Source organism: Urocampus carinirostris, chromosome 3, assembly GCF_059441175.1.
Source record: "Urocampus carinirostris isolate Australia breed hairy pipefish chromosome 3, RoL_Ucar_1.0, whole genome shotgun sequence".
Lineage (NCBI taxonomy): Eukaryota > Metazoa > Chordata > Actinopteri > Syngnathiformes > Syngnathidae > Urocampus > Urocampus carinirostris.
Genome location: NC_142351.1, coordinates 48,749,378 through 48,892,207, shown reverse-complemented (window position 1 = coordinate 48,892,207; position 142,830 = coordinate 48,749,378). Strand labels below are relative to the sequence as shown.

Genomic DNA, 142,830 nt, shown 5'->3' with positions numbered 1-142,830 from the left:
TAGGAAGTATTTAATTTACAAGGTCTTTAGGGTGCTGACGTTGGATAACATGCTGCAGAAGCCCCATCTTAAAAAATAAGCATCAAAAAAACATTACAAAGAAAAAAACTGTTTTCCCAAAAGCTGCAATTTTTGTCATAAGAAAATCACAGCGAGGCAACTTTCAAAGTGATAGATTCAACAAGTTTACATAAAATCCAATTTTTTTTTAGGTCTGGTACGCCTCATTCCACCGGAGGGCGCCAAGTGGATTCGGACCTGAGCACAGGTGTGTCCAATCACCTCACACCTGTCCCTAATTATCCTGACCCTTTATAATGACATTTTGGACAGCACATGTCGTTGGGCCGTTTTTCATTTCCACTGTAATGGCTACCCCTGAGTTTTTTTTTCTGTTTATGGTTTGGACATTTTGTTTTTGTGCCCACTTTTTAGTTTGCCACTTCTTGCATTTTCCATTTTTGGTTCTGGTCTTTGATTCTGGTTTGGGCTTTGTCAGGTTCGATTTTGTTTGGACATGTCATCTATTTTGTTTTTTTTGTTTGTTACTTTGTTCATGGTTTTGTTAACAAATACAGACGCTCCCCTACATACAACCATTCGACTTACGAAAAAAAGTAGCTACTACCATTTTTTTCGGGATGTAGAAAAATATCCGGACATTGCTATAAATTAGATTTTGTATTGTGTGCTCCTTTTCCGAGGACAGACAGTACTGTAGTGCTTCTTTCTGCCTCTACCGTTGTGTGGCGCTGTGAGGTGTCACCCAGCATCCAACCGGAAGAAAAAAAAATCCTTTTCCTTTTCCTAGATCGTGTGTACATGCCGTACTGAATCTCAAGCGCGCTAAGAACTTTGACATTTTTATTGTTTAATATCTCGTGCATCCATTCAATATGGTTGATGCAAAGTGTAAAGAAGAGGTGAGCCGTTTCATTTGAAATGAAAGTGGAATATGGAAGCCTGGCATTTGGTCTTTGAGGGGGGGTTATATTAGGTTGTGGTATGCCCTCTTCTACCATTTTCCATTTCCAGTTTCAGTCTTCTGGTTTGGCTATTCTAGGTTTGATTTTGTTTGTTAGTTGTTGACTGTCCCCTTGTTGGTTTGTTATTTTATACCTGTTTTTTTGTTTTTTTAAATGGCATGCTTCTTTTGAGCCCCCCTACCTCAGTTCATTTTTCCTTCCATACAGGTCCTTACTAAACCCTAACATGCTATTTTTCCTTCAAATAAGTTCAAGCTGAATTGTGAAATGTTGAATATTGGAAGCTTCTTCTGTGGGCTGTCGGCCAATCGCATTGTGCAGTTTCTGCTTGTGATTTTTCTGCCAACCACACTTAGGAAACCCAACACTAAAGCGGAGGAAATATACTAGCAGGTGTAAAAAAAAAAAAAAAAAAAAGTAAACAAGCATGCACTCACACTGACACACAGCCTGTCTTGATGGCAAGTGAACATATTGAGCTTTATCCGGCGCCGTATCATGACAGCTTACAGAAGCCGCCAGCTCTGTAAGCCTTTTCGAGAAATTCCAACTCCTGACGCTGGGATTACCTTCGGCATAAACATTGTCACTAACGAAGATGAGCTTATTAAAATGAGCATTTTTGAGGGTCCTTCTGTCATACTTGCAGTGTATGACATCTTGGTAAAGAAAATTATCTTGATTTAGGGTTTTATTTTTAACTTTTCAGGTGGAATAAACTTAACTGGATCTATTTGAAAATGACAAAATATAAAAAATACGTCCTTTAAGAACATCCATACATAGACAAGGACTTGCTATGTTGCCTTTTGTTTTGTCTATAAATTAATCATTTAATCAAATTGGTCTTGAAAAACTCGGAATGATGTCCCTTTTATAAACACTACATTTCGTAACACTCAATGAAAAACTCTGAATTCAATATGGCTAGCTCAGATGTTTTTTTTTCATTAAATTCGATGAACATCTTGATAAATCAAAAAAAATTCATTACAAAATTATCAAGGTCGAGAAAAACATAGCCAGCTATTTGAAAATTCCACCAAATCAACACATATTCATGAGTTGAACAATTTCCTTTCCATTTTATACATGTATTGTTATATTTTTAACATTTTCGTTTGGCTACTCAGATAAAAAAAGTCTGACAGGCCACATGTGGCCGGTGGACCATAGTTTGCCAAAACCTGCCAGAACATACAGTTCATCCGGAAAGTATTCACAGCGCTTCACTTTTTCCACATTTTGTTATGTTACAGCCTCATTCCAAATTGTATTAATTTAATATCTTATCTCAAAATTCTACACAAAATACTCCATTATGACAAAGTGAAAACGTTTTTTTTTTTTTTTACTTTTTTTGAATTTATTAAAAATAGAAAACTAAGAAATCTGTGTAATATAGTGTAATAATGTGTGAAGCCCTTTGAGACTCTTCGTGATTTAGGGCTATACAAATAAAAATGACTTGACTTGACTTGACATTTACATAAGTATTCACAGCCTTTGCTTAATACTTTGTTGATCCACCTTTGGCAGCAAATACATCCTCAAGTCTTTTTGAATATGATCCCACAAGTTTAGCACACCTATCTTTAGGCAGTTTGGCCCATTCTTCTTTGCAATAAGTCTCAAGCTCAATCAGGTTGGTTGGGAGACGTTTGTGCACAGCCATTTTCAGATCTCTCCAGAGATGTTCGATCGGATTCAAGTCTGGACTCTGGCTGGGCCACTCCAGGACATTCACGGAGTGGTTCTGAAGCCAATCTTTTGAGATCTTGGCTGTGTGCTTTGGGTCGTTGTCCTGCTGAAAAATGAACCTTTGCCCCAGCCTTAGGTCAAGAGTGCTCTGGATCAGGTTTTCATCCAGGATATCTCTATATATTGCTGCATTCATTTTTCCTTCTATCCTGACTAGTCTGCCAGTTCCTGCTGTTTAAAAACATCCCCACAGCATGATGCTGCCACCACCATGCTTCACGGTAGGGATGGTATTGGCCTGGTGATGAGCGGTGCCTGGTTTCCTCCAAACATGGCGCCTGGCATTCACACCAAAGAGTTCAATCTTTGTCTCATCAGACCAGAGAATTGTGTTTCTCATGGTCTGAGAGTCATTCATGTTCCTTTTACTAAGGAGTTGCTTTCGTCTGGCCACTCTACCATACAGGCCTGATTGGTGGATTGCTGCAGAGATGGTTGTTCTTCTGGAAGGCTCTCCTCTCTCCAAAGAGGAACGCTGGAGCTCTGACAGAGTGACCATCTGGTTCTTGGTCACCTCCCTGACTAAGGCCCTTCTTCCCCGATCGCTCAGTTTAGAAGGCCGGCCAGCTCTAGGAAGAGTCCTGGTGGTTCCAAATGTCTTCTATTTACGAATAATGGAGGCCACTGTGCTCATTGGGACCTTCAAAGCAGCAGAATTTTTTCTGTATCCTTCCCCAAAATTTGTGCCTCAAGACAATCCTGTCTTGCAGGTCTATAGACAGTTCTTTTGACTTCATGCTTGGTGTTTGTGCTCTGCCATGCACACTCAACTGTGGGACCTTATATAGACAGGTGTGTGCCTTTCCAAATCATGTCCAATCAACTGAATTTACTGCAGGTGGACTCCAATTAAGCTGTAGAAAGATCTCAAGGATGATCAGTGGAAAAAAGATGCACCTGAGCACAATTTTGAGCTTCATGGCAAAGGCTGTGAATACCTATGTAAATGTGATTTCTTGGTTTTCTATTTTTAATAAATTCAAAAAAAGTAAAAAAAAAAAATAAATAAATTTCACATTGTCATAATGGAGTATTTTGTGTAGAATTTTGGGATAAGAGATTAAATTAATACAATTTGGAATGAGGCTGTAACATAACAAAATGTGGAAAAAGTGAGGCGCTGTGAATACTTTCCGGATGCACTGTAAAGACTAAATTGAAAAAAGCCAGTATTATTCAGGTACCATCAGTAGCTTATAGTTTTTTTTGTAGCAAAAGGGGGCTAAATTTACTTCAATTAAAAAACAATAAAACAAATTTCTTTCATTCACTCATCGAAAATATTTTTCAAAATCTGGATTAAAATCCAATAACAATTCAGTACATAAATCTAACCAAAAACAGTCTTTTTTTTCAGGGAAAAGTAATAGACAGTGAAAAAAAATACAACAGATCCTGGTGTATGACTTTGAGACATGTGCACTAGCGGATATTTGTTTTAATTCTTTCAAAATAGTACAATATACACGTCATTAGTATTTTTTTGAATATATGAAATAAAAACATATCGTGATTTCAACAGGACAGAACAATTCCCCAACTTTGTTTTTGGGAAAACAGTTCTTAGAACAGTACATTGAATAGAAAGAGTATACATTGAATATTTTATGGACACATATTTCAAAATAAAAGACACATTATACATTTTTTGTTAAAGATTTCTCAGAAAGGAAGTCCACAAAGTCAAATAAAAATGATTGTACCTTCTTTGATAGTTTTCCACGGGAGCCTAACTAACAAAAGACACAATAAAATACACAATAAATTGGTTATTCTAGTCATTTGGCTAGATTTTGTTGATCAAAATCCAGAATAGTTCCACTCCTGATTAAAAATAATGTAATTCAATTTTGGAACAGTCATGTGTAAATGACACATTTTCGGGGTTTTACCTTATTTGAAGCTTTTGAATGTTCACTATTGACAGGAAAGAACAACATTGGATTATTTAAAAAAAAAAGAAAAGCGCATGCTCTGTACATTGTAAATCACAGTAGATTCTGACAAGCATGCTTTAGTAAGGAAGAAAAATCAACAAAAAACTTTTAGCTATCATACTTTGCCACTTGCCTTAAAGCGTTACAGCATCTTTTGGTTGTGTAGTAAAAATATTGAGTGTTGCTGTACACGGGTGTACTGTACATTGAGCCTTCACTTGCAAAGCATCAGGATTTCCCCATTGAAGTCTTCCTATTAATTTCATTCGTACTGGGAAAATGACTTTGTACAGCCGTAATGATGTGGGTTAATTTTGATTCTAAAACATTGAAATGTTTTGACTAAGGTAAATGCATTTTATTTGCACCTAACAGTTAAGGATCTATTCAAGCGGCAAATGAGTTGGCAATGTTCTTTTGGGGCGGCAGTAGCTCAGGAGGTAGAGCGATCGTTTGAGGATTAAGGGATCCCAGTTCGAATCCCGGCTTGTCCGTGTTACATGTCGAAGTGTCCTTGGGTAAGACACTGAACCCCCAATACCCCCAATGAGCAGGTTAGCGCCTTACGTGGCTCCACAGATCACGGCCACTATTGGGAAATGTGAACCACAATGTAAAGCGCTTTGGGAAGTCATTGACTTGAAAAGCGCTATATAAATGCGGATCATTTCATTTTGATGATGGTTTATTTTGTCATTAAAATCTGGCTTGGACAAATGGTAAGATTTATGCCATATCAAAAAGAAAAGGGTTTGAACTGTTGGTAAAGTGAAAATACAGAGTGATCCAAAAGTCTTGGGCACATTTGAATTCCTCATACTGTAACTCCTTGAATGTCTGGGACAATTGGGACAAGAGTGGCACCAAATCAACACATCGTCATGCGTTGTAAATTTTTTGTCCACAGAATACGTGTCATCATTATATTTTTAACATTTAAATTCAGCTGGGCGGACGAAAAAGCCTGTAGTTTGAGAAAGAATACAGCAGTATTAAACTGGATATAAATCTGCAGCATTTAAATACAGCCGCATAATGTAGAAGATAACCTTAAATGTTTAACCACTAGTTGGTAATGTATTGTGTAGTACAACTAAAATCAAGTGCTATTTAGTAGGGGAGAATCCAAACTACGGAGACTCAGAATGACCAAATAGTATAATATTTCTTCTCATTTTTTTACCTAGCCTTTATCAGGTATTCGTAGCAGCAAGATTACAACAATTGTTATATTGAATCAATGCAAATTTCTCCATCTAGAATTATTTCAAAAATGTATGTTTGTATGATCGTTTATATATTCAGCCTATTTTTTAAATCCATATATTATTTTTATAAAGTATCTATCTATCTATCTATAATAAAGGATTTTTTTCAACCAGTATGGGCGCCAAATAATACACACTGTCCCATTAAAAGACCCCTGTTGCCCCCAAAATATTGTAGGTTTTACATTATTTATTTTCATACTTAAGTCGCTAAGACCACAGCCAATACTAAAACATGTTATGATTTATTTCCTTTTGGTGATTGAAGAATACTCCTCCTGCATTACTAACACTCTCTTATGCAACAAAAGTATTGTCACTGTCTCTAACTTAATAATAGTTAAAAGTTGCACCTGAGTTTGAGTATTCAGTTAACATGTGACACACGCACACAAAAAAAGCTGCAGTATTTGCTGTAAAATATATTCTATATTTGATAAATGTTGATCATAGCACTAAATTATAAAATTGTAATTTACCTGTCGTATATATTCAGTTAAAAAACAAGTACATTTAAATAGTGACATTAATCCTTGTTTACATGAGGTATTGTCACTACTATCAGTGGTGGGCTGTCAGGGTTTGGAAGGCCTTCTCTAATGGCACAAAAAAAACCTGAATTATGTTACTTTTATTTTGCCCATGAATATTCAAATAATTCCGAATTGTCAGTCCGGTTCTATTCATTGCTTTCCCCCTGGTTGTGCTGCTTTCAGTTGTGTGCTTTCATATTTAAACTAATCACGTTTGAGCCATTACTTGTTGCCAGAATCAGAAATCTACCTGGAGGCCTTCACAATCAGTTTTGCAGGAGCAGTGGCATTAAATAAGTGTTCATAAAGGTGTTGGTTTAGCAATTTAGATTTCAAGTTGGCGGGGGCAAGGCCTTCTAGCTGGCCTAGGGAAATGTCAGCGGTTCCACAACCTATGATTATCTGGGGGCTTGTAACAGGAGAGGTGACAAAAACATCCCTCTGCCCACTGTTCCTGTCAAACAGACATTTTGAATAAAAATCATGCCAGAAATACAAGAGGACAGACTCGAGTTTCAGCATCAGACTTGATGGCGATAGAAAAGAACTTTTTGATCGAACTGAAATGCGTGGATAATCTGTATGACAGGCCTTGGTGTGAAATGTATTGGCCAACACAGCTACAAAGTAATACTTAGTTACATGGAATTAATTTGAATATTAAATATGGATTTCCATTCTAAAAATGCAGAGTCCAAATAAACCCCACTAAAGCATTTCCCTTTCTCTCTAACTGCATTTGTCCTTGTTATTATTGGTGACAGGCACAGTAGTTTAGACAGTAAGCAAAAAAAAATTGCAGTTGCAAATTGCCCTTGGATCCTTTGTCATACTCCAGATGGCACAGAGTCATGGTTGTGCACTTATTCATCAGGATTTGGGCCTTGCTTTGGAATTATAATGTCATGGTTGAAATGCTGTTGCATTGGATGGAAATTGGAACTTGTCGGGGGTACTGAATATTGTGAGTGTGTCCTTGAGCAAGGCTTCAAGCTCACCTTTAGACAATGAAAGAAACAATTACCTGGACTGTCCATTTATCCGTCATGCATGGTAACCAGGGATCAGAATTTTCCGCGGATCCGCGGATTTCCGCTGTTTTTGAACCCCAAAGGTAATTCCCGTAAATCGTCTAAATTCGATGAGAAAATATTTTGGGGGGGTGAGGTATGATACGTGACTGTTTCATCACCCCAAGTTAGCAGTTAGAGATCGCGAGAAAAATCGGCAAAAAGAAGCGCAGCGCATTAGATCAATAACACACAACAAATAGATCGACTCCTACCATTGGTCGATAGGTTCGCTGATAACCAATCAGCGGAGCTTTTGTTCAGAGCATTGGCTTTCTCAAACATGGCGCTCCTTCCGGTCTTTTCAAACGGTGAAATGAGTGTTTGAAAAAGTAAATATGAAAATACTAAGATAAGAAGACGAGGCTTTTGTCTCCGAGATTGATAAAGGAATCAAGAATAAATTTAAGTGGTCATGGCTGGTGAAGACTGTCACAGACTGACATGTATTTTCTTTAAGCATGTTCAGTTTGTGCATTCTATTTTCAAATTAATGATGAATGGTTATTAATGTATATATTTTCATATATATTGTTGATTAGTAGCTAAATACAAGGTCCATTTTCATCATCAAAACACAACAACAATGGTGATGGTTGTAACATTGTAATCCCCCAATTGTTTTAAACATCTTAAAACTGAAAAAAATACATGGTTTCTGTTTTGTTGGATTTAATTCATTCTAGTGCAATTTTCACATAGCAAATAAGATAAATGCCGTTGGCTTCGGGTGGGTTTGCCCCCCTGAGCCCCCCACCGGGCTCCGCCCTGGACCTGGCCGGGGCCTGCGGCCCCTGGACCCTGGCTATTTCAGCTGAAAATGAAAATCTCCATTCTGATCCCTGGGTAACTATTTCTACATCCAAAACTTTTTGATTGCAAAAGCCACTGTGTGCTTGGATTGAAATAGGCTTATGAAAAAACCCCCGAGTATATTACCACCCAGCATTGTTTTCTGTAGACAGAGGAATAAAATCAGGCTGAAGTGATAATTGTCTCTCAATCAATGAGGCAAAAAAACAAAAACAAAAACAAAAAATATTTGAGAAATGGCTTTTGTTAGCAAGGACTGGTATGGCTAATATTGAGTTGGTGAGTGACGTGTGGTCAGAGGAGGCAGGGTAGGCTGTGTGATCAGAGAAGTATTAAATTAAAAATATCTTAAATTCTTATGTTTTTTTGGGTGGCACGGCAGCTGACTGGTTAGCGCATCTGCAGCATAGTTCTGAGGTCATGGGTTCAAAACTTGCTAACAGCCTTCCTGTTTGCATATTCTCCCTGTGGTTGCGTGGGTTTTCTTTGGGCACTCCGGTTTCCTCCTACATTCCAAAAACATGCATTTCATTTTAATTGGCAGGTCCAAATTGTCCCTCGGTGTGAATGAGTGAGTGAGTTGTTTGTCCCTGTGTGCCCTGCAACTGGCTGGCAACCAGTTCAGGGTCTCCCCTGCCCACTGCCCAAATATAGCTGTGATGGTCTCTAGCACCCCCTGCGACCCTAGCAAGGATACCCTGTGCAGATAATTGATGGATGGATGGTTATGTTTCTTCAGTGTCAAAGCACTTTCTCATTTAATGCCACAATTTTTGGACTTTCTTTTTCAAAACTGCTGAAAGTTTACAATATTTAATGAACATTACAAATACAAATAGAGTGTAAAATACTACAGCGCTTTAGAGGTGGGCGGATAGATCCAAAGACTGATACTATTGGTACTAAGCAGTATTTGGATTAGATCGATAGGATACTATTTTCATGAGATAGATAACACGCTTCTCCACCAATTTCTCAAAGTGCTATTTCTCTATGTACATAGCGCAGCCATTCACCGTCTCTCCCAGGACCCTTGGCCACTTTAGGTTTATGCCTGGTGTGGGACTGACAGGCACATCTTTAGCACTACTCCTGTCCTCGTGTCTGCACCCTGCGTGCAAAGCAGAATAGAGAGCCAAATTTATGTCCCCTCCCCTACCAGAAGTTAAATGATGGAGAAAGCGCATTGCGGTATAAACGTTTTTTTCAACTACAGAAAGGGACAATGCCAGGTGTAATTTGTATGGTAAAGTCGTATTCTACTGTGGAATCACCACAGATTTACTTAAACACAGGGAAAGAGCAATGAGCTGCAACCAAAATGTAAACATTTTTACTCAGAGCACAGGACATATTTTGGTGAGTAGAGATCACAGAAAAACAGAAATGGTTGAAAAACTGATGTTAAAACTACCGTATTTTCCGCACTACAAGGCGCACCTAAAAGTCTTAATATTTTTCAAAAGCTGAACATGCGCCTTATAATACAGTGCGCCTTATATATGGCTCCATATTAAATCGCAAGGTCTCGCAACTTGCGCAACAGCCGCCGACTCGATTTTTAGTCCGCGGTGTATGCTGGGATTTATATACCGGCGTTTCATTGGCTAACCAATGTGTCAATCATCATTTGTATCGATCGCTATTGGCTAAAGTTATTGGGAGCCTCGGATTGGCTAGAGGGCCAAAACAAACCTTGCAATTGGCCAAAAAAGATGTGTCAATCATCCGTTAAATCGATCGCTATTGGCTGAAGTTATTCGGAGCCTTGGATACGCTAGACGACCAAAACAAACCCTGCAATTGGCCGAAAAAGATGTGTCAATCATTCGTTAAATCGATCGCTATTGGCTGAAGTTATTCGGAGCCTCGGATACGCTAGAGGGCCAAAACAAACCCTGCAATTGGCTGAAAAAGATGACTGAATAGCAAGCTTGCTAAACTACGCCATAAAGAAACATGTTTCATTAGTCTGTATTTGTAAATATTTTACTCTCCTGGATTTACTACACTCACGGTTGTAAGAAGACCATGATTGCGTATCATTATTGAACGTGAGAACTTAGGTGAGTTATGCGGCTTTATATTTTCCCGGTATCTTGTTTTAGAACGATCTTGATGTTGCTGTGATGAGTTGAGTGAATTAAACTCAATTCCAAGTGTTTATTGTCATATGCACAGTAAAGTTGCGAGCGAAAAAGAAAATAGAAACTAAGGAATGGTTGGCATTTCTTGAATTCCAAGACTTTAACCTTCCGAATGATATTTGAAATGACGCATTTAAGTGACATCGTACGGACACCGCATCCGCACGTGTCTACGACACGTATTTGCTTCTTTGCAAGTTTTGGGAATGTTAAGGGGGTAATCAGTTGGACTGAATCATCTGACTGTTTTGTCGACGTTCCCATTGTAGCGCCTTATAAACCGGTGCGCGTTATCTATGGAAGATATAGGACCAAAAACTATTTTTTGGGGGTGCGCCCTATAACCCGGTGCGCCCTATAGTGCGGAAAATACGGTACATCTCATCAATGTAGTACTTACTAGTTTGGAGTCTTCAGTAATGCTTTTTTAACTATGTTTTAAAACTGTTGACCTTATTGGTTCTATAATTTAATCGACTCAAAAAAACTGATGAACCAAAAATTCATACCAAAGCGAGTCATTGTGGTGATAGAACAGTTATGTTTCTAACACACTTGATCTCATTACTAGTATCTTCCTTTCATGTAGTTTCTATACAAGTTTAAAGACCCATAACGCTTAAGGAAAGCCAAATTTTTCCTCAACTAAATTTACACATTTTGTGCGATAGACAGCTGGAGACATCAAGACTCTAACCCCTTTTGAAATAAGCTGGCAGGTCATCTTTGTAAGCTGCAATCAATTTTTACACCCACAGTGTAGATTTGAGAAGAATCAAGATATTAGAAAATTATAGTAAATAAAACATGTTGCTATTTCATTTGAATCCAAAGGTATAATGGAAAGTTTTGAAATATCTTTGCCTTTCCAATTTCCATTATAAATTTGTTTGTACACTACCGTTCAAAACTTTAGGGTCACCCTGATAGTTTTATGTTTTCCATGAAAGAAACAAGCTTTTATCAAATGATATGTCCAATGTCTATGTGTTTTGCCCATATTGTTCCCTTCCTTTTGTTTTTCTGTCAAAGATATGGCCTTTTCTTTGCCACTCTACCTTGAAGGCCAGCATCTCAGAGTCGCCTCTTCTCTGTAGATGTTGACACTGGTGTTTAATGAGTACTATTTAATGAAGGCGTCTATTTCTCAAACTAGAGACTCTAATGTACTTGTGCAGTGGGCCCTCCTACTTATCTTACTACTCTGTTTGTGCTCTTCTCTGAAGTGGATTGCCTAGAGGAAACAAAAGCAGGGAGAACATGCTCGGTAGCCTAGATGGTAGGGCGCCCGCTCCGAGACTGGGAGGTCGCTGGTTCAAGCCTCGGCCGAGTCATACCCAAGACTTACAACATTGGTACTCATTGCCTCCCTGCTTGGCGCTTGGCATTAGGGGTTGGAATAGGGGTGTGTGGTCACCTAATGAGTCCCAACACAGCAGTTGGGTCTAAAATGGCTGCGCCCTGTTTGGCTGCAGCTGCATCGGCTCGCTACAGTTTAACTGTACGGGTCAGGTGTATCGACATTTCGTTCTGTGTGCATGGTTACAAAGAATGACAATAAAAGTAAATTCTTCTATAATTTGCACGGGGAAGCTGCGGTAGCTGAAATTGAACCCAGATCTCTGCACCATGGGGCTGTGCGCTTACCACCGAGGCCGCCATATTGGCAAGGATCCATTAGCCTTCTAATGCAATTAGCAAACACAATGTACAATTACAACACGAGTGCTGGTTGCTACAAATGGACCTCTATACACTTATGTAGCAATTGCATTTAAAATGGTCAGTTACCAGATAAACAACATATGGGGCATATTTCTGATTAGTTTAATGTTATCTTCACTGAAAAAAAGTGTGTTTCTTTATAAAATAAGGACCTCTTAAGCGACCCCAAACTTTTGGAAGATAATGTATACATAAACATATTTCTCCATTAACCCTCCATTAATTAACATAAATGAAGCGTGTTTCTCCTTTGCAAACATCCCGCCCTTTTGAAATCCTGACCCCCGTGTCTATCACTGCTCGCTCATCTTGTGCCGATGTTCTTGTACTGGCAAAGCAGCAGATTTTTAAAAGTCTTTTTGAAAGTGGCGTTGCAAAGGGCATAACAAGCCGGGTTGACGGTGGAGTTGACGTAGCACAGCCAGTAGCCGATGGCCCACACGGTGTCGGGAACGCAAGACTGGCAGAAAGTGGAAATGAGCACCATCACGTTGTACGGTGTCCACGTTATGATGAAAGCCAGCAAGATGGCAAAGATGGTTTTGGTCACCTGTCGGGACAAGCAAAAGCATTAAAGAAGGCTTTCAATCATTTCGACTCCCTGGGCAGATCGAGTTGTTTTTCATCTAATGAGCTGGAGGGAAGAAAAAAAAACTTTTTTGCAATTCATTCCAGTGCCCATATGAAAGATGATATTGTTTTTTACACATAGTGTTAAAACATTGAGAAAATATTTATTTAAGAAAATTTAAAGTAAAATCGGTCTTTCAACCCGCCAGTATTTTTGTCACCACATTACAAGCCATCGCTCATACACAAAAAAAAAGCACATCACAAACACATTGTGACAAGTATGGATGATCTTTTAATATATTTAACTGACAGTAATAAATACCGGGTGTCCTGAAAATGTATACACATTTTAGCAGCTGATACCTCAATAATGAGTCCTTGCTTTACAAACTGAACCTATTGAACCAAGTGATGGCAACCACACTTGACTTTGAAGAAAGGAAATCGATTTTAAAATGCTTCTAGAAAAATGAAAATGCTACTAATCCGTGGTAAATTTGTCAGGCCCAACTGGTAGTCGACTCGGGTCGAATCCCCGACGCGTGTGCCGAGGAATTTAGTTAAGTTTGATGCCCCGCAATGCGTGTGTACAACGTAACAGATTCGGGAAATGATTTGCTAGGTTTGAGTGTAGTTTGTAATAAAAGTGACAAAGAAACACTATTAGATTGTCCTCAACTTAGCTCCAGTCTAAAAAAAAATTTGAACAAAAACGTCTGACATTAAATGGGTTAAATACAAATGAACAAGCACATTATTTTACCTTCATATTTTTCATTTTTACTTCTTGTATAAGAACAAACAGAGTAACACGGAACTTAAGGTTTATTATCGCTGAATAAGGGGTAATACACTCACTATCAAGGGGAGCAATTGGCTGAGGTTCACAGGTATCAGTACTTCATATTTCTTCTTATTTTATTATTATTATTATTATTTGCAAACTAAGAACACACAGAATAAAAGTATCTACCATTTGCAATCTCTGATACCTTTGCTCGAATTATGTATTGATGCATTTATTATAATAAATTAACATGTCAATTATATTTAAGTAAATAAATAACAGTTAAATTGTTGATGAATATATCAAAGCTATGAATATTTTAGGGATGAATGTACATTTCATTGTGAATTTGACATTTCTGAAAGTTTAGGGTACCTTATCTTGGACAAACCATTGTTAGCACTGCTCGCCACGCGGCAAAACATCGACTGAATTACGAGAGTGTTCACAAATACAGTAGGAATTTCTGAAATTTTACAAACTAAAATGCTTTAGAATGTGATTCAATCCAGGCTGGACAAATAATTTGGGGGCACTAATCTAAAGACCCCTCTCATATTCGTGAGTGAGAACTCGTGCACAATTTGTGGTTGACTACTGTAAATACTTTTTTCCTCACAATAATTGCATGTTCTTGTGCTTGTATCTCACCTCTTTATAAAATTGTAATTGAGTTGGTTCCGTGTGTGCATAGTTCTTTCACTAAAATGTATATCTCAATATTCTTTTAAGTGCTTGTCCTGATTCTTTTCTATTAGGAGCTTCATATTTTTCCCTTGATGATCCCCTGTGGCAATATTATTACTAATTATTATTACTTATCTCTGTAATGGTCTTTTAGTTTTACCGGGCAGCTGCAGCCAACACTCCTAAACGTGATAAATCACACAGCATTGCCCAAAACATACTTTCTTTTCCCTGGCGGCCATCTGTCTCTTGCGCTTGACTTGGCTCCGAGCGATGCTGGCAAACTTCCTGGCGACCGTCCTGGGACGGCTGATGGGAATGGAATGCCTCTCGGCTCCCTCTACGGGCGGAACGATCTCGATTGCTGTGATGCATTCGTCCCCTGCCTGCTTGGTTACGATCTTTATCTTGGACCACCTCGAGGTGGCATTGATTTTCGACAAGGAAGGATTTGTCAGGCTTGCTGGAACTGGGTTGGGATTCGGTGAAGCCTGTGAAAATAAAGAAATAAATGAACACAAAACAACGAGCTTGTATTTGGAAATTCATCTCTGCCATTCCATTTTACACAATTTTATGTAACATTATGGTCTGTTCTAATGAGACATTGAGAGAAAATGGTTATGGGATAATTGTTAAAACAGCAATAAGAATCAAAATTACCCAGGGCCCTGGCTTATCAAATGCATGGGAAGGCACAATTGTTATTACTCACAGGATTTCTTTGCACTGATGCAGGTTAAATATAACCAATAGCACATCCAGCAACAGCTTACATCAGGCTTCAGTATTTAAAACGATAGGCAAAAGAAATGTTAGCAATGTTTACAAAAAAGATGTAACTCCAGAAGAATCCCTCACAGATGTATTCATATTATTCCTAATTGCGAGGCAATGTACGTGATGTAGTCACCCAGGTAAGCATAGCTAGGTAGTCTAACCGTACGAACGAAACATACTTGTCTCTTTATATTTTTAATGTCTGAGTGACAAAGAATAATACAATGATAACGTTTTTAAATCAGTCACCAACCCCAGAACTAATACAGATAAAACTGTTGGCCTGGAGCTACAACTCGTGCAGAAGACCTGGCTGCAGTCAAAGTTACCAGATGCTAGTGTGCAGCTTGTCAGCCGCTTTCCAGCCGTTCTCTAAATGGTTTCTTTAGTAAGTTTGTCCCTTGGGGGCTTTTATGAAGGTTTGACGCGACTTCCAGAATTTTCATTTTTTTCTGGTGGTTCTGGTCCTCATTAACTGAGGGATCTCTGTATCTGCCATGGAGCCCCCAATCCTCCACAACCCCAACCCCCAAATTTTTAACGTGCACTATACCGGCCCCAGCCCACAGTAATAGTCAACTGGGGATAATGGATGACAGCCACACGGGTGATATACATTTTAAGCAGAACATGTTGGGAAAAACAAGCCACCAAACATGACACAAATTTGCTCTCTTAGCCCCCGCTCCCAGCAATAATTGATTGGGGATAATGGATCACGGCAATTTAGGCAGGACACAAGAGCATGATTTAAAGGTGCAAACAAGAAACAAAATTTGCTCTGCTCACAGCAATAGTCAGCCACGTGCATTACATGTTAGAATGGCCAGAACAGCACATCTCCGGAGAGATTTTCCTTCTGCTGGTCCCCGCTCGCAGCCACTTGGGTTTCGAGATAATGGATCTCGGCAGCATAAGTGCCGTTCACTTTTGGGTGAACAAAACAAGGAAAAAAAGCCGCAGGCCCTGACAAAAGTGTGCTCTGCAGATGTTTCGCTTCTAGCAATAGTTGAACGGGGACAATGGATCGTGGCTATTCGGGTGCAGTTCAGTTAAGGTATTTTCAAAATCAAGGTATTTTCAAATGAATATTTTTTAACCCGTGATGCACTGAGACTTAAAAGCACCAAGTATCGAGGGATTACAATATTTTGGAAAAAAAATTGAAAATGCTAAATTTTGCTCTATTTAAAAATTGTTTTTACAGTATTTTCCCTGCTATGAAGACCTTTTGCCAGAGCAGGTTATTCATACAACGAAGAACTATGTTCTATTTCTAGTTCAAAGTTATAAGCTATTGGAGAATGTTGTCCAATGATATTTCACAATGGCCTCGTGTAAAAGATACAGGGGTCCAGGAGCAACCCACGGATATTGGTTTGACATCTACACTCTGTTCTACTTATCCATTATCAAATTCCTTGAAAGGTGAGACATGAATATTAGATTGAAGTAGCCAGATTAAGAATTGTGTGATTACCGAAAAAAGTTATGGTATTTAAATAGCTTGCCACAGGAAAATAAGAACAAGATCTTAAAAAAAAGGAGTGAAATGTAAAATATGACCTCGGGTATCACATCGTTGCTGATCTTTGGTTCAGTTGGGGCAATGAAAGCAGTGGACGAATCATTTGAGCTCTCCTTTTCCTCCTAAATGACAGAAACAGAGTTTTTCATGGACAGCTCGAAAGATTTCCACCGCACAAGTAGAATAATAAGTCGACAATTCAAACAGTTTACTGCCTGTCTAAGAGGCACGACTTGACCGCTCCCACAAAATAACAGCTCGGAGGTGTTCAACAAACACGTTCGATAAAAGGAAGATGAGCAAGATAGGTAAGAGAAAGTCTTTGGACTCACAAAATATAAAAAGCTTTTCTGGCAACTCCATCCATCTCTCGTTAACCAAACAAAATGTCAAGAAATGCCCAAACTTGACTAAGATCAAAGCCAATAGGAAAAACAAATCTATCTTCATCCAAGGAAGCTATGAATCAAAGCCCCTCAAAAGGATTAAATATTGACAGCGTTGAAAGTATGCAGCTTTGTCTTTCCAGTACACACAGCCACTGGCCCGTGAGAATATTTTTTTGGCCCAGTTTGCTGAAGGTTTGTTTAAACAAGCAAGTCGACTAACAACAATATAAGCTTGTCCACAAGCACAGACAGCAAGCTGAATGGTAGCCTGCAAAAATTTGACAAAACAGTATGTTGGTTATAACGATATGACAGTAATTTATAGTAATTATTAGAATATTTTGACTAACTTGTCAACATAATGAATAGCTTAAGGTAAATAATATCACTACTAGGGTTATGGTTGGGGTTAGGATTAGGGGTTAGGGTTAGGGGTTAGGGATAGGGTTAGGGTTAAGGTTTTAGGGTTAGTGATAGGGTTAGGTTTAGGGATTAGGGTTGGGTTTGGGGTTAGGGTTAGGGTTATGGTTAGGGTTGGAGGGTTAGGGTTAGGGTTAGGGTTGGAGCGTTAGGGTTAGGGTTAGGGTTGGAGGGTTAGGGTTAGGGTTAGGGGGTTAGGATTAGGGTTAGTGTTAGTGCTTAGGGGTTTAGGGTTAGGGTCATGGACATAGACTCTCACAGCAAAGCTGTAAAGGAAAATCCAAGCCATGAATATGCGATGCGAAAGGAAACATCTAGGATCAGCTACACAGCCCTTGTGACAAACGAAACAATGCGCCATTAGCCAGAATATTGAACCCCTACGAAAAACCGTTATCAACTGTGCACTGACAAAAACTGCAGTGGTATGGTCATGTCCCGAGGTCATCGGGACTTGTCAAGATTATTCTCCAGTGCAAAGTCCAGGTGGCCATGTGTAGAGTAAGACAGAAAATAACTTGCCCATCAACATCATGGAATGGACTGGTGCCAACTCTGCCAAAAACTAAAAACAGTCCAGCAAAAGTTGTCTAGATTTGCGCCGTCAGTAGTGCCCCGATGACCTACGCAGTTAAGGGATCCGTGAACCGTGATATGTAGCATTAGGCTCCCTGAAGATAGCCATTACACCTATGTGGACCTTGGAGAAAATTAGTTTGATTCTGCTGTTCTACAGCAACAGGCTGGCTTATTAACTGAAACCAATGATAATTTCTGAATATAAAAGTTGTGTATCTTCTTTTTTTGTTGCATATTTGACAGACACTGGGCAGAAAGACCGACCTGAGTTGTGAGCCCAGGACTAGGTTGTGCCGTTGGTTGCGACGCATCTGCTTTGGCTTCGCCTACCCTGCCGTTTTTTACGGCCTCGTCCACAGTGGTCGTCGAGTCCAAACTGAGCTTCGGGCTGACGCGGGGACTGTTCTGAGGACTGCTTTCATTGTTGTTGTTCTGCTTTAGCAAATGGCTCTTAGCCACGCTCGGTGCTCTGAAAAACAGGAAGCCTCGTGATCGAGTGCAAAAATATGTTTTTTAACTTTTTATCCTCTTGATTTTTTTCTTTACTTTGAGACTTTCTTCTCCTTCTTGTCAGGCTTGTGTTTGGAAACTCTGCTCCTGGATGCCAACGAGATGTGAATGTACAGCACCGTCATAATGATGACAGGGAGATAGAACGCTGCGATGGCGGTGCCAAACGTCACTGCGGGGTTTGACAGGAACTGCACAAAGACACAAAGACGTGCTTTTCATTTCGTCAAAGCGCAATAAACCTTTATGTCAAAAAGCGTTACTCTCAAGCGCCGTCACAGCTCTCTTTGGCAAAAGAGTGCATCAGAGACATCTAATGAAATTATCGTCTCTCTGCTTTGGACGGACAAAAACACAAACACATTACCAAGAAAATAAAAATTAAAAGTCTGGCGGCAGGGATGCTCAATTAAACAGGACTTGACACCGCAGCTAAATTATGTGGATAATGGATAAATAAGTTTGCAGGCGGGAGAGACCGGTGAGACACAACCTAACCTGTCATCATAGAAATAGAACATATATTAAATGCTTTTATTTATTCAAAGTTATTTCCCATTTAACTTTTTTAACTTTAACTTTCAAAATCACTAACATTTCACGATATCTTATTTATATTACAGATACAATTAGTATGTAACGTATTACTGTGCTGAGCGTCTGCAGATTCAGAGTGAGCCCCGCAATATTCTCGTCGCATGGCAGAGGGAAATAGTGAGAAGAAGTACACAAAAAAAAGTATTGATAGTATTAGCAAGCTATCCAGTAATTTTTTTCTTGTTACATGGACATGAGCCCTTTAGTGTTAACTTTGGTGTTCCGCAGGGTTCACTACTTGGCCCCCTTCTTTTACATGCTTCCCTTAGGACTCAGGGGTGTCAAACTAATTTTAACGCAGGGGCCACACGATAGAACAAACATTCTGTTGGGGGCCGGACTAGTAGATTAAAGAGGAAAAAAAGAGAGAAAGAAATAAGAGAAAGAAGGAGGGAAAATAAGAGAGAGGGCAGGACAAAGAATGAGAGAGAGGGAGAGAGCGTGAGAAACAAAAGAGATAAAAAAAGAATTTTAGAGAGGGGGAAAGAAATGGAGAGGAAGAAAGAAATCCAAAGAGAAATAGAAAGACAGGAGGAGAGAAAAGAGAAAAGAAAGCGCGCAAAAGGTAGGAAGAGAGAAAGAGAGAAGAGGAAAAAATGTTACTGAATAAAGTTAGAGCAAAATAAGTTAAAAAGACAGAGAGAGAGAAAGACAAGGAGCAACAAAGGAAGAGAGAAGGAGAGACACAGAGAGTGAAAGAGACAGAGACAGAGAGTGGAAAAAAGGGGTGGAAGAGAGAGAGAGAGTGAGAGAGACAGAGAGATAGAAATAAATACAAGTACAGTGTCTTTGTGAGAGGCACCTGGCTTTGACAACATCAAGTTGACATATTTCAACCTGCAGCTTGTTTTTCTCTTGTGCTTCTCTGAGTGTTGTCTCGCGGGCCGGATTCAATCCCTTGGCGGGCCTGATCTGGCCCGCGGGCCGCCTGTTTGACACCCGTGCCTTAGGTGATATTATTCTCAAGTATAATATCAGTTTCCATTGCTACGCAGATGACACCCAACTACAGTATATCTTCCGATGGAGGAATTTGCCACACTAAACTGTGGACATTTGGAGGCTTGCCTCACTGAGATAAAAGAATGGTTGTCACTCAACTTCTTACGCCTTAACTCTGATAAGACCGAAATGTTAGTTATTGGTCCATCTAAATGCTGTGACTTGTTCTCAAAAACTGCTCTGAACTTTGACAAAAGTAATATCACCCACAGTGACAAAAATTTAGGTGTCATATTTGACCCCGATCTGTCCTTTCAAACACACGTTAAGAATATTACTAGAACAGTTTTTTTCCATCTTCGCAACATTGCTAAAATTCGCCCTATGCTGTCTCAGTCGGATGCGCAGATTATAATGCATGCGTTTGTTACCTTCCGTCTCTAACACTGTAATGCCCTACTCTCCGGTCTCCCGAAGTCCAAAATCAAGAGCCTTCAGCTGGTACAAAATGCTGCAGCGAGGCTTTTAACTAAGACAAGAAAGTTTGATCACATTACCCCGATTTTAGCTAACCTGCATTGGCTCCCTGTTAGTTTAAGATGTGATTTTAAGGTTCTGTTGGGAGTACACAAAATCATGCATGAACTTGCTTATATCTTTCAGATTTAATTTCCCCCTACGTTCCGGTTCAGAGCTCGGCGAGTGTCACCTGCGGCAAAGCGAGTTTGTGGAGTCTGGTGTATTACGGTGAGGGTATGTTATATCAATTTGAGTAAAACGAGGAAAAAAAATACCCAGCCAGATGCTTTGAAAATAAAAATGACCAAATCTTCTCATGTGTGACCAACTAGAAAACTTAGTCGGACCAGTGTTACGGAAGAAACTTTTTTTTTTTTTACCTGAACTGAAGTCGGCTTTACAGTGACCCCCGGTGAATTGTAATAGCAGCGCCTGGATTTATTTGGATGCCTTGTCAGCTAAATTATCTGCAGCAAAACAGTGCTGTGTCTAAACGTTCTCTCAAAAATGTCACACAGGGTACTCAGTTCACGCGATTTGATTATTGCTGATTTCAGTTTGACTTTTTGCCCGTGTTCCACCATTGGTCAGTCGTTAGATGCTTCATCAACCCTGGGAAAACCTTTGTCATCCCTCTCATACTTTGATGAGGTTGAATTATTTCCATTGATTGAATTGTTCTTTTTCCAATAATTACTTGTTCAAATTTCAGCAGGCTGATGAAAAGCAGAGACAATTATGAGTATTTATGTTCCCAATGGAAAACAATGCCACATTTTTTCTTTCAGTGTTCATGGGTGTATATAATTAGTTTAGATGCCGAAGTTTGAAATTAGTTAAAAGGACAGTATGTATTGTTTAGCGCCTCCTATTGATGGAAAAAAATAATTCGGTTGAAACAAAACAAAACAATATTCATTTAAATAATGCGCAAAGTATCATTTTGTATTTCTTTTTTTAAATACCCGTCGGTCGAGAATTTCTTTCACAAAATGAGGCTCACGTGGAGGGTGGTGACATAGTTCCCCCCCATTTTGCCGCTACGGGTACCCTAAAAAACTAACTTGCTTTTTAACACTTATTTTAGGTTGCACTACGCCATAAAGTGATATCTGATCGTCAAATAATACACACTGTCCCTTTAAGTTATGTATCAAGATAGTGAGTTTTTTTTTCTGTAGTTTTCAAATTCACTCCCAAATTGTTTCCCGGGGCTTCTTAGTTGTCTTTTCAGTAGATTAGTAATTAGTTTCCTGTTTTCTTTCGGTCCTTGTAGGATTGTTGTCACTGTCACCTCACAAGTGGTCTACATTCACTTTCCTTTCATGTTAGTGTTAGCTTGCCGTTTTTTCTCCTGATTGGATATTTTTTTCAGTGCCATTGTTAATTTGTTGTTAGCATCTTTGTATGACATTTACGAGCCATCGCATCGCTCCCTGAAAAAAAAAAAGGAATGCAGCTATCAAATATTTATCACCGACTATGAGGGTTAGCATGTTTATTTTGCGAAAGGAATGCTCTCTACCGTGGCAGCTAACTAGCTAACTGGCATGACTTACCAGGGTATTTCCCCTGGACGATAGTTCAAAGAAAAAAGGTAGCTACTTTTTTCGTATAGAAATAACTATTTCTAGATTTTGATTGCTTAGAAACATTTATTTAAGTTATTTTTACATTTACTGATGTTACTGTGTTATCAATTCAGTAAACTTAATCTAATTAAATTTTTTATCACCCAAAACATTTCTACATAAGTATGTATTTTTTTTAGGTAAAATTGCAATCATTTTGCTCATACTATTCAAATCTAACACTGACTCATGCCCAGTGTGGACTGTGTAAAGTGACATAGTATTGAAAGCAAGGGCCTCGGTAGTCCATTTCTTACCTGCTTTTAACATTTTACTCCAAGCACATTATCTACGTATTGTACATATTGTACTTTTTTTTTAAATCACACGTTTCTTCTTGTAACTTTTCATCTTGGTCAGCCGTGCTTATATAAAACATATTTCTGGAATAATAATTCCGAACTGTACCGAAAAATTTGAATGTCGTGATGACGTTTTTTATTTTCTGTATTGCAATTATAAAGGCAAAGTGAAGTAGTGTTTATTTCTATCGCCCTTAAACCCAAAAAGTCTCAAAGGGCTGCCCAGAAGACCATTACAACATCCCCAGAAATGTACTCAAATGTAGAAAACATTTTTTAAATTTCAATATTGCTGATCAGGGCAAAAACTTGTGCATCCTACATTCAAAATATTTGAATATCCTTAAAAAATATACAAGTGGACTGTACACCATAATAAACCATATCAAAATAAATAAGGCATTATTCAATTGATTTATTATGAATACAGAATGAATGAGATTTTTGTTTATTTAAATTGCATTTCAGAAAATAAATAAATAACTTTACAACAATATTCTAATTATCTAATTATTCGGCCTACTGGTGATCCCAAGAGCCAAGAAGTGTTCCGCAGGTTCGAGAGCGTTCTCCATCCGGGCACCGGTGTTGAGGAATGCTCTTCCCCCTGAGATCCGATCTGCAACCTCAGTGGAAATGTTTAAATCTAGGCTTAAAACTCACTTCTACTCTATAGCATATGAATAACCTAAAGTGCTTATGTGCCCTTTGAGACTCTTTGTGATTAAGGGCTATACAAATAAAAATGACTTGACTTGACTTGACTTATCTGAAATTGTCTTATAATGCCACAATATTCCCAAATATGTACCCATTTTTTTTACAAAATTTATTTCACAAATGCCCTGTAAAATTTAGATTTTTTTCGAGGACTATTTACGACTGACCTTGATCTAGGCAGGTGTTTGGATTCAGATCCCCATTTACAAACTAATTTGCCAAGAAGCCTTCCAAAAAATAGTGTTCATGTCCTCCTGGGGACACCCCCATCTGCAATTTGCATTCACGCTTGTTTGGATTTGTGATCGACCGATTTAATTAGAGGAGAGACGGCATATCCTCCAAAGGAAATCAAACTTTTTGGGGGGATACCTGAATGTAGCACTCTCCAGGTGGTACTGTCCTCTGCCCAACGATGAATTGCCAGAACAAGATGGCAGGGGCCCAAAGGATGAAGGATAAGATCCAGGCCGCCGCTATCATCAAGCCCGCCATCTTGGTCGTCCTTCTGGCGGGGTACGTGAGTGGCTTGGTCACGCAGAAGTAGCGATCAAAGCTAATGATCAACAAGTTCATCACAGACGCGTTGGATACGACATAGTCTAAGGCCAGCCACAGGTCACAGACCACGGGCCCCAGGGGCCAGTATCCCACGATGATGTAAACAGTGTACAAATTCATGCTGAATACGCCGATGATCAAGTCAGCGCATGCCAGTGAGAACAAGAAATAGTTGTTGACAGTTTGTAAGTGGCGGTTGACTTTTATGGACAGCATAACCAAAATGTTCCCTGTGACAGTGACCAGGCTGAGTGAGCCGGTCACCAGGGCGATGAAGAACATCTCCACCGCTTTGTACGAACTGGAGTCACCCGAAATGTCATCCACCGGCGAACAGAACATCGAATCATTTGTGGACGCGTTGCACGCCGGGTCGACCGAAGGCTCGTTGGACCTGTTGAAAGAGGAGCCTAGAGGAAGACAGCAAAAGAGGAAAAGTAATATTGTCAGGATGTAACTACCATAAATTTCAAACTAAAGAGCGCACCTGGTTAAAAGACGGACGCGCAAATGTAAGCGAGAAACTCAACGCCACACATTTGAACAGCTATAAAAAGGGACTAATTCAAATCATTTTCTGCATTTAAAAAAATCAGCGAGTAAATGTCTAGGACACAAAAGTAGCACTATGTGCAGAGATCAAGTCACTTGCTTGCCGACTTTGCCCGCAGCTATCAATCTCAATCAAATACTTGCCTATATGTAAATGTCAATTAACTAATACTGACTGCTGTGCTAGTAAATGGAGATTAACAGCTGTGGACAGAGCTTGCAACCGAGTGTCCTAATCATGGCACAATGTGTAAATTTTCTGTACAGTAATCCCAGGTGTTTGGCGGGGGGTTGCATTCCAAAAAAGTACCGCGATAGTCAAAACAGCAAACAAGAATAATTTATTTTTTTCATTAGATATCAGTAACATATAATACATATGACAAATACAGAGACCCCTCAGTACTTCGCGCTTCAGCTATCGTTGGTTTACCCCTTCCAAAAAAAGAACACAATTCAAAAAAAGATCGGGGGAAAAAATACATTTATTAAAAAAAAAAAAAAAGATCGGATACAAAAAAATTTGGATGCACCATTGAGAAAAGTTCCAGGCAGCTAAAATTTAAGCACATTGGCTATTCCATTCAAAAAGATAAAATGAAACAAAAAGACGAACGGTTTTCACACCGTCTGCACCACACTTGCAAAATCACTTTTGCTGTGTCTGCTTGCCAGCTTGACTGTGCGATAGAACTTCGTGAGGGTCGGGGTCAGCCAAGATTAACGCAGATCAGTCAGCACCTCTTGAATTAAGATCTTCGATGCTCTCCATGCTCTCTCTTCGGTCTCCCGAAGTCCAAAATCAAAAGCCTTCAGCTGGTACAAAATGCTGCAGCGAGGCTTTTAACTAAGACAAAAAAGTTTGATCACATTACCCCGATTTTAGCTCACCTGCATTGGCTCCCTGTTAGCTTAAGATGTGATTTCAAGGTTCTGTTGGCATATCTGTCAACCTGTATGGTTTTGCCGTACAAAGTACGTTCTTTATGTATTTTAAGACGAGTACGACGTACAAGAAAATCTGTACGGAAGAAAACGCAAATTTGTCAATCGCATGCGTCTGCCGCCTGGGGATTTCCCATCATGCATCATTCCGTAAAAAAATGGTATACAATTATTTTGTATTTTGTAAGGGAAAATACGACAGTTTGTACGGGCATGGAGCCGTGGAGGTTGACAGGTATGCAAACGCCACAACTGAAGCAAGCCATGACATTGCTCACTGCATGGCAAAGCACGGAGAACCATTCACTGATGCCGAATACATTAAATGTGTGTGTGTGTGTTTCAAGTTTTGATAGTTTCTAAAATATGATTTTATTGATGAATGGTCTGGTAGCTGTCCACATCCAGTGTTTGAAATAACGTCTGCCCGGACGCCCGGAGCATGCATCTTTTACGTCGGGCGAACAACTTTCACAACGTCTCTGCCCGGGTGGCCGACAACTTTTTTAAGAAAGAAGAAAAAACCTCTTTTGAAATCAAACATTTGCTTTATTCCGATTTCGAAATCTGTATTCGGTATGGAATTTCCGTTCGTTTAGCAATTTGTATACTCGGCAGCCTATCAGAAGACATTGAATAACTTCGTGCTTCCGGACTTTCCTGAGCGTTGTAAGGTTGCGCATTTGCATACAAATTTCCAAAGTTGTTCAGGATATGTTAGAGTGTGCAGTTTCCTTATGCGTGAGAAGATAAGCAGGACATTGTGGTTCAGCCTTTAAGCATATTTGTTCCTCAACAGCAAGCAAAACAAGAACACGGCTCCATTTAATACAACATGGCAATCAAAAATTTGCAAAACGTAAAATGGTGCGTGCATAATGACGTCACACAATGGAAAACGTCGCAATATCCGCAATATCACGAGTAAGAGCGTTATTAAATTGACAAATCTTATCGAAAGTAGACGCACATGAACAGAAGAAAAATGGAGAAGTGGTTAGGAATCAAGCCAAAAACGTGAACATACATTAAAAGCATCGTGGAAAGAGGAGTTCACGTGGCTTGTAGCAAACATTGCATGAATGAAGATGAGTCAAGACAGGTACATACTGATGGCAGATGCAAAACAGCGATGTCATATCCATGCAATCAATGTTATAAGTAGATTTATAATAAACTTAATTTTAAAGTATTTTTCTGTTATATATTCTGATTATCAATCCTTAATACTTTGCAACAATGTTTTTTTTTTTTTTGCGATGAGTCGTCTTATTGTGTTTCAAGTTGTGAAAAATGGGGGAGGCAACTTTATGGCTGGACAGGCAACTTTTGTCCAGTAACTTTTCGTCACGAGTTTCAGACACTGCCATATCACTTGATTTTGATTGTAGTTCATTGTTGATGAAGAATAGTTGAAGTCATGGATGTCTACAGGCCTCTCCACATGTTGCTCACAGTCATTTTTTAGTTTGTTGTTAACAAGAATGGTGGAAGATAAATTGGTCAGTTATACAATTTCAATGTTTATCCATGTTGTATATTCGGACGTGTGTAAAATGACAGCTCTGTTGGTTATAAAAAAAAAATTGTTGAGCGAGTCGTTAATCTTAGTGTGGCACACTGATTTACAAGAAAATTTGAAAGTGGCACTCCACACTGTAAAGGTTGCTGACCCCTGGTCCAGGCTGTAGCTGTTTCCCACAAGTTGTAGGTCCAGGTCATCAGTTTAATGGGTAATAAATTTGGCGCTGGTGAGATAGACACTTGGCAGAAGATACCCCTGCGTGGGTTTTTACATAGCCAAGCTGCAGAAGGCCGGACGTACGGCTTCGCTAATGCTTTTTTTCCCTATACCGCCTCAGTCTCTTCCGGACCTGGTAACCATCCATGCAGCACCCGCTGGTGTTCAGCATTTCTTTGCGCCCTTCTGACTTTCTTCAGAGTCCCGTTTAATGGATGAAATCCTTGTCAATGTAACGAGGCGCTAAAATACTATCTGGAGCCATGCTTCGCAGGTTGTTTCGGTGGACACATTGACTTGTGTGCCCACCCACCGTGCATGTTGTTTGACTAACATCATACACCAGCTTATGACCGTCGCGCAGACAATCATGCCCACCCAGTACACACATACTGTATTCTGCCCCAGTGAGATCATTTGATGTGTGTTGTCTGCAGCAGAACAAATGCAACATTTTTGGATTAGCAAACTGTGAGCATGTCAAGTACTCAGTATTTTTTATCTCATTGCATGGAGTTTATTTCAGAGAGCAGCTTAATTTATAAGACAGGATAATATAATGATGGTTTTTTTATATGCTACATCTTTCATATGGTTTTCTTGCTCAATTAAATGGTGAATTTTAAAAAATGCCACAAATGAGTTCTTGCACATTTACTGTTCAATTACTTCTGCACTGTCTTTGAGTGATATATAAAAAAAGCTGTATAATTGAAATTTTATTTGATTCTGCAATTATTTTTGAAGGATAAAAAAAGATTAAAAATGGAATATAGTGTATTGAGAGCATTTTAATGTTAATCCATCTTAGAGTACAATTGATTAGGAAGGGTGTGGCCTATAAGGCCCTCCAGTAGCTATGATGAAAAGTGAAGGAGCAGCTGTAATTACGTATACACGTCACCAACAGTTTAAGCCTGCACATGCTCAAACGCTCTTTGGCACGACTTTCATTTTTGGACTGTATGTTGGCTCGTGTTATTGTGCACATAGTCCAAAGCAACACTTACGAGGAAAGAAAAAGAAAAAGGAATAACTAATGTACGAGATTAAAAGCATTCTGCACAATAAATGTATTCACTTGGTGCTTTGAAGTAATGCAAGAGGCAATGCACTGAATCGGTTTTTTTAGTTGGGGAATATGCTGAGTCAAGTTATTCCAAGCAATTTCACAACGAGACTGGTTTCCTGTGATAACATTCAGCGCATAGTTTAAAAGTGGCATACAAAGTCCGCAGGAGATGGTGAGAAGAGTGTATAATGCATTGGGGGGAATTTATAACCATCAGCTCATCTTTTTTATTATTTGGTCATATTTAGGAGAATTATTGAATAAAGCACACTGACATTGTGTAAGTGCTTTCTTGTTATGTGTGTCATTTTGCATGTGTAAATAATGGCAGCAATTACATATTTTTTGTGGGCGTGCAATTTGTTAAAAAGCTTGAACAATTCACAATACATTAGCAGCAGTAAAGTCTCAAAAACAAAAATCAAGCACAATCGCATTAGTGTGACTACTTTTCCCAGGAACACTTTAAATTTGCAAGAGAAAAAAGAGAAGCATTGCATGCGTTATCTTTTACTGTGAAAAGTCACTGAGAACGAAAAAAAAAACCACTTCACGCACTCTTCAAAAGTTGCTTTCTCACTGTCTGGAACGTTTGTTTCTCTATTCTGTCTATCACCTCATTTTGTTAGCATTCGCTACACACAATCAGCTACTCTTAGCTTTCTCAACCTAATTTCGGAAAGAATTTTATGAAAGTTTGTTATAAAAAATAAAATGCTTCACTCACTGCACATGAAGTCATGCGTGTATGAGTTTCCAGACCACCTGAAAAATATATCAAGATACAGTCTTAACAGGACTTTAGGAAGTTTCCTAAGGATCAATGGTTCGTTCTTTCAAACCAACCCCATCTCATCTCAGCTCATTAGCCGTATCACTTATACTCATTAGGGTCGCGGGGGGACTGGAGCCCATTCCAGCCATCTACGGGCAGTGGGCAGGGGACACCCTCTACTGGTTGCCAGCCAATCGCAGGGCACACAGAGACAGACAACTCATTCGCTCATTCACACCTAGGGACAATTTGGACCGGCCAATTCACCTGAAATGCATGTTTTTGGAATGAGGGAGGAAACCGGAGTGCCACACAAGCACGGGGAGAACATACAAACTCCGCACAGGAAGTCTGGAGCTGGATTTGAACCCACGCAGGAGGTTCCCATGACATGAACTGTGCCGCACAAGCGCTAACCACTGCGCCACCGTGCTGCCCTCAAACCAACCCCGTTTCCTATAAAAACACCCGTCAGCCATTTTATGGATGAATTTTGTGAAGAACACACAGCTCTTTGTGTACTCACGGTCTCAAAGTGTATTATGTCTTTGTTTTGAATGTGTTTTATTGTCATAAAAACCATAATGCAAATCCTCTGCTCTGGCCTTTGATTTTACTCATCTAGTCTCGAGACCCAGATGTTGATTAAAACACGTGGGGGTGAAAAAGCTTCTCTTCCTTCAAGTGGAACCTGTTCGTTGGGTACTAGTCTTCCATAAATTATCATTAGAAAATGTTAGGCTTTTGTTTGGATGTTTACCAAGCTTTTTTTATGAATATCAGGGGAGATCAGCTTGTGTCACAGGATTAGGCTGATGAAAATTATACCATGTCTTGTTTACTCTATGTCAAAAAACAAACAGATTCAGATCTAGAATAATTATAGTCATTGTAAAAGAGCAACAACACTTTGATTGGAGCATCCAGTCATTCATTCACAGTTAAAAAAGAGCAAAGTTCCACAGAATGAATATCCGGAAAAAATATCAATAAAACCCAATACCCATATATAACCCAATATAAACATTATAAGAGCAGATGTGTTACCATAAAACCTTATAGCAGCATCATGATATCATTCAATGTTAAAGCACAATTGTGTCCGACTAACATTTATGTGTTCTTTTTCAATTATGTTGACAAAATCAAGTGTGAGGTAGAAAATAATCTTGCAAATCTGAGACGAATTTAGCTTAAAACCATTCGGGAAGTATGATGGAAAAAGGGATTGAGTAATGATTGTACAGTATACTGCAGTAGTGCAACCAGCTTAGTTATTGTGAGTTTGTGGGTGTGATTGATTTCCTAAGTGTGTGTTCGGGGGCAGGAGGAGTTCAATAGCCTCACAGCCTTTGGATATAGACTGTTGACCGGTCTAGTTGTTCTGGCATGTATCGACTGGTAACTCCTCCCTAAGGGCATCAGGTGAAAGAGGTGGTGAACAGGATAGTGCTGGTCCTGCAGGATGTTGTGGACTCTTCTCAAGCAGCAAGTGATGTAGGTGGTGCTGATCTCAGGGAGAGTTGTTCTCATAATTCCCTGGGCAGCTGTCACCACCCGCTGGAGCGCATGCTGGTCTGCCTTAGTGCAACTAAGCATTTTTACGAAATGGTTAAAAGGGTTCAGTCCATTTGAGTCCTAGTACCGCTTTTGCTCCCCTGCTCGCTCCTCTTTCCCTCGGCTAGTGTCAATTGTGGCATAGGGGTGGATCGTGTGGAGGCTTCGGTCTATTACTGTGAGAGTATGTGATACAAGGGTTATGTTGAACAACTATTCTAACACCCAATAGCATGACTTTGTTATCATCAACAGATATTAGTTCTCCTTTTAGCTGCATTGAATCGAAAATAACAATGATTAGCCGAGCTTAATTGTTGTGTTGTGTAGTAAAGTGTTTCTGTTAACTACTAAGTGTAATGTGTGTAATGTTTATAAATGGAAAGTGGCACTAATTACCAGTGTTGAGTATTCCTAAATCCCTGTAAATACAATGGGGAAAATGTCTAACCAGCCAGACACTGTGGGTGCTCAGCTCCCCCAAAGCTCTGAACCTAAAATTGCCCCTGGTTTAGAACCAGGTGGTGTTCTGACACCATGATTCAGATGTTACACTTCTCTCCTGTAGTTTGTCTCCTCATCATTGTAGATAAGCCCAAAGACCCCAAAGGAACAGCAAGTGACAGTTGCTTTAAGAAGGAACCAGCAGATCTTACTTTATTGCCATCTTGAAAAGGTGATAAGAAAATGACAGGCAAGAGCTCAAGAGCTGTCAAATTCATTTCTTTCAAGAAGACATTCCAAGGAAGTTTCTACTTGAACTATAAAACAGCATCCTAAATCAATGGATGAGCCTTTCATTTCTTTGGGAAGAATTTTTTTTAAAAGGTAATGTTTTAATGTCAAATCTATTGGAAAGAGACTGTCTTAACAAAATTGGATTGTAATCAGAAACAAAAAAATAGTTGATGTACTACATCGTTTCAATACCTACCCAATTGACAGATAATGTAGCTTATTATACAGTACGTATTATTTGTCTTAATGTACAATCTTTTTTTCTTGTTTTATTATTTTGATTGTTTAAAATATTTCTGGACAGTCTGTAATATTTATTGCCTCCAAGTGGTAAAAAATTGTCTTTATTCAGTTTTAAAAAAAACATTGATTTTAATACTGGGCAAAATACATGAACTATCATAGCAATGTTAATTTAAAAAAAATATAGGTCGAGAATTTTGTTATTTTTACATTATGGAATCTGCTCAGTTCACTGCCATGTTTGTCTGCCGTCTTATTGCATGCTGTGGCACTGGTTTTCATTCATATGAGAGAACAATGCCATCTTGTGGTCAAATATTACACACTGAGTCTTTAAAGGTTGGGCGCATCGTTTGAGGTGTCCTTAAAAAGGCCAAAGTAGAATCTTTTCTCTATTAAGTATGTGTTAACAATGCCCAACTGAGTTCAAAGAGCCGTTTTAAAAAAAAATCTCACTGCGGCTATCTGGTTTTATCCTTCCTTTAGCAAAGTTGTTTGGGGCATAACACATTATGTAGGAGAAATGGGGGGACAGGGAGGGGGTGCTGAGTGAAATCATGCTCGTCTCTTTCATACTTGGTTTCTATTTTTCAGTGAGGCATGAAAATGTTGAAAGTAAGAAAATGCCTATTTCAAGGACAGTACAAACACCAACCTGAACCCCAAAAAAGACGAAAAAATAAAGCGTGTTTAAGACATTTTTGTACTTGCATGCGCCTCATGAACGAGCTGAAGGAGGCGATAATGATGACACAAGGCAGGAGATGTCGACTGCGAGTGAACAAGTTCTAAATTCTGTGCAGCTCCTCTGAACTTATCACATACACACATGCACGCATAAAGAACTAGATGAAAATATATCCATATCTAAGTCTATAATAGTAACAGATGATTTAATCAGCTCAAATGTGCTCACATGTAACACACGTGAAGTACGGCTGAGATGCAACATGCATGTCAGAGAGACTGGCGCTTGAATCAAACATGGCTTTTTATAACTGCCTTCAGAGACCTTCCCTTGGGTGTTAATTTTTCTTACTTCAGTCACTGTGCGCAGCGACACGACCAAGCACCGATCCGTTTGACGAGCGTGACATCGTAATTGCCGTACGACGTAAACGCATTCTGTTGTTGTGTTGAAAAATAGCCGCAGGAGTTTCATGCACTGCGATCACAGAAAAAATAAGAGAACTTGGGTCAAAGCCTGGCGGTGATCCGCACGGAGCTGGACCTGGCCAATTTATGCTCTGGCCATGACTTCTGCAAGAGCTTCACGCAGCAGGAGAGAGGCTGAACATATCGATCAACAATCCAGCCATGCCAAGCACCCTGGATGATTGCTTCAGCTATATATATATATATATATATATATATATATATATATGTATATATATATATATGTATATATATATATATATATATATATATATATATATATATATATATATATATATATATATATATATATATATATATATATCGAGTTGTCTGTCCCTGTGTGCCCTGCAATTGGCTGGCAACCAGTTCAGGGTGTCCCCTGCCCACTGCCCGATGATTGCTGGGAGGGGCTCCAGCACCCCCGCGACCCTACTGAGGATAAGCGGTGCAGCTAATGAGGTGAGATTTATATATATATATATATATATATATATATATATATATATATATATATATATATATATATATATATATATGTGTGTGTGCGTGTGTGTGTGTGTGTGTGTGTGTGTGTAATATATTTGTCGTAGACCAGCTAATTACCTAATAAATCAATTTGGGTATAGTCACAAAATTATTTAGGAGGCTTTCGTTTTTTGTGTGTTTGAATCACAGCAAACAAATGTAGATGAGATGGCGACACATTTGAGGTAAACATGCAACACGGGCACGGTAGCTGGTGGAAAACAAAACAAAAGTACTGTTGCATTTAAAGCTGGTGGGAACTCTGATTTAACAAACTTTATACTCGAAAGACTGAATTCAAACAAGGATGAAAAGACCCCTAACTCACTGACTGGCTTTGGTCTAAAAGCAATCATGGAAATCAAGGAGACAGACAAATTGTGAATGGCAAAAATTTTCACAACGCTGATATTATTATCAGTCTGGGTTTTTTTTAAACATCTATTCAGATTAAATAAAAAGAAAAGGCTTGTAGAAGGACCTTTAGAACAGGTTGGAATTTTTGCATCTTGAGAGGTTTTGTATGGTCATCTCCTTGCAAGTTAAAAATTCATTGACTGTTTTCTCCTTATTTGAGTGTCAACTAAACTATATCCTTATCAACAACTAAATTACTAAATTGAGAACCCAGACTTTACCTGGAAAATTGCAGATAATTTACATGTATATATATATATATATATATGTGTGTGTGTGTGTGTGTGTGTGTGTGTGTGTGTGTGTGTGTGTGTGTGTGTGTGTGTGAAATATATTTGTTGTAGACCAGCTATGATGAAAGAAAGAACACAAAAGGGCGAAATAAAGTTCAGGGAGTAGTGGAGTTGTGCCTGCTTGACTGAATCCTTATCCTGTCCTTTTGTTGAATTTCCTTCGCAAACTAGGACAATCACAGCGACATTTTCATGAAACTTCCCAAACGGAAGATTGTATTACGCCGAATGTTTATCCATTGAGGCTCAACCCGATTGGACTTTCCGCTCCCTCTGAGAAAGATTATGCCCTGCTTGTTGCACTCCAATGCATCATTGCACCAGTGAAAAGAGCGTCCTCCTGCTAGCCGAGATTAGCCTGACCGAACAAGAGACACGCCGACATACAGTCAATGACAAGCTCGAGCATTGACTAAAGTATTATTTGTCGAGTGACTTGTGAAAAAGGAAAAGTTTCTGTGTTTGTTTATTGTGAGTGTGTGTGGGGATATTATTTCTTTTTTCATAAAAATCACAATTATGCGACTGCATGTCTGGCCAAGACTTGTGTTAGTTCAGGGGTGTCTAAGAAACGTGCCGCAAGCCGTTTTAGGCCCACCAACCAATTCAATCTGGCCAATGAGACATGCGCTGTTTATGTCAATACGATTTCACTCACGTATGGTGCATGGACGTTTCTCTTGACCGAAACATAAGTTACAACTACACTTTTTGTCACTTGATTTCAAAAAAATACTATCAATATAAAAACATCACCTATGTGTCTTTGTGAAAGTAAACACACTCTAGCTCAGTTGTATAATAGACAGGTGATCTAACAGTGAAGTTCCCAAATTCAGGTTAACATTTTCATTTTAATAAAACAAAAACAAAAACTTGAAGCTACAGGTACTTAAATTAGTGTCTCTGTGCCATTTTGTGACTTGCCATTTTGCATGAGATTCCCTGAGGTGAATTGGAATATGTTAAGTTATTGTTTTGAGTTGTTACAAATTCAGCAGTTAATAAAAACTATAAAAAAATTAAACCTTAACGAATGGACGCATGACCTCTGCCTGGACCATTTTGTGACAATGGAAGGTCCTGGGTAGCCCAGCAATACATGATCGGAAAACACTGATGATGGACGCTACAGGTTGGTAAAAAAAATGCTGGGGAGATATAGCAGGTTGCATGTGTCTAATAAGGGATGGGAATACTTGAGTAACTTTCAATCCCAACCACAGTCTGTCAGGCCTCTGTATTCATAGTGGATTGCACCACACTTCTAGTTAAGTAAACAGCTTTGTATTTTTTCCACATATGATGTTGAACTGCCCTTTTTTGAGTTTATTTGGGATGGGATTTTATTTTATTTTTGTATAGAACATTTTTGAAAACGTAATAAAAACGGTGAGTCAAAAAAAAAATCTTAAATTATGAAAACATATATTGAGAGGGGAAAAAAGCTGCAGTTATCATTTCAAAATGGCCTGAATCATAATTGTCATCAATTGTGAGCTTCCGGAAGAATCCCAGCCTGACAGCTGAGCATGCTTTTTATGCTATAAATTTACCAGCTTAGCCCATGTAAATGTTGTTTCTACCATATGGCCTCTGAGATAAAATGAGGATGACAACCCTAGTTGTTAGTTACATGTTAAGTCCGACACTCTGAGATCACGCCATACATCATGCAAATCAGCCCCTTTGTAATCAACCATAACTAATTGCTTTAGTTTTCTGAAATGACATTCACATACACTCTCGAGCGTCAGTGCTTTAAAGCCCACGTGTGAAATATTTGACCACCAGATTGCAGTGTGTTGTTTAATGCGAACGAAAAAACTGTGCCACACAGCAAAGCGTAGCACAGGGGTCAGGAACCAAAAAGTCGTAAAAGCAGAATATTTTGCTTTTTGTGGAGGAAAGAGCCACACCATATATTTTGAGACAAAAGAAAAGAGCTTATTATTCAGCACATTTATTTCACTGTGCAACATTTGATGATTTGATCAAATCTATGAAATTATAATAATGCCAGTGCCTGTCTTCCATATAAATATACCATTTAATATTTGTCTCCATACCGCAGTTATTTATGAGTTTTAAGGCTCATTTTGTCCTAAGTAATGGTTTTAAAACAAGGTGCAAGCAAAGCTGTTTCGTAAAAATGTCACAAAATACTGCAAACGAGGACACCATTGTGTATTTACCTGCAGACCGCGCTGGGTGAAGGAGAAGGAATGCACTTACCCTGTGTATAGCTCCGCCTATTCCTACTGTTCATCCAATTAAATAGCGCTGGGTGCTTTTGCAAGAGCTTAGGGTGTTTACAAATTGTTATGTGGATCTTCATCATAAAGTTGCTCAACAACAAACATAAATTGTTTTATGAGCTTCAGTATAGAGGATTACTTAGCGGTTTACAGCTAAAATGGGGTCTGTTGGTGGTACACCTTGACTGTAAACTGGAGATAAAATTGTGTGCTGTATATACTGAACCTTACCTGTGAAACAGATGTTATTGTTTCAGTTTTACTTCATGAACAAAGCCATAAAAGGCTCTCAAGCCATAGGTTACCGACCCCTGGCGTAGCAGTAAGTTGCCGGACAAACATGGCGGCGACCTTAGGTAAAAGAAATACAAATTTCTCGACTGATGATTTTTTTTTTAGTATAAAAAATTTAACAAATATTGTTCAAGGAATTTTGGTCAAGTATTCAAATAAATGTTTTTTTTTAATTGAATGAAAGTTGTTTATACCACTAGGAGGCACTAAATATTACACACTGTCCCTTTAAAGGTCTTGTCAATACATCACAAACGTAAAAATGTTCAATCAGCTATCGATTAGCTAAAGTCCAATTAGTCAAAGGGATATTGTGTTTCATTTAGCACCTCCTAGTGGTAACATAATGTAATTCTTTAAGAAAATAAAACAATGTTGATTTGAATAATAAGCGAAATATATAACCACCATATTTTCATGACCACAAGGCGCACATAAGTCTGAGATTTTCACCTTATCGTGTAGTGCGCTCTGTTTCTCATGAATAGTGGAGGACCAGCTCGGTGACCTTAGGGTTGAGTGCCCTCCCCGAAACTGAGAAGGTCACATGTTTGAACCTTGGGCAAGTCAAGATGTACAACATTTTTGGGTGAAATCCGATGTTTTTGTGAGATTGTTTACATTTCCAACTAAATGTGATCTCCTGAGACTTTTAGGCATCTCTTACTTATCGCCATCATATGCCGTTTGCGTGGAAGAGGACAGAGTTGTCTACCCCAAATATGAATTAAATCCAAAACCTCACCTTCCCTCCATTGAATGCGTTCCGTATTTTCGTCCACCGTGGTGTCTTGATTTCTATGGCAAGCGGTCAAACATGGAAACCAAACAGCACAAGTTGGAGGCAGCCGAAAAACCAACTCCTAAAGGTTTGGATCCTTGTGTTTGACTTTGTAATCAGCACTTAAATTAACCATAACCAAGCTCAATTTTGCTATCGCTATATTTTTCAACACGCAAATTTGTATGCTTGTCTGTATAGTGATGAAATTATTGATTTCCATTCCAAATTTTGCTTTTTGATGCAGATTATTTTTCCATACTTTACTATGCTTTTGACTTATTTTCATTGTGAAATAATATTTTTAAAAATATACAATAAAATTGTATAATTATCCTTTGCTGAAGGGTTAAAAATAGTAAAAACAACAAATAAAAACTTTTGTTTAAAATTTAATATTTGGTCACTAAGGATACAAACATAAGACCACTTCAGTTTGTATAATGACGTTACAGCATCCAAGGTGATAATATAACATAAAAACCAATGAACCCAATATACCACAACCACAAAAAAAAGTAAGAGAACAGAACAAAAACAAAACAGCTAAAGAGTACTATGACATACTTAAAAAGAGGAAATAGAGTTAGGCCAATATTTTTTCAGTTTTAGGGGTAAATGTATTGTCAAAACATTTCTTTTTGCTTTCCCTCTGAGAAGGTTTTCGAAAGGAAAGTCCTAACGTAGACCAAAAGAAGTACTTGGCTCCTAATTACTCGTATGGACTGTAGACCGGTTTATGGCAAGTTTATCCAAAGGTTTTTTTATGTGTACAGCAGAGGGTCTCATACAAGCAAGAGGAAGATTTTTACTGCTACGTGTTTGCATGGCGTGGCAAGTCAAATCCAAGAGATCCTTAACGCTCGATCTTCGTAGCCAATGTGCGAAAAACCATCATGACCTCTTTTTATGTGCTGACGAGCGCTTCGATGCCATTTGAGAATTTGAAGCCTCAGCGCTATTTGGGGAGATTCTTGTAATTGAACTATACTTCCCCTGCAGCTTGCAAAAAGAGCTTTTTGGTGACACAAAGAAGTTCAAACGTCACGTGTGCCTGATGTGCCATAATCTCGCTGTCGTTTCTGCGTCTTGAAACCTGAGGGCAGGATGGACGATCTCTACCAAGGAGAATTGTTCTCGAACACACATTCCGTGGGGAATTATTTGAGAGAAACAGACTGCCGTGCTTGTGAAATGATCTCTCAGATCTTCAAGTTCAGCTCATAAAAAAAGCGCTGTAAAACCAAAAGTGGCGCGTTTATATTTCTGTATTATCCCTTGCAGCTAGTGTTGGCTTCACACTTGAAGAAGCACAGACTTCGCCTTTCTATGAATTATACAAAAGCAGACATAACGCTCCTTACTGCTGATTTCATCATTGAAGCCTTCCATGCCTTGAACATGAGACAGCAGCGCAGCATTGTTTGCGGTAAACAGAAGATCGAACATAGGAAGACGTTTTTGCAAAATGCAAAGCCGGGCACCGAACAAATCTGTCGGCAAATTAGCCCCTCGAGATAAGAATCCTTCACGACAACCAATAGAAAATCCATCACAATGGACCGATGGCGCATGATGGGAGTGATTGCATCGGTTTGGTACGGAATTGAGCTTGCAGACGGTAGCCGTTTGTTATCTTAGAGTCAAAGCACTGTCAAGAACTGATACAGCCCTGGCTGCATTTCCCTGCTATTTGTCCTAATGTCCTAAAATGTATCTTCAAATGAACAGTAGTCATATTCATAGTGATTGTACTATATTATGCCATTGAAGGAGGGGTCCGGAACCTATGGCTCACGAGCTATACCTGGCTCTTACATAGGGCTCAAAGATAAAATTACACTAATGTCCAGTCAAGTCCAATTTATTTGTATAGCCCTTAATCACAAAATTTCTCAAAGGACTGTGTAGGTTACAATAACACTATTCTCTGATCTTAAACCAACCTGCGGGCAAGGAAAAACTCAAAACCTCAGCACGAAGAAAATAAGAAACCTTGAGAAGGGCCCTCACAAGTTGTAATCCCCCTTTCAGGATGACCAGGGTGACATAGTTTTATCATTGGCTAACAGTACACAAAACAAAGTGAAAATCAGTAAAATAAATCAATATGTTGAAGTTTGTCCAGAAAGTGCCCTACAGCAAGAATGCCTCAAGCCTGTAAAATGGTCCAAAAATAATTCCCTGATCATGTACAAATTTTGACATGAACTGAGTCGAGTCTAGTGTATGCATACCTAACAGAGCAGTATTAATTTTAATGGCTCGGTACGTAATTCAAAGAATATATTATCCACTACAGTTTACAGTCAAGGTGTCGCACCAACGGACACTGTTTTGGCTGTATGTTGCTAAGGAATCCTTTATACGGAAGCTTATTAAGCAATTAAGGTTCACTGTTAAGACAATTTATTATGAAAACCCACAGAAAACCTGTAAACATCCAGAAACGCCAGCCAAGCACACAGAACAATCTGATTTGGTGAGCAGTATGGGTGGGCACCGTCTGCATTCAAGGTAAATACATCAGTATCCTCATTTGCAATGTATTGTGACATTTTTACAAAAGAACTCTGCTTGCACCCTGTTTTGAAACCATTGTTAATGAAAATAATGAAGGTCAAAATGAGCCTCAACAATCTGAAGTAACTGGGGGAAGGAGGCAAGTTTTAAAGTATATTTGTTGATATGGGACACAGGCTCTAGCAATATTCATATTTCATAAATGTGATCAAATTCTCTCACGTCACACAGTGAAATAAAATAATAAATGCGATGAAACATTAGAATTTATCTGGAAAGCGGGTTTGCCGTTTTTTTTTTAATTGGCTATCCAGGGAAATTCTGTCAATGTTCTTGGAAAAACGTAACTAAATGTTTATCTTTATTGTCATGACATTTCTCCCTATGAAGAAGAGGATTTTTTTAATTTTCCAAAAACAATTTACTTATGGAAACGCACAATCGTTTCTCAACAAGCTAAATGGCCTGGTGTTGCTGGGCCGATAGAAAATTGTCATGATTTGCTAATTACCCTCACCTGCGCTCACTCGTCAGCCCCAGCTGCCTATCGTTTCCTAATTAATCCTCCTCCTATTAGAGCACGTCATTCTCGCTCACTCCTCGTCAGTCCGTCTGCAAACCTCAGCGCATGCAAGGTAGGCACTTTTGACTCTGCCTCCCATTTTGATCCCGACCTGTTTCCTGTATCGATTCCTGATCCAAGCTCCGTTCTCCTGTTCTGACTACCCGTATCTTGCCTGGTTTCATTTCCTGAATCGATCCCCGATCCACGCTCCGTTCTTCTGTCCCGGCTACCCGTATCCTGCCTGGTCCCTGGTCCCTGTTTCCTGTATCGATCCCTGACAACGCTTCGTCCTCCCGTCCCGGCTACCCGACTTATTCTGATCCACGATCACGCTTCGTTCTCTGGCCCCACCTGTCCGCGTCGCCATCTGTCATCGTCCGCCTGGGCTTCCTGTTCCACCTGTCCAGCGAGCACCAGCGAGCAGATTTTTGTTGCCCTGTCCCTGACTTCCCCTATCCCTGAATAGAGCATTGTGTGAAACCTCACGCATTTGGGTCCACCTTTTGTTCCGGCCGTGACAGTACGGACTGACCCGAAATGGACCCAGCGAACGCTCACACAAGCACTGATTCCACCCTGCAGCATTTACAATGGACTGAGGAGGAGGTCCGACGGATGTCGGGTGACGTCCAGGCTTTTTTTCAACAGGTCCAGCATCGGCAGAACCAAATGGCTACGCTCACGGAGCTTCTTACCCGTCATCTGCCGTGACCGGCCCCGCCCGCCGGGGATTCCCCACCAGACGTCCCGTCGCTTTCCCCACCCGTCCAGCCCATAGACTCTCCCGTCATGGGTTTCGCTGAGCCTCAAGTCGGCTCTCCAGAGAAGTTCAGTGGCGATTCTACTCAGACCCGGGATTTCATTGCCAACTGGCGGTTGTCATTTGATCTGCAGCCCAGGCACTCTCCCACCGAGGCGGCCAAGGTGGCGTACACCCTCAATCATCTGTCCGGAAGGGCTTGGCTCTGGGGAACGGCAGAGTTTGAGTGGGGGTCTTCAGCCTGCTCTCCATTCCATCTACTAGCCCAGGAGATGGTAAGAGTTTTCGACACTGGGTCATTTTCGGCTGACGCGTCTAGATCCCTCAAGAGCATCCGGCAAGGACAGCGCACCACTGCCAACTACTCCATTGACTTCCGTACACTTGCCAGCTGCAGCAACCAGAACTCAGAGGCTGACGCCTACCTGCACAGCCTGGCCGATTTCCTAAAGGAGGAACAGGTGTTCCAAGCCCCGCCTGCTAATCTCGATGATGCGATTGCTCGATCGTCGGGTCCATGGGCGACGCCATAGGAGCGGTCGCCCGAGTCGTCCAGTTGCCTGCTTGCCCGGAGGGATTGGCACCACCTCTGCATCCCAGCCACCACCCACGATCCAACATCTGAGGGGCTTTTTCTGTACTGTGGTGGGCAAGGACACCTGGTCTCATCATGACCGTCAAAAGGGGGAGCTCACCGGACGTGTGGAGGAGTCCGACTGAGCTCGGCCCACACCCGGACCTCCAGAAATGCAAGACCAGTGCTCCAGGCCCACCTTCTTAGTTCTGGTTCCACACATTCCCTGTCTGCCCTTGTTGACTCTGGCGCTAAGGCCAACATCCTGGATACGGCCTTAGCCCAGAGGATGGCTCCGGTTCCTGCCCTAGCTTTAGACGGTCACCTGCTGGGCACAGCGACACAGGTTACCGAGCCGGTGAGGATGAGGCTTTCCAGGAACCATCTCGAGAAGATCCGCTCTCACCTGCTCCCATCTCCTCACCAGCCTCTCGTCTTGGGTCATCCCTTGTTGGTTCAGCACAACTGTCACTTCAACTGGCGGACAAGTGCGGTTCTGGAATGGGGGGCTGAATGCCACAAGACCTGCCTACGCATGGCCTCTCGTCACGTCCAGTCCGGAACCACTCCTTCACTGCCTTTCGGTCCAAGGTTCCCGACTGCTGCCACCAACTTCAGGAGGTCTTCAATAAGGCCAAGGCCACCTTTCTGTCGCCGCACCTGGGCGCAAAATCATGCCGCCCTGCTTCGGGTGGTCAGCGCGTGCTCTGTCGGAGCCAGCTGTCCGAGGAATGCCTGCCCGCCTGCCTGCAACGCCCGTCTACCTGCCTGCGACATCCGGCTGTCTGCCTGCGACGCCTAACTGCCTGCCTGCCTTAACGTCCGGCTGTTCTCTTGGAGAGGCTATTTTTCTCATGTGATTGGTCAAAATGGCATTTTTTCAGGAATTCTGTTCTATTGACTTTGAATTAGTTGTGTATAAAACGGGTGACATTGTTTTGTATTTAATCTTTCTTTGTCGCTTTATAAACATTTTAATATATGTTTCCTTTTTGTGTTAACATTTAAGTGGTAATTTTTGTTTATTTTACCCCTTTTTAAGTCATTCATTATAATAGATAATAAATGGTATTGTATGGATTAAACTCCAAAAACAAACCGAAGAGCAATTTGGGAGCCAAAAGAGCTGGCTTTTTTAGTGAGCCCAGCTTAAAAACCCAGTTCATTAAAAAGAGTCGGAATTCTCATCTCTACAACTGACCATTTGATTTAGATTTAATTCATTTAACCTATATTGTTTACTGCTGATATCTTATAATATTGTTTACTGATTATTTTCCTTGCACTTCAACTGTAGGATAAATCTGTTGCTGTTAAGGTGCAATAAATATTACAAGGTTCTAAAACACATCTACCTGTCTGTTGTTGTCTATTCAACTGACTCAAATATTGCTTAGAAAATTTAAAATTCTTTGACATACAACTTTATTTTAAAGCAAGAAAATAATTAGTTTCCATAGAACATCCTTATTTTAATTTTAGAGTAACTCAATAACTAACAATGTTGCTTTTTGGAAGTAGTGAGCAACTATAATTAATAACTTCTCAGAGTAACGTGTCCAACACTGGTTTGAGACCGCACGAAAGAAGATATTTATCGATTTTGTTTGTATTTATCGGGAGTTCCTTGACACGAAACGTAGCTAAAGATACTCTCGGAGACCTTTAGTACAACTGTGTACATTCTGAGGAAAATCAGTTCAGCAGTTTACACACACACACACACACACACACACAAGTATAGATTTATAAAGTGGTTGGGATTTAGAAAGATAGATACCCAATGGTTTTAATTCATTGTAATGAGGAGTCAATGGAAAAATAAGTTGTAGCACTTCAAAATGTTGAGTTAAAACAAACAAGCTTTACTTGTATTCAACACATAATTAGAATCTAGCATCTAATTTTGAGGCTAAATATAGTATTGGTGCCAGTTGCACTCCACGGAGTTTGGTGCCGAAAGAACACTATGGAGCGACATTAGAGCCGCCGGCCACGAGGGAGCGCTTGCAATTGTGCTCATTGGCTGCGATGACACCAGCAAGACAAAAGACAAAACAGAGAATGAAAACACAAATAGCTCACAGCGTGCATGCTTTGTTTTTTTCGCCAACCGGCTGAAAAAGCAGCAAAGGAATCGTATCGGGTTAGTATTGCTTCATACAAAAAGAAGAAAACTTCTGCAACAAAACTACTTTCAATAGGGAGCAAAAACAGATGGTTTTAATTGCGTTACTAATCAGGATACCGAAAAAAATGTAATTGTATTCTGTTACAGTTACAAAAAGAAGACGTATTCAAATAACAGGTGGATAAAATAAGGATAACTTTGTACTATTACAAATTCATTTAAATATATATTTCGTATACATAATGCGCCAATAGACGAAGTTAGTCATTATATCACTGACACAAGAGAGACCGAGAGAGATTGGGTTTACACACACGCAGGATATTCGTTGCGTAAACTGTACAGACCGGCACCTTATCCACCACGCCATGTTTTTAGAGTGTGTTGCGGGTAAATCAATTCTATTTTTGTATGTATTTTATTTCTCCTCCAATGTAGCACTCCTTTCGTTGAACTGGCATGAGCCTGCAGTTTTGTGGAGCTACTAAAGTGTGAGTATTGGGCACTAAGCAGCAAAGTTGCTCGCTGGTGAGACATTCGGGGACATTTAGTAAATTTGATTGATTATCGTCTTTTTGTACTTTGCAGTTAATCACTGTCTACTATTTGATCACCGTATTGTTATGTAATGAGATTGAATAACTTGTAAATTTGAATACTTACAAGTAGTTTAGCATCCCTACTTCAAACAAGTCTTTTTTTGTTTTTTTTGTTTTTTTATTATTTTTTGTCTCTTCATCCTGTCTTTCTTTATACTCTTTTTTATTTTTCCTGTTATTTTCTTTCTTATTTAACTTCCCACGGATCGTTGCGGATGGTGGTACAACTTCAGGCCAGCAGTGGCACTAGCGAGCAAGAAAGCCGATACCGCCGCATTGGAAGAACACTTACAAATGAGAACGCAAAGCAAATGATGAATACAGAGAATTTGAAAACAATTATACTAATAACTCGATAATGCCAAACAACTCGGGGGAGCATGCCTGTCGAGGTCGGCTAAGAATCATTGAACGGGACGTATTTAGATTTCTGTTTGAATGCTCTGGCAGACGGCAAAAAATTAATTGCTCTCACATGAATAATAGAGCGAATCATGAACGGTATTATTGTAATTTCCAATCAGTGCTGAACCACGTCGCCATTCTGCAGGTTTTAACTTCTAAAAGGGATGCGTGGTTTACTCTGTAGACAGCTTGATGTTTTTCAGCTAACAAATCATTAACAATTCTGAAATACAGTAGAAACCAGTAGACCACACTTACAATTTGGAATAAAATACTTTTTCATTCGCTAGTTAGGGCATTTTACCCACCGTACGACATAAACTACAAATTATTTTGCTTGCCCAAAACCTGAAAAAACATTTTTGCATTTGACTGTGTAAGTTACTTGCATCATACATCCTTAAGATGCATGTCAGCTATTAGTCAACTTCATTTAAGATGCTGGTCTGCTTTTGGTTTGCGTCTAGGCCTCTAGCAAAATGTATTTCTCTCTCTCTTCTTTCAGTTCATAGTAAAGTGTGTTTCAGGTTAGTGATTAAATGTAAATTATCTGCACTTATATTGCACAATACAATACTGTATATTTTGTACTGAATTTATAAGCTATGGGTCCCAAGAATTCCGGTGATGCTAATTGGAGGACGAAAATATGAAAACCATGGAGCCGAAGCTCAAAACTATTTAGAGATATGAAGGAGACACACGAATCGTTATCCTCACTTGAGTGTGTTGCCGTAACAAATCTATATTTGGGACAGTTATTGAAATTCAAGAGGCAAGCAGGGAATCTTAAAAGGGCATGACAGAAGTAGTCAGAAAAAGGCTTCTTTGTCATGATTACTGCTGCATTGAGAAAATACAAATTGAAATTGCTTAACAAAATCTGTTACATTTTTAATCTGCCATCGTCGTCTATCGACTTCCCTGCTGCATCCACCCACGACTTCACTCTATCAGTTCAAGTCACGTCAAGCTGAAGGCATTTTTTTCACTAACCTCATTTAAATAATCTAAACATGGAAGAGGGACGATACAGGGTATCTAGGAACCCAAAGTCTAACTGAACAAAACACAAAAGAGCAAGGCTAGACGACGCAGCTTCGGTACAAAGTGTTAAAAACACTAACTAGACCCAAATGAGGAAAACATAAAAGTAAGAAGACATAGAAAAAGCAAGAAAAAAAAAACCAAAAGCTGTAATACACAACCCGGCTACCTAAGGTTTTTTTGTTTGTTTGTATGCTTGTGTGTCTGTCCACCCAAGAAAAGGCAAAAAGAGTTTAGATATGACAACCGTCTTTTACAGGCAGTCGGGTAAGTTAACCTAGATGTCAAAAAAATGTCCTAAAATGCTGACTCAGCACTTTTGGTTTTGTTGAATCAGCACTTTTCTTTCAGAAAAAAAGTTCAAAAGGATGACTGAACAGATGCTTTACAAGTTTTCTTGATTTCTCCTTGAGTTCTTTGCTTCTTGGGGTTAATCTTGTCCAAACAATATGTGCGTATGTAGACAATTACACATTTGGGCTGTTTATACCTAACCTAAGTTTTACTCTTTGGGTTTTCCAGTCTCATGTGCCAATGACCTTGCCTAAAAGGGAAATGCCGCCCAACAAGTGTTTTGCCTTTCAACGCCGGTGATGCTCAAATGGTGCATACATACTGGGATGTCCTGCTAGGGTCCAGCAGTGGGGACATTGAGGAGATGGCAAACTGCACTACTGACTACATTAAGTTCTGCATGGACAATGTTGTTCCTATAAAGACTGTACGCTGCTATGCCAACAACAAGCCCTGGATCACGAGAGACATCAAGTGCCTTCTGAACCAAAAGAAGAGGGCCTTTAAAAATGGTGATCATCAGGAGCTAAAACGAGTACAGAAGGAGCTCAAAGTCCAGCTCCAGAAAGGGAAGGAGCAGTACAGGGGGAAGTTGGAGAAAAAGCTGCTGAACAACAACATGAAGGAGGTGTGGGAAGGGATGAAAACAATTACTGGCTGCAGCACCAAGCAGAGTGTGGCTGTGGATATAGATGTGGGGCGAGTCAACCAGTTGAACAACTTTTTCAACAGGTTTGACCACTCCGCCTCATCCTCACCCCTGAGTTGTGCAGCTGTCCTTCCCCCTCCCCCTCTGGACACTAGCATGGAAGACATCCCCCCACTAAAAATAACTTCAGCCCAGGTGTGTGGGGAGCTGAGAAGGCTACGAACCAGCAAGGCAGCTGGTCCGGATGGAGTATCCCCCCGACTGCTGAAAGCCTGTGCGTCTGAGCTGGGAGACCCTCTACAGTGCATCTTCAACCTGAGCCTTGAACAGGGGAGGGTCCCTCAGCTGTGGAAAACATCCTGCATCATCCCAGTCCCAAAGAAATCAAGACCAGAGGAACTCAACGACTTCAGGCCAGTCGCCCTGACATCACATGTGATGAAGACCATGGAGCGGCTGCTGCAGTTTTATTTTTTTTTTCCTGAGGCTACAGGTCCGTCACGCCATCGACCCACTGCAATTTGCTTACCAGGAGAAGGTGGGAGTGGAGGATGCTATATTATACATGTTACACCGATCCCTCTCTCACCTGGATAGGGCGAAGGGGGCTGGGCTGTACATCGGACACCGTGGTTAGCAGCACAGGATCTCCGCAGGGGACCGTTCTCTCTCCGTTCCTATTCATTCTATATACATCGGACTTTAAGTACAACTCTGAGTCCTGCCATGTGCAAAAGTTTGCAGATGACACTGCGATCGTGGGATGTATCAGAAACGGGCAGGAGGAGGAGTACAGGAAATTGATTCAGGACTTTGTCCGATGGAGCGACGCAAACCACCTGCACCTAAACACCACCAAGACCAGAGAGATGGTGGTGGACTTCAGGAGAACCAGAACTCACCCGGTTCCTGTAACCATCAAGGGAGAATGTGTAGAATTTGTCCAGACCTACAAATACCTGGGTGTGCAGCTGGACAACAAACTGGACTGGACTGCCAACACAGAAGCTCTATGTAGGAAAGGGCAAAGCCGACTTTATTTCCTCAGAAGGCTGGCCTCCTTCAACATCTGCAAAAAGCTCCTGAAAATATTCTATGAGACAGTAGTGGCAAGCGCCCTCTTCTATGCGGCAGCGTGTTGGGGAGGCAGCGTCAAGAAGAAGGATGCCTCTCGTCTCAATAAACTGGCTAGGAAAGCGAGCTCTGTTGTGGGCAAAGAGCTGGACAGCCTAACAACAGTAGCTGAGAGACAGGCACTGAAAAAGCTGAGGTCAATCATGGACAATCCATCGCATCCGCTTCACAGCATTATCTCCGGACAGAAGAGCAGTTTCAGTGACAGACTGCTGTCACTGTCTTGTACTACGGACAGACTGAAGAGATCTTTTCTTCCTCATGCCATGAGGCTCTTTAACTCCACCCGGCAGAGTAAAGGCCCACATTAAACCACACCACCTACATTGGATATTACCGAATCTTACTGCATTATGTGTTCTGTGTAGCACTATTTAGTTACTCTATATAACATGCTAAAGTGGGCATTTGCACGTCACACTGGGTATTTGTATATTGTATTCTTTTGGCTTTATTATTGTATTGTTCTCAGCTCAGGGATGCTGCTGGAAATGTGAATTTCCCTTAGGGGATGAATAAAGTATCTATCTATCTATCTATCTATCTACAAATTTTAGTTTTTTCATGGTTTTGTCTGTGGTACTGGCAGTTTGGAGGGCATTAGGTGATTTCCATAGGTTTCTGTCCCCCGCTTAGGGGCAATTTTAATTCATGATCCGCATCTGGGGTACGGATTAACGTGGTATCCTGATACCCACTGTGAAGTTCTTTTGCCCTGGAATAAGATCAAAAGCTAGGTCATGAGAAGAAGATAAAACAAGCGGGGAATGGGAATGTAATACTTACATAACATCTTATTTCACTTTCATTTCTTTCGCAATGAGTATTAATGGACATTTCGTTGATATATTAGTCATCACAGAGGGTCCTCTTTGGCCTGAGGCCTTTTCTTAGTGAACAAGTACTAAGAAGCCCCCCAAGCTTCTGCTTTATTCCAGCAGAGCACATCATAGTGTTTCCAATCCATATTTCACAGTGTGAAGCCACGTGCATGCCCCGGTGGATGCTGTGTGCATACTGGAATATAAAAAACATTCCTGGATAGGTTAGAAATGAGCTTTCTTTGAGGTGTTAGTATAAACTACATGCATTTTAGTACAAGCAAAATGGACCCGGTGTTTTTGGTCTGATAGAAGATTGAATTCAGCTGCTTGGAGTTGTCAGTGGTCGGAAGATGCAGTAACCAGTTTATTAGAGACCCCACAAAATCACACCCACCAAACAGATGTTTGGCGATTTGGTTGGTATTTAATGCCTTGAAATGAAACCTATCCACAAACACTCAAGTAGGCCTAATGTACAATTGCGTCAATTTTCACGTAAATCGGTTCAGCCATTTCGGAGCCTATAAGTCACATCCAAACACATACATGCACCCACGCACGGACACACACACAAACACACACACACAAATCAGGATTTATAAAGTAGATTATATATACATATATACTGGACTGTCTCAGAAAATTAGAATATTGTGATAAAGTTCTTTATTTTCTGTAATGCAATTAAAAAAACAAAAATGTCATACATTCTGGATTCATTACACATCAACTGAACTATTTCAAGCCTTTTATTTTTTTAATATTGCTGAATTTGGCTTACAACTTAAGAAAACTCAAAAATCCTATCTCAAAATATTAGAATATCATGAAAAACAAGTAGGCTATTCAACTAATCACCTGAATCATCTAATTAACTCGAAACACCTTGCGAGGGTTTCCTGAGCCTTAAAAACACTCAGCTTGGTTCAGTAAACTAAATCACAAGTATGGGGAAGCCTGCTGATCTGTCTGCTGTCCAGAGGACCATCATTGATACCCTCCATCAGGAGGGTAAGACACAAAAATAAATTTCTCAAAGAGCAGGCTGTTCACAGAGTGCAGTTTCAAAGCATATCCACAAAAAGTCTGTTGGAAGGGAAAAATGTGGCCGGAAACGCTGCACAACCAAGAGAGATGACCGCAGCCTTAACAAAATTGTGAAGAAGAGCCGCTTCCAGAATTTGGGGGAGCTTCAAAGACCGTGGGCTGAAGCCGGAGTCCAGGTATCAAAAGCCACAGTTCACAGACGTGTCCGGGAAATGGGCTACAATAGCCGTATTCCCATGGTCAAGCCACTTCTGAACTCAAGACAACGGAAGAAGCGTCTGACTTGGGCTATGGAGAAGAAGCACTGGACAGTTGCAGAGTGGTCCAAAGTCCTCTTTTCAGACGAAAGCAAGTTTTGCATTTCATTTGGAAGTCAAGGCGCCAGAGTCTGGAGAAAGGCTGGAGAGGAGCAAAATCCAAGTTGCTTGAAATCCAGTGTGAAGTTCCCACAGTCAGCAATGGTTTGGGGAGCCATGTCAGCTGCTGGTGTTGGTCCACTGTGTTTCATCAAGTCCAGAGTAAATGCAACTGTGTACCAAGAGATTTTAGAGCACTACATGCTTCCATCTGCTGAAAAGCTCTATGGAGATGAGGATTTCATTTTCCAGCATGATCTGGCACCTGCCCACAGTGCCAAAACCACCAGTAACTGGTGCACTGACCGTGGCATCACTGTCCTTGATTGGCCTGCTAATTCCCCTGACCTGAACCCCATCGAGAATTTGTGGGGTATAGTTAAGAAGAAGATGAAAGACACCAGACCTGCAAATGCAAATGAGCTGAAGGCCGCTATCGAAGCATCCTGGGCATCAATAACACCTCAGCAATGCCACAGGCTGATTGCCTCCATGCCACGCCGGATTGATGCAGTAATCCCTGCAAAAGGATTCCCAACCAAGTACTGAGTGCATCAATGGACATTTTCAAATGTTTGATTTAGTTTTGCTGTTATAAAATTATTTTTTTACTTGGTCTGAGGAAGTATTCTAATATTTTGAGATAGGATTTTTGAGTTTTTTTCAGCTGTAAGCCAAAATCAGCAATATTCAAATAATAAAAGGCTTGAAATAGTTCCGTTGATGTGTAATGAATCCAGAATGTATGACATTTTTGTTTTTTTAATTGCATTACAGAAAATAAAGAACTTTATCACAATATTCTAATTTTCTGAGACAGTCCAGTATATATATATATATATATATATATATATATATATATATATATATATATATACACACACAGTTCTCAGGTCACGATAACAAACCTTCCTGCGTGGAGTTTGCATGTCCTCCCCGTGCTAGCCTGGGTTTGCCCTGCCCTGGTTTCCTCCCACACTCCAAAAACAAGCATGTCAGGTTAGTTGGATGGTCCAAAATGTCCGTAGGTGTGAATGAGCGAGTAAATTGTCCGTTTCTGTGAGCCCTGCGACTGGCTGGCAACCGGTTCAGGGTGTCACCTGCCTACTGCCCGACGATAGCTGGGATGGGCCCCCGCAACCCTACTGGGGATAAGTGGTGCAGATAATGGATTGATATATATATATATATATATATATATATATATATATATATATATATATATATATATATATATATTGAATATTGAAACTTCGTTGTTAGATTATATGTATATTATAGAAATGAAATAAAGCTATTCAAACATATGCAAGACACAACTTTCTATTTAAAAAAAAATCATATTTCCTTTAACAGCGCGTCCGGGACTTTAATTTTAAGTTAAATAACACTGATAAGGGTTTCCCTCAATGTTCTCTGGTTGATTAATGGTATAATACAGCTTCCGTAGGTGCTGTGGAGTGGAGCCTGGCTTTGGCGACATCCAGTGGACGTATCTAAAACAGCAAGTCATTGTTTGGCAACTCTTTGTGGCTTCTCTCAACATTGTCTTGTGGGCCACATAAAATAATTTGAGTGTATTTTACTCCTAATGAAGTTGAAATTGTGAGCCCTTTTCCACCTCGGACATCAAAAATGATTGTGCAGTGCAGTCGCAATTAAAATTTACAGCCGATGACCATTTTTGCACCCAGCAAAAAGAGTGCATCATTTTTAATTAAATTAATGAAGGGTACGGCTATGAATAAAATATCAGCGGCATAAGCATAATTTCTTCTTCCACTTTAACATTCTAGCGCAGCCAACCAGTTCTTTCACAAAGTTTTGATCTTTTTGCAATTTACACCTTTCCGCACGGGACACGGCCTGGCTAATGATTAGCAAGGACGTTTGACACGGGAGCGGTGGAAAAGCACGGTCTCTGCTGCATGAAACTGGGTGCGAGATCACAGGTTGCACGAGCTATCATCGCTACTGTCGGCGAGCGAGCATGCTAGCCAGGCAAAGAGCGATTCCTCATTCTCTTTTCAAGTCTTTCATGCGGTTTCTTCTTGGTTACCATCTGTGTTTCGCACGTTACTGAAGAAACGTATTTAGTGACAGTTACTCGTTACTTCATTAATTACGTTATCCCACAATCACTGACACCCCAAATCAGTGTGTTATTTTCTAGTTAAAAATTACCGTATATACTCACATTGAAGCAGACCACCCAAAACTGCTTAGAAATAATCACATAATTAAAAAAGAAGAAGAAAACGTGTACGTACACCAAGCTGTGGAAACGGTAAAGCCTCCATATTTCTTTGGCTGGCTTGTACAAGCTTGAGAGCTTGCAAACAAACACTTAGCCGAGACACTCAAAATCCATATCTGTTTTGGCTTCAGACCACTCAAAAATGTACGTCTCTAATTCTAGGTCCTTCCCAAAAAGTTATCCTCTTTTCTCCAGTCCTGGTGTATAGGTACTCATTAGTGATATCATTGGGGTGTGGTTTCCAACCACAGTCAGTGTGAGACAAGACTGCATTCTCTCTTCTATTTTATTCAACATCTTCATGGAGAGAATCATGTCCAAAGCTCTAGAGCAAAACGAAGGTATAGTCAGTATTGGGGTACACAAGAACACTAACCTCTGTTTTGCTGATGATATTGCCAGTTTTGCAGGAGACGAACAGGAAATCAGAGATCTGGTAAATCGCAAGAACAAAGCACCAATCCAGTATGGGATGGAATTCAGCACACAAAAAACCAAAGTAATGGCCAACAATCTCAAGGTATCACCGCAAACATCACCATCAACCACAGAGATCTAGAACCTGTCCCCAAATGTAAATGTTTTGGAGCTGTCCTATCAGAGGGGCCAGATCCAGAAATCATGGCTAGAATAGCTCAAACCACAGCCGCATTTGCCGGACTTACAAGAACATAGCAGTGAAATCAAAGATCAGACTCATGCAACTTCCATCTTCCTCTACGATTGCAAGAAGTGGACTCTCACAAAAAACTGGAAGAGAAAATCGAGGCCATGGAGATGCAATTCTACAGGAAACTTCTAGGCATCAGCTACGTAGCCCATGTGACAAACAAAACGGTGCACAACACCGTCACGGGGTACATTGAACAAAGAACTGTTGTCAACTGTGCGTGGACGGAAACTTCAGTGGTATGAATTCGTCACGAGATCAACAGGACTGGCCAAGATCATGAGGAGGAAGAGCAAAGAAGTAACTGGGCCAACAACATTACGGAATGGACTGGTGCCAACTTTGCCACGACCTAAGAACTGGTTAGGGACAGTCAACAGTGGAGAAGGCTGTCCAGAGTTGCGTCCTCATTGGTGCCCCAACGACCCATGCTGTTAAGGGATCCGTGAACCGCGAACCTGGTGTACAGAGACCCCTTGCTACCTCCTGCTTCGCTTAGCGCTGGTTCAATGCTTTGCAGATCTTAAATTGAATTGTTTATATTGTCATTAATAATAACTTATCGTGCAGATACGACACAACAAATGCTGGTTTGGGGGCAGATTGTATGTGTATGTGTTGGGTGGGCGTGACTGTAACAGGATGGTATATGCTGTTAAACAGTAGGCATAAGTCAATGTGGCCACCAAAGCACGGCAGCTAGCTTTTAGAACAGGGGTCGGGAACCTTTTTGACCCAAAGAGCCATAAAGGCAAAACATTTTTTTTAAAGGAGGAGAGAGAGAGAGATATGCACCATATATGTTAAGACAAAATACAACTTAAACAGTCATACCCACTCTGGAGCTACATTCTGTACGGTTGTATTTTAATTATCGCGTAGACCTGGCCCAATTTGAGGATCACCAAATCCAGCGTGTAGCTTGGCGGACGCTCTCTAAATCGCTCTTTCACACTGAATGGAGAAGCCTTCCAATTTTGTTGTACTTTTGTGTCATGACAATAAAGACAAATTGTTCAACTGTAATTCTTTGGTCAGTGTTTTTATTTGTAGACATATAGTTGTTATTGTGTTACAGTCGTATAGTATCAGTGTACCAATTTGTTGTTGTTGGTTTATCTCAGACTTTTCCATTGTTCCATTGTTATTGTAAATTAACATAAACAAATCCTGAACATACTACATAGGTGCATTTTGAAACATCCACAAGACATTGATTAGTTTTTTTCTGATGATATCCTTTCACACGGCGGTGCAGTGGTTAGCGCCTGTGCGGCACAGTTCTGAGGTCATGAGATCGAACCTCCTGTGTGGAGTTTGCATTTTCTCCCTGTGCTTGCGTGGGTTTCCTCCGGGCACTCCGGTTTCCTCCCACATTCCAGAAACATACAGGTTAGGTTAATTGGATGGTCCAAATTGTCCCGAGGTGTGACTGAGCGAGTGAGATGTCTCTCTCTGTGTGCCCTGCGACTGCCTGGCAACCAGTTCAGGGTGTCCCCTGCGCACTGCCCAAAGATAGCTGGGATGGGCTCCAGCCCCCCCGCGACCCTACTGAGGATAAGTGGTGCAGATAACGGACTGACTATTGTTCTATCTCACACATATTTGCCTATTTATCCTAACATTATTTTTTCTCTTTTACGTCTAATATTACATGTTTTATACGAAAGTGTCAAGTCGAACTTTGTAAACAATGTTCACTACGTTGTTATAAATGACTATAAAGCCTATTTTATTCTTTTCCACTCTGTCCTATCCTATCCCGCCCCATTCTATTCTATTCCATTCCATTCTATTCTATTCTACTCAGTCATATCCTAATGAGCCATATTCTGGCTCATTCCATTCTTTTCCACTCTGTCCTATCCTATCCCGCCCCATTCTATTCTATTCTATTCTATTCTGTCATATCCTATCCCGCCCCATTCGATTCGATTCAAATCTATTCTATTCTATTCTATTCTATTCTATTCTATTCTATTCTATTCTATTCTATTCTATTCTATTCTATTATGCCAGGCAACACAGACTTACTTACTTACATCAGTGGTGGCTTTACTAATTGAAACGAAAATCAACTGTATAAAACTGTACAATGTCTATATTTGAAAGAAGGAGAAAAAATGATGTAAAAGGTAAATATCACCAATCACTGATGTATTGCAAGTCTTCTTTGTGTCTACGTGTCCGCGTTATCCTATCCCTGGTGGCCAAGTTATGCACATCAGAAGACGATACATTAAATTACTTATCACGCCCAAAATATTTTATTTTCTATATTCTTTTCAGTGGAAAAATTGCTTTTTTGTTTTCATATTTTTGAAGATGACATAGAGTTATTATTTCCTGATCCGTATCCCCTGACCCATTACTTTTAATGTGGAAAGACAATTTGAGATACAAGATTTTGAAGCGTGGTCACTGGAGAAATTCAACTAGTTGATTGAGGCCCTACTGTATTTACAGCACTTGCATTATCTTGTCAAACAATTCCAAATGCTACTTAAACTGTTTTCTTTATTTTTCCCGGTTTTCCTATCTGCTCATTTCGAATGATTTATTACCCTCTCATTTAAACAACATAAGCTCATTTGGAACGTCTCATTATTATGTTTTGGCCTCCCCCGCATGCCTTGTTGTGCTTAATGTTTAGGCCGGCCATTTATTTTCCTTGTCGGATTTAACGAATATTATGCCGTCGACATTTTAATCCCCGACAGCGGCTCGATTTTCCCGTTGGCTACAGTATGTTCCCAACTCCCCTCAATAATTGTATTTGCCATCTTCATGTTCCACAGCACCCAAATATTTGCTGGTTTCTCCAGACAACCTCCTGATTGATGTGTCAGTGCCTCAAAAATGCGAGGGCTTTAAAGTTCACGTAGGGCCTATAAATATTATATAAATAGAGTCCTTATCCAACCAAACCTCATATGACAAGCTATTTAATTAGTCTTCATTCCGTGTAAGTGTCAAACATCAGCAAGGCACGCTCTTTACACATTCCCTTTACCTTTTCGGCTGTATAATGTGTGCAACTTCGTGAAAGACGCCATTGAATGAAAAGTTCATTGGTGACCGGATGCCCTTAGCACCCCTTCTCCATCTAATCTGCTTAAGCTTTCAATTTGTTTTTCTATGTATTCTTCCTTGCAGCTAATCAATAATCCTCCCAACTGCAGCGCTTCAGTGCTTTAACACATTGCCTACCGCTCATTGTAGAGCTCTCAAGACAGGAGCAACAATTGCAGTCTTATTTTTATCATTTTGAAAGTCATTTTAATTTTGGGGGAATCGTATAAAAAAACAACAACAAATACTCAGTATTTTCATCAATAAATTAATAGTGACTAAATTGAAATGGTAATTTTCTTGACTCGTTCATAACATATAAATACATTTTCAGAAGCATTGTCCTTGAGTGACAAAACATAAAAATATGTTGGTTTTTTTATTTAATTTGAAAAGACAATTTCAAAGGCTTTGGCGCTGCTGATCAGTAAGCATCAAGCCTCTGGGAATGATTTCAGTATGATAAATCACCACTAGATGGCGGGGAATGGCTTTGAGCAGATCCTTGTCCACACATCGAAGATCCCCCTCTTTTTCATGTTGCTTCTTCTATTCAGCGAAGAGTTTGTGGGCAGCCCCCAAGTAACCAAATCGTGTGATCGGGTCTCTGGAAACATCGGGCACTGAAAAACATCTTGAAAAGTTCATGCATCGTTCATGCATAAGTTCAGTGTTAAAAATAAAATGTTACTGTTCAAGCAATGTGCCCTTGTGTTTATGGAAGTCATTATTTAGATATTGGAAGTATCACAAATGCAAAAAAAAAGGTCTGGCATGAAAGTTCTGCTTGAAACGCTTCTTTTCACGAAAAGCCATTATCTCTGAAGTTTTCTTGGAAACGAACATTTTCAAGAAACTTTAGTTTGACTGATTGTTACCAACCCCAGGTAAAAGCTAGAAACATACTATTTTTTATCATGAAAGATGAGAGTTCAAGCTTTCTTTTGATATGTCTGGGCTTATATAGTTACAGAAATCAATGTTCTGTAGGCCTTTGAAATGAGTCGAAATGGCAAAAATTGTCTGATATCAGCACTTCCCGTTGGAGGGAAATGAAAAAGGAATTCTCATCAGTGACGTCCAGTCAGGCGAGGCAAGTGAGGGTGTGCCTCACCTGTGATCATGGAAATGTAAACTCAAATATAATAAATGGTTACATTCATTCACAGTTAATGGTGGGGCACTTTGTTTGAGGTTTCCTTAAAAAGTTGAAAGTAGAATATTTTCTCTATTAAGTGTAAACAATAGTTCAACTAGCCTTTATAATTGTTTTTCAACCGCGCCTATCCGCATTCATCTTACTTTGAGCAATGCTGTTCTGGGATGTGCAACACATTAGGTCGGATGAAAGGGGTGTGGTAGGTTGGAGAGTGATTTTATGCTTATTATCAGTTTTTTGTGTAATGTAGGTTGAAAATGGTGAAATTAAGAAAATGCCCGTTTCTAGTAGAGTCCAAACGTAAACCCAAACCTATATAAAAGAGTTTATTCGACCTCATCTAAGAAATGCACATACTCGATAGTTGAGCTGTGATAGTGATGTTAGGGGCCCGTGGTTGCCCGGGATGGAAAATGCGCAAATTTGGCCAACCCGCTGTTCATCTGTGGTATTCATTATCCATTATCGATCAGTTCATAATACGCTACAAAGCTCAGGAGCCGGGACTCTTACTCTCAACCAAAAGGCTAAGCTAAGGTCCCAGAATTAAGATTTGCTGCGAATGCACCGAAAGATTTATTCGAAATGAAGAGAAACTACGCTGACGGGGATCCATGTTCACCCCCTTGACGTCACGAGCACAAATGACGTGTGCTCGGCATTCGCGCTGTTTATACGCGGAGAAAGGCGTTTGACTGTCACACGCGTAACACGCTAATTTCACGTAATAACACCGCGATACAGGCGCAGAACATGCTATTACCATGCTCCACCCACGATTACCCGCTGAAATTTCCCGTCCTACCCATGTGTAACCACGCCCTGGCCGCGGCCAGAGCACGTCGTTCCGCGTAATTTCTGCGTCATTACCTCGTGTTGACCACGTGTGCGGCACGCGGTTTAACACGTGCTCAAACTTTTGAGCAGCTCAAAAGTTTTGAACGCGGCCAACCACGTGAAAATTTCCGACCGCGAGTAAAGCACTGCTCTATCTCGTCTATATGGCGGTCTCAAAACGTCCAACAGCGCTCAACAGCATCTGGTTCAGCCTCAGTACGCTCGTGAAAGGCTGTGTGTCCCCGCTCTGAAGATTTGAGCAGCGCCAAATCATTTCGCGCTGCCACCCGCGCGCGAATTTCCGACTGCGTGTTAAGCACCGCTGTATCTCGTCTGAATGGCGATCTTAATGCGTCCAATGGTGTCCGCCTCAAAGGCAGAAATTTCTGGCCGTGATTCAGCCGCAAATGTCTGTGTGACCGGCCCCTTAGGCTAGTAGATGGCGGCAGAGAATTACAACGGTTCAAATTCGGGAAAGCACCTTTAAAGTTATTTCACGTTCTTTTTTAAAATTTGCTGAATTTTTATATCATGTTACAAAAATGATTAATGCGATTAAAATGTAACATATTACTGTGTTGAGTGTCTGCAGAGTGAGGCACGGAACTATTTTGTCCCATGACAGAGTGCAATAGTGAGACCAAGCTAACAGTAATTTTTTCTCATTGCATGGACTGTCATGGTTGCCAAGGCGCCCAATTGGCCGCGACCGTGTGTGTCACGGTTGCCAAGGTGCCCAATTAGCCCCGCCCATGTGGTGCCAGCTGCAGCTCGTTGAGAGATTGGCTTTCTTTCTATATCAAGCTCAGCGCTCTCTTGCTTTCTTGGTCAGCCCGTCAAATGAACTTTTGCCCCACAAGACGTGAGCTCTGACTCGGTCCTATTTTCCTTCAGTCCGTTATTGTTCCCGTTTTTTTTTCACCCATTTAATTTCGTGTTCCAGTTTTGTTTCCGTCTATTTTTGTCCTGTTTATTATGTTCTCCAGTTTTCGTTCCCGTCTAGTTTCTCCTGTTGGTTATCGATATCCTGATTTGTTGTCAATCCTGTCTGTCCCTTCCTGTCCGGTATCGACCCCATCTGTCCGATATCAACTCGGGCAATTGGAATCGGTCTTGTCGGTCTCTGCCTTCCTGTCTTTCCGCGCCAGACCGGCTACCTAATGTGCTTGACTCCCCACTTCCCGTAAAATAAAGGCTTGTGTGAGAACGTCACGCGATTGGGTCCTGATCCTCTTCTGGTTCTGACATGGACTTTTTTTTATAATGGAGAGTCAACTATCCATTGATATTTTAATTCAAAATGAGCAGCACGTAGAATTCATTGATAAGTGAAAATACGTTATTTTTGTAAGCTACAGTTTACATATTCCTTTCTTGCTCTGCTAATAAAACAATGAATAAGATGTAGGTTAATTTATTCATAAATATGACACAAAACCTCACCGCACATCGGCGATTCTCACTCATACAATCATTAAAGCCCAACATCGTTTTTGAACATTTAATAAATGAAGTGTCGGGGACAAAATAGAATAGTTGTGCCTTGAGATGCTATTTGAAGTTTTTGGAAAGTACAGAGGGTGTCACGGAGGCTGAGTGTGTAGCGCGACCGTGGCACAGTTTTTAGGTCATGGGATAAAAACCAGCTACCAGCCTTACTGTGCAGAGTTTGCATGGTCTCCCCGTGCTTGCGTGGTTTTCTTCCAGGCAATCGTGTCTCCCACATTCCAAAAAACATGCATGTTAGGTTAATTGGCCATTCCAAATTGTCCCTAGGTGTGAATAAGTGAGTGAGTTGTCTGTCTCCTGTGCCTGGCTGGCAACCAGTTCAGGGTGTCCCCAGCCCACTGCCAGAAGACAGCTGGGATGGGCTCCAGCACCCCCGCGATCCTAGTGAGGATAAGCGGTGCAGATAATGGATGGATAAATTAATCCAAATATTCTCATTACAAGCCAGGAACAGTCAGCCATGGAGAAAGCTGTCCAGAGTTGCGTCCTCAGTGGTTCCCTTACAACCCAGGTGGCGAAGGAATCCATGAACCCGGACGTAATCTGTTATACTCAACAATTCTATAGACAAAAACACAGAAGAAAATAGAAACATTGGCCGTTTTTTTTTCCATTTTCCTCATGCTGAGGTTTTTGAGTTTTTCCTTGCCCTCATGCTGTGTCAAGATCAGGGGATGGTGTAATAATAGTCTGCAGCCTGTATATCCATTTGACACCTCTTATACAGATAAACATGACATGATAAGTCAAATTTATCTGTAAGATGACTTGTAAATGTATTCTTATGAGTTCTTGTTGCATACATATCAAACATATTAATGAAGTTCAGATCCCTTACCAATAGCATTTCTGTTGTTGTAACGTCTCGCCTAGCACGTGGATTAACTGCGCCCTCTGCAGGTGACTGCCCCTTATGATAACCATCCCATAGTTCAACCCAGAAAGTAAACTGAGTTTGGTGCGCGTATGCGTGCCTATGGCTGCTCGCTCGCTCGCTTGCTTGCTTGTTTACTTGGTAAATGGAGAGAATGACTAAAAGCGCTTAACAGCAGGAAACGTGTGGGAGATGCAAGTGCTTCATCCCCCACAGTTGCTCCAACCCTGCTAACAACATAACCTTGGTGCATAAAAAGTCACATCAATGGAATCCAAATGATTTGCCTGATGGCCTTAAATAGAAGTGCATGTGCATGAAGCAAATTTTCCCCGTTTTCAAAACAGATCATCTCAGAAAGGGTGTCTGGTGTGCTGGGGTTAAGTCTTAAAAAAATACCACAAAATGAAATGGTATTAATACTGGTTGTTTTGTTTTGTTAATTCAGTATATATATATATATATATATATATATATATATATATATATATATATATATATATATATATATATATATATATATATATATATGTTCTGTCACGTTGCCATGGTGCCCAATTGGCCCCACCCACAGACACCGGCTGAAACGCGTTGACAGGTTGCTCACTGGGAGTACTTAAATGCGGTCCTTTGAGCCATTAGTTGTCAGAGCATCTGTGAAACTTCTGCAAGACTCCTGTTAAACTCCGTGTGATATGCCTAGTTCTGTGAATTTGCCTGTGTTTGATCCTGTTTTATTTTTGGTCTGGTCTGTTTGATTTTGACAAATCTTTTTTTCGGATTTCAATCCACTTCCGCGACCATCGATCCCCTGATCGAGTGTGCGCGCATTCCTCTCTCCCTAATAAACTGAGTATGTTACGCGATTGGGTTCTCCTTTCCTGTAATGGTCCGTGACATATGGATAGATAGATATATAGATGGATAGATGGATAGATGGGATGAATTTCCGTTTTGGTTGTTTGTTTCTTTTCAGATTGCAAGTTTGTTTTCAAATTAAAGATAACAAATGTTAAAAAGCAGTCTACTCTAATCTGCTGATATTTTGGGGAAAATAGGTGTAGATATTTTTCTTCCTACTACATAAACGTCTCCCCCTTTTGCATTATGTCTATGGACTCAAGTGCCAAACCCTACCCCCACAAGACAACTCTTTTATTCTTTGTTGATTAGATTACCAGAGCCGACGGACATGGTTTTCCATTGTAATTCTAAAAAAAATCTAAGACCGTGTTCTCGTGTCATGAGAGAACGATGATTGATGATTCCTGATCATAAAATGTTTAGTTTGAGACATTTACCAAGAGGCGTACCCAGCAGAAAATTAAGCATTAAGCAACCAAATATTGGGTTTTCTTGTTGTTAATCACATCAAACAATATTTGCCATCTCTTTTCAACTCAATTCCCCTTTTTCCCCACACGATTTCTCCATTGTCAGGAATGAGAGTTTCTCTTGTCAACAATGTTCTTTATGATTTTGTTTGATTCAAGTTTACTTGTCATGTAAATAAAATGTAGTTTGTTGACTTAAAAAAAACACCTCCTGGATGCAACTGGGTCGCATCCTCGGTTATATATCCTTTGTTCATTGAGTGTTTCGGGTCTCGCGACATCAGACACTCTCGCCTAGGTGACCCAGCCTCGACTTGGGTCCCACCAGCAACCCACCGATCTGCCCTTTTGAGCCAGAGCCACCTATTGGCTTTTTTTACGGCTTTGCTCCTGGATTCAATGGCTTTCTTTTTGGCTTAGAGCAAAGGTGAGGAATTATCTTTTTTTTTCCGAATGCGTATCAAAAATCCTTGTCGATTTGTGTGCCTGCAGTAACTTGTTTTTTTCAATAAATTGTACATACAGCAAGTAATAGTTGTTTTTAACAAATATAAGAATAGAAATATGTGTTGCATCATATACAGTAATATGTCTTCCATGCCCCATTTAAAATAGAATCAAATGAAATTTATTGTCAGAGTAGCAAGTGAAATACACAACGGAATCAAAAAGTGCCATCCTGAGGGTGCAAAACATTTGCAAGATACAATACCATAGCTCAGTCAATTAGTTGGGTGTAATAGTATGAAAATAAGTAATTATTAAAAAATGTATAAAAAATATTATATTGAAAAATTATCTTAAAACACGGATAAACCCTTCTCATTGTTTTAACAAGTCTTTGTTCTATTCGCGCCCAGTTTTTTTAAACAAAGCATTCTGATTGTGTTTGTGGAAAATAAACCACCTGTTTTTCCCTGTGTCAGGAGGCGGCCATTTTACATGTTACTGTCCGCTTAAAATGGCATCACAGCTCCACACCTGGCTCAAAGAAAAAACAATGGAGGCTCACCTGATTTCTGATGCTATGTTAGCCAAACCCTGAGCAACTTTGATGTCATACATGGAGTGGAAAAATTGCTGCCCACATGAAATGTATAAAAACAAGGTGATTTTGGTGCTTGATTCAGTTCTCACAAACACAATATTGACTAAGGCCTTTGTGCGTAGTTGCTGGTAAACTCTTCCCTTGACTTCCTCTTTTCATGGTTTGAAGCTGGTGTCTTTGAAAGTTCATTAACATATTCTGTGAGACTCTGGGCGAGTTTTTTAAAGCTCTTGTGGCAAATTGTCGGGTTCTCGTCGACACTGCAAGTTCTCAAGTTTGTGACTGGATGCTCTCATACTGCTGACATAAATGAGCTTGGAGCATTTCAAATTTGAGGTAATTACTTCAACGAATTGCACGTCTTCTTTTTCACTTTTCTCTCCTCACCTTATTGACAAGTACTGGAATTATCAAGAGCAACACACTTGGCTACCTTGGAAAACACAACTTAAATCATCATAGGATTTGTATGTCATAATGTACTGTATTGATAGACAATTTTAACATAACAGCTTTTGTGCCATATTTTGCATATTTTGATGCCAAAACACACGGGACGAATGATACACACATAATCTGGTTTACTCGCTAAAAAGCCTTGTGTGTGTTGACTGATTTGCACAGGGACATTTCCATTTCATTTTCTGCCCTCATCGCCAAAACAACAGTTGTATCCGTCCATATGTAGTGCAAGTCTACGCTTCTGGCAAGCCACATGCTGCACACCTAGTAAAAAGACAGCAATGGAGACCACTTTTCGGGCAAGAGCAAACAAGCACGTTACTTCGTTGATCACGGTAAGTGACAGGAATCATATACCTTTAAATTAAACTCCAAAGTAAAATGCGGAAACAATGTTTATATTTGTGATGACATCGCCCGTGGATGCTTCTCCTATGGGATTGCTCGCAAAGCGTTTTTTCGATCGTTGTAGAGGGTTCTTTCGGATTGCTCCAATCAGCACCCAGAAAACAGAGGACAGTTTTCTGATTGGTGCGACTATACCAGCTTTTAAAGTGACGCACACATTTTGCGTTGTATGCAAAAAGCCGTGGAAATAATTAATAGAAGAAAAGTCGGCAGTGCGCCGAGGACACGGAAGTCGCATTGTGATATGGTGAAGGAACACTGTTTTGTGATATTAAAATCAAATCTAATATATTGTAAATGTAAATCTATCTAATGTAAACTAAACTTCTTTAAAAATCCTGATTTGCTCATGTTTTGTGTGCGTGTGCGCGTGTGTGCGTTTGTTCGTATGTGGCATATAGGCTCTGAAACGGCTGAACCTATTTTTGTGAAAATAGACACAGTTGTTCTTTAGGCCCCTGCAAGTGCCTTGAGCTAGGTTTTGTGTCAAGGCACCCCCAATAAATACCAACAAAATTGATAAACTCGATGTTACGCTTCGGGTTCCACAAAATGTTGTAGGTTTTGCCCCAGCCAAGGCTCGAACCTGTGACGTCCCAATCCCGGGGGAGGGCACCCAAGGCTACTGAGGTGGTCACCAATCACTGCTCTGCACTGCCTGATATCTGAAACTTGCTCCTTGCGGGTGTGAAAATAACGTTTTTCATAGATTTTATCTAAGCATCAAACATCACATATTGAAATTGAATGTGCTAAAGTATTAGTTTTTGTCTGGAAAGTGGGTTTGGTGTTTTTGTCGAATTTTGTCTAAAATATATATTGTGTAGCTCTCTTTCAAAAAAAAAATAAAAAAAAAAAAAAAAATATATATATATATATATATATATATATATATATATATATATATATATATATATATATATATATATATATATATATATATATACATATCCTTTTTTTTTTTTTTCTGTTATAGCTCTTGAGGTTTAGGAAGGTTCCTAACTTCTGCTCTACAGCTTCTGAGGCAACACATTCCCTCAAGTCTATTCCTTCATTTGAATTCATTCAATCTATTGAGTATAGCCGTTCTCTCAATCTCTGATTTGTGGTGTTTGAAATTGTACAATTGCGATTTATTCCAAGAACACCGGGTAGAAACATATGTTAGCCTAGCGAGGGATGGGCGCCACCAGGCTGTACTTGCCCAAGACACACCACATAAAATGGTGCCCCTACGAACTTAGTGGTTAAGGGATCCATCCAACCAGTCCTGTTGAATTTCATGAGAACGCACGCGACTAACAGCAATAATCATGCCACTAATTTTCACACTAAAGAATTAAAGGCGGAATAAAAACCAATTAAGACTCACCATTGAAGTTCCAAAGGGGCAAAAGCCCTCCGAGTCCATCACTGATGTTACTCATGTCGCATGTCCCGCGGTTAGTTCCACCGTGTTTTCCTTTCTACACTCCTTCTTCTTCTCACAATAAGCGTGTTTTCTTTTCTCTGAGCAGCTTCGGAAGCCAAATAACGAAGCAGACACAAGCTTATTTGCGTGCGCCGCTCTCAGTCTTGGCAGACAGTTGACCCGATGGAGCGCGCTCACCTCTCATGATTCATCTTCGTGCGCGCAGCATCCACAAGACACTAGGATCCTTGCTCGAAACGAGCGCGCACAAATGCTCGGAAATATGAACAAGTCCAAGAAAACATTATGGGGAAATAGTGAGGGGGGGGGGACATGTGAAGGTGCGCCCTTGCAAAAGCGGGTGAATAAGATGCTGAGCGCACGCGAGGTAGAGAGACGGGGGGTGGGGGTGGGGGGGTCGTGTGACGTAGCAAGCCCCATTCTGCACTTTTAGAATGTTTTTATTTCTTCCTGAACTTTTGGGGTGTAACATCTAAATGACATTTTATGCCTAAAATACATGGGTGCGATTAAAGGGACAGTGTGTCATATTTAGTGCCTCCCAGTTTTCCCTCCCCCAAAACTTAATTCATTCAGTAATATATATATATGTATTGATTTAAAGATTAGGCAAAAATACACAAACTATCATACCAATGTTAATTTTCGCCATGATTATCTGGCACGTTGCTGCTACACTTTGCTTTGTGGGGCTAGTGTTTGTTCGCATTAGACAATGCAGTGCCATTTCGTTGTGAAAAATTACACACCAGGGCTTTAAGTAACCCTTCAATTTTGACATCAATACCACCATGTTCCAGCACAGTAAAATAACAAGCGTTATTTAAACACCAAATCGGCAGATTTTAACACTACCCCGGGAAATATATATGTCATGATTACTCATTGCGCTCACCTGTGCCCGCTCGTTTGGCGCCAGCTCTTGCTTGTTGCCTGATTGATTCCCCTCCTATTTATACCCAATACGCCAGTCTCGCCCTGTCATTCCGTCAGCGAACCTCTGCATACGCAAGGCAAGTACTTTGACTATGGCTCTCGTCCGTCCTGGTTTCATCCGTATACTACTCGTCTGTTCCTGATTCGCCGTTTGTCGCCGGCATTGACCTGTTTTGCCCTTTCTACCACACTCCGATCTCCGGCTAAACGACCCATTTTTGACCACCGACCACGCTCCGGCTATCAAGACGTTTTGCCCATTCGACCACACTACGATCTCCCGCTCCGGGAGATCCACTTCCGCATTCCGATCTCGTGAGCGGCTTGCTTCCCTCGTCCAGCGAGCACCGGATCGCTGGCGTTTGTTTTCCTCTATCTCTCAACTTGTGAGTAAATGCTATGCATCTGGGTCCTCCTCCTGTTCTGGTTCTGACAATATATTTCTTTCGAGTTAGCTTCACTCTGATAACTTATCATTTTACATTAAACTGCACCAAGGAGTCAGGCAAGTTTTACACATACTTGGTGTTCTTAAAGTTTAACACTGAAGAATTCAAAGTTAAGACAACTTGTGAATCCTTTTTTAAAGCTATTTCATTTATTCGTTCGGGTTCGTTTTAAAACCGTACTCATGTATTGAATGACGCAAGAACACAAAATTATATGTGGCTCAAAACAAATATTTTGGGTAAAAGTTTAAATTATATTTATAAACAGTTGACGTTGGAAAAAAATGTTGCAGCATCTTGAAATGATGACATTTTCCAGCCAAAAGAAACTTAAAATGATGGACAAAAAAGATTGTTTTTGTGTAAGAACTTGCAGAACCTCACTTGCTTTCACTTGGAAACCAGGTAGAAAGTGGCCAGAGCTATCAAGAGTCAATTATTTCCTACACTGAAAATCTAGTGTACTCCTGCGGTTTTTGCATTCACTTCCAAATCAATATGTAAGAATGACTTTGTAAAACCGATGTGAACTCAATTTTTGCACCAACATTGAGGTGATTGTGTTCCCTTTATCTCGGTCCATTTCTGGAAAACACCTTAACACTGACTATTTAACTATGGGAAATTCACTATCAAACATTGCAGATACCTTAGAAAATCAAAACGATGTTACCATTTAACTATTGAACAAGAACGTCTTTTCTTACTTCTTATAATAGCAGTCAAAATAGGATCCGGAGATGAGCAGTTGCTTCTAAGGTTTACTTACGGAATATTTTGGGTATAAATGAGCTCCAGACAACAGCTGTAAGAATTCACAAATGCATACAAAAAGGCTACTTCATAAGCTGATTGTAAATCTATTACATGGTTAAATATTGAACAGGTCCCAGAGTTGAATAGGTTCTACTGCCGATATCCTCGTCATCCTTTGGGAAATCAAACTGATCAACATTCATCTGAGGAAATCGATGTTTTTTTGTTAACGGAGACGAAAGCTGGACTTGATTTAATGTGATATTCTGTGCGGGCATTTTTGAGCTGATTACAGGTCTTATGCCTGACAAAGGTATGTGAGCCCACTTGTGACTTCAAGATAAAACACAACAGATGCACCATAATCAAGGCTAATTTAATGAAGAAATTTTAAATGAAAAAAATAGACAATCATGACTAAATATGGGCAGTGACATAAATATATGTCAAGACCACGACGGAGACAGGACCCACTTGCGTTTCTCACAAGTTTTATTGGAAGAAAGAGAGGGTTGCGCCCACGATCCGGTGATTGCTGGACGTGGGAAGCAGGTCGCTCTGAACGTGGAAGTGGATCCTCCGTGTCGAGCGAGGGCAGTGTTGGAAACGGAAAACGGGTCAGTAGCCGGGACAAGAGAGCAAAAACATCGGGTCGGGAGCGAGTAGCAATGCCAGGAAATGAGAGTAGAAGTGGTCGGGGACAAAAAGAGGTCTAAAGCCAGGACGGGAGAGTAGACGTGGTCAGGATCAAAAACGAGTCGACAGACGGGAACAAAAAAGGGAAAAAAAAGTCAGGGGTGAAAAAGGCTTGCCTATTGTCAACTGAGGTTCGCAGACGGACTGACAAAAGGGGACAGATAGGAGTGGGTTTAAATAGGGACAGGGAGCTAGAGTCCGAGGCAGTTGGTGCCAAAGGAGCGGGCACAGGTGATTCATATCGGCAATCGTGACAATTTAATATTACAAGCCTATATATAAAAACGGCAAACCGATGTTTTCAAGAATCAACAAGTGATTTTTCCTTGTAACCCTTTGACCTCACATTTAGTAAAAACGGATTCGCAGTAGCACTTTTTTCAGACTGATACCAAAACTCAACTATTGAGTAGTTTTCGATGCAGATACCGATGCCACTGAAGGAGGATACTTTTTCTTCCTCCATGTGTTTGTATAAACATCTGGGTCAGGAGACGAGACGGGTAAAATCAAGCGCTGGCAGAGCAGTCTGTTGACGTTTTTGTGACAATAAAACAAGTAAAATAAAAAAATGTTCTGGTATTGTGAGTACAGAACAAGGCTGTGTGGTTTTACAAGTGCGCTGACAAAATCCCTGACTATCATTTATTTACCATAAGGGCTGGTTCTGATAAAAACTAAACTTATGTCAGTGGAAAATCCCTCAAACCCCAGCTTCATATTAGTACTTAAGACTCTTAAGATATACACATTATTGTAAAGTTTAATGAAATTCCTGAGAATTTGCTTATAATGTTGTTTCTAGTTCCTGGTAGCAAAACGGCTAGAAGAGGGCCACATGTACTGGTATCCAATCGATAATAACAATGGCAGGAAACCCTGACACTTAACAGCTGATTAGGAGACATTTCCAATCCAGTTTTTGCCTAACATTTCAGTTGTCCTTCAATGTATTATCGATGTGTACTCATGAGCAGCAACACGGAGGAGCAGTGGTTAGCGCTTGTGCGACACAGTTCTGAGGTCATGAGATCGAACCTTCCTGTGTGGAGTTTGCATGTTATTCCCGTGCTTGCGTGGGTTTCCTCTGGTTTCCTCCCACATTCCATAAAAAACATGCATGTCAGGTTAATTGGCCGGTCCAAATTGTCCCTTGGTGTGAATGAGCGAGTGAATTGTCTGTCTCTGTGTGCCCTCTGACTGGCTGGCAAAGGTTCAGGTGTCCCCTGCCCACTGCCCGAAGATAACTGGGATGGGCTCCAGCACCCCCGCGACCCTACTGAAGATAAGCCGTGCAGATAATGGATGGACTTACGAGCATAGTTAAGTTGTTGCATACATGTCCAGAACATTGACCCTTTAAAATCAGATTAGGTAACAAGTGAATACTTATGAGCACCCACTTCAATGGCAAAATTGACATTTTTTTTGTGCTAGCCAAAACTGAAGATTTGGGCTCATCTGCAGTACAGTTGCAGTATGTGTGAAGCCAAGAAGAAAATCCAACATATTACATGAGGTAAACTGTTCCCAAGGCAGACGGAGCGTAATTTACATTTCAACCTATTGATTTAAAAATCAATGAGGTGTAAATTCAGGTGGTTAATGTGATCAATGATAGACTTGCTAATTGAATTTTCCGTTGCTTGGATTAATATTGATGTGAAGTGTATGTTAACTCTAGGACCTGCCATATTAGACACATATGTCAAAGTTAAGTTTTTTTTTTCCAGCCCTTGAGATGTTCTTGTCTTATTATTGTATCATACATAAGAAATTGTTTTGTTTTTGTGTTTACTGTATGTTACTTCCCATTGCCTTTCATTTCTTCAGTTATATCAATGACATATTTGTTTTTTAAGCCAGGTCTGCAAACCTCCACCAGAGGGCGCGATCCAGGTTTAAAACTTGGCACTGGTGTCTACAATCACCACAAACCTTTCCCTAATTATCCTGACCCTTTAGAATGGCATTTTGGACAGCATACACATTTGGGTCATTTCATATCTACTGTTATTGCTACTCCTGGTTTGAATTTTTGTTTTCTGTCTCTGGTTTGTACACTTTGTCAGCTGTTGTGCGCACACTTGGTTTTTGTTTGTTACTTTTTTCCTTGCATTTTCAGTGCGAGCTTGGTTGGTTTTCTTTTTGTTTCTGGATTCTTGTTTGGACCATTTGTTAGTACCGTAGTTTATTGCCCACTTGTTTTTTTTACTCTGTTCCTTCCATTTCCCATTTCCATTTTAAGTCTGTAGTCTTGGTTTTGTCTTTGTCATGTAATATTTTGGTTGGACATTTAATTTGTTGCGACCCTTTGTTTGATTCTTTGTTCCTTGTTTTTAATTGAATACCATTGTTTGAAGCACCACTGCCTCAATCCCTGCTTCCCCCACACGAGTCCACCCTGAAAACACTTCTGCTAAAATGTAAAATATCGGCTACTGAATGATACAGGTTTCTTTGATTCAATGGTCATGTAATATTTTATTTTAATACCAACATTGTGTCTGTTAAAAATTACTGACAAAGCTATTAGAGAATATTGGTTTATTTATCCGTTTGTATTGAAATGAATTTGTTAAGTTTGCATTAGATTATATGCCTCATATTTGACATCCCTGGTCTAAGCGTTTTGCCCATAAAAGTGCTATATTATGCCTCTGTATACTGTCAAAACGTTACCCCATGCCAGCAATGACGAGTTGTGTGTGTGTATAGTACAATATATATATAATCATCTGCACCACTTATCCCCAGTAGGGTCGCGGGGTTTCCTCCCACATTCCAAAAACATGCTTGTCAGGTTAATTGGCCGGTGCAAATTGTCGCTAGGTGTGAATGAGCGAGCGACTTGTATGTCCCTGTGTGCCCTGCGTTTGGCTGGCAACCAGTTCAGGGTCTCCCCTGCCCACTGCCAGAAGATAGCTGGGATGGGCTCAAGCACCCCCGCGACCCTACTGTGGATAAGCGGTGGAGATTATTTTTATATATATATATATATATATATATATATATATATATATAATCGGTGCAGTGGTTAGTGCGTGTGCGGCACAGTTCTGAGGTCGTGGGAACCTTCTGCATGGGTTCGAATCCAGCTCCCGGCCTAACTGTGCGGAGTTTGTATGTTCACCCCGTGTTTGCGTGGGTTTCCCCTGGGCACTCCGGTTTCCTCCCACATTCCAAAGACATGCATTTCAGGTGGATTGGCCGGTCCAAATTGTCCCTAGGTGTGAATGAGCGAGTGAGTTGTCTGTCCCTGTGTGCCCTGCGATTGGATGGCGACCAGTTCAGGGTGTCCCCTGCCCACTGCCCGATGATTGCTGGGATGGGCTACAGCACCCCCGCGACCCTACTGAGGATAAGCGGTGCAGCTAATGAGATGAGATTATATATATATAAATTTAGATCATGGTTGGTCCCTTCTCAAGGTTTCTTCATTTTCCTCATGTTGAGGTTTTGGAGTTTTTCCTTGCCCTTGTGTAGGTTTTAGATTAGGGGATGGTGTAATAATAGTCTGCAGTTTGGAATGATCTGAGCAGCCCTTTGAGACTCCTTGTGATTAAGGGCTATACAAATAAACATGACTTGCAAACCAAGCTTTGGCAGCAGTAAAACCCTCATATTTCTTGTGTAATCTTGAGAGCTGGCAAATGAACTCTTAACAGATACTCCATTTCTGTTTTGTCTATGGGCTTTAAACCACTCGAATATTTCCTTTTCCATTGCCAAACACGTTTTCTTTTTTTCAGGCAAGTTGTTTTGCAAAAATAATTTGACAAAAAAAAAAAGACCAAAATTTGGCACTTTTACCATAAATTTTGTTCTCCCCATGTGCTACCTTACATTCGCAGCTGGTGACACACAACCAAATTTGTGCATTTAAGTTAACCCCCTGATTTCAGTATTTTATGTTATCATTGTACAAACCGCTTAGATGCAATCATATATGGTAAAGATAAAGTAGAGGGACTTTTTTGTACTCTGTGTTTGAGACCTAGCCGCCGTAGCTGTATCGAGTTGTACTTAATAGGGCAGTATAAACATGAAAACCCCATTTTGCTCATTAGTCTGTCCCGTGCGGATGGTCAAATATGTAAGTAGTGAATGTGTTAACCGTAAACACAAAAGCTGAGCATGTTGGTTTTGTAAATTGCAACTCTAAACATGAAAATTAAAATCTAAATCTTTATTCGCTCCATTCAAACTCGTACTGCTACTCCCGCTGTTTTGTGTCAACAACGTGCATGCATACTGTGGTGATCAGGTGACGTAGGTTGGATTGGGGTGTGAACTGTATTTGTGAAGGCGGCACCAACAAACTTTGGCACTGCGAAAAAGACAAACGTGCAGTAAATTAAAACTGCAGGTTACCTTGAGTTTGGGGTTCCCCTAATGGCGGTAAGGCACTTGCGGGTTTTGGCCTTGCCCTGGCTCTGCAGCTCTTGTCACTTGAAAGCTAGTATGAGGTCATAAACGGCTTTGAAGTGACAGCCGCTCTAGAGTTAATTACATATTAGTAATATAATTAATCCAATTACAGCAGAGGCATCCATGAAGAGAAACAGAAATGTCACTTCAATCCATTAAAGATTCATTAAACAGATTTGACGTACGTCATCAACATGATTATTGAGTTTACCAATCCAAATTTTAAAGCAGAGGTGTTACAGTAAAATGGATGGAGGGCCCTTTCAAAGACTTTACTCCGAACTGAGAGTCAGAGTGCTAAAACGTTGATGATGCAAATAATATGCTGGCAAAGTGTTTAAATCTAGGCTTAACACACACTTATATTCAGTAGCACACAGAGACAGACAACTCACTCTTTGGCGGGGATGTTCCTTTGATAGCTGCAATTGGAGGTGACGTGTTACCATCAATATTGAGTGATCTTTGTTTTGTGGCCATAATATTAAGTGATCACTTAAAAAAAATTGATTTTGGGTGGGGAGTGAGAGGATTTCTTCTTCCTTAGGGGGCGAGGGTGTGACAGAAAGTAATTGAGAGGCAGTGACCCAAAGCAATGCATAACATCTGTCCTAATTGGTGGAGATTGGTTTTAACAGTAGTCCGCAATCTTTACAGCCCTTTGGCACTTCTTGGGATTAAGGGCTATACAAATAAACATGACTTGATGTGACAATATCAAGGCTAAAAGCTAACCACTTAAGCTAAATACGTGTCATTCGAGGCTGACAACACCCCAAAATCAAAGAAAAATTAAAGAAAAATGTTACCTTTTTTACAGCGCTTTAAGTTTCCAATTTTTTCATTGAGCATCAATAGATGCCAATGATAATTGTTAATGCTTGTTGCTAAGACCAAAACATTAAGTGACAGTATGTGCAATGACAGCTGCTTAAGCAAAGCTAGTTGCTAATGTTCTGCAAGTTGCAGCTAGCAAAGCAATACAGAAACTTAAGCTAACAGCTAAAGTAATACATGTTCTACTTACTCATTTTTGTGGTGTATAATGTGCATTTTCAATTTTCCCAAGTTTTATGGTAGAAGCTGCCTCGGCATAGCTAGCCAATAGTTTGCATGTTTGATCCCCCTATCCTAAGACAATAAATCAATTGTTCACTAAAGGTAAAAAAAACAATCTCCTCTCTATTTACTTGCCCAGTTTAAAGTGCGGACAATATACAAAAGGTTGTTCATCTCTCGTATAAATTAATGGAAGTTAAAATAAAATAAAAAATGTTTTATATGTAGCAATTAATCATTTATATTGTATCATCGTATCTATGATAAAACACTATGGGGCAGACTTGCAATTACCGGTAATTAAAAAAACAAATAGTGTGCATACCACGTAAGCATTTTACAGTTTAAAATAGTAACTTTTGAGAGTTTCTGGGGGGATCAACTGTAAGTTAATATTTAGACTTGACGACAGCACACCGCATGTGTCCTGCAGTGAAGTGGGCCGATTTTGACTCAAGCCATTATATTCTTACACAATCCACTTGATGATGAGTTCCCGTGCGTGTGCGCACGGTCCTCTGCTCGAGTGTCAGTTGGAGTACCGTAGCTTCTAAAATTACAGGATTTAAAAGTGTTGCTCCCTCCTGATCTGCTTCTGTCACAGATACAAACAACCACAACACACACATGAAAAATTCATGTTTCCTACCAAGTTTGCTTATGTTTAGGTTAAGGGCATAAGTTTGGTCTTAGGATTGGTGGGGACAATTCACGGTTTTTAAAGTGATCACCTGATATTGGTGGAGGCAAAACAAGGATTGCTCGATATTAGTGGGGACATGGTCCCTCTTGTCCATGCCAAAATACGCCCCTTGGTTAATGTTTGTACAGTAGCTGTCTAAGATTGTTGAGTGCAGGCCACAGTTAGCAGAAGACCCCCAAACACACAATGTGACATAGATAACATTGTTTTTATGCACATTTCATGATTAAGTGTAACAATCTGTTGTCCATACTATTATACTACACATGATTATTGACTGGGCGCATTTCATAATCCTTGGTGCTTAATTTTACAATTTCTGCATTGTCTGAAATCTCATATATTGACGCACTAGACAATCTTTACAATAGGCCAGTCAATCACTTAAACATTCGAATTAAGGTCAAGTGATAATAAAACGTGACGCCTGAAACAAGAGCCATTTCCCAAAGCATATGAGAATGTTTGGTATAATTATGCATTTCCATATTGCATTAACAGAAACATCCACAATTCCAAAATCAAAATGTTAAAAGTGGAATAAAAACCTTTAAACAGTTCATAATAAATAGCGGATAATTAATAAAGACTTGTACAACAATCACGCAACCAGACGGTTGCTTGACATCTACGTGGAAAACAGTGGTCCAGTGGAAGCTGCTGTGAAGACAGGACCGGTATAGAGTCCAGGCCCATCAGAAGGAACCTGTTAACACACAAGGAAAACAGGCATGGATGACTTGGGAAAAACTCCAGTTCACCAGCTTATCTAACTCCTACATGTTGCTTGGTTGTTAAAAGACAACAGTGGCTTCTCTATTCATAACACGTTTGGGGACATGACTTTATTTTCCTCGTGGGAACTGTATGTAAAAGACATAAGTGTGAATGTGTCTTTCACAGAGTTGGGCTGTCAGGGCCTGTAAGGCCTTATCTGTCTTCTCTGAATCATGCGATGTGATCAGATTTCGACTTGGCGACACCATGGCCTTCTAGCTGGCGTAGGGAAATGTCAGTGTTTAACAAACTATGATGGGCTAGGGGCGATAATGCATCAAAGTTATGGTGCGAATCGCTATGAACTCATTCAATGCCATAATGCAGACCTGGGTCTCTAGGGCCGCATGTCCTGCCTGGTTTTGATGTTTCTCTGCTCCAATACAGGTGATTCCAAGTTCCTGAAGCTTGCTAACAAGCTCATAATTTGTGTCACTTGAGTTGAAGAATACAAACCTAAATCATGTAGGGCATGCAGCCCTCGTGGACCGGAGTGCCCAGGTGTGCCATATTGTATAAATATTTTTTAGAAGCCTTGTCCCAGGGTGCCAAAAGGTTAGATAGATAGATAGATACTTTATTTATGTTTAGGTTAGAATATTTCTCTAATTTTGCACTGCTCAATAAGTATAAAGCCTCTAAGAACAATTTCAGAATTGTATATTACCATTAGATGGCAGGAGTGGGAGGACAGAAATTATTGTGTTGATCTTCCGCAAAAATAAATAAATAAATAAACTGAATGGTGACAACTGGATGATTAAAACACGTTAGCGAGAAAGATGTCCTCCTAGACCTTAGAAGAAAAAAAAAACAGTCCTCACACATAAAATATAAAAATTTAGGTCTAATTCTGGCTCGGTACCTCAAATCAAGTTGCCGGGCTAGGGCTGGTTCGGAATTCAATACCCGCATGTGGGTTCAGGCTGGACTTTTTATGCATAATCTTACTTCTACTTGGAAATGAGTATTTTGAAGACTCGTAGCAATGTTAAACTTTTGTTGACAGTACAATGGTTAATGTTATAAACATACTTTTTTTCTAATGAAAGATAAGGTTCAAGCTTTCTTTTTATATAGCCACAGAACAACTTTTTTGGTAGGAATTCGAAGAGTCAAAATGGCTAGAGTTGGCTGTCACCGGAATTTCCCATTTCATGAAAAACATCAGGCATCGAATGAGTTAAACTTTCATAGGACTAATAAAGATGATTGGCTAGTGATAGATTGTACTAGACAGAGCTAGCAAACTGTGTCTGTAGCACGCTGCACAAGCAAATATATTGTTGCATTGATTTAATAGCGGTTTTGTCAACCCACAATGTCTGTAGGAGAATAAATTGATATAATAGCAAATTTACTGCCTAAACCATTTTCAAGAAAAGCTGGACATCATTTAAAAAAGGTAGGACAACTCCAAAGCTAGCAACATTGTCACAACCAGGGCAAGCAGGAACTTTCATTTCGGGGACACAGTTAAAGTGCTGGATCCGAAAACAAAAGAAACAATGTGAAGCTTTTTTCTCATTGCGGAGAGAAACAGATTTACATTACTGCCTGTCTACTAATAAATGAAGAAAGGACGACAGATTTTGTGTAAAAATATTTGGTGAGTGATGTGGCTAGTATTCCTAAATGTTTATATTTTATGAGGTTATTATTACCATAATATAATTATTCAGTGTTGGATTGATTCAGACATGGCACAACTGAAGGCCTAGGTGTGAAATGCACTGCCCGCCAATGGTTTTTAACCTTTCTATATCAAGAAATTTTCCAAAGTCCTCTGGTAAAAATTTGGCAGGCAAATTGTATTTCTGATTTTGTCTTAAAATAGTTTTGAATATTTTCACATTTTGATAATGCGTCGCTGTCAGTTCCAGAAAGTTATTTCACCGTATAACAAGACAAAGCACCAGTAAACTGCATAATGAAGTAATAAATCAATGTTTGTAATTCAAGATCTAGGTGTGCCTTTTTGTGCCATGTGTTGACGGATTTTTTCCCCCTGCAAAACTAGGTCACTGCACAACCTGCAACCATAGTAACCTTGGAGCACCGTGTAAACAGCTTGTAAAACAAAGACACTCAACACTAAAATATTTAACTTTTTGGCTAATAAAAACGGCTCTTAACTCATTTAGTGCCATAGATGTATTTTCACACCATTTACTTTTTTTCGGCCCACACTCAAAGAATTTGATGGAATTTTTGAATTCCCAATTTAAAAGTACAATTAGGTTCAAAATAGAAGTAAAATTATTTAAAATGAGAAAAAAAAATAACTTATAATTAGCAAGAAATAATTTTGCTTTATTGAATACAAAGATATTTAACAATACATACTGTTCCTTTTGCATACATTCTCCACCAAGATAAGTAAATAAGCAGAATCATGAAATCTGATAGAAGAAAAAAAATGTCTTAAGTACAGTAGAGCTATAAATGTCAATATACATATTGTAGAGTTAAAAAAAACTTTAACGGTAATTTTTTTTGTTTTCCAGAAAGAGTATAAATTAGTTATCACATTAAGTAAAAATATCATAAATATAAAAAATAAAATAATAGTGACATTTTGTGACAGTGGGGTAATATATTTTTATGCAATGTGAGTATACTGCTATGAATTTTAGAAAAATATTGTCAGTAAATGAATAAAAAAATAACAGACATTTTCTGACAATGGGGTAAATGAGTTTTTTCCCATGTGAGTAAAATGTAATAAATTATAATAAAAGAAAAATCTGGGATTTTTTAAGACAATGGATTCAGGTGATCTTTTTTGTAATCAGAGGATAATTTAGTTCTAAATTATAGTACAAATATGGAATAAAAAATAAACAACATTTTCTGAGAAAGGTAAGATTTTTATTTTTTTACATTGTGAAAAAATGTAAATGACGAGAGAATACCTCTTTGTCACTGAATGATTTAAATGTAATGGAAAGCAATAAATATGACACATACCACAAGCACAATTTTGACTGGAGCTCAAATCACATAAGTCATGAAGTGTATTATTGCTGCCAGTTGTAAAATGTGTGCACTTTTTTCATTTTCTTTCCTGTTACTGTGAAAAAGGGTCAGCTTTGTGCTGAAGCTTCGAGTCCTTGTAGAAACTATCAAACAATTGCTTTGGCACCATCTTGTGGAACATTTATGGCATAGTGCCGTTTTCTAAACCTTTTTGAAGCTAAAGCACAATTATTTCATTGGAAAAATATTGAACCATTCCCAGCTCCGATTTAAATAGTTTTTCTTTACATTTAAACAATCAAAAAAGTCAAAAGTGGAGCCTATATAAGTAATGAGTTGTAATTGTTTTTTGCGTTTTGTTTTTTTACAATCCTTTAAAACTGTTTTTTCAAGCTCACTATATCTTTATATTGTATAATGTATTTCCTGCAAAAAAAGGCTAAATTATTATTAAAAAATAATTTTAAAGATCTCGGGATGATGTAATAATAGTCTGTGGTTTGCAATAATTTGTGGTCTGTGCGGTCCTTTGAGACTCCTTGTGATTAAGGGCTATACAAATAAACATGGCTTGACTTCATTTTAATTTTTGTTTCCCAGTAAAATACATAAAATGAGCAAAAGGGCAAACAGCAATTATTTAACCAGACTACCTCACAGGCAAATAGTTAACATTTTCTAAAAAAAAATAAAAAACAAAAAAAGCAATTTGCTGCCACAAGCTAATATCGAAGAAATCCACCATTACTGTTCTGATCACTGAAAAGTAGCTAAAACCCCGCGCACACTTAGCGCAACTGGCGACGTCATTTTCCTTCTGGCGTAAGGTGTGCGAGAGCACTTTTTCAAGAAAAACGGCAACATGTTTGATCATTTTGGCACTCTTTGGCCAAATTCTTCAAGTGTGGCCAGTCTCCCTGCTTCGCCGTTTGCTTTTGGTGAACACATTTACTTGTGTGCCATGCTGGCTGATTGACAGAATACACCAGCCTATCAAAGTCACTAACACAGTCACGCACACCTTACACACACTCACACACACACACACAGCCCTTCGCAATCTGCCCGCGCGATAGCATTTGTGTGTTTTCCGCTGCAGAACAAAATGCACGGTGAAAATCTGTGATACAGCAAGAGAAAACTGTATTTAACACACTTCTGTTTCAATTGGTATCACCAGAGTCATTGTCCAGTCGCTAAAGTTCAGATTAATCCTCGAGGAACAATGACAATTAAAGAAACACAACTTTTTACATCTTTGTTGCAATCTGGCCCTATTCTCCTCAATATGGTTCATCATGTGATGTCGAAAAGAGGGCTTTACAGTAGGTAGAGCGCTCGTCTTGGGATCAAGAGGTCGCAGGTTCGATTCCCGGCTACTCTGTGTTGTATGTCAAAGTGTCCTTGGGCAAGACATTGAATCCCTAATGCCCCCAATAAGCAGGTAGGCGCCTTGCATAGATGACTCCCTATTGGTGTGTGAGTGTGTGTGTGTGAATGGGTAAGTGTGAGGCACATTGTAAAGCGCTTTGGTAGGTCTTCATTGACTTGAAAAGCGCTATATAAATGCTGACCATTTACCATTGTGCGGGGGTATCAGGGAAATTCGAGACATGGCGCATGCACTCTGAATACGAAACAACACTGTCTTTGACCGAAGTTCACTTTTATTCTCGAGGAAGCGAATGGTCTGTTGAGGGAATGGAAATTCCGACTCTTTTTACAGAACCCGCTTTTTCAGTTCGTGTCTCTATAAAGAGCTGGCTTTTTCAGTTCCCAAACAGCGCTTCAGGTTGTTTAATCCATTTATCACATTTTTTATGTATTATTGTGAATTATTTAAAAGTGGAAACTGAAGCAAAAATAAGACTTAAACTGTAACATTGAAAAACACAGGAAAAATACATTTAAATATTTATAAACCTACAAAGAAAAAGATTACCATATTTTCCGCACAATAAGGCGTACCTAAAAGCCTTTTTTTTTCAAAAGCTGACCATGCGCCTTATAATACAGTGTGCCTTATATATGGATCAATATTAGGTCGCAAAGTCTTGCAACTAAGGCAAACAGCTGCCGACTAGATTTTCCCCCGAAGGCGAAGTAGTTTGCGGTGTATGCTGGGATTTATATAACGGCGTTTCATTTCCTAACCAATGTGTCAATCATCATTTGAATCAGTCACTATTGGCTAAAGTTATTCGGAGGTAAAAGGGGGGATCCTTTTTATCATTTACAGGCTCGCATAGGCTAAAGGGGCGAAACAAAGCCTGCAATTGGCCGAAAAAGATGAATGTGAATCACACGTTGGGTTGCACTACGGCATAGAGAAAACATTTTTTTACTATTCTGTATTTGTAAATATTTTACTCTCCTGGATTTACTACACTCACGGTTGTAAGAAAACTATGGTTACGTATCATTATTGAACGTGATGGCTGCAAGAGAACTTAGGTGAGCTATGCGGCTTTATATTTTCCCGGTATCTTGTTTTAGAACGATCTTGATGTTTCTGTGATGAGTCTAAACTAAATTCAATTCAAAGTGTTTATTGTCATATGCACAGTAAATAACCTTGTTTCCCTGCACAATAAAATTCTTACTTTGCTGTCCACACAATTGCCAGCAAAAAAATAAAATGGAAACTAAGAAATGTTTGGCATTTCTTGAATCCCAAGACTTTAAACTTCCGAATGATATTTGGAACGATGCATTTGAGTGATTGGTGACATTGTACAGACACTGTTTCCGTACATGTCTGAGACACGTATTTGCTTCTTTGCAAGCTTTCGGAATGTTAAGGGGGTAATAAGTTTGACTGAACTATCTGACTGTTTTGTCGACGTTCCCATTGTAGCGCCTTATAATCCGGTGCGCCTTATGTATAGAAAATATAGGACCAAAAACTATTTTTTGGGGGTGCGCCCTATAACCCGGTGCGCCTTACAGTGCGGAAAATACGGTAAAGGGAATTCAAACCTATTTATACTCAAGAAATTCAAAGTCAACAGCACAGAATCCCTGAAAAACAATGCATTTTGACAGAAGAAAAATAGCATCTCGAAGGGAACTGCCTCTTCATTAGTGGGTAGCCAACTCCTGTCATCTATTTCCAAGAGCCGGCTAATAGTTGTCAAAAAGTATTTTGACAACAAGCACTGTTGAATGTAGGGCTCACATTTTTTTGCTACATAACCCTCATTTGTCTTTTCTTTCAATGAATTAGGAAATACTGTATTCTATTTGCTTTGTAACTATACGCTAGTCGCTATTTTGATGGTGTTTTCATCTGAAATTACGTGACGTAAAAACATTAGAAGAGAGAGAAAAACCGTGCCGCTGTAAACTGCATCAAGTGTGCGGGGGCACAGAACCGTTTCTGCAGCCTAAAGCATCAACGCCAAATTCCCTCAGGCCTCATCGTCAGGTGTGCGTGGGGCTTTATATACTCGACAACACCACGACCTTTTCAAATATTTATCAAGTTGGTAGACAAGAGAAACTGCCAAAAATGAATGGTATAATTAATTGAAGTGATGACTAGGGTTTAGGGAAAATGCTTGACACCATCTCACGGAACATTAATTCCTCCAGTGCCATAACGGATAAATATGTCATCAGAAGCATTGTCTCTGAATGCCAAAACGTAACATTACATTCTTTTGTATTTTTTTTTTCTTCAATTACTCTTAAGACTTTGGTGCTGCTGATGAGTAAGTATCAAGCCTCTATAATTGATTTTAGTATGATACTCCACCACTAGATAGCAGAAATGGCAATAATCAGATCTTCTTCCACACATAGACACGCCCGCACTTCCTTGTGTTGCTTTCTCTATCCAGCGATTGAGAGTGTGTGGGTGGCCCCCGAGGGACTGAAATTATGTGATCCCGTCACCGGAAACATCAGGGTGTGAAAAGTTCTTGCAAAGTTAATGCATCGTTCAGTGTTCTTGCAATAAATTATTATTTTGCAAGCAAAGTGCCCCTGTGCTAAGCATTGTTTAGACACTGAAGGTATCATAAACGCAAAATAAAACACTGACGTGAAAGTTCTGCTTGGAATGCATCCTTTTAAATAAAATGCCTTTTCTTTTTCCAGAAGTTTTCTTGGAATATAGAAATGAGTCCTGTACAACTGCCAGAGGCGGTGCTTCAAGCTCTGAATGTAACCTTCGCCCATGCACACCAAAAATGAGTCACCCCTCACATATGTGTGGTCCAGGTATGTCTATAAATTCCAGTCTCACCACAGGTTCATAGAACTGTAGTTACATTCCTGACTTGCGTTCTATTTCGTTCCTCCCGATTTAACCACTGAATGACTAATACAAGTGTAGTCAAGGGGAACCCAAGAAACGAACTTCAAAGAGACCAAAGACAAGCGATAAGGGAAAGGCCACATTAACGCCGTAAAACCTGGCAAAAGTGCTAGGTGATGCCAAAGTGGCAGGAGCACAGATGTCCCTGAGGGACACCCCCACCAGAGTGGCTCAAGAAGTGGCAATGGCCCTGGCTGGACGGCAGCTCACGCCTGAAGACAGAGGGCGGCCACAGACAGCAAAATGCCAGCTTACAGTCCCCGCAATCCAGCGGGGACAAGCCACCAAAACAGACAGAAGCCGACTGGACAAACGAAAATTCACCGTTGTGACAATGACTCAGTGCAATACATGCATGGGCCTCAAGAGCGCCATCTTGGAACCACCCTCATCCAGCCACCATATGCCCCGAGGAACAAAGACACCAGGCCATGGGGCCTCCACAGGGACACAATAAAGTCCAGCGCGTCGAGCAGAGACAGCTACCACCCGCATGCCCAGGGAAGACTGAGCCAAGGACCCATCATGAAGGGACTGCAGGAAACTCCGGACAACTGGCAGCAAAGCAGGACACTATACCATGGTCCTGACCACGGCCCTCTACAATGTAGAGGGCCGTGGTCAGGAAGTCGTTTGCAGCATGATGTAGACAGGGATGTGATTTGACCCAAGTGAAATTATCTGAAAATTAGGCGGGGGTCTGGGGGCCGCGGGCACCCAGCTAGGTCCAGGGCAGTGCCCTGGTGGGGGGACAAGTCGGGCGAAGCCCCCCGGAGCACATGGGTTTTCCGTGTTTTTAAGTACTTTCAATGCACTCAGATGACAAAGAAATAGACAAAACAACAGCATAAATTTTCAATGTATTTTGAAATATCCCATATAAAATTACAGTTTAAGTCAACTCAAAATCAGTCACATTAAAAAACATTGGACTGCCTTTGCTTTTAAAAACTATCACTGAGAATATCATCATATCTAACTCATGTGATTACTAAGTTAACACATAAATCATGTTGAAGAGTTCAAATTTCATGAACAAATAATTGTATCATGACCAAATGAAAAGTAACTCATATTAGAACATACCACAAATGTCTTTGTTATAGCAGAAGATGTTATCTATAAATGAAAGTACTGTAGTGGGTTGTACATAATTCACCCACGGAACCATTGTTTAGTTAGCGAGTTCCTAGGGGGACTCTTAATTCGGCCGGTTCTAGCCACTCTCGTGTTTGTTTTGTTATTGCCAGTTTAAATGTCATTAAAGCAGCTTTCGTTGGCACCTTTGTTTGACACTCCGCCTACGACTCCCGTCTCTGCTCGCTACATTGGATCACGTCGGGGTCACCAACATTTGTAGATAATTCCTTCTCTAACCAGTCCGATCGAAACTTGTTTTTTACGATCTTAGCAATTTCTTTAACTCGCGGAGCATCTTTGCGTTCGATCTCGGACATCTTTCTTTAAACACTCGGCAAAAACGTGTGAGAAATGAACAATGGCATACTCCTACGCCTTTATAACAAGCGCGTTTATTGGTCAACACGGAGACTTCAACCAATCGCAAGTACGTTTCATTTCAGTTACGGAAACACTAAAATGGAATGCTGTCGAGACGAAATCGGTTTTTTACCAATTAAAAAATCGGAAATTTTAAAATTTTATTTTTGGAGATAAAAAAAGCGGAATTCCGCGAATAAGCGGAAAAATCACATCCCTGTGTAGAGTCTACATCATGCTGCAAACGACTTCCATCCGTTGTCACCAAAAAAATGAAATGAAAATGAAGCCTAGATGGTAGTGTGCCCGCTTTGAGACTGGGAGGTCGCTGGTTCGCGCCTCGGCCGAGTCATACCTAATTGGTAAAATGGCGGCGCCCTCTGTTGGCTGCGGCTGCATCGGCTCGCTACAACGGGTCAGGTGTATCGACATTTCGTTCTGTGTACATTGTTACAAAGAATGACAATACAAAGGAAATTATTATTATTATTATTATTAAATGACCTGCATTTATATAGCGCTTTTCAAGTCAATGAAGGCTTCCCAAAGTGCTTTACAGTGTGCTTCACATTTCCCAATAGCGGCCGTGGAGCCATGTAAGGCGCTAACCTGCTTATTGGGGGCATTAGGGGTTCAGTGTCTTACCCAAGGACACTTCGACATGTAACACGGAGGAGCCGGGATTCGAACTGCGATCTCTTGCTCCCAAGAACTCACAGTACCGGCTTAACTGTCACAAGAATAACTTGCAGTAGGGAGGGCAATACTCCAGATTCTCTAGGCAGAAAAGAGTGGTATGCAACTGACTACAAAACAAGATTAAAGGAAAAAAACCCAGGGGTAATACTGGAATTTATGGACATTCCTGAAATACACAGGTGTCATGAGTGACTAATTTTAGTGCTTGAAGCACCGCCTCTGACAGTCTGGAATGATGAAATAGAAATGTTTTTACCTCTCCAAGAGCCTGTAGTGCCACTGTTGCTGCCATGGCCTTGGCATGTTTTTTGTTGGGACTGGCTGATTGGGGCTGATAGTCGGCACCGTTTACTGTGACCTGGTAAGGACACAAAGTAATAATGAGAAAGCTGAAACAGCCAAAAGGAGCCACTGAGAAGACAATTCGCATAGGTGTCCTACTTTGAAGAGGAAATTCTTGCGGTGGTCCGGCCCACTGTGGTGAACCATGACAAAGTCAGGCTGCGTCAACCGTTTTTTAGTGCACAACTCAATAAGAGCAGACACCGGGTGCTTACCTGTTTGAAAAAATATACAATCAAGTATAAGGTCCACAATCTGGCTGTATTGGAACAACTTTCCGTTCTTGTTCGGTCATTTTCACTTTAAAATGAATTTTTCCTGATTCTGTTGTAAAAAATGTTTTTAAGACAAGACCAATGTTTTGCCATAATTTCCACTATGTGCACATTCCAAATCTTTATTGTCACCACCAAGTGGCTTAACCAAATCAAAAGGGGAAAGATCTATTCATCATAAACTTCATTATTTACCCATGAGGTCCTTGGTTACCACCAAGCCTCCAGTTGGTTTCTGATGTTTCTCTCCTTCAGCCACCAGTCCTGAAAAATAAGTAGAGATTTGAATCATCTATCATCTAGCGCACATGTATTTCGACACATCCTTGACATTGTTTCACTTGATATCGTCCTGAATAAAAATTAGAGAGTCAATTGTACTCAATCTTGTTTCGTAACACCAAATCTTGAGTTTCACCACTACATCAGGGATCTGGAACCTTTCTGACACAAAGAGTCATGACATCAAAATGGTGAGATTTTTCATCAGCGAGAGCCACACTATATATCTTAATGACAAAAATCAAACAAAGTTATCAATCCAAGCCAAGTCGTCAGCACATGTTTTTCACTGTGTGACGTTTGATGATTTCATAAAATCTATGAAATAATTATAATGGCAGAGACTTTTTCCCATATCAACAAATATCACAAATAAAATGTGTATTCCCCCGCAGTTACTTAAAATGGTTAAGGTTCATTTTGGTCATTTGTAATGGTTTAAAAACAAGGTGTGAGCAGAGTTCTTTCGTAGAAATGGCACTAAATAGTGCAAACGAGAAGAATACGGATGTATTTACCTACATCAATGTGACGTGGCCTCAGTTCTAACCTTCGGAATCGAGTGGCAATTATTTGTCATTTATTTTTTTAGTGTAGAAGTGAATCGTTGAGATTTTTTGAATCTTTAAACATTCGTCTTAAAAGTACTTATGCGCATCATTGATCATTTATTCTTTTCATAAGTTGTGCAACTACTGTATACACTAGGGTTGCACAATTTTCTGAAGGAAAAAAAATATATATATTTGCGATTTTTCAGACTAGTAATGCAAATTTACGATTTTTTTCTTTTTTAAAAGAGCATTGTTTGTGCTACTTTTTTTTGTGAATACTTGGGTCAAATACCGTCCACAGTGTTGTTGAAATCCCCTTGAATGACATTTTATACAACTTCAAATATTATGACTTTTCCTAGATTGATCAGAAAAATGAAAAATCATTTTTGATTCACATTTCCATGTAAGGTGTATAAAAAAAGTGCAAAAATGGTCTATAAAATGAAGACACCACTAGGGTTAATCATAATGACATCTTTTAAACTTAAGAAAATGGCACCCTTTTCCGGGGAGCTTTGTCATGGTTGCCGTCTGCTCACTCAATGCTCAAACCGCAGTGTTTTGTGATAGCACGATTGCACATCGCAATATCGATTAGATTTCGGTTAATCGTGCAGCCCTTGTATCCGCTTGAATATATATACAGAGAAAATGGTAGAAGGCAGACGTCACGCTCACATAAGTATTCTGATACATCTCCTTGGCAGAGAGACATGGAAAAAAATCCTACTGACATTTCATCTTACCAACATTTAAGGTAGAAAAGCTCTACAGCGCTACTGCTGCTTGTGAAGAAACCCGGCGTTGCACTCACCGCCAAAATGTGTAAAAATACTGATAGGAGCCACATCTGGCTCCCGAGCAAACGTTTCCAACCCCTGAGTTAGTGTGAAGGATTTATCGCAAAACCAACTGACCCTTGCGGTCCACTTTGAAGTCGATGATGATCGGCTCCACGGTGCCTTCACGGTTCCTCCCCAGGCCCTCTCCTGTCCTCCAGCCCATCTTTTTCATCATAAATTCTCCAACTCCTCCTGATACTGGAGCTGCCCTCAGGAATTGATCCTAGCCAATATATATTGAGGTTTAACAGAACAGAAATAGGGGCTAAAGGCAGATTTGAGCTTCAAGTTTTACCTTCTTCAGCCAAGCCTGTGGGCCGCTATTGGACAACTCCTCTGAAGAGAGGACCTGGGCTCCTGTGGAGCCCGTGAAAAGACCAGGAACAGTGTTAGACTGGGCCCACGCATCCACCTGTTGAATGACAACCTAATGAGTGTAAACAGCAAATCCAGACATGCTTGTGTGATCTAAACCAGTGTTTTATAACCTGTTTTTGAGCTAAGGCATATTCCTTTAATTTGAAAAAAAATCTCAAAGCAGTCCGTCTTAAAGGTTTAAAAACAATTGCCGGCACCAGTTTCATATTGATCTTTTCTTAAATCTTAAATAGAGAGTAGAAAGTTACTATCATTTGTGGTCGCTGTTGCTAAGAAGTTAATACTGCTTATTCATTTTAGTTAGTAATTCTGCTGTATTTTGGGATTATATATTCTGAACATACTTTTACAATATTTTTATTTTGTTTTCCCTGAAAAATAAATACTAAAATTGAACAAAAAAATATTCTGGAGGAAAAAAACGTATTTCAGTTTGGTATAAAATATATGTATTTTTTAGTAAGAGAAGAAAATAATTCTGTATTCCTTTTATATTATGATTGATTGCCAGACAATTTCAAACAGCTCAACAAACATACTAAGTTATCAAATATATGTCACCGTACTATTCTGTGAGGAGATAATTAGAAAACAAAAAGAGGATAAAAGTCATGTACAGCCACCTACTGATATCGACAAATGTTAGCTTTACTTGACTGATCAATGTGAGAAAGCAATGGCATGTTTTTTTTAAATAATAATAAAAGTGGGCAATTTCAGTGACACACTAGACGAGGTCTCACGGCACACTGGTGTGCATCGGTTCACTGGTTAAAAAAACCATGATAATGCAACCATAGTACTTGTTTGTGTGCCACTTGAACTGTGAGAAAATAATCAATTAGCAACTTTTTGATGTCCAAATGATTCAATAACTATCTGTATAAACCATTATTGGATTAAATCAGAGATTTGATTTGTAAAGTAAAAATTCTGATTTAAAACTTTCTGTTATTTGACTCTGGGTAATTTGAGAAAAAAAAAAAAAAAAAAAAAAAAAAAAAGCTCTTTATGATTTTTCTTAATACAGGCAGTCACAAAAAAAATAGTAGCTTAGCTGACAGTGTCAAAAGACAACCATCCAGTTTTCAACTTTCACTCTTAAATGAAAGCAGGTTAAATTTTACTGAGAGGATAAAAATGATGCTGAATAAGTACACAATCGACTACCTGCTCTTGTGCCCGGCTAAGCATACAAATAGCGTTGACGTCATACGGGTTTTCGGCCAATCGCTTCTGAGCTTTGATTCTCTCGCTCACAGCCTGAGAGATGTCGACGGGCTGCGAAGACAAAACCGCTCAACAAATGTGATATTTTTCAAAACTGTACTAGAAATGTGTCGTAAGCGCAAGTGCACCTGCGGAGACAGACTGGGGAAAACGCTGTCATCATCTGCCGCCGATGCCTCGGCCGTCCCAGTCAATTCTGCATCTTTTGAATTTTCACTGGAAGCTGAAGAAGAGACGGCTATGGTCTTGGGGACGGTCGTCTTTGTCTCATCTGAAGTTTTTTCAACAGGAACCCAATCTCCATAAGCATCCAATGTCTTACTTTCCTGGATAAAATGAATAGCGTGACTGACAAAGAAAAAAAAAACAGACCTTTGAAGGTCAATATTTCTTTGAAACCTTTTTACGGTGTTGAGATCCTGAAGAGACTGGGAATTCTTTTGCTATGCCTGCATCACTTCGTGCAGCAGGTCGCACGGTCGTGTTCTAAACGGGAACATGTTGGTGTTATTTTTCCCTTATAGACTACAATCAGTAACTAACATGAAAAATGTAGTGAAAAATATTAAAAAGGAAATCAGGCTTTTGCCCTGCCATGTAAACTCATGTCATACAGTACAGAATATATTTTTATCTCTAGGTATGAAGCACAAAAATATTTCCTTCATGGACAGAGGAAATAATCAGTACTTTTAGTCTACTGTGAAGTAATTTGATCTGCAAAATGCGAGTGCACTTTACACTGATGTTGAAGCTGATAGCTTTATGTTCACGCAGAAACAGTCCCCCAAATGGTCTCTCGTCGTCCTCATCGGTCGGCACGTGAGGCACCGCCACCGGCAGCTCACCTTTGCTGTCCACAATCATCTTACATTTCTAAAAACACAAACGAGTTGCTGAAATCAGACAGAGGTTTATTTCGATCATGAGCTTACACCATCAAATCCCATGACCTCAAAATGATGCACCAAAGTTTCGATTGATGTAGAACACCCACTCGTGTATAATGTGCACCCCTAATTTTTTATTACAAATCGGTATGACATTTTGTTTCACTTTTTCTCAGTTCAAACTAAGCAATGTTAGTGACAAACGTCGAAAATGTGTGGCCAGTATTTAAATAATTTTTTGACAATGTAAACTATGAAGACAATACCAAAATAACAATAACAATGTATTTATTTAATGTCCTTCAAAGTCCGATTTATCATCATTTACACCAGTGGTTCCCAAAGTGGGTGGTGCCGCCCCCTCGGGGCGGTGGGGAAGAAGAAGGCGGTAGGGGGGCGGCAGTCTGAAGTCAAAGTCAGAAATTTGAACGTAGTGCGGATGTGAAGCTGCAAAGCATTACGTTTTTTTTCCAAGGTTTTGTAGTGAGTGATGGAGTTTTGGCCAACCACAATTGGTAAGTTTTAAAAGCGCTGACCAATCAGAGTCATGTTTTAATAATAGCACAAGCCAATAAACGCAATTCAAAGTTTGCAAGCACCACACTATGCCACACCCACCGTGTGAGCTCAATGAGTGTCATGGCAGACTCCGGAAACATAGTCCCAGAGTCAACTAACGTGAAGGAAACAAAGCTTGCACCGAAGAAGGGCGTTACATCACTTGATTGGACCTATTTTGGTTTTGACGAAGCAGACGTAGAGCAGAAGAAAACGCCGGTTGCAGAATTTACTTTTGCGTAGTTGCTAGGTCCAGAGGAAAGTAATTTGTACTAGCACCTTAAAAATGATCACAAATTACAATACACGGCATTTCAAAAACGATTACAAGTAAAAGACGAAGAAAGTGCATCTACTAGTGGACTGGGAGGTGAACAAACCTCCATTCAGCATTTGTGCCATTCACGCCAGACGAAAAGAGCTCGCAAAGGCACAAAGAAATAACCAATGCTGTGACTCTAGCTGATAATATCTAATAGTGTCAACCCCAAAACTGCATTATCGATTCGAGGTAACGCTTTTTATTTATGCAAGTTAATAATGCTGGAGGGGTGGCGGTTGGGTTGCACTAGTAATACACTGAGGAGCCAAGGGGGCACCATCCTGCAAAAGTTTGGGAACCATTGACATACACTAAAGAGTTGTTTACCTCGTCCTACTTTTCTCCGTTTACATATTTCAGGATGACTTTCTTTTTTTTTTCCAATTCTCAAACATCCGTCTCTGATAGTAATAGAAATAATATGATAATGGGATAAAAACGAATGCCTTTTTGTATGTCATATATATATCACTGGTGGTCTAGTGGTTAGAATTCGGGGCTTTCACCACTGCGACATGGGATCGAATCCAGTTGCAGCCAAAGTTTTGTGATTGTGGTCAGCAAAATTAATCAATCATTGCACAAATACGGTAGTATACCACATGACTCGCACCCAAACTTAACTTTTTAAGGTAAAAAAAAGAAAATGCAATATACACAGATGAATACAGTAATTGGGATATAGGATTGAATAGGAGAAACAATTTGTACTCGCGTTTTAAATTTTGAAAACACTGTACTGCAATTGATTGACAATAATTTTCTTATGTCTACAAAACTGCGTTATGAGTTTAGATTCTGACTCCTTACATCAGTGTACCCCTTGATGCTGATACTGTTGGCCTGCTTTGCTACTTTCGTCTTCACTTCCTCCAACGCCGCATTTATGGAGCTTGACAGGTTTGCACCGGGTGGATTGTTGCCTATGTTGGGCAATGGCAGCAGCGCAGATAAAGTATTGATGTTGGACAGTGCAGCGGTCATGGTGGCTGAAACACAGACACAAAGACTTATATACAACAGCTGATGCATTTCCAAGGTTAATCTAACTCACTTTCATACCTGCTGTCATCGCAGCATTCATGGCCATGCTTGGAAAGGACAATGGCAGCATGGAGCTTTTCAGGCTGTCAGGGATGGCCATACCAACTTTGGCACACATTGCAGCTGCGTTGGCCTTGGCAATTTCCAAAAGTTGCTCTTTGCCTGAGGGATCATAAAGGTAATTTACCAGATGTTAAAAAACTATACATTTTCTTTAGATCAATCACATATTACTCTGTTACTCTAACTATTTGTATATTAACAATTCATATTAATCAAGCATCAAAGTCCACCAGAATTTTCCGTTATGCTAGTGGGTGAAATTTACCAATCACAGCTCACCTTTTTTCTGAAGCTGAGCTGTGATTGGTTGCTGACTGTATGGAAAACAAAAGTTGGAACAGGGTTTAAGACTTAACCCAAAAAGTCTCTCCGGGCTTAAAGTTTTAAAGAAACTTTACATTTTACTACATGCTTTGAATCCCTTTAAAGGCAACCCACGTTTTTTTTTATGACAGCTATCATTTTCACGGTTCCACAAATGTTGTGGTTCAACAAAATTACTGTATTTTCCGCACTTTAAGATGAACTGGATTATATGTCGCGCCCCCCAAAAGTAGACCGATTGTTGTGATATATTTCTTGATATATAAGGTGCACTCGACTATAGGGCGCATAGAATTACGACTTAATGCTAGGGTTGCACTAAAACTTAATGCTAGGGTTGCACTAAAACTAAATAAATACCATATTTGTGCAATCATTGAATAATTTGAAATAAATCACTAATTGCGGATCAAACGGGAATCAAACTCGAATCGCGGCGGGGAAAGCGCCGGAGCCAATCCACTAGAGTCCTCGAGATACAGAAAACATGTAAAAAAGGTTTAGGTTATTATCTCACTATTTATAGAGTTGGGGGCCACAAATACTGTATTGTATCGCTGACTCACAAAGTCTTTACGAATCGCACAAATGTCTGAACTGAATGAAAAGATAGAAGTAATTTAGTCGCCTAAAAAGATAAAAATCAAACCATGGCAGCACATATTCAGCGTTTGTCAAATATAATGTTTGGTTGGAGCTAAATAAACATGAAACAAAATGGTACATAGATATTTTATCACTTTCTGTTTTCTCATTTTTAGAAAATTGGTATCTGGTACTGTGACGAAAATATTGTTACAATGACTTGACATAAGACCTACTGCCTTTTCCTACGTTATCTATGTCCCTAATGTCCTGGTGGTTAGGATTTGGCTCTCTTTTACTTTCGCTAACCCAGTTCCGTCTCAGTTGTCCCCATTTTTGTAAAATTGTGGTCAGTGGTGAATACGGACTGAGCAAAATTTGCACAAATATAATACACTAGGAAGTGTCACCAATTTATACCATACATAAGGCGCACTGGATTATAAGACGCACATTCAAATTTCTAGCCAATTCGCGATGTTTTGGTCCGCCTTATAGTCCGTAACATAGATAAATTATGTATGTGCCCTCACAGTCTCAAGAGCCAATACACTGTATATGGGCTGTTTGGGGTAATTGCCAACTATTATTTAAATTTGAGGATTCATGCCAGTCTGGTTTAGCAGCATTGTGCATTAAACCCAAAGCTAAATTGTGCATGTGACAATTTACAGAATATACAGTCTACGAAAAGTATGCACAAACGATCATCATTAAAACTTAAGGAGCTGTTTTTTAAGGAACAATGGGCAAATGTTAGTTTCGAGATGTGCAAAACTTAATAGATAAATGCAAAGACTAGTAGATGTGATCGCAGGAAAATGAGGTTGTACAGAGTATTAACACAAAAGGGGGTCATTTTTTGCAACGCCTACTTTTCGATTTTGTATTTGTTAGCACAATATAAAATGTTGGATAAATGTAGTTTCTTATCACGATTTTGTCTCATTTGTTGCTGATTCTTGGAAAATGTTTTCAGTTTTTCAACTTTACGTTTAAAGCCTGAAATATGGCAATATGTCGAAAAATGTTTGGGGCCGGGGGGTTCAATACTTTAACAAGGCACTGTATTTCTTATATCTGACCAAAATCACTGATTCGTTGAGAGCTGTCAGGGTTTGTCCCATGCTGTCGCGAAGGGGATCTTTTCTTGCGCAGTATGAGCTCAGGTGAGTTGCTTGGCTCTCGTTTCCAGCGGTCCCTCTGGCTATAGGTCCTTAGCCGTTCACGCGAGCAAGAACGTGATCTTCGTAATCTCCGGCTTCTGGACCTGCAAAGACATTAAAACAATTCTATTACCGATACCCTGACGTATCCTATCTAACTGACCAGAAACCAACCTCGACCGGGATCGTTTCCTTTTTGAAGAACTTCTGGATCTGGATCTGCGAAACCTATAGGGTGACCGGGAACGTTTTCGTTTTTTGTCTGTTTTTTCTTCTTTACGCCTTGACGGGGATTTAGAGGGCTTACACCTCATTTTTGCAGGGGATTTTTTTACTTTGGCTGGGCTGTGTTCTGATGTCTTCTGCTGTAGCTGGGTAGGATCAGTAGTTTGATGACATTGACTCGATGGATTTGACATGGATAGAAGTGCCACATGATGAACAGCTGGAACGTTTCCAAAAAAGTATTAGTTGACAGTCAAAACTAATACAAGTATCACAAAACAATTACCGTGATTTTCGGAGTACAGAGCGCACCTAATAGAAAGCCGCATTCTACTGAATCTTGTTTTGTCTGTGTAAAAGCCGCACTAGATTTTAAGCTTAAGCGGGGTGCACACTTGTGGGGAATTTGGCGTTGAGGCCTGTGGCTGCAGAATGCCAACGGCACTGTGCTCTACCGCGAGTTGTTTACGTCAAGTGTTTTCAGATCATGTGACCATTCAAGATGGAGACTCCCAAAGCGATGACTAAAACGAGCACATGCTTATTACTATGCCGAAAGAAAATCCAAATGAGGGCTGCTTGGTGTAAAATGTGAGACCCTATAGTCCTAGACGACAGTACCAGGGTAACAACCAAAGTGCCAAATTGCAACACTTGAAACATGGATTTTTGTGTGGTTGTCGCTGGGACGGACAAAATTGCATTCGCTTGTCACAGTTCCTAGAGGATTGAAGGAAACTCCAGGGGCCAGACATGGACTCCGATGAAAAGGTAGGAGACAGAAGTGTTTTTGATAACTTCCAGTGCTGTTCAATTCAGATAAAATTAAAGACTTGCTTTGTAGGTGAAAAAGTTGAAATGTCAGTAATGAGTAAGTATTGAATGAAGTTCAGTCGAATCTCCTCTTTTACTCCTGTTATGTATTGTAAAATAATGTTGGCAAAAGCGGGCTTCATTAATGTTTCTAGACGCCAATTCAGTGTTTTGTATCTAGAAGAAATGGAAACGCAAGGAAAAGGGTAACTTGCCTCTGTTACCCGCACACCTGAGGAAATTTGCGACCGAGTGCCAAAATTTTCAAAACGCTGCGTGACCGCGCACACACACAGGACAAAATAAAATGCATACCAAGGGTTAATCATACAATTTATTTGGACCTATGTGAACTACTCATTCATTGTATTGGTCTACTGTTTCTGGGCAAAACTTTTCCCCACACCATTAAAAAAAAGCCACACTGTATTTAAAGCTGCAGTATTTAAAATGTAGAAAAAAAATAGTGGCTTGTGGTCTGGAATTTACGGTAAATTAAAATAAAAAAAAATTCGGGATTAAAGTAACATTTACTTCAATGTATATCACTGAGAAATTATCTTACAAGGCAGAAATACTTTAATGGTAATTAAAACTGAGTGACAGACAGACACACACACGCTAGAAGACATGAACAATGCCTACTTAGATCTTTGTTGGTTTCAGTTGTGGCCTCAGCTTGTTCTTCATTATGTTCCAAACTCTGCAGTTCTATGATGTATTTTGTTTTAGGACTTGTACATAGCAGTAGTATACTTTTTGCATCGTCTTGTTTGGGCTCTTTGGGTGGGTCCAAACCATTGTTGTTGTCTAAGGACCTAGTCACACCCAGTACATGCAAGAAAATCAGGGTTGTATTGTTAGCCACATTTCCTTTGTTTCTAGTTGGTCCATCAACACATTGTACCTTGACGAGGTGTAGTGACGCGGTGAACTGGATCGTGAGCGTGATTTAGATTTTCGCTTTCCAGGTCGAGAACTCCACCTCTCTGAGCTGGAATGTGAACTGTAGGAATGTAAACTTGTTTTGCTGTCATCTCCCCTTGCTGCAGTGGAACTGTCCTGCAAAGACCAGCTTATTTAGCCCTCGAGCTTTGTGGGCAACTTGATTTGATAACCAACAAGGATGGATCAAAGTCAGAATTCCCTTTTTTTTTTTTTTTACCTGTTTAGGAATGATATCAGGCAACTCCACACATTTACCCTTCATTTGCTTAGTGATAGAATCTAATGTATTTTCCGGACTCTCATCTTTACGCCTCTTCTTCTTTTTCTTCCCTGCTTTATGCTTGTGACTTCTGGAGCTACTGGCATGATCACCTGAAATAAGTCACTATTAAAGTTTAAACAAGACAGAAAAGCATCTCGTTCAATTAGAGAGGATTAAAAAAAAAAAAAACTTACTTTGCTTTCTATTGTCTGTTGAAGCGTCTTTTCTGCAGTAAATGGTAACAGATGGTTTAAAAATGACATATCTTAAATGCTGGTGTTACTGCAGCTGTGAGAATCAAATGTACTTTGGTCCAAAACCCGACATCCTATTTACCCAATTTTACAAGGCAATTGAGAAATACACATATGTACTAGCACCCATACTCACACAACTTAAAAGTAATGAAAACAATGCTTTAGAATTAATAATGCATAATAATAACAAAAAACTCAAATGTGGTGAAGGTTTTACCTGGAAGCGGCATCCAATTCCACCCCTGACTCAGAATTGCTTTCCTTGGCTTCTTTCTCTCGTTTCCGCTTCTTTTTCTTAATTTTGTGTTTTTTGTGCTTATGTTTCTTGTGTGAACTTCTATCCTCAATAAGTTTTTCTCTGTTGTCATCTGCAGTCATTTCACCGTGTCCACAAACAGCTTGGGGAGCTCTGTCATAACGATTGATGGGGGAAAAAAATAGGTACAATCTTAAGCGTGCTGGTTTAAGAAAATGGAGGTCCTCGAGGACCACATCTCAGTATGTTTAAGAGGGTTCTTCCAAAAAAATCTGGACGAAATAAGATCGATGTTACATTTCGGCAAAGCTAGCCGGTCCTTTGAAACGTGTGTTGAAGGAGGTAACCTTAAAAACATGCAGGATGGCAGCCGACGAGTATCACTTTGCTAAAATAACGTTGCATCAAAAAAGTCTTATTAACACTTGATTTGTATCATAGACGTTAATAAATATTATTGCTATTCTTTGAGAAAAACACACTTCTTTTATCAAACAAGGTTAAGATATCAAAATGGGTAGTTTGCTATAGTGCAGTCCTGTAAATATTATAAATCACAAATTACGTTGCAACTGACATATTTCTAGAGACTACCAGTTCAGCGCTATTTTACAAATCTGTTAAGGATTATTTTGAGTAAAATGTCAGCTCCATTATTGTAATGTAAAGCAACGTGACGTGTTTTAGAGAATCGACTAATTACAACAACAATGCCGTCATTGCAATATAATTACTGTTTTTTTTTTTTAATCCACCAACACGTTTCTACAACGCTTAAATAGTATACAAGCGTATAAATCGATCATTGACAGTTTTTTTTCAGACTGACCATAAAACTTCAGTTTATTTCTAACCAAAGTAACAACAAAATAGAATATTGACATACGTTTTGTTGGCATTCTGGTCTTCAATTTCGCGCATTTTATTCAAAATAAAATCTTGAAATATTTGTTCTATGTTGGCTGCCATTTTCTGAGTGTGCCGCTAAAGTTCCGGGTAGGAACTGTAACGAGGGTAAATTTCCGATGTAATCTTATGTCACCATCTTGAGGTTCGCATACCTGTCGAATTATAAATTTCCCCGCATTTTATACGTTTTAAGCATCTCAAATTGTGTACGCCACACGACATTTTTTGGACGTGGAATATCAAATAAATATATTTTTTTGCCCATTTATCTCCAATCTGGATCGTCTCGGTCACTGTTAACATACGACAAAGTCGTCGTAGATTGTTATTATTCTGGCGGTTCACACTAGCAAATGTTACCCTCGATCAAGCATGTATTTTAAACCAAATTGAGTTTTTTTTTTTGTTAGAGTAAAACCATTGTAGGTCTGCCAAGTCATGCACTGCTACGTATAATAAGCAACATTTAATTTACTGCAAGTGGGGAAATAACTTGGTAAGATTCTGAAAGAATGGTGTGTGTTGTATATGGTAAATAAAATAAACTTGTTTAATTAAATCATCTAATTGATGAATTAAGGTTTGTCCTTCTGTAAGTAAACAGGTGCCGCGTTGTGTTTGTAAGGTTTGTTATAGCTTTTTGGAATAACAATAGTTAACAAGGGGAGCAATTGGCTGAGGTTGACAGGTATTGGTTTGTCACCCGCATTGGCTCCTTTTTGTTCACAAATTAGAGCTAAAAGAAAAAGATGGGTTGTCTACTAATACACAATTTTTCGAAGCCATGTTAGTTGTGTCACCCTATTGATTGATTTAAAAACATGGACAAGAACAGAACTGTAGAAAAAGAATTCCATTAAAAAAAGCTCAACCAGTGTATATTACAGCAGACTGCAAGCATTTACAGTATTTTGATCTAGGGAGGCCATGAAACGGTATTATTTTTGCTTATCGTAACTGATGTCTTTCAAGATATTTCTGATGCAAGTCTTGGTGCAATGAAGGAAACCAAACGACTAAAAAATACTAAACATTTTTATTGGTTCGTAGGCTCAGCAACAATGATTTCTAGATCATACTCTTTAGCACACTGTAAGAAGCCAAATTCCACCTTCAGATGTTTATATTTTGTTTTGAGTAGTGCTGGTGGAACTAAACCCCAATGTCACCACTTAACACAGACAAAGAAGGTTTTACTGTCATAAATGGACAGTTCTGTTGACGTAACACATAACAAGTCTAACATTTTTAGTGGTTTACAAGAAAACGACACTTCCCATACCTCTTTTAACATGGAAAAGACAACAGGAACAACACTCTGAAATTGACATTCTTGTTTTGTTAGAGCAGTAGAATTTAAGTAAGCAGTATATGCTGACTACACATACGCCACATTCAAGTTACAATAGTAAAAATGTGATGTTACTAACACACCATCGTCTTTACCAGCATGGCAATTAGAAATGTAATGGTAGAAAAAAGGTACCTGTCATATTTAAATTCAAATCATCTTCTTTCCACCCAAATTTGAGTGATGTTTGCTTTGAGATGCTGCATTAATGTTGCGTGGAAAATGTTTTTTTCAAATACAAGCTTATCTCATGCACGTTAGCAATAGCAGATCTAGCAAATCCATAAAACCCAATGGCCCATTATATTATAGAGCATGAACATGGGCATAATGTCTTACACAGCTCAAAACTAGTATTCCAACATCCCTAAACCAAATTAGAGAGTAGTTGTTATCGCACGCCTGATCTTCTCAGAGAGAAGTTCCAAACCTTCCCAAGAGACACAAATACAGCATCCGAGTCAAAGTTTGCCCTCTTTCTACTGTGACAAAGCGGCACCTCCAAGGAAGGCACCTTCCTGAATTCAGCGAGAAAACCTCAGACAGCACATCTTTTGTGCTGCAAGAAAGACACCACAAAGATGTTTTAAGAGCTGTCACTCCAGCGCTGCCAACTGCTCCACGCTGTGAGTGTATTCGGGCCGGCGGGTCTGGATGATCTTGGGCCGGACCGTGTTCTCAGTGTCTCCATCGCCCCGAGCCAGGCTCTCGCCCAGCTCTTCTTTACAAACGTGGACGACGACACTGGGGGTGGTTGGTGTGGCCGTGTGCAGCTCATATTTGTCACCTGGAGATAAGTCAAGCCATGTTTATTTGAATAGACCTTCACCACAGGAGTCTTAAAGGGCTGCACAGATCACCAATACGACATCCCCTGATCTGAAACCTAAATGAGGGCAAAAAAAACCTCAAGAACCTCAGGATGATTGTAAAGTTGATGTGTGCATTTCTCAGACTTCAATGAACATGTTTTTATATTCCTAAATATAAACACAATCTCTCACACACACGTATAGTCACGTTTCAAACATCAGTCTAATTTCATCTTTTTTACGCTTATCCTTTTATTGTGAAGTCGCGCTCGTGTGTGTGTTCCTTTTCCTGTTTTCTGTGACGAATAATGAACCACACCCCTGACCGGAAGTGGGCAGTTCTGTCGGAGTCGTTTTGGCGAGATGGCCTCCCGGCAGTGCTCTCTCCTCCGCAAGGAAGATTTTAAAACTTAATGACTGCTTTTATCTGGGTAATTCTGCCAACAGAGAGTTTATATAATATATAGCTCTTACAATGATTAAAATGAGTGATTTAATCTTTGAAAGAATACAATTAATGCCGTGCACATATTGGTGTCTCTAGTCACTGATATGGCTATTCAAAACCAACACAGATTCATATTTTTTTCCATTTCAGTCAACATGAGTATGTAGTATCATATTTCTTATTCACAGTCATCAAACAAAGATGTTGTGCAGAATTTGGATGCAATTAGGATGCAATTTTCTGTCTTCTATCATCATTGTAACCTCTGTCAAGCTCCTTATGTTGTGCTTGCATGTACAGCGCTAGCATTTCTTTGACACGCTCGAATAAACTTTTTTTTTTTAAACCTTTTTGGGGTTTGGGTTGGCGTTAAGATTGTACCTGAAACAGGCTTTTTCTTACTTTCACCATTTTCAGGCTACACCAACAAAAAATAACGTGGTGACAAGCAAAAATCGCTCTGCAAACCTCACCCCCAGCCCTTAACTCCTAATTAATGTGTTCCACAGCCTGAACAGTATTGCTAAATGTAAGATGAAAGCAAACAGGTGCGGTGGGAAAAATGTCGAGCATTGTTTACACATAGTCAAGTTATGTTTATTTTTATACACCTTAATCACAAGGAGTCTCAAAGGGCTGCACAGACCACATATTATTGCAAACCACATACGTATTTCACCATCCCCTGATCTAAAACCTACATGAGGGCAAGGAAAATCTCCTTTAGTTTCCATCTTGCACTTTTTGTGTTGGCGTCCTAGCAAAGACTTAGCTATCTATCTTCTGGTCCTTTTCGCAGTGCTTTAGTTGTATGACAGTTACGTATGATGTGGGACCTGGAAGAAGCCTCAAAGCAATTGTTGTTGTTGTCATTTATATTTTCAGTTAAGTATTGTCAACAAGTCATTAAAAGGGCCAATCATAATTACTTGTTCATTAGTTTTAGACATCTGTTGTTTTAAGTCAGACAAATATGGGGAACTTGACAAATGATGCTAAAAATAAACATCTGCTTCCTCAATTGCGACATGGTAATTAGCAGACATGGGACCAAGTCACACATGTGCAAGTCTCAAGTAAGTCTCAAGTCTTCACCTTCAAGTCCCAAGTAAGTCCCAAGTATTTTTTTCTTGGGCAAGTCATGTCACAAGTCAAGTCCCGAGTCTTAGATTGCCAAGTCCAAGTCAAGTCACAAGTCATAAAAACAGCGACTCGAGTCGACTCGAGTCCAAGTCACTAAGTCTCAAGTCCCCATGTCTGGTAATTAGGGCAAACTAGTTATCAATTAATTAGTAACTGCTAATTACAAAATGTGGTCATGTCTAAACTGATCATTTTTGGCCTGACAGTGATGTGAAAACAAAGAATAACACAAAAGATTGTCATCTTAAATGTGGCCATTCTGTTAAAATCGAATCTTTGCTTCAAAGCAGCAATGCACTGTATAGGAAGGTCTTATCTTTGTTTAAACAAGAAGACAGGTCATTTTTCCTTTCACAGAATGTGTTCCATGTTTCTCCACAAGTTTAAACACAGAAATATGAAATAATCAGAATATTACACCCATTTTATACATGACTAGAGTAACTAATTTTACTCCATCGTGTCTTTGCTTGTTTTTTATCGTCTTTATTGTCCATTATTGTTTTTATTGTTTGTTTGGTTTCAGCCTGGTGCTCTACTTTTAATATCTACTGTAAAGCACTTTGGTACATGGAAAGGACTGTTGTTAAAGGCTTTGTAGATAAAAAACATTTACATTCTACTTATACAGTTATTAACTGTATCGCGTGAAAAAAGACCTTTTCAATTCCTTAATTTGCGGTTATCAAATTTTAGACTTTTCCAAGTTTTTTAAACCTTAGGGGAATACTGAATCCTGCAATTGTTACTACTCAATTTGAAACATAGTTGGAGAATTCGAAGCATTACATTTGTCTTCTGATCATAATATCCGATTTCAACAGTATCCAGATAGAGTTCTAAATTAAAAGAATACAGAAAAAATAAGAGGTTTGAAATGTACCTGGTCCAAGTTTCGAAATAGCACATAGCAGGTCATAGTTGACAACAGGCATGGCATCCTGAGACTGCTCCCAGCCAACTGGAGGCGAGGCGGGTGGTGATATAAGGAACTGCTTCTCAGGTTTTGGAGGTTCAAGTCTCGGACTTCCAATGTGGACAGACTACAGGGTATAGACAACAATAATGACTTCAGGCAGTACGTATGGGTGCAAATAGAAACAAAGCGTCTCTTGTGGATGTAACCTGAGCAAAGTAGAGGCGCATCTCTTTGCCATGAAATTCAGTTTTGTGCAGTCGCAGTCTGGCCTCTGCCGCAGATAGCGCATCACTGAAAGTGATCCTGACCCGACGAAAGGACTTGAAGTACTGGAACTGAGCTTCTGGGTCATATAAATGGAATAAAGCCTCAAAGCTGGCCTGCAGTGAACAGAAAGGGAGAGTGAGCGAGGGGAAATAACAACACACACATTGATTTCAAAACACCACAACAACTCATATTTGAGAAAGTATAAGTTGGTAGATTGGGACTCCAAAGACAATTACATGGTGCCAAGTTTGCTACATGTAATTTTAAGGTTAGTTATTTTTTTTTGGCTAGGTCATTTGGAGTCCTGGACAATGAGTGTAGTTTAAAACAAGGACAGCTAAAATGCTTAACACACACAGTCACAAATTTCATTTTTCCATATAAAAACATTTTTTCTTTATTGTCTTTGATAAAACATAGGGACACATTTTATGCGACAAGATTAGACATGGTACATATGTTGGCCTGAAGAGGGATGAGCGGCACCAGGCTGTACTTGCCCAAAACATAACACAGGAAATGGTGCCCCTACGACCCTATTGGTTCGGGGATACAACCAACTTCAGGGTAAACACGTGATGAGGACACGTTAAAGAGAAAAAAAGATATAAGGCTGTCAGGATAAATATGCAAAACTATTTACAATGTAGTGTTTAAACATTTACAATGTAGTGTTTGGAAACAGTTAAAATGGCGAGACAAAGTTACAGTAAAACGTCATGTTTCTTTTGTGCAGGGTAGACTAGAGTTGTAGGTATTCTTTTCTTCTTGAACTTGGTTGGACAATAAACACAATACTAAAAAGTAAAAATACAGTCGTATGCAAAAGTTTGGGCACCCCTCATAATTTTCAAGATTTTCCTTCATAAATAATTGGTTGTTTGGATCAGCAATTTCAGTTAAATATATCAAATAGCAGACAAACACATTTATATCCAAGAAGTGAAATGAAGTTTATAGGATTTACAGAAAATGTGCAATAATTGCTTAAACAAAAGTACGCAGGTGCATCAATTTGGATACCCCAACAGAAAAATTAGATCAATATTTAGTAGATCCTCCTTTGGCAAAATAACAGCCTTTAAACACTTCCCATAGCTTCCAATGAGGGTCTGGATTCTGGTTGCAGGTATTTTTGACCATTCCTCTTTACAAAACCTCTCCACTTCAGTCAGGTTTGATGGTTTCCAAGCATGGACAGCCCACTTTAAATCACAACGCAGATTTTCAATAATATTCAGGTCTGGGGATTGAGATGGCCATTCCAGAACATAGTACTTGTTTCTCTGCATGAATGCCATAGTAGAATTTGAGCAGTGTTTGAGGTTGTTTTTTGGTTGAAGTATCCAGCCCCGGCGCAACTGATTGTAGAACAGTGTTCGCAAGAATCTGCTGATACTGACGGTAATCCATGCAACCTTCAACTTTAACAAGATTGCCAGGACCTGCACTGGCCACACAGCCCCACAGCATGATGGAACCACCACCAAATTTCAGTGTGGGTAGCAAGTATTTGTCTTGGAATGCTGTGTTCTTCTTCCGCCGTGCATACCGCCCCTTGTTATGTCCAAATAACTACATTTTAGTTTCATCAGTCCACAGCACCTTATTCCAAAATAAAGCTGGCTTGTCCAAATGTGCTTTAGCATACCTCAAGCAACTCTGTTTGTGGCATGTGCGCAGAAAAAGGCTTCTGCCGAATTACTCTCCCATACAGCATCTCCTTGTGCAAAGTGTGCTGTGACACCATCTGCAGCAAGATCATGTAGGTCTGTGGGTTGAGTTTGACTGTTCTCACCAAGTTTGGCCCCTGCTTATCAGAGATTTTTCTTGGCCTGCTACTCCGGGCCTTAACTAAAACTGTGCCTTTGTCTTCCATTTCCTCATTATGTTCCTCACAGTAGAAACTGACAGCTGAAATCTCTGAGCTAGTTTTTTGTATCCTTCCCCTAAATCATGATGTTAAACAAACTTTGTTTTCAGGTCAGTTGACAGTTGTTCTGAGGCTCCCATGTTGCCATTCTTCAGAGAAGATGCAAAGAGGAGAACAACTTGCAACTGCCGCCCTAAATACCCTTTCTCATGATTGGCTTCACCTGTGTATGTAGGGCAAGGATCATTGAGCTTACCAAATACATTTTGTGTTCCAATAATTGGTGCTAAAGGTATTCAAATCAATAAAACAACAAGGGTGCCCAAATGTATGCACCTGCCGGCTTTTGTTTAAGTAATTATTGCACACTTTCTGTAAATCCTATGAACTTAATTTCACTTCTCAGATATCACTGTGTTTGTCTGCTATATGATATATTTCACTGAAATTGCTGATACGAACAACCAATGATTTATAAAGGAAAATCTTGAAAATAATTAGGGGTGCCCAAACCTTTGCATACGACTGTATATGATCATAACCATTTGTAAAACAACAAAAAATACTCCTTGTTTTTGAATACGATATTCAAAAAAATGACAATTATATTACAAGTGATCCGCTCTTTGTTAGAGTGTAAATGATTAAATTATAAACAGTAAGTGGAGGAAATACTTAACTTACCTGAGCTTCGGGATGATCAAACACTTCTCGATTAGTCACTGAGGTGACCAGACACAAGTGGTTACACTTTGTCATCTTGATGTGCATGACAGCAAACAAGGGAAGGCAAAATCTTTTCCACTTAAATCTTGATTTCAGGCTTCTCAAGGGTAAAAGATCAGAAATAATCTGATCCCCCCCCAAAAAAGAAAAAACAGGGATGGTTGGTTTTTGGCTACGGTTCGTTGCTAACAGTGTCCTAGAAACCTATTATCAGGCTAGTTCCAACGTCCTCCCAGATCAAGTGTACAGTATATCTGCTTTAAGCCCAATCCATTGGTTCTGTGGCAACTTTGATTGAAGGAATTATCCAGTCACTTGCATGTGGACAAATGACTCATTTAGTCTTCTTTATGCTAGCCTTTTCTCTCCTTTCTAATCACACCCCTTTCTGCATCTCGTAGACGCACTGCTCAGAGGTCCTTCCTACTAACGCAGTGATTTGCTGGGATACAAAAGACAGGGAAATTGGGAGGAGTTTCTCAAGCGATGCAATTTAATGCTGACTGATTAGACGGAAATGAGGGTAGCGTTTGTACAAACTGACATGGAATGACATCAACTGACATCTGATCTTTAACACCAACAAAACCCATTTGCCAGTCAGACTGTTTTTCACATAGAAAAACATATAAAACAGCATGTAAGAGGTCAAAATAAGAATGAGACACAGGGAGAAAGAAAGTGAACAAAGGGTGTGGGATGGAACAGCTGAGAAACCGAACAGATGGCCGAAGAAAAAAAAAAGGAGTGGAAAGAGTAACAGAGACATGACGGATTGGAAGAATGCAAACTTGAGGGGAGAGGTGCTGCTAATGGAAAGTATGCGGCATGATAACACGCTTTTATGAGGTATTAATAGCATAGACAATATTGTGGGATGTTACAAGGTATGTACTGTATAGCATGTGCATTAATTAGCTCAGTTCAACACTATCTGTTCACATTCTGTCAGTTTTTCTTCTGCAGTGGCAAGAACATATAAAAAAATCCAACACTGACCTTGTCATTAATTCTTTTTTCAAAGGATCTTTATGTTTCTAAACTTGTAAAAATATACAAAAAAAATTAAGTGTCATGGCACATAATTACTAGCAAAATTAGTTAAAAACAAACAAAAAGGATTCAAAACTGAGGGAAAAAAAATCTATATCTTTACATTTATAATGCTGATTTTCGCATTGTTATTGAGACTGGAAAGTCTTTGTGGAAATAGGCAGGATGACTGCTAAGTTTCAAGGCAATTGCCACATTTCGGTTACAGAACACAATGTACAGCACTTTGTGTTCAAAGACTACAGCATGGCTTAAACCAGATGGAAAAAAACTGGTTCGATACCAAAAATGAAAAAGAAAAGAATGAAGGTGAAATTATCTACATTTGCTAAAATTCTGTATCCTAAGCTTTCTCGGATGGTCCACATAGGAATCCATTAGAAAGAAAAAGCCTGATCTGGATTCCATTTCTGACAGTCAAAGAAAATTTAAGTATTTTTAAAAAATACATAATGTTGTAAAAAGATCAGAAGATATATTTTGCGATGAAACAAAACTTCAATGAAAATCCTTTTGTCAAGTGGAAAATTGTGTTCATGTTTCCTTCCCCTTTCCATGACTGTGGTGTTTTTACATTATGCTTGTAAGAAATCATGAGTCAGCTGACTCTTCAGGTTACAACATTTTCCACTGTGACTGTTGTTTTAGCTGTGGTATGGAATAAGAGTTGAGCACTAGCATGACTATCAAAGAATTGTTAGTATTTACAAATTATAACACTAAATGTTTTTGTCCTCAGGTTCTTTAAGAGATCATACGTATTTACTCCCCTGAGCTACCATATAAGAACCATTCATTTTTTACAAGGTCACACTTAAAAACCCAATTTGACTAACAGCAAAATGTCATTTTATATATATACTGGACTGTCTCAGAAAATTAGAATATTGTGATAAAGTTCTTTGTTTTCTGTAATGCAATTAAAAAAACAAAAATGTCATACATTCTGGATTCATTACACATCAACTGAACTATTTCAAGCCTTTTATTATTTGAATATTGCTGATTTTGGCTTACAGCTGAAAAAAACTCAAAAATCCTATCTCAAAATATTAGAATACTTCCTCAGACCAAGTAAAAAATATAATTTTATAACAGCAAGACTAAATCAAACATTTGAAAATGTCCATTGATGCACTCAGTACTTGGTTGGGAATCCTTTTGCACGGATTACTGCATCAATCCGGCGTGGCATGGAGGCAATCAGCCTGTGGCATTGCTGAGGTGTTATTGATGCCCAGGATGCTTCGATAGCGGCCTTCAGCTCATTTGCATTTGTAGGTCTGGTGTCTTTCATCTTCTTCTTAACTATACCCCACAAATTCTCGATGGGGTTCAGGTCAGGGGAATTAGCGGGCCAATCAAGGACAGTGATGCCATGGTCAATGCACCAGTTACTGGTGGTTTTGGCACTGTGGGCATGTGCCAGATCATGCTGGAAAATGAAATACTCATCTCCATAGAGCTTTTCAGCAGATGGAAGCATGTAGTGCTCTAAAATCTCTTGGTACACAGTTGCATTTACTCTGGACTTGATGAAACACAGTGGACCAACACCAGCAGCTGACATGGCTCCCCAAACCATTGCTGACTGTGGGAACTTCACACTGGATTTCAAGCAACTTGGATTTTGCTCTTCTCCAGCCTTTCTCCAGACTCTGGCGCCTTGACTTCCAAATGAAATGCAAAACTTGCTTTCGTCTGAAAAGAGGACTTTGGACCACTCTGCAACTGTCCAGTGCTTCTTCTCCATAGCCCAAGTCAGACGCTTCTTCCGTTGTCTTGAGTTCAGAAGTGGCTTGACCATGGGAATACGGCTACTGTAGCCCATTTCCCGGACACGTCTGTGAACTGTGGCTTTTGATACCTGGACTCCAGCTTCAGCCCACTGTCTTTGAAGCTCCCTCAAATTCTGGAAGGGGCTCTTCTTCACAATTTTGTTAAGGCTGCGGTCATCTCTCTTGGTTGTGCAGCGTTTCCGGCCACATTTTTCCCTTCCAACAGACTTTTTGTGGATATGCTTTGAAACTGCACTCTGTGAACAGCCTGCTCTTTGAGAAATTTCTTTTTGTGTCTTACCCTCCTGATGGAGGGTATCAATGATGGTCCTCTGGACAGCAGTCAGATCAGCAGTCTTCCCCATACTTGTGATTTAGTTTACTGAACCAAGCTGAGTGTTTTTAAGGCTCAGGAAACCTCGCAAGGTGTTTCGAGTTAATTAGATGATTCAGGTGATTAGTTGAATAGCCTACTTGTATACTTTTTCATGATATTCTAATATTTTGAGATAGGATTTTTGAGTTTTCTTAAGCTGTAAGCTTAATTCAGCAATATTAAAATAATAAAAGGCTTGAAATAGTTCAGTTGATGTGTAATGAATCCAGAATGTATGACATTTTTGTTTTTTTAATTGCATTACAGGAAAAGAACTTTATCACAATATTCTAATTTTCTGAGACAGTCCAGTATATATATATATATATATATATATATATATATATATATAGAGGGGCAGCACGGCGGCGCAGTGGTTAGCGCATGTGGGGCACAGTTCATGTCTTGGGAACCTCCTGCGTGGGTTCAAATCCAGCTCCGGACTTCCTGTGCGGAGTTTGTATGTTCTCCCCGTGCTTGCATGGGTTTCCTCCGGGCACTCCGGTTTCCTCCCACATTCCAAAACAGGGATCAGAATTTTCCGCGGATCCGCGGATTTCCGCTGTTTTTGAACCCCAAAGGTCATTCTCGTAAATCGTCTAAATTCGATGAGAAAATATTTTGGGGGGGTGAGGTATGATACGTGACTGTTTCGTCACCCCAAGTTAGCATTTAGACCATTGGTCGATAGGTTCGCTGATAACCAATCAGCGGAGCTTTTGTTCAGAGCATTGGCTTTCTCAAACATGGCGCTCCTTCCGGTCTTTTCAAACGGTGAAACGAGTGTTTGAAAAAGTAAATATGAAAATACTAAGAAAAGAAGACGAGGCTTTTGTCTCCGAGATTGATAAAGGAATCAAGAATAAATTTAAGTGGTCATGGCTGGAGAAGACTGTCACAGTAAACGTTAAAATTGGCGCAAAGATCGAGGAAGTTACAGAAACTTTGAGCCAGTTCGTCGCAAAGTGTGATGTTCCAGGGAAAGCAAAGTGTCTATACTGTGTCGATCTGATCAATTATGGTACGCGAGGTTGTGTGGCACTGATCGATCATGCTAAAATGAACAAGCACAAAGCAAAAATAGCTTGCCGGCGATCAAATTATGCACTCGGATCCGCATTTAAAATCGGCAGCCACCGGTTCAACATTATTGGCCGTTCCAAATCCTTCCACTTCAAATACTAGCAGCAGTCAACCACTGGTTCCCCTGTGTGACAGAAAATCCCAATCTGAGGTATTTATAAATCTATTTATTTATGAAATGATTTTATCTTTTGTGTTTATACAATATTTAGAACAGGATAAACAAACTTTAAAATTTGTTATAAACATGATTAAAATAGATTATTTTGTATCATCATGTTCAATATTACAAATGCTTTTAATGTCAATATATTATTATTTTTTTAATTTATATATATATATGTATATACTGGACTGTCTCAGAAAATTAGAATATTGTGATAAAGTTCTTTATTTTCTGTAATGCAATTAAAAAAACAAAAATGTCATACATTCTGGATTCATTACACATCAACTGAACTATTTCAAGCCTTTTATTATTTGAATATTGCTGATTTTGGCTTACAGCTGAAAAAAACTCAAAAATCCTATCTCAAAATATTAGAATACTTCCTCAGACCAAGTCAAAAAATAATGTTATAACAGCAAAACTAAATCAAACATTTGAAAATGTCCATTGATGCACTCAGTACTTGGTTGGGAATCCTTTTGCACGGATTACTGCATCAATCCGGCGTGGCATGGAGGCAATCAGCCTGTGGCATTGCTGAGGTGTTATTGATGCCCAGGATGCTTCGATAGCGGCCTTCAGCTCATTTGCATTTGTAGGTCTGGTGTCTTTCATCTTCCTCTTAACTATACCACACAAATTCTCAATGGGGTTCAGGTCAGGGGAATTAGCAGGCCAATCAAGGACAGTGATGCCATGGTCAGTGCACCAGTTACTGGTGGTTTTGGCACTGTGGGCAGGTGCCAGATCATGCTGGAAAATGAAATCCTCATCTCCGTAGAGCTTTTCAGCAGATGGAAGCATGTAGTGCTCTAAAATCTCTTGGTACACAGTTGCATTTACTCTGGACTTGATGAAACACAGTGGACCAACACCAGCAGCTGACATGGCTCCCCAAACCATTGCTGACTGTGGGAACTTCACACTGAATTTCAAGCAACTTGGATTTTGCTCCTCTCCAGCCTTTCTCCAGACTCTGGCGCCTTGACTTCCAAATGAAATGCAAAACTTGCTTTCGTCTGAAAAGAGGACTTTGGACCACTCTGCAACTGTCCAGTGCTTCTTCTCCATAGCCCAAGTCAGACGCTTCTTCCGCTGTCTTGAGTTCAGAAGTGGCTTGACCATGGGAATACGGCTATTGTAGCCCTTTTCCCGGACACGTCTGTGAACTGTGGCTTTTGATACCTGGACTCCAGCTTCAGCCCACTGTCTTTGAAGCTCCACCAAATTCTGGAAGCGGCTCTTCTTCACAATTTTGTTAAGGCTGCGGTCATCTCTCTTGGTTGTGCAGCGTTTCCGGCCACATTTTTCCCTTCCAACAGACTTTTTGTGGATATGCTTTGAAACTGCACTCTGTGAACAGCCTGCTCTTTGAGAAATTTCTTTTTGTGTCTTACCCTCCTGATGGAGGGTATCAATGATGGTCCTCTGGACAGCAGACAGATCAGCAGTCTTCCCCATACTTGTGATTTAGTTTACTGAACCAAGCTGAGTGTTTTTAAGGCTCAGGAAACCCTCGCAAGGTGTTTCGAGTTAATTAGATGATTCAGGTGATTAGTTGAATAGCCTACTTGTATACTTTTTCATGATATTCTAATATTTTGAGATAGGATTTTTGAGTTTTCTTAAGCTGTAAGCCAAATTCAGCAATATTCAAATAATAAAAGGCTTGAAATAGTTCAGTTGATGTGTAATGAATCCAGAATGTATGACATTTTTATTTTTTTAATTGCATTACAGAAAATAAAGAGCTTTATCACAATATTCTAATTTTCTGAGACAGTCCAGTATATATATATATAATACATGGTTTCTGTTTTGTTGGATTTAATTCATTCTAGTGCAATTTTCACATAGCAAATAAGATAAATGCTGTTGACTTCAGGGGGGCTTCGCCCCCCTGAGCCCCCCACCGGGCTCCGCCCTGGACCCTGGCTATTTCAGCTGAAAATGAAAATCTCCATTCTGATCCCTGCCAAAAACATGCGTTTCAGGTGAATTGGCCGGTCCAAATTGTCCCTAGGTATGAATGAGCGAGTGAGTTGTCTGTCCCCGTGTGCCCTGCGATTGGCTGGCAACCAGTGAAGGGTGTCCCCTGCCCACTGCCCGGTGATTGCTGGGATGGGCTCCAGCACCTCCGCGACCCTACTGAGGATGAGCGGTGTAGCTGATGAGATGAGATATATATATATAAATACATATATACATATATGGACTGTCCACCTACGGGGGTTTCACAAAATTCTATTGGAAGCACTGTAGTGCAGAGGTAGGTGTAGTAGCAAAACTTTTTACTAAAGTAAAAGTACTGTTTCTTTAGAATAACATTACTTAAGTAGAAGTAAAAAGTAATCATCCAAATAATTACTTGAGTACAAGTAAGAAAAAACTACTTAAGTACTGAGAAACTGTAGCAATGTAATTTTTATTGATTTTTTTTTTCCCTAAACAACAATTCAATCAGATCACCAATTCATCAAAGTCCAAAATAGATTAAAATAAATCAAGGTAAATTATCTATTAAAAAAAACAATACAGTAAATCAAAGAAATACATGTAGCACAAAAAGCACATCTAGAGTACCAGTACTTTTTAATGGGCTCTGCAGGCAGACCAATAAGCTAGCCTAAGAACTTGTAAAAATGGTGTCTGTCTGTGTAAAATAAGTGAAAAAAAGAAGAAGAAAGCTGGGAATAAACACTAAACAAAAATATTTTTGGAGGGTCCCCTTAATCAGTATATAACCAATATTAATGTAACATTATGCACAAAATGAATACATAATTTACAAAACATCCGTTGTTCTTCTAACTTAACGATAGCAGCGTGCATTTGTTCTTTCTACCACAAGATGTCGCTGTGTTGTGTAACTCATTTAAACTTTGACCTTTCTTATATTAAGCAACTTTAATGTCAACTTCTAGTTACTTAGAATCTCTGAAAAACACTCAAGATGGTAATTAAAAATCTTAAATAAAATATTGACTATACAGTGCGACAGCAAATATAATATATTTGCTAATTAAGCCGGTTCGGTCGCGAATTACGCATCACTAATGCACGGTCCGCCACTGAGACGCATACTAACTTGGAGGGGATTTAAGTAACTGCTTCAATGTTGCCCAATGTAGCAGAGTAAGAGTACAGTTTCTTCTTCATAAATTAACTGAAGTATAAGTAAAAGTATAGCGATTCAAAAGTTTTCTTTTTTGAAAGTACACAATGTTCCATAACTTACTCAAGTAAACAAAGTGGAGTAAATATGACCAGTTACTACCCACCTCTGCTCTAGTTCAATGGGAAACACTGTATTGCAGTGGTAGAAAATAGTGGATCGTAAAAATAGTACAATGAAAGAAGTACAATAACATTTAGCAGCAACAATGCGAAAAGTGCCTGGATTGTCAAGGGGACGGGACCAAGCTCCGACCTTTTCCCGTCAGCAAATTTATTTATTTTGTTTTCTTATTGATAATGAACTCATGGTAACCTTGTAATTGATAATCATTGGATACATAAAATCTCCATCAATCAATTGTTATTATAATTATTTCAGTAATTTTGTGCTTTGGATTTCAGGAGCCGTTTGGTAGAGTTGGCGAATATTATACATGATACATTGAAAAGCAAAACTGCAACCACCCACAACACACTCATGCAGTAGTGTTAACCAAAGCTCCAATCGTCCCATTAAAATCGAATTGACACACTCAATATGGCGGATAGATTACGTATCTTTCAGCGGAGAGCATTTCCACTCAAGTCGGCATTTAGGTAAATACTGTCTCTGGGCTAAACGTTAACCCCGACTACTGGCTGACAAAATCAACTGCTAGGTAGTAAACTTATCCAGTTTAATGAGTTAAGAATCAGCAAACACATTCTTGTATTTAAAGATCTAAAGATGCCTGTTTCTAGTATTAGCCGGATTTCACGGTTTTCCTCTCACCTTTAGACGCCCATCGGTAAATAGGTCCTCGGGTACTTTGTATGCAACGAGGGCATTGGGTAAAGCATTAACCTGGACGTCCAGTGTCGTCGTATCCTCTTCGCAAATATCCTCCGTTTGCTGCATGTCTGGCTGCTTATTTGGTCGAAAGCGCTTTCTGGAGACAAAAACACAAACAACGCACCTTTAACGCCCAGCACGCCCTCGAGCCTTTGGGTATCATAAGCTAATAGCCCCTTTTTAAGTTAACATCTTTCTATTACGCTTTGCACGTTTATACAATTCGAACGAGTGTTCCGGAACAAATACAAATACACACTAACTATCGTGTTGCCCTTTAGAAACCGCTACAAACCGGACCCAGCTCGCAAGATCAACTAATCTACAAGGGAGAGGAATACGTGTAAGGAACAGAAAATGTCCTGTTTCGTCTTTGGGGCTTTTCCACAGTCCACTTACCAGAAATTGGCAATCATGCGTGATAATCTGTACAATACTGTGCAGTACTGTTTTGTTTGCTGAATGAATGTGGTGGACAGCGGAAGTGACGTCATTGCGCACAACAGCTGATTTTTAGTCTCCACCACGCGTCTCTGGCGTTACGCCATGACGTCATTATTTTTACATCAGGTACACTTTTGTTCTATTAAATAATCGAAGGAACCAATGTCTGGTACCCGTTTCATGCTCATATTATCGTGTTACCAAAATGATAGCATAATGTTTTTCTTATCATTTGCATGTCTGTCAACATTAGCGAATTGTTCCATTCATTTAATGTCAGGCGTTTTTCTTAAATTGGGAGAGTCGATATTGTGGCTTATTTCCACTCCCCTGCAGAATCACACTCATGCCAAAGAAAAAAAAGTGATGGCAAAAGTTTGACACTCAAAGAGTTAAAAGTTGCATTTAAACACTTTTTTTTTGAATGAAAATGTTGTCGCGCAGCGCGGCGGAGCGGTGGTTAGCGCGTGTCCGGCACAGTTCTGAGGGCATGGGTTCAAATCCAGCTACTAACCTTCCTGTGCGAAGTTTGCATGTTCTCCGGGCACTCCGGTTTCCTCCCACATTCCCAAAAACATGCATGTCAGGTTAATTGGCCGGTCCAAATTGTCCCTAGGTGTGAATGAGCGAGCGAATTGTCTGTCCCTGTGTGCCCTGCGACTGGCTGGCAACCAGTTCAGGGTGTCCCCTGCCCACTGCCTGAAGATGACTGGGATGGGCTCCAGCATCTCCGCGACCCTACTGAGCATAAGCGGTGCAGATAATGGATGGATGAAAATGTTTTCTCTGATTGAAGTAAACTTTTTTGTGTTTGGATCATGTTTTGGGTAGGACATTTGTATATATATATATATATATATATATATATATATATATATATATATATATATATATATATATATATATATATATATATATATATATATATATATATATACATATATACATATATATATATATATATTTATTTATATTGAATGAATTAATTTTCAGTCAAAGAAATAAAGTTTAAACGCAAAAATAAGATACAAAATAAAATATGTAATTCAAAGTGGCTTTTTTAAAAATTGAACTTTCTTTTTTTGAATGAATTGAAAGAAGTTTTGAAATTATTTTTTTCCCCGATTTAATCATTTTGACACAAAATATCCCGCAGTGGGCGGCTGCTTTCCCATTGGTCAGACATGTTTGAGTGACTTGTGTCTACATTCCAAAAACAATTTAGTTGCATTGAATAATAAAGGGAAGCACGGCAGCGCAGTAGTTAGCGCATGTGCGACACAGTTCTGAGGTCATGAGATCAAACCTTCCTGTGTTTAGTTTGCATGTTCTCCCCGTGCTTGCATGAGTTTGAATGAGCGAGTGAGTTGTCTGTCTCTGTGTGCCCTGCGACTGGCTGGCAACCAGTTCACGGTGTCCCCTGCCCACTGCCCGAAGATGGCTGGGATGGGCTCCAGCACCCCCACGACCCTACTGAGGATAAGCAATGCAAATAATGGATGGATGAATAAAAAATACACAGATCTACCTCCATATGAGAGAAGCAGTTCAGTTGAGGACATTTATTACAAAGTTTCAAAATAAAAGTAAAACAGAATAAAAGTAAAAACACAATAAAAGTAAAACGGAATGTATTCGGACCCAATTGATCAGACAGCGTTCTCCCACCAAGAGGCCAGGAGTGCGCTCCTCCCAAAAGGCATCGACAAATGGCCAACTACTGTTTTTATAAGAGGTGTGGATTTGTAAAAATGGAACATGCAGCACTCACAGATACTCAGAACTCAAAACTCACATTACAAAGCAAAAAGAAGGAGTCCATGTACAAAAGGTAAGCACGCCTGAATCTTCAAGGATGTGTGATAAGACCATTGCTGTGAAGTACACAGAATGAAGAAATACATTAAGCATGTAAATACTTCATTCAAATATGTGGATTCATAGAATGTGCATTTGTAAAAACTACATGGATAATGTAATTTTCAAAGTACTAATGTTCTCATCTCATCTCATTTGCTGCACAGCTTATTCCTCAGTAGGGTCGCGGGGGTGCTGGAGCCCATCCCAGCAATCATCGGGCAGCGGGCAGGGGACACCCTGAACTGGTTGCCAGCCAATCGCAGGGCACACGGGGACAGACAACTCGCTCGCTCATTCACACCTAGGGACAATTTGGACCGGCCAATCCACCTGAAATGCATGTCTTTGGAATGTGGGAGGAAACCGGAGTGCCCGAAGGAAACCCACGCAAGCACGGGGAGAACATACAAACTCCGCACAGTAAGGCCGGTAGCTGGATTTGAACCCACACAGGAGGTTCCCAAGACCTTAGAACTGTGCTGCACACGCGCTAACCACTGCGCCGCCGTGCTGCCCAGTACTAATGTTATGATTAAATAATAAACTAATACAGCTGGAAAACTCATTCAATAGTGACAACATACTCAGTGACCTATTTTAGTAATCTAATAAACACTAAGGGGCACAAAATATTACAAACTGTCCCTTTACACAGACTTGGATCGCGACACTCGTTCTGGAAGCGTAATGCTGAGAAGTATGGGGAAAACTGGCAAGCACTTTACCTTGCTTCTTGCTCAATAACAACAGGCTAAGCCTTCACACATCCGAAGTGAAAATTCAGCGAAAAGTACGAAATAATCAATTGTGTATTACACACATTTTAATAAGTAACCACAACAGGGAATACATGTTTTAACCTAAAACTATTGATTTGGCTTAGGCTTTTATGATTTCAAAACAGGCTTAGTCAATTTTGTAAAAAAAAAAAACTTTTACCCCAGATTAACAAATATAAATACGATTTTACCAAGGTCCCAAGGACAACTGGTAGAGGTATTTGTACTGCAATATACCGGTAATAATCATCTAACGGCCACTTTTATTCACCATTTGTGACATATTGTTGAACGTAATTCTGATGAATTACCACCAGTTTCAATGTCTTTTCAGAAGTACTACCTATTGTGGTGCTTCAACTCAAATTATGCTGACGTTTAAGCTTCGAGTCATGTGGGGATCAGGCTTGGTTTAATCCTCCAGAGAGAGTGAGAGAGCGGGAGAGGGGAGGTAGAGAGTTAGAAAGAAAGTGAGGGAGGTATTTTTGTTTTTGTTGTTGTATTCTGCCTCAGGTGCATTACATTTTTGGTTTTTCATGAGGGAAAGACTGACTGCATCTCCTTGAATTCAGTGCCTTAAAGTTGGTGGAGGTCTCAATTTTTGGCGTTTTTAACAAAGACTTTTCATCTAAAAGGTATTTTGAATTGGACCTTCAAACTCTGGACCGACCAAAATCCTTCCGCACCCTGCTGCGAGGTACTGCTGCTGAAGCTTTTAATACGATTATGGAACAACAATATTAATTCAATTTATTTCCCCTTTTACTTAGATCTGAATCTATTTAAAGATTTTTGTTCTTTTCTGTTCCTATTCAATTCATCAGTATCTTCTAATTTTTTTATAGAAAAAACGGACATATTTTACCGATCTGTTATTTTTAAGTGGAATTCTGAACCACAATTCCAAAAGATAGCCATTCATTTTTTACTCTTTTTATGGCTCATTCAGACTTTTGGCCAACACCGGAGTTATCAAACTCCACAGTGGTCCACAGCCCTGTCACTTTTTCGTCAGATGAAAATAACCAGAGCGCGAAGAATATTGAGGACAGAGAGGAGGAAGATGGAGAAGTTGAACTTGCTGAAGAGGTAGGAGAGGACATTTTGGTAACATCTGAAGCCAGAGATGGACACCAGGGTGAACACCATGAAATTGGAATTCTCTCAATGGAAAATAAGATGAGGGAGGAAGATGAAGGCAAGGTAAGACGGGAGGAGAATGGAGAGGAAGGTGCAGGTAAGCAGCAGGCCTTAAGGGATGGACAGACTTTTAAAGATAACAGAGTCAAAGAGGAGGCAGTGGCAACATTGACTGGAAGTGTGTGGCATTTTTCAGCAGGAGTGCAACGTGAAGATGACAGCAAAAAAGAAGAAGGTAGTAAAATAAAAGAAAATGCTGAGCAATCAAAAATAGCTGAGAGTAAAGAACCAATAATAGAAGATGCAGAAGAAGCCTCAACAATCTGTGAACATGTATTCAAAACCAATGATAACATTTTGGATTTAGGAAGAGAAGAAGAACATAAGGGTGTAGGGGATCCAGATTCTTGGAATGAACATGGCTCAGGTGACATAGAACTTGTGACTATTGACATCCAGAATGACTTATCAGCAGTTTTACATGTTGAGAAAACTGAATTTTTGGAAAATAAAGAAGGAACGGAAGAACATCAAGAGTCTGAGGAAGAGATTGGGAAAGAAAGTCAAATCCAACCTGAGGAAAATTTAGTTGATCAATTATATCAAATCCCTAATATAATAAACAATGAAAAAGGAGGACACAGAGAAGAAAATATGGAAAAGCAACCAATCGAGATAAAGGAAATAATCCAGGAGAAGGAAGAGTCACGTACAACAAACACAGAGACAGACATTTTTGTCCAGCTTCTGACAATAAACAAAGATGAAAATAAAAGATGCCATACGGAACATAATGACGAGTCTAAAAACCTTTTTGGAATTAAAGGCGCTTTACGCAAAGAGCAAATATCGAATGAAATAAAAACACCCACTGAAAACCCAGCGAGTCCCTGCACAGCATTGGAAAAGGATACTGATGAAAATGCTACCGGGGAAGGACACAGCCTGGAAGAAGAAGATTACTCGATGACACTGACACCAGAGGAATATGCTCACAGTTTTCACGTTTCCCTTACCAAAGAAGAATACTGCCATGAAGATGCAGAAACCACAAACAAAGATCCTGAACATGATCAAGTTTCGGCTACAAAAGCAAAGGATTCCCTTGAAGATGCGGAGACAGGAGATAAAAATGTTCACGCTGTTCATGACTCACCTAGTTTTCAACTTTCCTATACCAAAGAAGAATACTCCCAAGAAGATGCAGAAACCACAAACAAAGCTCCTGAACATTATCAAGTCTCGGCTACAATATCAAAGGATTCCCTTGAAGATGCAGAGACAGGAGATAAGAAGGTTCACACTGCTCATGACTCACTAAGTTTTCAAGTTTCCCTTACCAAAGAACAATACGACCACGAAGATGCAGAAACCACAAACAAAGCTCCTGAACATAGTCACGTCTCAGCTACAAAATCAAAAGATACCCTTGAAGTTGCAGAGACGGGAGATATGAAGGTTCACGCTGCTCATGGCTCACCTATAATTTCCCTGGACGACTATCAAGATGTCTTGATAACTTGCCAAGAAGACAAACATGTGGAGGTCTCCCAAGAAGTTCAAGCCTCGGTTAAAAATTCACAATCCATTGACGGCGGGCAGAGAGAAGCCACTCATTTAAAGGATCGCATAAATGATCTAAGCAGCGAGTTGCAAATGATGGTCGAAAGTAAAGATAATCTCTGCAACGCTTCACATACAAATGTTGTTGTCATACCTCACTGTTCTTTTGATGAACCCAAAAGCATACACAACATCCAATCTGTCGACATGTTGGACCATATTGAAACCACCCCAAGTGATAACAGCAACTCAACAGAAAAGGAACCGACTGCAAAGTGTCAACAGAAGGATGTCCTGAATGTGGAGACACAGGAGTTGATAATAATCACAATACCTGCTTCTGGGATGGAAAGCAAACCAAGCTCAGAAAAGAAAGAACCACCTGATACTGTATTGTTGTCTTCCTTAGATCAACTTGAGGAAGCTGTTCCTGCTCAAGTAACGGACGCATCTGAAATAAAGGACAATATAGAACATATTTCTATTATGGAAATGGATATAGATGATCAAAAACCTCAGGAAAAGGAAGAGCCAAATACCACCATTGAACTTGAGCAGATTGTGGATAAACATTTAATAATCCAACAAGATCATACAGACCAGGACATCGTAGCAAAAGTTGAGGTGAAAATACCAGAGGAAGATCTCATGTCTGAGGAATCTACACTTGATGAATCCCAACAGATTGAAGATCAGTCCGACCAGACACTCAGCAAACTACAAGGAGAGAGTGAAAATTTGCAGGACATGCAAAGTAAAAAGACAATAGCAGAACCAGCGACCATTTCTGATCCTGAAAGTAAAAAGAAAGACATGGGACAAAACGGAGAACCTGAACAAATAGTGAGTGTTGAGACAAAGGATGCCATAGATAACAAATCAGACACCCATCAAGATAAAGACTTGTCATTTGATATAAGGGTCAAAGAATTAAATCAGGCCATGGAGAACGGGATATTTTGTCCTGAGACACAGTCCCTAAGGTCAGAAGTGAAGCTAATGTCCTCAGAGAAAAGTGACAGTGTATGTATTAGAACAAATCAAGAAAACCCAAGTGCATCGCTGAAAGAAAAAGGACAGAAACAGAATCAAGCAGGATCTGATAGAAAAGAACCCATCAGTGAAAACCAAAATCTACTGGTGAGGGATGCGTGGATGAAAGAGTTGAAGTCAGTCATTAAAGACGAAGTGATTTCCAAAGAGAGAGATGTCCAGGTGAAGAAGAAGAGGGTAGTGCTGTTGGAGGACGGCCAGTCATTCTTTCCTCAGCGGGAGCGGCACACAGAGAAGCAACAGGAGTCGATTTGGCCACAAGTAGCGGAAAGTCTCCTGCCTCCTGTGGTGGACAGTAGATCAGTGGCTTCACTTGACCAAGAAAATGAAATCTCACTTTACGTCAAGGTAACAAAAACGTACAATGAGGTCGATGTAATAAAACAGTACTCTTCTACGTTTGCAACAGCACGACAAATGCTTTGTGTAGACTTAATAGGACATTTTTTAGAATTTGATGATTTTCTTTATTAATTATTCATGTTGCTGTTACTAATTCGACTACATGACAGCCGAATCAGGATTTCAACAGGTTAACACGCAGTAGTTAAAGCCAAGCAAAGGGTTTGTTATGAAAAAATGACCTAGGAAATAAAGTACGGTACATATGTGTTCAATCATATAGCCAATCATACAGACGTTAAGCATTTTCATCTTCATATATTTTCACTTTAGGGAGAATACATATAGTGTTAAAGGGCAGACAAAATACAACTGTCTTTAAATTGAGCAAATTCACAATATCAAATCATTTAAAAAAAGCAGTATATGTGTGAAGCTTCCAGATGTATTTGTAAACACCATGTTTGCTAACAACAATAGTGCTTTTATTTATTTAGTTATTTTTAATCAAACAGGTCTAAATGTATCGGTATCACTCACTCTCTTTTAAAACACATGACTACTAAATGCATAACAAATATGATAGACTTACTTTAATACTTCGGGTCAGGGAAAACTGGGAGTCATGTGAGATGACTATAAGCTAGTCAGGTGAGTCTCTGTAGTTTGTTTTTCTTCTTTTTTTTCTTCACAGCACTTGTTTCCAGTTGCACCATATGATAGAGCATGGGACTCAATTTCAATTGAGTTGGGGGCCACTGAAGCTAGGGTCCGTGTAAGGTGGGACGAAATGGGGTTTTTCACAAAATCTGCGCTGATAAAGCTGTTCTCAAAGGGACAGTGTTTTATATTTGCCCACTAAACGTCGCTGCAATGTGAAGTGCAGCAGAAAACGAGCGCAAGTAAGACTACAAACTATGGAGACTGAAATTAAGCGAAAAACCTTTGTCTTCACATTTTCTCCACCCTCTCTCAAAGAAAGACAAAACAGAAATTATCTTTAAAAATATATTTAAAAAAGTGAAGAAAAATAAGAAAAAGGGGCAAAGAAGGAAAATGGGAATAAAAATAACAGTCAGGGAAAAGAAAGCAAAAAAGGAAAATGCAGAAAAGGAAAGAAAGAAAAGGACTTAAAAAGAAAAAGACAAATCCAGAAAAAATGCAATTCTTTCTCTTTTTTTCTTTTCAGTTTTTTCTATTTTCTTTTCTTTTTTTTCATTAGTTTTACTTTTTGTCCTATTTGTCCTTTTAAAAAAAATCTTCTTTTTTCATTTTTGTTTTCCTTATTTTCTTGAGTATTATTAACTTTTGTATTAAGGCGCAGGCCTCAAACTATCGTCTTGGGTGTTGCAATTGGCCCCATTGCCGCGAGTTTGAGACCCCTCCAGTCAAGCAAAATCAATTGTTCAAATATTACACTTTGCACCTTTAAAACAAAAAAAGAACCATAAGTGTAACCGAAAATAGATTTTATGTCAATATTAATATCCTGTACAGTGCCTCGCAAAAGTATTCCCCAAGAACCTTATGACACGTTGATATATTTCAGGCTAAAAAAAAAATTTTTAAAAACTCATAAAAATCAACAATAGGTGAGACACAATCGTGAAAAAAAAACATTTATCTAACAATTTATATTGTTAACAAATTTTTTAAAATGAAAAGTATATGTTGGAAAAATATTGACTGCTATTGAGTTAATACTTTGTAAAACCTCCTTTTGCTGCTATCATTCTAGAAAATTGCTTAATATTTAAGGTTGTTGTCCTTTTGGAGGGTGAACCTGGAACCCATTATCAAGTCTTTAGGCAGACTCCAACAGATTTTCTGCTAGAATCGCCCTGTATTTGGCTCTGTTCATCTTCCCATCATCTTTAACAGTCTTCTCAGTCCCTGCTAAAGAAAAGCAACGCCAGAACATGAAGCTACCATCACCAAATTTGACAGCGGGGATGGTGTCAAACATGGTGATGGCATGGTAAACATGTTGAACGTAACACTTTGCGTACATCTGAACAGAACACCCTGTTCCATGTGTTATTTGTGTCTCCCATGTGGCCTCTTGAAAACAGGCCTTTTAATAGTATTCTTCTAGAAAAGGTTGTTTTCCTGCCACTCTGTCATAAAAAGCAGATGTATGCAGAGTATGACAAATAGTTGTCCGATGCACAGATTTTTTCACCTAAGCTGTGTCTGCCTGCAGGACATCCGATGTGATCATGGTCCTCTTGGTTGCTTCTCTGATTAGTTTTCTCTTTGTTTGGGCCGATGTTTGAGAGGTACGGCCAGATGTTGGTATGTTTGCAATGGTTTTATGCTCCCTCTATTTCTTATTACCTTATTCTTATAACCCTAACAGTGCTCGGGTGATGTGTAGATGTTGTGATATATTCTTGTATCCCTTTGCTGTTTTGGACTTTTCTACAACTTAATCCCACCCCTGCCTGGTGTGATTTTTGATCTTCATAATGCCATCTATTCTCCAATGTCTCCTTTCACGGACCTCCGAGCCCATCACAGAGCAGGTGCATTTAAACTGAGACTTAATGACACACAGTTACACTCTGTCATTGTTTGTCATTTAGTTCGATAGTGAACCGTTCAAAAGTTATCAGGGAACTTCTGGAGTCAGTTGGCTGAGCGGAGACAACCGGGGGGCAATATTTGTGCAACACCTACTTTTCAGGTTTTTCGCTGTAAATATAAAGTGTTGAAACAATTTGCTTCCACTTCATGATCGTGTCACACATGTTGTTGATTCTTACAAATATTTTTTTATATTTTCTCAAAATGGCTGCCCTCAGAGATGCATAGTAACAGATATACTTCATAACTACTATTATACAAACACCAAATGCCATGCTTAGATGCATAGAGGCCCATCAAACACATTGTTTTGGAAATTTTTATGAGTTGACCCCCACTCTAAGCAGAACTTTGCCCAGGTCCCGAGGGAGGCAGGAGACATTGTGTCCGAGTGGACCATGTTCCGTGCCTACGTCGTCAAGGCGGTTGATCGGAACTGTGGCCGTAAGGTAGTTGGTGCCTGGCGTAGCAGCAAACCTCAAATCTGTTCGTGGTCACCAGCGGTGACTCCTTCTTAAGCTTGCCGGCATGGCAAGCTTAAGAAGGAGTCTCATCGAGCCCTCTTGGCCTGTGGGACACTGGAAACTGCTGGCAGGTATCGCCTGGCCAAGCGGAATGCAGCTTCAGCAGTCGCTGAGGCAAAAAATCGGGCATGGGGGGAGTTTGACAAGGCCAAGAAAGGCAACTTCCCAACAGCTTCGAGGAAATTCTGGTCCACCCTCCGGCGTCTTGGGAGGGGAAAGCGGTGTGTGTTTATTGTGGAGATGGGACCATGCTGACCTTCACCCAGGACGTTGCAAAGCGGTGGGCTGAATACTTCGAAGACCTCCTCAATCCCACCATTACATTTTCCTCTGAGGAAGCAGAGACTGGGGATTCTGGGGCAGTGTCCCCTCTAAGCTGCGCGCGTGCGCAATTGCGCACTGTTCGCACATTCTAAGCGCACAAGAAAATCTAGCCAGCGCACAAAAATGAGGGCTCAAAATTACTAATTAAGAAGCGACTTAAGTCAAAGTTACAGTGCATGAAGGTATTAATACAAGGGTTCCCCTGACGTTGTGTCCTAAATGCGGTATTTTGAAGTCGAGTCGAAGTAGTCTTTCGGGTCCTTAACGGCTCTTCAGGTTGCGTTTGCTTCTTTAATCCCAACATGACCAAGTATTATGTAAAATTATGCACAAAATGACTTAAAGGAAGGGGGGGAATAGAATAAAAAAGAAAAAAATACCAAAATGAAAAAGTAGTGAAAAGCTGAGAAAAAAAGAAACATAAGGAAGAGAAAAAAAGAAGGAAAAATTTAGAAAAAAGACAGAAAAAAAGAAAAGAAAGAAATGTAGGAAAAAAATAAATGGAGAACAAAAAGAAAAAAGTAACAGCTCGGAAAAATAAACACAATGAGATTTTTTTAAAGGAATTTAAAAAAAAGTAGAAAAAAAAACACGGAAAAAAGAAGAAGTTTGTGTTGCATTCAAATAATTTCCAATTATATCAATTGAATCTTGTTGCCAACATTGTACTTCCACTAAAAAATCTGATTAAGTACAGTTCTGTATCTTACAACCGACTAAATAAGCCCCCAAAAATGTTAATATTATGCGACAAAATATATCAGGAAATAAAACGAATTATTGTGAAAGAATTGTAAGAACAAATGACGTTTGTAGGCCGTACAACCTTTGCAATAGTACATGAGTCAATTCATTCAAAAGAGAAAAATAATTTTGCATTGCCGGAAACTCAGCAAAATGTAACTTGATGTCAAGTTTTGGACATGTTTGATATTGATTTAGTTGCCACACTTGGGGTTGCTGTTGCTCACTCTTGTTTCAAGCGTTGCTCACCGACTTTGTGTGAATGCTCAGACCCGTGGAAAATTAGAGGGAACATTGCTCTGGGGTGGGCTCTCATATCTCAGAGGTAGAAGTAACTGAGGTGGTCAAAAAGCTCCTAAGCGGTAGGTCCCAGGGGTTGATGAGATCCGCCCGGAGTTCATTAAGGTTCTGGATGTTGTGGTTGTGTCAACCTTGACACGCCTCTGCAACATCGCATGGACATCAGGGACAGTACCTCTGGGCTGGTAGAATGGGGTGGTGGTCCCCCTCTTCATGGCGGGGACCGGAGAGTGTGTTCCAACTAGAGGGGAATCAACATTGCATAAATGCCTTTTGTAAATGAGGTGGTACTGTTGGCTTTCCAAAGCCATGATCTTCAGCCCTCACTGGAGCGATTCGCAACTGAGTGTGAAGCTCGGCACCTCCAAGTCCGAGACTATGATACTCGGTCGGAAAAGGGTGGCATGCTCCTTTCGTGTTGGGAATGAGAGCCTGCTCCAAGAGGAGGAGTTCAAGTATCTCAGGGTCTTGTTCACAAGTGAGGGTAGGATGGAACGGGAGACGACAGACGGATCAGTTGTCATGCGGAACCTGTACTGTACCGTAGCGTTGAAGAGGGAGTTCAGCCGAAAGGCAAATCTCTTGATTTACTGGTTAACCAACGTTCCTACCCTCACCTATGGTCAAGAACTGTAGGTTATGACCGATACAAGCGGCTGAAATGAGTTTCCTTTGCAGGGTGGCTGGGCTCTCCCTTAGAGATAAGGTGAGAAGCTCAGTCATCCACGAGTGACTCAGTGTAGAGCTGCTGCTCCTCTGCATTGAGAGGAACGAGTTGAGGTGGCTCGGGCATCTGATAAGGATGCCTCTTGGACGCCACCCTCAGGAGGAGTTCTGGGTATGTCCCGTCGGCAGAAGGCCCCGGGGATGACCTAGGACATGCTGGAGAGGCTACGTCTCCAGGCTGGCTTTGGAACACCTCAGGATCACGTCGGATGAGCTCGACGAAGTGGCTGGGGATAGGGAGGTCTGGGCTTCCCTGCTAAGGCTGCTGCCCCAGCGACCCGACCCCTGACAAGCGGAAGAAAATGGATGGATGGTTTTCTAAAAGTAAAATGGTCCAATATTTGGGACAACTCTTTTTTTTTTATTTATTTTTTTTTTAGAATTTTTGTGTTTATGAGTTTTATATACAGATAGCAGTCCCCTGCCCTCTTAGCCCACAAAAAAAATACAATACAAAATATTCATCCTTAATACGTGCCACCTTTACCAGTGGGAAGGTTTAATACCTTGAAAAAATGTGCTAATCTTGGGTGAGAGCTTATTTTCCTACATACAACAGAAACTGCCTTTTGTAAGGTAGCTCGTTAGAATGTTTAAATCAAGGTTAAACACTGCTCTTTTTTAACCTCCGAAGGGTGACGTTTGAACTCAATCTTAAAAACGATCGAATGATTGTTACATTGGTCTTGCAGAGATCACTGTAAGATGGTTAAGGACAATTGTGCAGTGTAGGAATGTTGTACTGCTACAGTTGGGTGGCTAATCTCTACATTCTCGTTCGTAAGCTGATTAGCCTGCTTTTTGCTGCTGTAGCTAGATGAAGTGTACGCCTACACACACATTGTATACCCCATACAAAACTATTATAGTAATGTGTCTTTTTCTTCTTCTGCATGTATTTTTGATTCCGGATAGTGGGAAAATGTACAAAATAAAAGCTTGGACAATGAGCAGATCCATTGATGATTGCATTTACAGAATATTCTGGGCACAAATGAGTCGCAGACAATTCCTGCAAATAGTTCAGGAGTGCAGAGAAGGAAGGGCTTACCACATTTTTATACTAACAGAAGGCAGGTGCAGGAGCCAAAACTGAATACATGAAATTTCCCACTAGACTAAAACACTAAAAAAAGCAGTACAGTAAGCCTTTGTCTAAACCGGTTATAGCAAGTACTGATGATGATGCCCAAGGCCGCTTCAGACTACAAAATAAACACAACTGAAATAATGTCAGAGTGACTGAATTGACTAGGTCATAAAATTATGATGATATAAACGTTATAAATGACAAGATAATACAATCATGACTAAATATGGGCAGTGACACATTTCAATATTGCAACACTATCCTCTTGTATATTACTCTTCAATGTTATAATTTTAAAACGAGTTAGTCTTCTTCGTTTATGGGTTCATCGTCTTGATTGGAGTAGATTCTAACAATTGACAATGTATATGGAGTCACGCTGACATTACTAGCTGACTTAAGATTTCTATTCCGTTCAAATTCTACATATGATGCAATGGGGCGCTCTTTTTTTAAGCAAATTTTTAAAAGCAAATTCCGTTGAATTAAAAAAAAAAACACCAGTAGAAATAGAGGAACAGTTACAAGGTGGGTCTGAGCACCGCAATTGCTACAATAAGGAACAATTTGGGACCATTTCATTCAACTTATCTCTTAAGTTCAGTTCTCATTTCATGCAAAACAGAATTGCTTAGGAGAAGAAACAAATAAATGGAAAACAAAATAAATCTTTATATTAAGTCCAATTTTGATGTCCTTTTCTGTTAATGGCAAGTGGCAAAATGGCCGCTACCTGATCTTAACAAAAACTGGTGGATTACTGTGTTGAATTCAGATTCCATTCATATAATCTGTATATGAATAAAGCTCTGTATACTCCCACAACATCCAGAGCCTTAATGAAATCCGGGCAGATCTCATCAACCCCTGGGGCCCTGCCACGAAGCAGCTTTTTGACCACCTCAGTGACTTCTACCTCCGAGATATGATGGCCCATCTCAGTGTCCCCAGAGTCACAAGTAGATGGAACAAATTCAAGTTAAAACTGAAAACCATTTAAAACTGAAACCATTTCAATATCACCATAGAGCAGTGGTGTCAAACAGGCAGCCCGCGGGCCGGATCAGGCTCACTAAGAGATTTGAATCTGGCCCGCGAGACAACGAACAGAAAAGCGCAAGAGAAAAACGAGCTGCAGGTTGAAATATGTCTACTTGATGTTGCCAAAGCCAGGTGCCTCTCACAAACGCTGTACTTTTTTTTTTCTCTCTCTCTCTCTCGCTTTAACTCTCTCTGTCTGTCTTTTTCTTTGTTCCTTCTCTTTCTCTCTCTCTTGCTTTCCCCTTCTCTTTCTCCTCTTCTCTTTCTCTCATCTTTTCTCTCCTCTTTCCATTTCTCTTTGGATTTCTTTCTTTCTTTCTTCCTTTCCCCCTCTCTCACTATTTCTCTTTTTATCTATTTTGTTTCTCACATTCTCTCTCTCTTCTCTCTCTTTCTCTTATTTCTTTCTCTCTAATCTACTAGTCTGGCCCCCGGAGAGAATGCTTGTTCTATCGTGTGGCCCCCGAGTCATAATGAGTTTGAAACCCCTGCTTTACATACATTACCATTAATGTGCCGTCACCATGTTTTCTCCATAAAGTCCTCTCACAATTCTTCCTGCTTCGGTTGAATCTACATTACTTTCACTTGATTTGACAAAGAGTTTGATACGATTCAGATGGCCTAATGGTGCTAACTGTTGGGTTAGCTTCCGTCAGTACGCAAATAATGTATCCATGTGAAGTCGACCATTTGAGTGTCCAAAATGACTTCTTCTAATTGGGGCACACAACCTCTCCAATTGAAATACCCTTTTTACCTCAGGTTTATTTACAGGTATCAGATATTACTCACAAATAACAATTGTTGTTGATTGTTTCCATTTTCAGCTAATACCGTTTTATGTGTGTGCGTAGGCCGGCAGCGATGGCGAAAGCATCGGCAACTGCCCATTCTCACAGCGACTTTTTATGATCCTCTGGCTCAAAGGAGTCATCTTCAATGTCACCACTGTTGATCTCAAGCGGTAAATGTCTTTCGGATGATGATGCTGTGGAGATTTGCATTTTGAGTCTAGACTTTTGTTAGAATAGGATTCCTATTTAGAATCATTGGAAGAATTACAAATAGAAATCCAAATTCAGATCTGGAACCGAGACAAAGGATGCAGTTTATGGGATTTTTTTTTATATATACAGTAGGAGTATATATACAGAGGCTCCCTTACTTATGACCATTCGACTTACGTGAAAACTTAAGATACGAAAAAAAATTTTCGGGATGTTTTCCGAGTACAGGACAGTACTTTAGTGCTTCTTTCCGCCGCCATCAGCGTGTGGCGCTGTGAGAGGTCACCCAGCATCCAACCGGAAGAAAAAAAAAATCGGCTTCCTCCTCCAAGTTTGTGTGAAAACATTCTATACTGTCCATACTCTGTCTATACGGTATCCCCAGGACGCTAAGAACTTTGACATTTTTATTGTTTAATATCTCATGCATCCATTCAATATGGTTGGTGTAAAGTGTAAAGAAGAGGTGAGCCATTTCTTTTGAAATGAAAGTGGAATAAGAAAGCTAGATGCGGTTGAGAAAATGGTTGGATATTTTTTGGTCCACTCTTGAAGCGCATCGATCAAAAGTAAGTTAAACTTACTTTATCTTTTTAGAGCATATAATTTTATATTATATACATTTTAAGGTTTATATTTTGGTACAAAACAATACACATTACTTATACAAGCCTTAAACATACAAAATTTAGCACTGTAGCAACTTACGAACATATTCAACTTAGTTTTTGGGATACTATCTCGTTTGTATTTGATATCGTATTCATTATGGAGTATTTCATTGTTTATATTAGAGTTTTTTAAACCATGTTCTGTGGCATGTTAGTCATGTGTGCTGCAGGAAGTTATTCAATTCAATTTAATGATGACTACAAATTCAACAAGGCATTTCATGTCTGGTCCCAAGTACATCACAAAAGGTCCTGTTAAAGAGCAGTAGTTTGACACTGAGGAAAAAGCACCTCTACAAGTCAAATTTTTTGTAACAATGCGAAAATTCTTTAAGTAGCGAAATGAATAAGTATGATTACTTTTAACCCCTTAACAGTACTTTGAAATTCTCCTAAAATTCCAATCCAAGACGTCCCAAAGAGAATTTAATACTGTTCTTGAACTGTTTGGAGAATAACGACGGTTTTGGTCTCTTTTGAAAAGGAACATTCTTTGGCTATTTTCTATACATTGTGAAAGAGCTGTAAATGTTTGACTTCTCTTTTCAGAAGTCCATCACTGATTGTGCACTGATCAATTTTTAAGCCTGATTATAATGCATTAAGCATGTTTATTTTCAGATCTAAATTAAATACACATGTTAATAAGCATACATTCATGTTGGTAATTTCCTTGAATAACCAATGTATCAATCGTTATTTGAATCGGTCACTACTGGCTGATCATAGTGAGAGACAAAGTTATGCATGTTGTTTTTTTAAAAAAAGGCTTGCAATTGGTCGAGAGTGGTGTCAAGGTCAATTGCCAACAGCCGTATTAGAATTCGTCTCAAGAGTTTGTATACTTTTTAAAGGAAATTATGGGGTGAAACAAACAGATTACAAGAAAGATCGTCAAACGGTGCAGGAATGCTTTAAGGCAGATAAATATTTTACACAGTTAGATTTACTGAAATGTTGTAATGCAACAAGACCATGTTTGCGAAGAATCGTTTCATGAGTGGAATACTACGGCACTTTTTGGTTGAGTTATACCGGCTTTATAATTTCCGGGTATCTTGTTTCAGACTGATCGTGACACTTCTGTGACGAGTACATTTTAAAATGGTCATCATATCTTGAATCCAAAGAGTTTAGGCTTTCAAATGATATTTGACGAATTTTACTGACTTGTTAGTGACTTGCTGCTCCTTTCATGAATTATTATCAATGATTTCTTTCTTATCATTTCAACAAACAGATGAAGTAAACCTTTTAATCGAAAGAAAATCAAAAGTAGTATGTAAAGGGTTTTTATTTTACAAAAAACACAATACTAATTGGGGTAAAAACTGAAAAATAATGCATATTTTAGTTACCGTTTCTGATTTTAAATACCTGTATGAAATAAGTAAATATAATAATAATAATAATAATAATTTCCTTGTATTGTCATTCTGTGTAACAATGTACACAGAACGAAATGTCGATTGCACCTGACCCGTTGTCGCGAGCCGATGCAGCCGCAGCCAACAGAGGGCGCCGCCGACCACTTTTTAAGTCTTAGGAATGACTCGGCCGGGGCGCGAACCACCGACCTCCCAGTCTCAAAGCGGGCGCCTTACCATCTAGGCTACTGAGCATATATAGCAAAAGAAAAAATAATTCGTTTATCTTGTATAAGATGGGTACCTAATTTCATTTGGACACGACGCCTGAGCTTACTACAGAAAAACAAACATACAAAAAGCCTTTTCAGCTACCAGATAATTTTGCTCATTTTAGGTATTAGTTTCCTTCTACAAGTACCAACAATGTAGTTTCAAAAAATTGTTACATCGGTAGATCATTTTCATCATTTAAAAGTGTTTTTTTGTATTTTACACAACGCCCCCTACACGCTGAAAAAAAATAATAAACTAGAAATATTATCGTGAACTTATACTCAATTATAGCTTGATTTGTAGCATGAAAATGTTAACGTTGAATATGTTAAACTGAGGCCTCGATTTTCTTTCTTTGAAGGAAGTGTGCCTATGCTTATAAAAGGTTTGGTAATACTGGTTTATACTATTCTCCCACTGTGATCAGTTCTAAATAAGTGAGACGTGATCACCAATCTCAACTTGTTCTTTGCTGCCAGAAAACCTGCCGATTTACAAGACCTAGCTCCAGGAACCAACCCTCCATTTATGACCTTCAACGGAGAGGTCAAAGTAGACGTCAACAAGATAGAAGAGTTCCTGGAGGAGAAACTGGCCCCGCCGCGGTACACAAACTCAAGCGCACTTGAGCTCAATGTTTACACACTCTGTAATCTGTATTCGGTCTATTATTTCAGGATGCCTTATAGTCTCTTTCAGGTAAACCTAATTGACCTCTTAGAACAATGAATGCACATATCTACTAATTACTTTCAAAGGTTGTCTTGTTGGTGGTCTCAAAGTGTGGCCAGGATTATAAGGAAACTCAAATAACAATAAAATAACAATTCCATTCTCTGTACCTGTACAACCATACACAGTACAGTTCTATGTAATACACAAATCTGTCTGAGTAATCCCAAACGTTTCTTCTCTGACAAATTGTTTTGCAATTGCTAGCTACCCAAGATTGTCACCGAAACATCCAGAGGCCAACACAGCTGGCATTGACGTCTTTGCCAAATTCTCAGCTTATATCAAGAACCCAAGAAAAGACACCAATGACGGTAGTATAGACACGGGTTTATTATTTTTATTTATGAAGGAAACCACTGTATAACGTCTCTGTAGAATCCATGTTTACTGGTATTGTTGTAACATTTATTGAAAACTGCCAATTTTCTGCTGCAGTTAGCTTGAAAGTGAAATTGTAATCATCTGTACTTCACCATAAACTGTTCATTTCCTATTCATTGATTAGATACATACACACACATACTATATATTATATAATTAGACAGCAGGCAATTTTAAATATTCCGTTAGCTCAATCAACAAATTGCGAACATCAACTTGTTCCCCTTATTAGAATACTTAATTTTGAGTTTGGATCAAGGGAAGATGACACTCAAACACTCAGGCTTCAACCAATTAGAAAATACATGCTTTTTTTAGCAGGGCCGTGATTGGTCAGTATGTGAAAACTGAGCAACAGCAATGTCTGACTCCTTCAACATCCATTCTTACTATGTCCACCTTCAGAGAATAACATGCAAACAAAATGCTGTGTTCTGAATACTAGGAGACGACACAAAATTGCTAGGGAATCCTTTGGTTTGACTTGCTCATCAATTTAATTATGTATAACGAGCACTCGTGTACAACGCAAACCCCTAATTCTTCATTAAAAATCGGTTTCAAATTCAATTTGACTTGTTCTCAGCTCAAACTAAGCATTGTAAGTAACAAACGTTGATGAATATGCGCAGGAATTATTAAAAAAATTGACAATGCAAATTATGAACACAATACCAACATAAAATTTGAATTCAGATTTAATGTCCTTCAAAGTCTGATTCATCATAAAAAATGAGGTGTTTTCCTTGTTTTTTTTTTGCGTGGATATCTCTCAGGACGACTTTCTTTTTTCTCAATTGTCTGACATTTGTCCCTGGTACTGCGAAAAAAAATGGTGTGATAAGCTGATAAAATCGAATGCCTTTTTGTATGTCTTCTACATCTGTGGTCAGCAATCACAGGGCCTTGGACCGGTTTGTATTCATATACGCGCTCAATAGATTATTATTAATATTATCCTCAATTTCTGAGGTCTTCGTGGAGATAAATCACCCAGCAGATGCCCCAATCACATATAGTCAACATTGGATGCAAGAGGAATCAAGCCCAGATCAAATTGTCTCGCCTTTTTCAATGCTGAAGGCGCATGTGATTGGTCAATCATTGTACATGAGTTGTTTAGTCTTGACTTCATTCCAGTTATGCTCTATTGCAATTCTTGTCAAAACTCATACGAAATGGTGGGGAGACAACGCGCTACCATGAGTAAAAATAGTGTGATGAGGAGATAAACTCCAGTGCCTTTTCCCATGTTAATTGAATCCCTGGTGGTTAAAAGTGATTTTGGACTTATTATTGTTATTATTACTAATGTACTTAGTGAGCATGCTGAGAATAATATCAAACATTGAACCGTTCATTGGTACAGAAAAGGTTGTCCAACACTGATCTATATCACAGTCTTTTGGTGAGGATTTGGCAATCTCACTGCCACGACCTGGGTTCAATTCCCATAGTAAACAATGCGTAGCAATTGTGTTCAGCGACATGTTTCGACTGATCAATCATTCCACAAATATTGTAATATAGTACCATAAGACCTGAGGTATAACGCACACCCAAACTTTGAATTATTTTTGAGGTAAAAATATATTGCGTTTTACACAAATAAAAAAAAGATAATTATTCCCCAAAAGCTATGGTTATCAAGTATCTCATCTCCTTTTCCATAGGTGGTAGAAGATGGCGCTTTGATTTGTACTTAAAGAGGAGTGAGCCAGTGATGCTCCTAAGTGAATGTATTGATTTGTCATTTTGTGACCCACGTGTTCAGCCTTAGAGAAAGCTCTTCTGAAGTCTCTTCGGCATCTTGATGACTTCCTGCGGACTCCCTTACCGGCCGAAATCGATGGCGATGCCCTAGGAGACCTGCCGGAGTCCACCAGGAGCTTTCTGGACGGGCCGGACCTCACCTTGGCGGACTGCAACTTGCTTCCTAAATTGCACATCCTCAAGGTCATTTTACCTTTACAGTTTGGTACATCTGCAAAAGTTTTCAACTTTGAAATCGCTTTTCCCTTTTTACAGGTGGTAGCCAAAAAATACCGTGGATTTGAGATCCCTGCAGAGATGACGGGCGTTTGGCGATACTTGAACTGTGCCTATCAGAAAGAAGAATTTACCAGCACCTGCCCAGCTGAGAAGGAAATCGAGTTTGCCTATGCTCATGTGATTAAAAAGGTTAAATAGGGCCTGGTCATCAATTCACTTCTTCAATGCCAATGGCAGTTGAATATGTGAATGTTCTCTAGCGTACAAGTATGTAAGTATAGGTAAATCTTGGTCAAGAGTGGGAAAAGTATATGAAGGGGGGTTGTTTTTTAAATGAACATGGAAAAAATATTTAAAATAATGTTAATTTACTGTTAGTTTATTATTGTTTTACTAAAAGGGGAAAACATAAAATTCAGCTGTTTTATCCCTACTTGTTGAATAATTAGTTTAAGATCCGGATACAGTATTTGGGATGGGCGAGTTTCAACAGGTATCATTAGTATTGTGCTGATACGGTTCCATATTTTAAAAATATCTGTTTTGACTTATCAATCGTGACAGATTGATGTCATGGAATTATAAAAAAGAAAAATAAAGTTGAAAATTTGCCACACATTCTTGGAATATTAGGATATCTACAGATCTTTTCAAATTATCTATCAATCTTTTCAGGGGAAGTGGGAGGTTATAACGCGGCAAGAAGAATGTGCATTTAAAAATCAACATAAAGTCCCATAAAATAATTTACATTCAAATTAAACATTAAGATGATATAGCACTAGTTTCAAACCCACATCAGTATGTTTAATAAACTCTTGGAAAAGAACAATACCACTAGTACTTTTAGAAAGCACTTCCTTGTCCCATTTCATAGAATAACATTAAATCAAAGTGCCAGTATACATTTTTAATTGAAATTGCATTAAATAATAGAATTTTCTTTTTCTATTATGTTCCAATCATAATATGGCCAATTCATACCCATCATTACAACGGGACTGAAAACGAAAATTGCCTATGTTTTGATACTCATATATCGCTGATCAAACACATCTTTTACTCCATTTAATCCTGACTTTTAAACAATTTTTCCAGCAAATGTCCTAGCCTTCTGTTATTTTTCAAAACCAAAAGTGACCCTTGAGCAAGTTTGCCCCCAAGCTGATCTAAATAAAAAGCTGACAGTATTTTACCAAAGTAAATAGCTCCACAATCCTAGTAAGACTTATCGTAATTAGAACAGACACTGCTCATTTTCTAAGTGCTTTTGTTTTTTCCCATTTAAATATCTAAATGATCCAACAATGTTGTGTTTCGAATCAGGAGCTAGCACATAGGATTTTTGAAAGTTGGAAAAAATGGCAAATACCTGTATTACAATTGATAACTAATATGTGCAATATTTTTGCTATACGACGTTTTTAGTATAGTATTACAAAAAACACATTGTATCAGATTTTCAATCAGTTGAGCATTTTTGTAATGACAGCTTGTAGTTTTTGATTAACAATCATACTAATTATTTATCCAAATAAAACCAAATCCTTAATAATGACTCTTTGTTACACATTTTTATGAATTCATTTTGTTTGGTTTACACCAACATTCGTTTCATATTGGCCTGGACTGGCCCAAGACACACCACAGGAAATAGTGCCTCTCCAACCCTAGTGGTTAAGGGATACGACCATCCTAACAGATACACTGAACAGAAGTCTGTTTTAGAGTTAAAAAAGCTTGCTAGCATGCAGCTAGTTGGCCACTCTCTACTTCGCTTTCTTGTACTTGTCCTCCAATTTCGTTGGACCATTGTATGACAATAAAGACCATTCTTTCAACTGCAATTCTGTGTCTTGTCTTTTTATTTGTAGACCTATAGTTATTTTGTTGCTGTTGTATAAATTATAGGGTACAATATCAAGTAAAAAAAAATGTTTCTACTTTGCAGGTTTTTACTATTTCATGATTTTTAGGAATGAAACTGCTGTAAAAAAAGGGATTACAGACGCTGCCCTACTTACGAACGAGATAGCTTCCAGACGATCGTAAGTTGAATTCGTTCGTAAGTTGCTTCAGTGTTATATTTTGTACGTTTAAGGTTTGTATGAGTATGTTTAAGGCGTGTATCAGTAACCTGTATTTGTCCTAAAAAAAGAAACATTTCATAAAATAATATGCTTCATAAAGATAATGTTGAGTTTAACTTAGATGCGCTTCAAGAGTTCCTCCTCCGTGGTAAAAAAATGGCCGAAAAAAAGCATTCCAACCATTTTCTCAACCGCATTAAGCTTTCTTATTCCACTTTCATTTCAAAGGAAACGTCTTGCCTCTTCTTTACACTTTACACCAACCATATTGAATGGATGTACGAGATATTAAACAATAAAAATGTAAAAGTTTTTATTATAGACATAGACAGTATAGAATGTTTACACACAAACTACGAAGAGGATTTTATTTTACTTCCGGGTGGATGCTGGGTGACCTCTCACAGCGGCGGAAAGAAGCACGACAGTAATGTCCTGTGCTCGGAAAAAGGTGCACACGATACAAAATCTAACTTACAGCAATGTCCGGATATTTTTGACATCATGAAAAAAATGTTCGTGTCTACAGTTTTGCGCAAGTCAAATGGTCATAAGTAGGGGAGCATCTGCACCGTGTTGTTGAAGCTCTAATCAAGATTGACAAGACCCAAACTTGACCAGAGAGATTTTATTGACATCGTCTCTCAACACTGTATATGTTAGGACTCTTTGTAAAATGAAACCGCATTGATTTAAAATAGTAAAAAAAAAAAACAAAAAAAAAAAAACAAGACACACACACCCGCACACACACAAACAAGAAATTCATAAAAGGAGCAATACTAGCTAACCTTTACTTAAGAAATATCTTACTGATCTTAACTGGAACCTTCTTCTAAATGCTTTAGTTTCTTTCTCAAATGCTCAGAGATGTCATTGAGAGGATTCCTCTTGTTGCTAAGGAGTTTGACTGCTTCACCAAACCTACTGATTTCAGACTCCCTGTAGCGAGAAAATCAAAACACGGTCATGTTTTATTTGATGTGATGGTAAAAAACATTAAAACTGTGACTTACAAGAGTTTGCGTTTCTGTGAGGGCCTCATCTGGCTAAAATTGGTTACTACAGACTTTTTGACAGGCCTGTGAAGAAAAGGAAAGACTTTAGGGTTTAAGTATGAATTTTAGCCAACTGTTCTGTAAATCTGTATGCTGTACAGGATTTGTACACCTTTTTTAGGGACAAATTCAAGCAGTTTAAGGACTTTTGAAACAATTTTTTCCTGCAGTACTATTAAAAGAAAAAATCTGATGTGAATCAATTTTTTGCAGAGTCGAAAATATATCTGCAATTTTCATATGCGATTTTCAATCTTGCCTGTGCATTTATTTGATGACATCACAGCTCAAGAAGTCAAAGATGAGACAGGTTGTCTTCAAAATACATTATCTCGGAAAATATTGGGAATATACCAATGAAATATATAGATTTTATGCAAAAACCATGTACTATGTTCTCACATTTCGCATGTTTTCGAATTTGGCTTTAAGCAGACTTGAGAAATATGGCAACAATTTCAAGCATTTACAAGCACATTAATCAAAATGTAAGCACTTGTCAGTCTTTGAAAACACAACATTGAAATTCATGTATTCTCAAGGATTTCAATCACCCGTACGAACCCAGAAAATGTCTTCACAAATCACTCCAGAAGAACTTACACTTTGTTTTTCCGACGAGCTTTTGGGCCAAGGCGCGTCGTACCGGCTGGTGCGATGAGCTCGGACAGCTCGGGCAGGGCTTCCGCAAGCACACTCATGTCTCCCACCACAGGGGTTGCCCGTCGACGAGCTTGTGCCGCTTCACGCTCTTTAGTCTGCTTGATGATACTGATCTCTGTGGAGAAAATCCAGATACAGTCAGCGGGCAGTTAATTTGCAGTCGTTGGCTACCGAGTATGTTGTAAATGTTAAAAAAATGAACTGCCAAACATCGGCTAACTTTTCCTCTAGAAGGGGCTTCACAAACGTTTTAAACGTCACGGCAGTGTTATTTTATAACGAGTGCATGCATTGTGGAAAAAAGCAGCTAGCTGTTTTCCTCCGTGACACGCACACTTGAGGATTCTGGCGACAGAGCGCCAAAATTACCAAACATGTTCGATACTTGCCGCCATTGGCGCTGCAACGTTTCCCTCCGAAAAGTGCCGTGCAGACCTGACACCAAAAGCAAAATGCTGATGCAGCCGCATGCACGCTTGCTTGACATAGGCGTTAAGTTTAGCAAGTATAAAAAGTGGTAGACACATTGTATAAAATGTCAAGAACAAATTAATGGCTTATATGTTATGCATCAACAATTGAAATTGAAGTTGTTTTTTTTTTTAAAGTATTTTAAACACTTCCCACTTACTGTTTAGCCATTGTTCCCTTCTTTCTTTCATCTTTTCTTTCTTTGTCTTGACTTTCTTGGTTTCTGAAAGACCTCCTTCGAAACACAAACATGGAATTGCTAGTTAACTAAAATGGAGAGAATGCAGAGGTCAATAAATTGGTGACAAACCGTACCTATCTTAGCAGGTATGGGAGCTGTTGGCGGGTCTTTAAATGTTAATGTTTGTCTTAGGGCCTCTGGAGAAATTGGCGTCCCTGAAAATATTCCAGCAAGGGAGGGCATTTGGTTTGGAGCCTGCAGAATTAAGAATAGGAATTTGAGTTGCCTGGACAGAAACATTTATCAAGTTTTAGGGGACAGGTTTCAACACACCATACCATTTTTCTTTTAGAGTGTTAATATTGTGATGTGATAATTACAACAAGCTTGAAAAGAAAAATGTGAAAATTAAACTATTACTTATAAATTTGATTACGATGTAGGAGTAATAATTGCTTTCTTGTCAGGATCAAACTAGTCAGACACTTGGAATGAAAATCTATATCAGCAAAACACCATCATAGTGCCACCAAAAGAGATGGTAATTTATGGAATGATTTAGATCAGGGGTGGCTGCCCCTTTTTGAACCTGAGAGCTACTCTTTCTTTATTGATGAGTGCAAAGGGCTAGTGATGTGGTGTTTATTTGTGACGCCCTTAATCACAAGGAGCTGCACAGACCACAAATTATTGCAAACCACAGACTATTACACCATCCCGTGATATAAAACTACATGAGGGCAAGAAAAAACTCATAAATTGACATCCTATGTTGTTACTATGTTGTTCCAATGTTATTACAGGGTTGAATTGCTTGAAGTAGGGCTAAAATAAGCACAGTCAATCACTAAAACATTGTTTTTACAGAGACTGATCAAGTCAATGATTTCTCATGCCAGTTAAAAAAACATATTATCACTGGTTATGGGCACCAGGTTGGAGAACCCTAATGATTAAGATGATGATTTAAAAAATATCCTTGATTTTATATAAATTTACAAAATGAGTATTTGATACATATGCTAAATAAACTAAATATACCAAGAGTCACTTCAAGTATTAGGTATGATTGTAGGCCTTAATCTTATATTTTTTTTTGCGGGCAGGTTTCTTTTCTTGTTTGGTTTTGAATATCAGATTCCATTTGAAAACTATATAATAAAATGTATATTTGTCACAGGTTGTACACATTGTATTGTTATAAGAAAGAAGGTAGGAAAAAAGATGGGAAAAAAACACCCAGAAAAAGTCAAATGTATATTGTCATTCAAACAACGGGATCATTTCTAAACGGACTAAGCGATTGTTAATGATGTAGGATATAATAATTTGTTTAAAGGGACAGCGTGTAATATTTAATGCCTCCCCCAGTGGTACAAAAAAAAATTCAGAAAAAAAACCCAACAACATTGATATGAATACTAGGCAGATATACCTGAACTATCATACAAATGTTCTTTTTTTATTAGAAAAAACTCATAGGTTGATAAATTTTAATTTCTTTTTTGTAAAGGAATCCCGACCTAAAGTCTCCATCATGTTTGTCTGGCAACTTGCTCCCACGCTGTGCGCTGTAACACTGGTTATCTTTCACATTAGACAATACAGTGCCATCTAGTGGTCAAATATTACACACTGGGGCTTTAAATGATTGATAGAAGAAGCGCCGTATGTTATTTTTGGGACAGGTATCTTGTAGGCCTTTGACTAAAAATCGTCATCCTTCTCTTTCTTGAGGTGATTTGTTTGTTTTGTCAGGTGATGTCTGTTGCAATATGATTGAAAAGAAAGAATAAATGTATAATACAAACATAAGTCTCCTGAAAACAAACGAAAAAAATAGGTAAAAGCTTCTGCTTCAGCCAACTCCCTTTGAGCACACAATTATGGAAAATATCGTATTGAATCGCTTTTTTTTTTGCTGTTTTGTTAATTATTTGTTGATGCAGTTCTTGTGCTGTGCACAAATACAAATGCACAAACAAACAACAATACACAGGCATGAGGACACCCTTTTCCACAACGTCAATGTATAATCTATAAAAACCCCATTTCCAAAGCATCTATGCTGTTTCACATTTTTAAAAACACATCAAAGAAGTAATGATTTATTAACATTGTATAGTTATAGAGCCCTTTCCGTGTTTGTAAAGAAGTGTGACATAGCCAAGCGGCTCGCATATTGTTGAGGCAGAAAGGCAGAATAAGTGTCAGTTTACACAAGCTGTTAGATGGAAAAAAGATCATGGATAGTATCATCTCAAATAAGTACAAATTATGTCCAAGCAGCAAGATGACAACTTTTTTTTAGTCATCAAAAACAACTTCATCATCAATAAAAATAAAAAAACGTTCTTTTGATCAGAGCGACACATAAATTATGCGAGCCGCTTTGTGGAGCTTTTTTCACCTTGTAACCAAATTGGGTCAATATCCATAAAGCATGGATTAAAATACCTTTTATGCCGGAAAGTTAAATCGACAAAAAAAGCTGGCTCAGATGAACAGTTCATATTTACAATAGCTTAGTTAACACTTGAGTTAAACTTGACTTTCCTTGACTTAAACTCACCTTAAACACACTGTATTTGGGATCAATAACAACAATGACAATAATTATTATCATTAACAATATAGTAATGTATAATGGGCAGCACAACGGCGCAGTAGTTAGCGTGTGCGGCACAGTTCTGAGATCGTGAGATCAAACCTTCCTGTGTGGAGTTTGCATGTTCTCCCAATGCTTGCGTGGGTTTCCTCCAGGCACTCAGGTTGTCTCCCACGTTCCAAAAACATGCAAGTTAGGTTAATTGGCCGGTCCAAATTGTCCCTAGGTGTGAATGAGCGAGTGAACTGTCCGTCCCTGTGTGCCCTGCGACCGACTGGCAACCAGTTCAGGGTGTCCCCTGCCCACTGCTTGAAGATGGCTGGGATGGTTCTGCAGCACCCTCGCGACCCCACTGAGGATACGCGGTGCAGATAATGGATGGATAATGTACTATTTCTAAAAATATATAGTTTAAAACACATTATTAAAAACAATGTTTTATTATGGTTAACATACAAAATGTATAAGCTAGCACCAGGAGTAGCAAACTTACATTTTCTAGTAGGCATTGGTAGCATCTTCCTGACACTTATACTTACACCTACTATGGCATGCGGCATTCAAGAAAATCTAGAATTGCCAAATAACTTATAAGATATAAATTGGACAGCACAAACGTGGGCATGCCTAAATATGTCCTATGTCCAGTCCCTTATTTTAATGCTTTACAGCCACAGGCTCATACGATGCTTTTGAAAAGACCTGTGTCCTTGCAAAAACATTCGTTCCTTAAAATTGAGATTCGCTCTTGTACACAACAGCAGGGCGTGTTGTTTACGTAAATTGTGGATCTCCAAACGCAACTCAACATTGAAATCTTGCCTCGCTCTATTAAAAGTCGTACTTTTACTCCTGCTGTTTAGGGTCAACAATGCGCACGCATCCTGTGGTGTAGGCTGCAAAGGGGTTTATTAACAATTATCGTAAATAATAATGGGTTTGAACTCTTCAACGGATGTCAATCGCGATCTGTTCCACAATAAGCAGATATTAACAAAGGTGCAGAGACACATTTCGATCGCCACTTACTTTTGTCTCGCCGGTAACTTTGGAGGAGCCATTTCCCACCTGTGCATGAATTGGCTGGTATGTTTGGACGGCGCTAGCAGGCTTGTTGTCCAACTCTTTGGACGAAGCTGAGCCAGGCAGCCAAGTTAGCTTCACAGCGTTGTGATGCAATCTCTGACGGAAGTTCTTAATTTTTCCAACCATGTCCTCCGGAAATTTAAGCTGCCTTAGTGATGTTATAAAACTATGTTGACCCAAAGAAGCGACCCCTGGATCCTACACCACGAGTAAACGTCTTCTTTTTACGCCAATGATGTAAAATATTTAGCTAGCGCCCCCTCCTGGTACAGGCGATGGCGCGAATACTGCACTCTTAACCATGAAATGTATTTTTTTAAAGAGATAGTCTGTAATATTTAGTGCCTCCCAGTGGCACAAAAAAAAAAAATATTCCGTAAAAAAAAAAAACACAATTTGAATAATGGGCAAAAATATATAAACTATCATACTAATGTTCATTTTTATAAATATCTACAGGTCAACAAATTGGTGTTTCTTTCACATTTTGTTTGTTTGTTTGTACATGATTCAATTGTTTGTTTGTTTGTACATGATTCAAATTGAATCTTTTCTTCCGGCGCCGTCACGAATGGCAGCCACTCCAGCAGCTCCCGTGTTATTTTCGATTGTTCTCGATTATTCTCAGCTCAGGGATGCTGCTGGAAATGTGAATTTCCCTTTGGGGATGAACAAAGTATCTATCTATCTATCTATCTATCTACATTGCGGAATCCATAACTTGTAGTCATCGGCATGTTTGTCTGGAATTTGCTGCTACGCTGTGCTCATTTGGCACTTTTTTTCTTCACATCAAG

General features: G+C 39.5%; 5 protein-coding genes across 6 annotated transcripts; 1 reads left to right on the top strand and 4 right to left on the bottom strand.

Moving 5' to 3' along the window:
- Positions 1–4,150: 4,150 nt before the first annotated feature.
- chrm4a (cholinergic receptor, muscarinic 4a) lies at positions 4,151–65,404 on the bottom strand. The gene is made up of 7 exons (XM_088332177.1): positions 65,025–65,404; positions 23,577–24,175; positions 18,530–18,684; positions 18,248–18,452; positions 16,634–16,717; positions 14,509–14,778; positions 4,151–12,790 (listed from the first exon to the last, which is right to left on the bottom strand). The coding sequence occupies exons 1-7, from the start codon at positions 65,077–65,079 to the stop codon at positions 12,545–12,547; spliced, it is 1,614 nt and encodes a 537-aa protein (XP_088188303.1). The 5' UTR covers positions 65,080–65,404; the 3' UTR covers positions 4,151–12,544.
- Positions 65,405–74,303: 8,899 nt separating this feature from the next.
- Positions 74,304–97,053, bottom strand: sonb (SON DNA and RNA binding protein b). The gene is made up of 20 exons (XM_088332175.1): positions 96,896–97,053; positions 95,971–96,162; positions 95,691–95,722; positions 95,452–95,606; positions 95,194–95,348; positions 94,932–95,104; positions 93,423–93,693; positions 93,168–93,352; positions 91,129–91,272; positions 90,877–91,055; positions 89,038–89,172; positions 88,696–88,782; positions 88,425–88,622; positions 88,237–88,347; positions 86,984–87,100; positions 86,764–86,911; positions 85,203–85,271; positions 84,832–84,947; positions 84,647–84,748; positions 74,304–74,820 (listed from the first exon to the last, which is right to left on the bottom strand). Exons 1-20 carry the CDS (start codon positions 96,976–96,978, stop codon positions 74,743–74,745), a joined length of 2,730 nt encoding a protein of 909 aa, XP_088188301.1. The 5' UTR covers positions 96,979–97,053; the 3' UTR covers positions 74,304–74,742.
- An 882-nt stretch (positions 97,054–97,935) lies between these two features.
- On the bottom strand, positions 97,936–113,436 carry LOC148369927 (calcipressin-1-like). 2 transcript variants are annotated; one of them, XM_088332173.1, is made up of 5 exons: positions 113,328–113,436; positions 112,869–113,025; positions 101,798–101,971; positions 101,556–101,715; positions 97,936–99,056 (listed from the first exon to the last, which is right to left on the bottom strand). In XM_088332173.1, the coding sequence occupies exons 2-5, from the start codon at positions 112,992–112,994 to the stop codon at positions 98,866–98,868; spliced, it is 651 nt and encodes a 216-aa protein (XP_088188299.1). In that variant the 5' UTR covers positions 112,995–113,025; positions 113,328–113,436; the 3' UTR covers positions 97,936–98,865. The 2 variants fall into 2 exon arrangements, with proteins under 2 accessions (XP_088188299.1, XP_088188300.1); XM_088332174.1 differs by lacking the exons at positions 112,869–113,025; positions 113,328–113,436 and adding an exon at positions 104,419–105,517.
- A 3,037-nt stretch (positions 113,437–116,473) lies between these two features.
- Positions 116,474–135,723, top strand: LOC148369926 (uncharacterized). The gene is made up of 6 exons (XM_088332171.1): positions 116,474–120,115; positions 128,302–128,411; positions 131,248–131,373; positions 131,708–131,814; positions 133,659–133,840; positions 133,913–135,723. The coding sequence occupies exons 1-6, from the start codon at positions 116,948–116,950 to the stop codon at positions 134,072–134,074; spliced, it is 3,855 nt and encodes a 1,284-aa protein (XP_088188297.1). The 5' UTR covers positions 116,474–116,947; the 3' UTR covers positions 134,075–135,723.
- An 856-nt stretch (positions 135,724–136,579) lies between these two features.
- slx9 (SLX9 ribosome biogenesis factor) lies at positions 136,580–142,280 on the bottom strand. The gene is made up of 6 exons (XM_088332172.1): positions 141,977–142,280; positions 138,474–138,594; positions 138,319–138,393; positions 137,628–137,802; positions 136,983–137,048; positions 136,580–136,908 (listed from the first exon to the last, which is right to left on the bottom strand). The coding sequence occupies exons 1-6, from the start codon at positions 142,157–142,159 to the stop codon at positions 136,785–136,787; spliced, it is 744 nt and encodes a 247-aa protein (XP_088188298.1). The 5' UTR covers positions 142,160–142,280; the 3' UTR covers positions 136,580–136,784.
- Between the last annotated feature and the right edge of the window lie 550 nt (positions 142,281–142,830).

What these genes read in the sequence shown, in the direction of transcription:
- chrm4a (XM_088332177.1), bottom strand. Translation starts at nt 65,079, where the DNA reads ATGAGTAACATCAGTGATGGACTCGGAGGGCTTTTGCCCCTTTGGAAC. An exon ending in CTGGAGAGTGCTACATTCAG is followed by an intron (nt 18,685 to 23,576) that starts GTATCCCCCCAA and finishes GTCTTTGTGCAG; the next exon opens with TTCCTGTCAAACCCCGCAGT. An exon ending in GTCCTGGGCTCACAACTCAG is followed by an intron (nt 16,718 to 18,247) that starts GTCGGTCTTTCT and finishes TCTGTCATTTAG; the next exon opens with GAGGAAAAGGAGAGCTCAAA.
- LOC148369926 (XM_088332171.1), top strand. Translation starts at nt 116,948, where the DNA reads ATGGCTCATTCAGACTTTTGGCCAACACCGGAGTTATCAAACTCCACA. An exon ending in ACCACTGTTGATCTCAAGCG is followed by an intron (nt 128,412 to 131,247) that starts GTAAATGTCTTT and finishes CTTTGCTGCCAG; the next exon opens with AAAACCTGCCGATTTACAAG. An exon ending in GAGAAACTGGCCCCGCCGCG is followed by an intron (nt 131,374 to 131,707) that starts GTACACAAACTC and finishes TGCAATTGCTAG; the next exon opens with CTACCCAAGATTGTCACCGA.
- slx9 (XM_088332172.1), bottom strand. Translation starts at nt 142,159, where the DNA reads ATGGTTGGAAAAATTAAGAACTTCCGTCAGAGATTGCATCACAACGCT. An exon ending in AAGTTACCGGCGAGACAAAA is followed by an intron (nt 138,595 to 141,976) that starts GTAAGTGGCGAT and finishes TTAATTCTGCAG; the next exon opens with GCTCCAAACCAAATGCCCTC. An exon ending in AAGGGAACAATGGCTAAACA is followed by an intron (nt 137,803 to 138,318) that starts GTAAGTGGGAAG and finishes TTTTCTCCACAG; the next exon opens with AGATCAGTATCATCAAGCAG.
- sonb (XM_088332175.1), bottom strand. Translation starts at nt 96,978, where the DNA reads ATGGCAGCCAACATAGAACAAATATTTCAAGATTTTATTTTGAATAAA. An exon ending in GACCAGAATGCCAACAAAAC is followed by an intron (nt 96,163 to 96,895) that starts GTATGTCAATAT and finishes TCGTTATGACAG; the next exon opens with AGCTCCCCAAGCTGTTTGTG. An exon ending in TTAGCCGGGCACAAGAGCAG is followed by an intron (nt 87,101 to 88,236) that starts GTAGTCGATTGT and finishes GTCATTCAACAG; the next exon opens with GTGGATGCGTGGGCCCAGTC.
- LOC148369927 (XM_088332173.1), bottom strand. Translation starts at nt 112,994, where the DNA reads ATGCAGCAAACGGAGGATATTTGCGAAGAGGATACGACGACACTGGAC. An exon ending in TGCGCCTCTACTTTGCTCAG is followed by an intron (nt 101,716 to 101,797) that starts GTTACATCCACA and finishes TATACCCTGTAG; the next exon opens with TCTGTCCACATTGGAAGTCC. An exon ending in TATTTCGAAACTTGGACCAG is followed by an intron (nt 99,057 to 101,555) that starts GTACATTTCAAA and finishes ACTTATCTCCAG; the next exon opens with GTGACAAATATGAGCTGCAC.